The sequence below is a fragment of the Periophthalmus magnuspinnatus genome, chromosome 1 (genome assembly GCF_009829125.3).
Source record: "Periophthalmus magnuspinnatus isolate fPerMag1 chromosome 1, fPerMag1.2.pri, whole genome shotgun sequence".
NCBI classification, from domain to species: Eukaryota; Metazoa; Chordata; class Actinopteri; order Gobiiformes; family Gobiidae; genus Periophthalmus; species Periophthalmus magnuspinnatus.
In genome coordinates, this window is record NC_047126.1 from 23,846,357 (window position 1) to 23,968,252 (window position 121,896).

The 121,896-nt window shown below is 39.2% G+C and overlaps 4 protein-coding genes and 1 non-coding gene across 6 annotated transcripts; 4 read left to right on the forward strand and 1 right to left on the reverse strand.

The window, feature by feature from the left end:
- Positions 1-53,478: 53,478 nt before the first annotated feature.
- Positions 53,479-53,550, forward strand: trnaa-ugc (transfer RNA alanine (anticodon UGC)). The gene has a single exon. It is a non-coding gene; the product is annotated as a tRNA-Ala (tRNA).
- Positions 53,551-53,897: 347 nt separating this feature from the next.
- On the forward strand, positions 53,898-83,054 carry sycp2l (synaptonemal complex protein 2-like). The gene is made up of 20 exons (XM_055222153.1): positions 53,898-53,966; positions 57,915-58,034; positions 58,142-58,265; positions 68,246-68,385; positions 68,550-68,602; positions 68,679-68,724; positions 70,185-70,286; positions 70,781-70,841; positions 72,324-72,463; positions 72,539-72,605; positions 72,937-72,983; positions 73,041-73,110; positions 73,181-73,227; positions 73,300-73,342; positions 74,520-74,966; positions 75,853-76,004; positions 76,085-76,179; positions 79,841-79,925; positions 80,005-80,063; positions 82,977-83,054. The coding sequence occupies exons 1-20, from the start codon at positions 53,964-53,966 to the stop codon at positions 83,038-83,040; spliced, it is 1,965 nt and encodes a 654-aa protein (XP_055078128.1). The 5' UTR covers positions 53,898-53,963; the 3' UTR covers positions 83,041-83,054.
- Positions 83,055-87,342: 4,288 nt separating this feature from the next.
- On the forward strand, positions 87,343-97,594 carry LOC129456458 (zinc finger protein 850-like). Its single transcript, XM_055223738.1, has 3 exons — positions 87,343-87,463; positions 92,584-96,921; positions 96,997-97,594. Exon 2 carries the CDS (start codon positions 92,627-92,629, stop codon positions 96,890-96,892), a length of 4,266 nt encoding a protein of 1,421 aa, XP_055079713.1. The 5' UTR covers positions 87,343-87,463; positions 92,584-92,626; the 3' UTR covers positions 96,893-96,921; positions 96,997-97,594.
- A 368-nt stretch (positions 97,595-97,962) lies between these two features.
- gpank1 (G patch domain and ankyrin repeats 1) lies at positions 97,963-104,603 on the forward strand. Of its 2 annotated transcripts, none has more exons than XM_033975441.2 (5): positions 97,963-98,016; positions 98,307-98,877; positions 100,024-100,165; positions 100,316-100,391; positions 101,783-104,522. In XM_033975441.2, the coding sequence occupies exons 2-5, from the start codon at positions 98,443-98,445 to the stop codon at positions 102,234-102,236; spliced, it is 1,107 nt and encodes a 368-aa protein (XP_033831332.1). In that variant the 5' UTR covers positions 97,963-98,016; positions 98,307-98,442; the 3' UTR covers positions 102,237-104,522. The 2 variants fall into 2 exon arrangements, with proteins under 2 accessions (XP_033831332.1, XP_055077966.1); XM_055221991.1 differs by having other exon boundaries at positions 97,979-98,124; positions 101,783-104,603.
- Positions 104,604-106,815: 2,212 nt separating this feature from the next.
- Positions 106,816-120,812, reverse strand: LOC117369817 (cytochrome P450 3A56-like). The gene is made up of 14 exons (XM_033965166.2): positions 120,723-120,812; positions 120,557-120,653; positions 119,501-119,553; positions 118,686-118,785; positions 116,967-117,080; positions 116,430-116,518; positions 115,417-115,559; positions 114,534-114,661; positions 114,152-114,227; positions 112,212-112,372; positions 110,860-110,927; positions 109,869-110,027; positions 108,725-108,887; positions 106,816-107,016 (listed from the first exon to the last, which is right to left on the reverse strand). Exons 1-14 carry the CDS (start codon positions 120,788-120,790, stop codon positions 106,882-106,884), a joined length of 1,554 nt encoding a protein of 517 aa, XP_033821057.1. The 5' UTR covers positions 120,791-120,812; the 3' UTR covers positions 106,816-106,881.
- Between the last annotated feature and the right edge of the window lie 1,084 nt (positions 120,813-121,896).

Genomic DNA, 121,896 nt, shown 5'->3' on the forward strand with positions numbered 1-121,896 from the left:
GAGAGCTGCTACTCAAGCTTAAAGGTGCACTAAGCAACTTTCTATCTGCTTGTATCCATGGAGATGTCATTGCTTTGCCTAGAATCTCCCACAGTATGGCATTGAATATATCACATAGTTGCAGGTCAGATCTATGGAGAGGTGAAGGTGTACTTGAATTTGAACAATAAAAACTGTTTATTGCCGTACTGTGGAACATTCTAGGCAAAGCAATAACATCTCCATGCAGACAAGCAGAAAAGCTACATAGTGCAACTTTAATAACATGTAAGGCATAGAAGCATCACGTAATTGTCAGTCCTGTTTTGATTAGCTGGTACAGATTCTAGTATAGGATGAGACGCTGCATTTCATCAGTTGATAAAATACAGTGTCTTTCCTTCACACACTCAGCACATACGTGACAGTGGCAGGCTGCACACAGAGGGACTGTGAATGAAGTGTGTGGAGCTGTGACTGGTGACAGAAGGCACCTGCTCATAATGATAATGTCACTCAGGCTGCAGTCCTTATTCTCAACCTCCCACACTCCAAGTCTCTGCAGAGAAGACTGTACTTAAACTGTACTTAATCACCACATGGTTAATTATAATCATGTCCCTGCATCATGACAACAGCATGCTGCAATTAGGGTTGACGAAAGTATTGCAAATCACATACTAATCGATACAAAAACTAGCTACCGATACCAAAAAAGGCACATTCTCAGGACAGAAATGAACCTTTTCTGAATAGATTTAGAATTATCTTGAACTGTATCAGAACAAGTTGAGACACATAGTAGTACATGCCCATGGACCACTGTGGACCCTACCTGGACGACTGCGAGATTACACAGATGCAAGGTGATTTAATGTTGAAAATCACATTCTATTGTCTAAATAAAGTGTTTTTATTATCATCCTGGTTTCAGAATCATTACTGAGTATCGAGTCTATTCCTTAGTATTGAAATAGAAAATAAAAAAAAAAAAAATCTAAAATTTTTATATCATATTTGAAAATTTTATATCATGACAACTGACTATTTTTTTTTATCACACAGTTACCACAGTTATCCCCACAGTTACCAGCAGAGGGCATCAGACACCACTTCAATCTACTGTCTACTGAAGGTTCAATTCAATTCAATTCATTTTATTTTTGTAACGCCCAAAATCACAACAACAGTTGTCTCGAAGGGCGTTCATGTTTTGGTTGATGGGGGAAACCGGAGTACCTGGAGGAAACCCATCCAGACACGGGGAGAAACATGAAAAACTCCACATAGAAAGGCCTGGTGACCCGGAGATCAAACCAAACCTTCTTGCTGTGAGGCATGAGTGTTGCCACTCAGCCACCGTGCTGCCAACAAACAAGGTGAGGTCAAAACCATTGATCCCACAAATACAGCATATGTGATGATATAAGGAGTATGACAATAAAAACACTAAACTTGCTTCATTTGTTTTAAACGAAAGCTTGCCAGGAACCATTTTAATAAGGTGAAATCTTAATTATAGGTTGGCTTCTCATGACATTCAAGAAGCCACATAGTTTAAAATGAAAATTAAGCAGTAGGACAGCTCCGAATTCTATGGTAGAATTTGCTTTTAACTGTCAGATTAGAGATTTATTGACCTGGTTTATAGTTAATATCCATCCAAACACTGGCAAGTTCAACATCTTCTCTGTCAAAATAAATATACAAAAGTGAAATCATTATTTAGTTTTGTAAATGTATTTTTTCAGACTAGCCTTAGAAAGTGGTGCAATTTTTCAGCTCAAAAGGCGTGATTGTTGGCAGTTCAAAGGGCTTTAAATCAATTATTAAAGCAGGGGTATCATGCAGAATCTAATGTTTTAGCTTGTTACCATGTTATAATGTTGTTCCTTCATCAAAAACATGCCTGGAGATTTTGGATGTCATTCATGCTTGTTTCAGTAATTTTGCTCTCTCTCCCAGGCCCTGTTCGAACTCGTCATCCAGGCTGTCGCACAACAAATCTCCATAAATATACAAAAACAGGATACATAACTGTACGGTGCATAACAACTTAGTGGGATGCACACTGATTGTGTTATTATAATGCTCTGAATGGGGAGTGAATACATATTTAGATCATCTTTTTACCTTTTAATGTGTTAGCAGTTAATACCCCATAGAAGTAAAATACCCTAATATTGCAGGTTTGTGGACCTAACAAAATGATAAGCTTCCTCCATAGACTTACATAAGCTTTTATGCACCTTCTGAAATTACAGCACTATCAAACTCTAGAGCGTGAATGCAACATATACAAAAGGTTGTACATAAAAGTCCCAAAATGCATATTATTGTGAATGTTTGTCGTTACACTGATACTTTGGGGGCCTGTGGCAGAATGTTCAGCGGTTACCATGGTGACGCAATGCACACATTAGCAAACATAGGCAAAAAGTTTTAACTCAAGGAAAAAAAAAATACAAAATGAATTTAAACAACACATTTTCAGGAGCTTGTGATCAATATGAGCGTTGATGATGATCCTGTTTAGGTGTTGATTTTCTACAAAAAAGAGTGATGAGTATGTGTGATGAGTGATGAGAGTGACTAACTGAAAAAGTGCTTGCTAATGCGTGCTAGCTTGTGACTGTAACGTTATGGGAGAGGGACTTGTTTAACAGCACACATCAGCTCACCTGCTGTAGCTCCACATAAGTCAGTTCTTTATGGTCAGATTGTGTTAAAATAAAGCTTAAATTAAAGTCTAACTTGAGTAACAGAGCTCCGGACAGAGCAGTGGCTTAAATTAGTATCCCATCCACAGAGAATATTTATGACATAAGCTGCAAAGTATCAAATGGACAGTAGTCTTAAGAGATAGAGCGAGATCGATCAGTGCCTCATACATACTCTACATTCAGTAACATTACAGTTTGGGATATAAACAAATGCTCCAACAACAGACCACTTTATGTTCCATTAGTTCATTATGCTGTGTGTGGGAGGTCCTTTTGCTCTATAAAAATATTTGAAAATAAGCATTAATTGTACATTGTGTTACTGCTGTTATATTTTTAGTTGGTTGAGCTATCGTTTATGGCAATTAATGCATTAAAACTGTACACAGAAGAACTGGGCTGCTGAGCTTGGACATGAAAGACAAAACACAGATTTGACAGAAGTAAAATGAAATTGATTTGGCAAAAGTCCAAAATAAGTAGTTAATTAAATAAAATTAAGTAACAAAATAAAACCTTTTTAAACAACAAAAAGAATGGCAGTCCCTTGTCAAATATTTTGACTTTGTGTGAGAGAGTTCAGTTCATTCCTTTTTTAGGATTTAGTTCAGTTCAAAATAACGTGACTTCAGATTACAGTTTGTAATCCATAAATCCATAATCCACGGACCATAAGGCAGAAACAAAACTGGTTAGTCCTACCAGCTCGTTATTAGAAGAGGGATCACAGTTCAGTCCCATCAAAGAAAAGAAAAAAAACCCGACCATTGAGTTGTAAGTTAGCTAGAATGTGAAAATAAGACTGGAAGATGAGAAGGAGCTGACCCAGTCCAAACACCAGCTGCACAGACACAGTGAGAGTGGAGTGAGAGGGGCGGAGGAGCAGACAGGTACAGAGCTGCACCGGTTATTTATTATTCAACCAGTTGGGGCTGAGCAAATCAGGGAAGAGCTCTGATCAGGTAAGGGTAACGCTAGGTGGCAGGGCTTATAATTGCATTACACTTTTTGATTATGCCAAGAAGAAGCAGGGCATGCAGGCCAATGGACATTTTCTGGGCTGCATTTAGACTGAACTGACTTTTTTCACAACTCCATGGACACCTACTGTGAAGACTGAGATCCCCTAGTTTGGAAACCACAAGGACTGTAGTCAACGAAAGAAATTCTTCACTATAGACATGCCCCACAGGTTGATTAATGAACTAAAAAGGTGGTGTGGCAAAAGCTATCAAAACTATTTATCTCTATGTATCTGACCCAAACTATACCCACAAGACTACACCTGCACAGGAGTTCATGCAAAATCAACTATTTATGCAGGAAAAAAGTACTAGGAAACCATATATTTATATAAAGACAGATTAACTTGTAAATCATGAGTTTAATCTACCTTTTTACCTATAAATACCAAAAAAATACCAAATCTTCAGCTAACTCACTCACTAACTTCTCCTTTCTGCTGTTGACCCACGTGAATCTTTATATTATTTGCCATATTTTAAAACATTTTGATTATAAGTTTTGGTTGACTAGGTACCATCAAGCGATTAATCAACTAAACAACTAAAGGTCTGCAGCCCTAGAAATCACTGCTCTAGCCTTCGCTCCATACAGACAGATGAAGTGCATTACTAAAGCATTTAGTCTGAGGCCAGACAACAGCTGTGGCCAGTCCCACTGATCTATCTCTGTGCTAAAGAATCTGTTAGAGCCAGACCCAACCAATCAATCTGTGCACCACTTCATCTGTTCCATTATTAATGAGACAGAGCAGTGGGGTTAGTAGAGTGGATTTTTATTATTTCTTTTCTTTTTTTGTCTTTTTTTTGCTGCTTTTGGTAATCTTAAATTGTTGCTTGCTCATCAAAAACATGCACGTATGAAATAAAACACAATTCCAGGCATTTACAAGGAAACATTTGTGCTTGTGAGTTTTGCCAATATGACGTGAAGCAACACGTGAGCTGTGAAAGTCTGAAGAAAAAACAGGCCCATGAATCATTTTCTGCAAAAAGGCAAAGATTCACACAGTGACAAGGTAACGACAGCAGAAGTAACACCACACTGCAGCATTCGCACTCACTGAAGTGTAAAGTGAGAGATGAAACTGGCCCTCTATTGGACACCTGTCTCAACACTGCTTACTTTCAGTTTTGAGAGAACTTCTACAGGCAAATTCACAGCTGTGGCATGGGCTCTCCATTCTCACGTTGAATAGTTTGAGAAGAAAGCACTGACTTCATTCCCGGGCATTTCTCCTAGCCACTGGTTGCGATATGTTGATATGTTTTTGAAGATCAAAAAACAAGAACTATAGCTTCACCGAGCATATCAATGTGTGGACATCAAGTTTACACATTAGGATGCCAAGGAGAATTGCTTGACTGTGCTGCAATTATAGAAGAGGACAGAAAGAAGTCTACAGGAAACCACCCCTGTATCATAAACAGGGAGTCATTAGGACGCCGCAACACAGAGCAGAGATATACCTACAAGTGCAGAGGGAACAAAGGAGGAAGAGAAACATGTCCAGAATGCACTCTCAGCCTGTGGGTACCCAGCATGGACTGTACAGAGTGAAAAGAGCCAAAAGCAGGACAAAAGGGAAACAAAACACAGAAGGAATGTCTATCCCATATGTGTCGGTCTGTCTGGAAAAACTACAAAGGATCTTCAGACGACATTCCTCTGTATTTTAAACCAGTAAACACACTAAGACAGAAACCGATTCAACCCGAAGACAGAACACCAACACAAAAACAGAGTAATATAGTGCATTCAATTCACTGTAAATGAACACGGGGAAACTAAAAAAATACTACACAGTCTAAACACAGAAGACAATTTGGACAAACATTCTTCTGTCACCTTAAAACTATAAATCGCTAATTTGAAGTCAGTGAGGTGCAGAGTATAAGCAGAGAGAAAAATGGTATGCCAGAGGTGTGAAGGAAGCCACTTTTATGAAGAAAGAAAAAACATCTGAACAGAAATGATGGACTGAGGTTTAATCTACCAGCTGTTTACAGAAGCATTTTGAACCTGTGGATAAAGACAACAACAGGCCAATCTAATGCTAATCAGGTACTCGTCAATGCTGAAAGTGAGACAGCCAATACACAATAGGAGCATAACGACTATAATGTCAGCTAGAAAACCAGGGCACGGCGATGAATCACTCATGTTAATGTAATAAACACCTGGACAACATTGGTTTAGCTTTAGTTTGTGACTTTACTATTCTATAATCAACATTTGTAAGCAGTTTATTGTACAGATTAACAGCGTTTAGCAAAAAGTAATTTGGAATTGTTTCTCTTCAGAGTTTAGAGACAATAGTTAAATCATTCCCCCAAAATACTTATTGTAGATTTAATTAATAATGATTTAATGTACATCTTAAAATTTTGATGCAGAAATCCACTTCTGTCATTCTGGAGCTTTGTAAATCTGACTTCTGCAGGAGCTCCATAATCAATAATAATGAAATAACACTCTTAGTCTGTGCTGGTTGTTCCTGTTGTAATGGCTGGGAAACACAACTGTCTTCAAAACAAAACCCCAGCGCCAATCACAGGCAGCACAACATTTAATGCACAATTTTGGCACCAGTATTCCCTCCTGTGCTTAATGAAGCTTTGTAGCCTGGAGTTGTTGTTGTGATATTGTTATTCCACGAGCGGCTGTTATTCCGACTCTGTCACACTGAGCGTCTGATTCACTAAATGAGGAATCCAGTGGTGTTCGATTAAACTTCTCTCTGTAGAATCTTAACAGGGAGGCTTTTAACTCCACACTCTGTTATCTTTAGTGCAGTCAGACAAACATTAATTCCATGTTAAAGGCGCTGTACCTTACTCGCTTAAAAATGTGGATAAACAGAACTAGTTAATTTTAAACAGAGGTCCAATCTTATTTCTCGCTTTCCTAACACATTTCCTAGCTTTGATGAATTCATAAGCACATTTCCCAACTTTCAGAGGCTGGAGTTTTGCCTTCACATTAATGCTAACACCATGGGAACACCTTATCAGCACAATGACCTGGTTAAAAACACTTTATAATTAGATGCCGACAGCACACAGTGGTCTCATTTTGACCCCAAGAGCTGCTTTTACAATGTATATGTACAATAAATCCAATTCACCCACTCAAATGGGATTTTTGCCAGTTACATTACATAAAGGCACGTCTTAAAAACATTAAAAAGTGGTTCATTTTTAAAAGTTTATAGTGTACATTTCCTAAAACAACCTTGAGGGAAGCCAAATGGGACACATCCTTTTTCTTGCTGCTTTTTACCTCAGCCAGTCCAATGGGGGTGATCTGATCTGATGGCTCATCCGCCCCGCCGCCTGGACTCGCTGGATGTGGTGCATGAGGACAAATCCTACAGGGAGCACACTGACACGCATCAACTCAGCGTCGTCTGCCAGCAACTCTGACTCCATCTACATACCACGCTGACAGATAGTGAATAGTCCACTTTCTAACCTGTAGCAGTAGACTCTGGTTTTGCAATTTCCTTGGATGCATCAAGGAGCTAGCGTTCGGCCTTGGACAGTGAAGCTGTGACTATGCAGGAATCTTGCTCCCTGGTTCTCGTCTCAATTTCACATCTTTGGTGGCACATAAAAATCCTGTGGGTGCACCAATGTGAGCAGCTGAACCAATGTGAGCACAAAAGAAAAGAGAAAGAGCAGGAGCCATGTGGAGGAGGATGACGCCAGAGGACTTCTCAGGTGGAATATATAAGAGTTTTTGCACTAGACAAGCACTAATTGGAAGTAATCCAACTGGGTCGGTACTTCCGACCTTTGTGAAAAATGTCTATAATGAGTAAAGACAAGTCACAAACTGTGAAGCCTATTTAAAAGACATATTATGCTTAGCAACAATAATATATGTACTGTATTATTCATTAATAATAGTTCATTAAAGAAATGTGTCCATTGACATCCTGTTCAAAACTGCTCGTGTTTCAACTTGCTTGAATACTGCCACCTGCTGTACAGTAATGTGTATCAGAAAAACATATTTTTAAAATAATAACACAACAATAAATAATAGTAAATAAAAACAAAAATAATAAATTACTACAGAAATAAAGGAAAACCTGTCTCTTATAATACAGCACAATGTCCTTCAAATACCCCATCCATGTCGTCGCTGCTACCTTCTTCATCTCTAATTACCTAATATTACCTGCTGATTTCAGCCTTTAGAGTTTATACAATCCTTCTGTATATTCCTCTGTGTCCTGTTCTTCCTGCACTCCATCAGCACAGTCTGGACATAGTCAGTGACACCACACACTTCACAATGATCCGTTGCTGCTTTGCTTACTAAGATCAAAGCTAATCTTAAATATGTGTGCATCCCTTTAAATATGTGTGCGTCTCTTTAAATATGTGTGCGTCTCTTTAAATATGTGTGCGTCTCTTTCCTGTCACTATTTGCCACTCTGTGCTGCTGTTTTCAGGGATTTTGCTTCCCCTTGTGTCAATGATAAAGGCACTGTGCCTGATTTGTACTGTCTTAAAAAATGAAAATAGGTTCACTTTAAACAGTTTGCAGTGGTCTAAAGTGAGGATGGTCTGAATTCAAGATTAGTGAGCACAGATTATTCACCACAATGAGTTTTGTCATTGTGGTAATGCTAACAGTAACTTGCATTCTAATAGTGCTCTTCCTGATAATCAGACACAACAACACAAACCACCACAGATGTCCTTTGCACCCTGAGCAACAAAGGATGAACTTCCAACAACAAATCATCTCCAGAATCTCCTCTATCCACTGTAGAGCCAGAATGATCATGTGCACATTTTAAGGCACATGTAACGTCCCTGCTACTTTTTTTTTTTTTTTATTTGTCTTGGGCAAATGGACATCTTTTCTCTTGCATAGCCTAGGCAGCCACAATCGATATCAATCAACACATGATACAAGAGACAAGGAAAAATAAACAAAAACAGACAAGCAAAACACACACAAAAAAAGAGTACCTCCGATTGCCCAAAAAGGAGTGGGAAGAAGAAAATTTATTTAATCCCACCCCCTCAACCCCCTCGTTTTCAACGCCTTGTAAATATTGTCCTGCAGGGTCTCCCTAATTGCAATGCCTATTTGCATGACTTGATAGTATACTCTGTCTCGTGGAAAGACCATATCAATACACTCGGACAAGTGTTTGCGCGCCTAGCAGCTGCCTCCCTTACCCTTACCTTGGCCAAGTGTGAGTTTGGAAAAGCTAGTGTCACATACTTGAGGACGTGAGGTTGGTCAGGGCCAAGTTCGTCCCTTAGAGACTAAGGTCGTCGCCCTAAATCCCTACCCTCCTCCTGCCACCCGACGTGAGCTGCGCCGTTTCTTGGGCATGGCAAGCTTTTGCCGAAATTTCTCCAGTGTCGTTCTGGCTTTAACAAATCTGCTCAGTCCCAAAGTAGAGTTTAAGTGGACCTCAGAGTGTAAATCTGCCTTTGATAGTGTTAAGTCCCTTTTGTGTCATGCCCCGGTGCTCGCTACTCCGGACCCTTCTAAGCCGTATAAACTTGAGGTAGATGCCAGTGCAGTTGGAGCAGGTGCGGTCCTAATACAGGAGGATGCAGAAGGTGTGGACCACCCCGTGAGTTACTTGTCTCGCAAATTCAATAAACATCAGCTCTCAGCCTGTCACTGTACTTACTGATCATAACCCCCTAACGTTTTTGTTTCATGTACAATCACAACCAACGGTTGATGGGCGCTGGTGGTGCAAGATTTCCACTCGGAAATTCGCCATAAGAAGGGTTTGGAGAATGTGTTTGCTGATGCCCTGTCCAGAATGTAGGTAAGGTAGTTTGGCAAAAGATATTTGTAATGAAAAAAAAAAAGGTCTAATGCTCCAGGTTGTATCTTTATGGGGGGGAGTGTTACGGCACCCGGCCTCCAGCTCCTCCTGCCACGTGTCTCTCTCTTTCCCTCTCTCTCTTTCCCTCTCGGCCCCTCCTGGTGAGCCCCACAGGTGGCAGTTGATTGACAGCCCCGCTCTACGTGTGATCGGAAGGACAATCAAAGGCCCGGCCAATCGTCGCCCTCCACCTGTGGCCGCTTCAGTTTAAAAGGACTGTCACTCCTTGCTGCCTGATTTTGATCTCTGATCGGCGGTCCACCTTACTGACTTTGAACATTGAGTGGTGTTGTGAATTTTTGACTTAAAACCTGTAACAGAGAAAATTGATCTTTTGTGTTTAGCATAGCTTTTTGTTGACTTTTATTTTGTAGTGTAACTTTAAGTTTGTTTATACACCCAACATTAAAAGAAGGTACTTATTATATACTATCTTGCGGTACTTTCCTTTCTCCCCTGGAAACGGTTTGTAACAGGTGCCGTAACAGCACAGTATCCAGTTTTTTTCTTACGTGGCAAATCCAGAATGATAATTTTCTGTATTTTTATACAGATTGACTGGTCAGTCTGGTTTCCACGGCCTCTGTTGCGTCTCAAACCTGGCCAAATGTAATCGTGCAATCGAATTAGCTTTTTTTCTCTGACGCATATGAAACAAAGGAGCTCATTGGTCACCTATGATTTACAAATAAAATCAAATTGATCTAACTTCAGATTAACAAAGTTTAGTGCTTTACTCTTTGATTCTGATGTTTTCCAGCTGACTGTAATATTTTTTTCTTTATTTTTTTGCGATGCAGATGGATCATGAGTGTCCCTGATTGGCTAAACCACCTGTCAGTCACGCTTATTTGAAAATTTGGGAAATTCACCAGTGACCAGACTCACAACTTCATAAAGTATTGAAGAAGTGTGTGTTCTGGATGCCAGGAAAGATTTTCCCCATGGATTTGAGCAAAATGTGTCTTTCCCCAGTACAGATACATATTGCATAAGCAGTTTTTGAGGGCACAAAATAAGTGAGTTGTCTGCATGTTATTATAAAGCATTTTATTGTCTGATAATTTGGAAGGGTACATTAGCATGCTAGTTGTTGTTAGCTTTACTTTCACAGCAAAACTCACTTAGGATTCTCGGAATGCATACAGGAAGTGGGGAATAACTAGGAATTGTGCAAACTCTCAACTGGACAAAAAGTTGTAGGAGTGAAGACCTTCTCCTCCTCTTCCAAGCCGCTTCTTCAGTTCAATAATTAATTAACGAGTAAGCCCACCACACACAGTACGATTTTCTTCGCACTCAGAAATGATTTAAATGCAGGACAGTATAGTATTACTCAAACACGTAGGAATGAAAGTTTGCATTGGTCCAAAGTTATTCCTCATCTTATGCCTCCCAAACATCCTAATTATTTTCTGTGGTGAGTGCGTCAGAGCTGTACACAACTCTCAAAGACCAGAGCAGAGTTTTGCAATGACTGTAAGGCTAACTAGCATGCTAACAGAGACATCTTGATTAATGGACAATAAAATGCTTTCTAATTAGATTCAGCAGCAGACAGAAAAAAACTTACCTTGCTACTTTGAGATCACAAAAACTCTTTAGCATAAAACAGATTATATTTTAAATATTTCAATATAAGGACAGAGGAATAACCTAAGCCAGACTTTGATCTTGAAATGACAGATTCATTTGAAGGCACTTCGTCTGTAAGTGATCTTCAGACAGAGTGGAGGCGTCTGATTGAATATATCATGTGACCAGAAGTTTAATTATAGTTCTGACATAAGGAATAGAAAAGTCTTTTTAACCATTTGTGACCCAAAGAGATATGTGGGGTTTGAGGGCAGTGGCAAAGGGCAGCAGCATAAAATGGGACTATGAGGTCTCGCTCAACATTTTTTACTGTTACAAATGCTGTTTGGTCCCATATTACGTGAAATTGACTCTTGTGAGCTTTTAGTCATGTTAGAATGTTGTCACCTCATCAAAAACAGACCTTGAGTTGTGTTTTGTTTCATTCATTTGAGTAATCCTTTATTATTACTCTCCCTGTATGTCCAAAACTCAAAATGCTTTGTTCCACCTTGTGATGTCATGAAGTGGTAGTTTCCAAGTTAGCTAACTTTTACCTTTAGTTCAGTAAAGATTGGCAATTCCAGCGCTAAAAATATCCAAATGATTCTAGTGAAGATATATGGAGTGGAGCACTTCCTGTATTACCACATGACATCACAAGGTGGAACGGGGTGTTTTCTGTTTGAGAGAAGAACTCAGTCTAAATGTGCAGGGTTTGTGTGTTAAACATGTGTGAATGAAACAAAACACAACTCCTGGTATGTTTTTGGTGAAGAAACAGCATTATAGCATAGATCAGAAAATAGGGCAACATGAGCCCTTTAAAAACAAATTATTAGCCTAAAATAATGGATTAAAAAAACAAACAGACATTGTTTCACAGGTTCAGCGCTCCCCATACTCTACTCTGATCTGTTACAGCTCATCATCTACTGGCAGCAGAGGGAATTGCCGTTTAATAAATTAGAGTGGAACTAAACACAGCATTCACTTTTTTGCTATTGTGTGTTGACCTTTTTGATTTAAATGGAAAATGAGTCAAATTTTAAGTTTTGTCGCTAAAATATGATATAACATATTCTGATTTGTGTAAAATTGCCAACAAGTCAACGCTTTTTTGTAGTCCCTGTAGAACTTATTTGCTGTCAAGATCGGCAGCCCCATTATCTTACTGTTCCTAGTTATCGTTGACAACTTTTGCAGCTTTCTGGACAAAAACGGCTCCAGTGTACGTCCTCCAGTGGCCACTGTAATTTCCAGTAATTAGGGCATCATGTATGATTACAGCCAAGTGTTTCTGATTACAAACACCTGGCTGCAGGAGCGGAGTTTGACCAATCACACTGTTCCTTACACCCCCAGTTTGGCAGCTCTATTTGAAATGTGGTCATGGGTGGTATTTAGTTCCACTTTAACAAAAGAAAAATGGCATAAAATACTGAATTTGAAAAAAAAAAAAAAGAAAAGAATACAAAAGCGTAAACGATTGGAGGCATGTATAAACCAATATTATGCCACTGCTTGGGCACAGCTCCCTGCCCACCACTTTGCAGCATCACCTCACACTCAACATTCTCCACCATCATCTCCTTCCACAGTTTTTCTTTCCACTTGGTCAAAATCAGTGTCACACATGTCACCAGTCATTTGGGCTCTCAGGAACTAATGCATATTTGACACATTCCCAGGAGAGAATCTAAGCACTCCCAGGGCTATACAATTATGTACTGTTTTTTCTCACTCACCACTGAAACACACAGAGCTTTCTTTGTTTATTTATTTAATCATTTAGATTATTAGAAAAGGGACAATACATATTAATGAACTTTTAGACAAATATAAATATGACAGATTATCACCTTGGGTTAATTTCCATCTGCAGATCGCCTGGCAGGACATATACACACACTATTTACACAGACTATGTACAGCTGGACAAGAGGTGAACAAGGACAAGAACAGTGATCACAGTATCATGTTAGTACAGACATTTAACAGCAACACATTCATTAAGCTGCAGTGTAACAGACATTAATATACCTGTAATGCACATAACCTTACATTGTTTCATATTGCACTAAATTCTATTGCACGTGCCTTTATATTGCATTAAGTCCTATTGCACAGATTCTGACTGCATTTATTGAAAGGTGCCTAAGTCGATAAAAAGATTATAGATAAGGCACAATAAGCTTTAGCTTCTGCGTACACCTGGTCATTGACTTAGTTATAGTAGTATAGTATTATAGTTTGATTTGTAGAGTTTGACATACAGAATATGTTTTATTTTATTTTAAATTATTTTATTAATTTATTGTTTGGTTGATGTATTGCACATGTCCAGTTTTTAAACATTTTAGCTTAAACGTGTTTGCATATGTTTCAATTTCAAATGCTTCTTAAAAGCAGGGAAACTTGTTTGTGGCTCCTTCTCTGAAAGTGGAAACTGTTGCAGAAAGTTACATCCTGATATGACAGGACATTTAAGTTTGTGAAGTTTGTTTACTGAAGAGATGAGTTTTTCACACTGCGCATCATTAGAGAGTGTTTCAGTGTCCAATGACTGCTAGTCAGTGCAGTAAACAGCCATCCTCCACTATATTCAGCTAAATAGGCTATTTTCAAAATGTAAAATGTGATCGTGCTTAACTCCTAAATGAGAACAGGAGCCGCTATTTTTTATGATAATATTTATACATTTGAATTGTTGTATTGTATGTGTTTTCTGGGGAATTATTAAATTTGTATAAATTCATTGAAATGTAGAATATATGAAAAAAGTGTTTCATGGGGAATATATAAATACATATTTCACTGACAGAATATGTGATTGATTTTTAGGTAAATAGTTGATAATATTTCCCTTTTCACTACATGCACATACTTGCACATAAGAGACATAAGTCTCTTTGTAATAATGTATCATTCTAAATACTTTGTACAATATTTTCTGTGTGTGTGATCCATAGATTGGAGCTTAGGTTTCTGAATGTCCAGAGGGAGGTGGTAATCATTGCTCAAGTTCATGACCTCCACCTGGTCTGGAAAACCTACCACCTGAGCCCCAAATCCATGAAGGATCTGAGAGAGAAATGCAGTCATCCTATTGCACTATTAGATAGATATTACACTTGTGCAGTGTAAAATATCGGTTTTGGATTTGTGCATGAGATGAAATAGTTAAAGGTCCCATATTACACTCAGCTGACTCTTATCAGAGTTCTGTTTTGTTTCATTCACAAGTTTGAGTAATCCTTTATTATTAGTCCATCTCCAAAGCTGAAAATGATCTGTTCCCCCTTGTGATGTCATTTAATTGTAGTTTTCAAGTTAACAGCTCCGTTTTACCTTTTGTTCAGTGAAGACTGGCGGTTCCAGGGCTAAAATTATCCAAATGATTCTAGTGAAGTTCTCTGGGGTTTAAAAACACAATGGAGCCCTTCCTGTATTACCACATGACATCACAAGGTGGAACAGAGTGTTTTCTGTTTGAGAATATTCAGCCTTAATATTCAGGGTCTGTGTATTAAACGTGTGAATGAAACAAAACACAACTCAACATGAAAAAAAAGCCTTTTGTGTTACTTACACCGCTCCTTCAGATATGATTTAGTTTTTTTCTTATTTTTGTGTCAATTCCAGATGTGCATTATTCATGTTTTGCCAAGCCAATTATATTAACTTTAAATTACAAAGCAGATGGCACACACTGACAGTTACTCTTTAAGTTGCTCTTGAGTCATTTCTTGGACCACTACTTTGCATTTCTACTTGAGTAATATTATTTTGAAGTAACGTTACTCTTACTGGAGTAAAATTTTTGGATACTCTACCCCCCTCTGCCACACAGTACGAATAAAGCCTTGACATCTACTGGTATAACATATTTACTGTTTGCTCTCCACCTCTAATGAATACAACCTTTACTGAGGTGTATACAACCAATAATAAAACTGCACACCACCTTCACTTTACGGCACCCTTTATTTGTTTATGCACATAGCACTGGCTACAAATTTCACACTTACAACTGCAACGTTGGCCACAAATTCACTTTATTTCGCTCATATTTCTTGATCTTCAGGCTTCATATTTTAACACATTTCCTTTGAGCTCACAGCCCCTCTGGAGGAATGGGGGGTACAATATATGACTGTGGTGCCGCCCTGGCACAGGCCTGTGCTGTATTTTAACATGTCTCATCCCCGTGGCTTGTTTGACAAACCCTTAATTGAACAGATCTTAATTTTTACTCTGGAAAATTAAACACAGAATTGAGCTAGGTAAATTTCTGTTATTTCACATCGCATCAAGTTTGTGAAAAAAATATGTATGAAAAATGGCCATTTATAATGTGGTATGAAGCTTCAAAAAGTCAATTTTACCAATACTCCATACAACAGTACAACAACTCAACCCTGATATCAATGTGGTCGTACCAACAGAAACAGAAACTGAAAGCAAAGCAAGTAATGTATAATATAATAAGTAATATATGTAATATATTACCCACCCACCCCCTCAAATCTTACATATGGCTCCTTTAAATGCATTTGTAGTTGGAGGTTGTGACTTCTCTTTGGAATAAACTTCCACTGAGGTGCCACTGTTCAAAGGAACAGTCAAAAACATCAAATCTTCAACACATCATATTACAAAGAACACGGTCACACAGCAGACATTGACACAAAACAAAAAGTTCAGTCTAATAATTACCATTTCCACCTCAGATATTTGTAACTGCTTTATAAAGTCTAGAGGCTTTCATCCAGAGGGAATTACAGCCACAGATGAAGAAGCCCATGTAATGAGTCCTTTTAATATCCTTAGCAGCAGCAGGTAATTATGTCATTCAATGTCATTCAGCTCTTTTCTAAAACACAAGAGAACAAGCACAGTGGACTCACATACCCACATACTGTCATGTATATGCACATTTTTATTTTTTAATGACACAATTTTGCTAAAATAAAAAATAAAAAAATACAGAAATATGTTGAGTTTTTTTTTTTTTTTAATCTTGCCTAGAATCTGTGTTACTTTTTGGGTGGGGGGGTCTGTCATCTGCTCGTGTACACATTGTGTACATCTATCTTGCATTTATTCAATTATAGATGTTTTTATTGCTGAAGCAGGCTCACCTTGCCAACAGATCTAACCTATGACTTTTTTTTTCTCAATTTTTTCACTCATGTTTATTTATACAGGAAAAGCCAATGAGAATACTCAGACTCTTTTTCATGAGCGCCCTGTTAAAATACAGAACAATACAACCAAAAACAACCAAAACAAATAACTACAAAGGTCATTAAAAACGTTTAAAACAGGTCCAGGTGTGATTATACATGTTTATCACCAGATTATTAAAGTTGTGGCATCAATGTATCAGTATGTATATTATAGGCTCATAATCTAGTACAGAGATAATATATATACACATATGAACCTTCTCTAACACATACTCCTGTACAATTCATATTCATTGAACAATGCCTTATATCTATTTCCACCAGTGATCTGACCAGAACTGGCCAGAACTGAAGAATGGATGAGCAGCGAAACATCTTCACTTCCACAACTTTTTGTCGTTTTGACAAATTTGGATGACTGAGGGATTACACAGACACGATTACATACACATATCACCTGCCATGTGAGGGACTCCAACAGAACTGAATTCCAATACAGTCCCTTAGCAAAAAAAAAAAAGTTAAATCTAAGTTACAAAAGTTTCAGTTTTTGTAACTTAGAGGCGAGTAAAGTCTAAGTTAAATGAAAAGAAAACTGGGCATGTCTCCTACCCTCATATCTTTGAGAGTTTAAGACACTTCCTATTCAGGACACATTATCAGAACTTGAGAGAGCTCCCCAGCCCGGACAAATTCCGGTTAGATGATTCATTGCACTTTTAGGACATATGTAACACTATGTTATAATGTGAGTTTGCAGTTTGTGACTTTTGTTTGTGCAGAGCACAGTCGTGAAGCGTGAGCTCCTGTGCTGCTGATAAATAAATCAGTCCAGTGTATGTTCTAGCTGATTGACATGAGTATTTAAAGCCAAGGAACTGCAAGTTGATACCAAACTAACTTTTCCGTGATGGTATTTACTAGACCAGGTCAGGTCGGTCAGGTTCCTACTTGGAGCCAAGTTTTGGTGCTCAATCCTAACAAAGAATAGTGTCATCTGTCAGCTGTCTAAAGAATAGATTAAGATAACAATAGAAGAGAGGCTCTCCTCACTTGTTTTGACATGACCAGTTTATTAGATTGATAACATTAAGAGTAAAGTGATGCCACTGTGAACTGAGACATAGTGGATTCGATTATCATTCATTGTGAGTAGTTTGTGCTGGTCTTATCTCGCTCTGTCGGCAGGGCTCTGATCGTCCTCCTGGACCGTGAGAAATAGTCCCATTAGTGAGGGCACAAAAGGTAGAGGGAGGTTTAATTGGTCCCTAGTATAACCTTGTTGAATGATTGTGGTTGAATAGTAATGCAAGTTGTATTCTGTTCTTCATCGAGTTTAACTACTTCTTTGCACATAATTGTCACTCATTTTGTGACTTATTACAGTGGTCCCTCGTTTACATTCTAAAAATAACCTGCAATAGGCAAAATCTGCAAAGTAGTCAGTATTATTTTTTACAATTATAATATATGTTTTGCAGCTGTAAAACCCCTCACCACACACTTTATCTCTCTTGTTTAAACTCTCTCAAAGTTCAAACCTTCGTAGATTTTAAATGTGTTGTTCACGCGCCTCTGCTCCAGCGGTATCCGCAGAGGCGGCATGCAGAGAAACACTTTTAAGTCCAAAGCATATCTGAAATGTATTGGTGCAGAACATTGTGGGTTTTGGCGGGGAGAAAACACACAGCACTTCAGAGTCACACTGCGATCCAACATTTACAGTGTGACTCTGAAGTGCTGTATGTTTGCAAGTTATATATTGTTCTCACCAGTCTCTTAGGTGGTTTGGCGGGTTAGTTAGATTTAATATGATGTATTTTCTTGCTGTCTTCCTTACTTAAATAGACTAACACGGCAGGACAGTTACAGCTCGTCTTGATTCAACAACTTATCTTAGCTCATTAACTCTTGTTACATTTTTATCGGTGCGCTCCTCAAATGTGCTGTACCGCAACAAGAAGTAGGAGCCAATATTATTATGAAGAAAGTAAATAATGTATCCAACTATATATATTATATTATAATAAATAATATCCATTGTTAATAAAATGAGTACAAAGTAATAAACCAAAAAACCTTTTACATAAAATAATACATGTCAAATAAATCAAAGGTTACATAAATTTGGCTGAACACATTCTGTACTGTACAGGAGTCCCTTAGTCAATCAGGACACAGAACACAATGTTCGTTCATACGCTGTAAAAAAAAAAAAAAAAAAAAAAAAAACATGCAAAACTGCACACAAAAAAAATCTTCGAAACACACAGACCTCGATAGGTGAACTGCAATGTAGCGAGGGAGAACTGTATTGGCAATTTTTACGTGCTTTTTCTATCATCAACTCTGTATTTTGTGACCAGGATAATCCCATTGTGCTGCTTTGGTTAGTTTATAAAATTAGTTGCCAGTAGGTAAGCTACCATCAGAACCATTACTGGATCAAGCCCAAGCTTTGATTGACAGCTCAGGACTGTGACAGAGTGGAGCGGAGGAGATGTGGTGGCAGCAGTCAGCTGAGCTTTGGATTCATTCAGAAATAGGAAGAAGGCAATGGTGACTATCATATTATTCCTTTAGACTTGCAAGTATAATTGATTTCTAAAAATACAGAACAAAACACATTTTTAATCACACTCACAATACACACAATTACAGTGCACTTACGTAATTTGCAGAATGGTTGGCAAACCTCGGTGTGGCGTGGTACATGGGTGCCCATAAGCCTTAGCCATAAACCCCTCAGAGTGTAGCTGGCCTTTTCCTTTGAGGTTTATTAATTCCACTAATTTTGACGGACTGGGTCCCAAAAAAACTGTCATGAACTATTTTTAACCACCATTATATATTTCCAGCACATGTATGCAAAAAACTTATGGCACTATAAACTATGAACTAATATTATGAAGTTTCTTTATTACAGATGTAAAATGGGACATTATTTATGTTTCTTCCCTAAACTTAAAGGTAAAATAACAGTGTGCTAATACAAGAGAATATGGAGTAAGCATCTTGGTGTCTGCAGCATGACAGATTTACAGTGATTGCAAGTACAGTGTGGGACTGGCACACGTCCTGCAGAACATGGACAATATTTGAAACCCATGGGCCCTGTTACACTGACCTCTGTGGAGTCTGGATGTGACTCTGTGGAAAGAATCTGCACAAAGTCTATTTTTCCAGGACACCGCAAAGGAGCAGTTCTCAGGTAATATCCACCACTGTTGTAGTTTAACCTGGTTCTCTGAACTGAGATCTTCACATTTATCAATGTAGAATGACTCTCGTTGAAAGTGATCGGGAAAACCTCATGAAGAATATTTGAATATGATCGGTCAAAGTATCACAACAGTGGAACAAGCCTTAAAATCAAACTTTTGTTACATCCAGTTGAAAGAAAAGCACAGAAATATTGTCTGTCCACAAATGTAGAAATGTAGTCTGTCAGTGGCGCCACGTTTGTCTTTTTGCCCGTGTCATACTGGCCTGACCACAATTTATGTCAGCGCTGCAGTGTAACATTTGCGTAGGAATCACTTTTAATATTAACAATTCAGAAGTGTCTGTGGAACATAGAACCCCTTTTTCAAACTTTTCAACATAAAGCCCTAAATTTCCTCATAGAATCCGGCACTGCCAATGGCCGTCCTTTGTGTGTGCTGTGTGTCCAGAGAATGCTTTGTGGGATTAGCTGCAGACAATAACTTATTTTGTGTCTTTCCAGTTGACAAAAGCAGGATAACTTGCCCCAACCACCTGTGGTCCCTCTCTTAGCCTTCACAGGCAAATCATTGCATGTGGGAAAACCAATACACATTTGCCAGATGGTCCACAAGCTACTGTGTTGTAATGAGCCAAAGTTTGGAAAAGGACAGAGCTTGGTTAAGACTTTTGTGCTCACAGAGAACTGCAACAGCACTACACCAAAACTAAAGGACAAACCAGGCTCAGCCAGAACACTGTGACTAACCAAGGTTATTGTTTTAGTGAGGATGGGGGCTTTGTCCCTTTAACATTATATCCCCCAGGTGTATTTGCTGCAAGGGCAGTAACACATCAAACAGTGGCTAACCCCTGTATGTCTAAAGTAAGGTGTAAATATCAAAACATAGGACTGCATTCCATATACACAACCTTGTGTTGTGATAATCATATGTATATTGCAAAATTCTCCACCGTGAAGGTTAAAGTCAATTTGGCAAGCTTACAACTTATGCCAAATGGTGATTTTGTGTGTGTGTGTATTTTGTAACATCCGTCATAAAACATATATTCTTTGTGCTGAATTGTTTCAGAGGTTGCTGAATGTTTGCAGTGTTATATTGAGCAAATTTAAGAACTGTCTACGGAGATAAAGATTATCTAAAAGAGTACATTTTGGATAGATTAGGCATATGCACTCTCTAAAAACCCATGGGTCAAAAGATATATGCTTTCAGATGCACAATTTATACATGGATCTTAAAAATCTATCTTTTGCACTATAGAGCTCCTGCACCCACGTTACTAAATTTGAGTGGAAGGCAGTGATGAATTAGAGGTAATGAATGGCACCACATCTGCTTTTGGAGGGTTTGTTATTTTTTCATTTTTTGGCATTAAATAAGATTGTAGACAATGATTTATCTTAAAACTTCTAATAGTTTATGACATAAAAAAGGGTCCCTGGAATGTTTGAGAAAAATATACTTTATTATAAAGCCCTGTACCTAGAACATTTAGTGGTATTGACAGTTTAAACAATATGATCTGAAAAAAAAGCAAAAACACGATATGCTCTAAGTAATGTGCAGATGTTGTAGCCTACGCTGAATCACTCATGCCAATGTAATAAACAAAAAAAACATTGATTTAACTTAAATGTGTGATTTTATATTTCTACAATTGACATTTCTAAGCAGTCCATTAATGTTAAGCAAATTAACAGTGTTTAACAAAAAGCATTTGGGATCTGTTGTCTTCAAAGTACTCTCTCTCTCGCTGCCTAATTAATAGAATATAATTCAAATCAACAATACACAAACAATATGTATGTAAAAGTACATTCATAACTTAAGTCATATGCGGCTTCATTAGCTGCTAGAAATCCACTTCTACAATCTGGAGCTTTGTAAATCTGATACAAGCCTTATCCTTTCTTCTGCCCTTGATAATGTATACATCCTGGTGTGCAACAATAATCCACAGTCTCTGAAACTCTGATAAAGTAACTTCATCACAGTTGACGCCGTTACTTTCTATGGGAATTTTCTGCTACCACTGCAGGTATGAGGTCTGGAGGTGCATGATGGGATTGCATGACAACAACTGCAGGAGCATTGTCCTTGACAAGTCAAGTGTCTCTTCTGCCCATATCACGTCTCAAATCAAATGGATATGTGGTGGTCTCTTTGTAACAGAATCACTGGTAGTGCTCTCTGAATTGAGTTCTACACGTTTAAATAATCACAACTGTGGAACAAGCCGAGAAATCAAACTTATGTTAAATTCAGCTGAAAGAAAAGCCCAAATATCTTTGTAGTCCACAAATACACCAAGTGCTTCCTTCTGGATGTTATTTTCTTAAACATAACTGTCTATATTTCTGCAAAAAGTTTGTCTGTGTTTGGGTGCTTTGCCTTCGCCCAAGCCTCAATGCTGCCCTGTGATTGGTCCAGTCCCCAAACCACCGGTGGCCCAGGTTCAATCATAACAGTGGAAACTTACTTACTAACCAATGGATTTTTTAGAAGTGAACTCACACATATCACAAGAATTCATCTTTCTGGGTTATTGTTTTGCTTGAATGTAGAAAATCCAATCAATATTTTTTGATGTAGCAATATGGACTTGCGGATAGTAATATAAAATTCTCCTTGATGGCTTTTTTCCCTCTCTGCTGCACTTTTGACTTGGTCTAGGTATGCTCTGTCCATCTCATGGACACGTAAATATTCAATATCCAACTTCTCTTGTTTAGATGAGTTTGCGTTGCCTCTAATACAAGCCTGTTCACAGTCTGAGTGGCTCTGTAGTGCACCACTACTCATCACTTTATCTTTCTAGTTAACTCATCATTTTAATCTTAACATCATAGATCTTATAAGTGAGATGTGTTGACATGTTTCGGCTGCTGATATACGACACGTTACCACCAACACCAGTGAGAGTTCTGAGGATGACTCACAGTTAGCTGCCGAAACAACAGACCGAAGGAGGAGTGAGGCTCAGTGTGTCCAGATTTAACCTGGCTCTTCCTGGAGGTTGTTGGGATGCTGCAGGACACAGAGGAGGGACCCTTTTGTCCTGATTGAGGTTACTCTCCTCAAACTGCCCTAACCCAGGATCTCATTGTCCAACCTGTTCAGCAGCACTGAGACTTTTGTTTGATTATTACTGTATTTTACTGCTCAGTGTACTTTATTTGTCCCTGTTGGTCAATTTAAGTAGTTTTGATTGATTTATGTGGTTTGTGCCAAAGCTGCCAAAATGATTAGGAACAGTAGATAATGCTACAAAACAAATATATGAAATATTCTATTCAAAAACTTGATTCATGTGGTAAAACAATGTGTAAGAATGGCTTGAAGGATGATTAGTGGAGAAAATTGTTGCAAAACCTGCAAAATACCTGGGAGTAACAGTGAAGATTGAAGAGTGTAATTCTGAGGCTTTCCTTTCAACCAGTGGTAACTAATGAAAATGAATTTGAGCTCCGCATATTTCTCAGTGTTGAGTTTTATACTGTGAAAATAAAATAGCGTGCATTATATCGAGTGCTCATTTAATCCACACACACGACAGGACAAGGTGGTTTAATCGGAGGAGCAGGGTTATTGATTATGTCTCCAAATGAAGGCGTTATCGACCACTGCTGAAGTTTCATTAATAAGTCTGCTCTGTCATTCCATGGCTTTATAATGCCTTTCTCTGCCAACCTCTACACTGGTAAAAAACGTAAATTACTTTCAGAATTAAAGGTAAGTAAAATGTGATCTTTATTGTAAAAGTGCCTCTTGAAAAGGGGGAGTCAGTGTTTAAGTTTTATGCAGCTAAAACCTGGAACATTCTTTCTGAAGATGTGAGACAGACCTCTACTTTGACAATGTTCAAAACGGTTCTGTTTTTCTGTGCATACGACTGAAAGGTTTTTATTCTACACTCTTTTTTATGATGATTACTTATGTTTTGATTAGTTGTATTGAGATTTTAATGTCTTTCTTATTCTGTAAAGCACTTTGAATGACTTTGTGTATGAATTGTGCTGTACAAATAAACTTGCCTCGCCTCTTTGCAGTGACTATCAGGGAAATCTTGAGAAAACCTTTTTACTGACTTTCACAGATATATTAAAATATTCCTGTGTCAATCCTTTACCAGAAAAATATGTAGCCTACTGTAGCAATGAATGTTCCCGAGCAGCAGATTTTATTTTCAGAAAAATACCTGAAGAACAAGTACATAGTGGGGGTAGGTGAATGCAGAGAGCAATGTTGCCTTGAATGTAACAAAATAAAGATTACTCAAACATGTATGAAATAATAACTTTTAGTTGGTTAATGATGGTTAAAAGCTCTCAAAATTAAATTTAGCATAAGATGACTCCTTAAAATGAATGCATTTGTCATTTTGGTACAGAAACACCGAGGTTTATCCTGCTGTATATTAGGTCTCTAACAATTATTAAAGGATAATTATGACTAGTCAACTTTGATAATAATCGTAATTATATTATAATATAATTGTTATCTGGATTATACACAGACCCTAAAACACATGCCCAAAGAAGTTTTTTCACAAAGCGGCATTGTTTAAACAAAAGACAACATTTCAGTTTTTCAGTAATAACTTAATAACAAATAGAACATATTTACAAATAAAGTTTCTAGAAGCCTTCACAACTCATATCCGTCCAGACATCACCTTCTGCTTATCTGGAGCCAGGTCATAGGGGAAGTAGTCTAAGCAGGGACTCGCAGATTTCTGTCACTCCAGACACTTGAGCTCTTCCAAGGAGATCCCGAGGCTTTCCCAGGCCAGGTGAGACATAGCCCCTCCAGCATGTCCTGGAACACCTCTCCAGAAAGGCATCTGGAATAGATGTCCGAGCCTCCTCAACTGGCTCCTCTAGATGTGGAGCAGTTCCTCCCATATGACACCATTTTTGAACCTTTCTTTGGTTAACAATTTTTGTAAAAAAAAATCTCAATGAGCAATGGAAATAATTATTTGACTAGAAGACTTATCAAAAGAGTAATCGCTGACTAGTTAACTAATGATTGTCAGTTAAGTCGTATTATATATAAAAGTCGTCACTGGTTGTGGGAAAGAATAATGTGAAATGAATGTTCTGCAGAAAATTGGCATTCTGTATTCCTCAGACCAAGAGGGGAGAATATGTACAGCATGCATGTGTTTTACAATATGTATAGTCCACATAACAATTACAATGATCAAAATATGACTACAATTGTTTTGTTTTTTTCACAGTCAACGAGTCACAATTAGTCAATTAATTGTTGCAGCCCCATCAGTAAATATGCTTTATTTTATTTAGAGAACATGTTTTGCTGGTCCACCAAAATGGTTTCTAAGGGACTGGAATTTTGTGCTATTTCAGACAAAAAGTTGTATTCCTAATAGGTGTGTGAATGATGGAGCAAAAAACAGTGAAGAGATTGACAGCTTAAATTGGAACAGTGCAGGTTTGATAGGGTCAGTTCTAAATTTGAAACTTGCAAGCCAGCACCCAGACAAGAGGCAATTGTGTTTGAAAAAGTCATGTCCTTCACCTGAGCTGGGGAATGTGACAGCACATTTGGCAGTGATATTGAAGTTAGAAAATACAATACATTGTTGAAAGGAAAAGAAAGGTGACAGTAGTAAATCCAATTATTATATCTTCTTAATCTTAGATAAATAATATATTTCATTTAATTAATTGGGAGTTTTAGAGTCCTACTTCTGCAACATCTGTGCAGATTGATACTAAATGTTAATATATCAATATATCTGTCACAGTTCTGCCTGTTTTCTTCCTGTTTTGTTTATCCCCAGTCCAGCTTCATTTCCCAGCCTGTTCCAGTCCTTTGTTTTCTGCCTCCCTGTTTTCCCCACACCTGACGTTTGTAATCAGAGGTGTAGCCTATGGCCGTGTCCCAATTCGCCAAAATGGCTTTAGATTCACCATTGGCAGTTACGTAATTTCCGGCATGAAAAGGTCTGTCCCATTTCAATGCACCCGACGAATGTGCCGGCCAAAATGTGACCATGGAGGTCGGCCGTAACCGAAGCGTGCGTCCATGCAGACTTCACAAAACTGCTATATGGGAAAGTAATGGGAAAGTTCTTAAACTGAGCAAGACAGTGTTTAAAGAGTGCGAGAGAGAGTTTTTAAAGGGTGCAAACGAGTGAGTGAGAAAGAACATTACAAAACATTTGTAATGTAAAGGTTAATGATTTAACCTGGATTTCCCTATTTCATTCCCGTCTTATCCACAGCCTGTACTTCTGTGGTCACAAACTGATGGCCCTTAAGATGCTGATCTGAGATCACAATGGACTACTAGACGTACCTGTTTCTCATTAGACTGTTGCTCACAAAAACGTGGGAATTATTCATTTGATCATCATCAAAACTACCGTCTTTACCAAAGAAGATTAAAAAAAAATATTCAAAAAGACATAATGAACTACATAAATGGAATGATAGAATGTGCTGCATAGTAATTGAATAAATGTTTCCAATAACACTAGGAAATCTGTAACAGTGTTGTACAACAATCTGACGGTCAATGTATCATAAGCTGTTGTATTTATAATTGGGTAAATTATGAATGTTTTTCTGTACGACTCAGGACAATACTGCAGAAGTTGGGCCTGGAGGGGAAGGTCACACCCCTTCAGACCAAGTGCAAGTGGGAGAATTTACAAAAGAAATATAAAGTATGTACATGATCAGAATGTGTACTGTTTTCATTTGTACTTATAAACCATTGTGTTAATCATCATAATCATCAAATGTCTCGTATTAACATTTGTTCTGTCAAAGGACTGCAAGTATCCCAGGAGTGGAGAAGGTGTGGCGGGGAAGGCCACTGCTGAAACTTGGCCCTGGTTTGTCCCCATGAATGGGGTGTTGGGGCAGAGGCCCTCCATCAACCCCCCTGTCCTCATCGCCTCTATCCCCGAGGACACACCAGGGCCAAGTACTGGCTGGCAGGACTACCAGCAGGCACTGGAGGAGGAGGAGGTTAAGCAGCAGGAGCAGCAGCATCAGCAACAGCAGCAACAGCAGCACCAGCTGGAGCAGCAGCAGCAGCATCAGCAGCAGCCAAGGAGACGAGGGCAAAGAGGCAGAAAAAGAAAGCAAGAGAGTGACATCGTCAAGCTGTATAGGGAGGACTTAAGGATGCAGAGAGAACGAGATGAGAGGGATGCGGAGGAGAGGAAGGAACGTTTTGAAAGATTGTTTGGTTTATTGGAGAAATTAGTTGATAAAAATCAAACACTTTGATTTTGAAACATTTCTGAGGAGAATGTTCTGAGGAGAATCTCTTCAAAATTCAAACTGTCCATACAGCACACGGCAGTGACATTTCAACCCCAAGAGCTGATTATACAGTATATCAGTAGTGGGACAAGACAATGCTCAATTACATAGAAAAAGATGTGTATATATATATATATATATATATATATATGTGTATATAAACAACCCCTCCTTGAACAGCTACTTAACATAACATGGTGGAGGAACTCTATTGTCAGTGCGGTTGCTCATAGCTGTGGTCGTAAGGTCTGTGGTGCTTGTCACGACTGCAACCCCTGAACTCAGTGGTGGACACTGGGAGTAAGAGATGCCGTCAGCCTGAAGGAGTTCTTTCAAGCCTTGTTGGCTTGTGAGACTCTTGAGGCAGCTGTCGAGTACCATCGGGCCAAGCGTGCTGCGGGTCATGCTGTCGCAGAGGCAAAACTCGGGGTTGGGAGGAGTTCGGGGAGGCCATAGAGGAGGACTATCAAATGGCCTCAGAGAGATTCTGGCAAACCGTCCGACGCCTCAGGAGGGGGAGGCAGTGCTTCACCAACACTGTTTAAAGTGGGATGTTCAAGTATCTCGGGGTCTTGTTCGCGAGTGAGGGAATGATGGAGTGTGAGATTGACATGTGGATTGGTGCAGCATCCGCAGTGATGTGGTCTCTGTATCCGGCTATTGTGGTCAAGAGAGTGCTGAGCCGAAAGGAAAAGCTCTCGATTTACTGGTCAATTTAGGTTCCTACCCTCAGCTATGGTCATAAGCTTTGGGTAATAATCAAAAGGACAGGTTCGTGGATACAAGCGACTGAATGGGTTTTCTCTGCAGGGTGGGCACTCCCTTAGGGATAGGGTGAGGAGCTCAGTCGCACAGGAGGAGAGCGGAGTAGAGCCGCTGCTCCTCCACGTTGAGAGGAGCCAGCTGAGGTGGTTCGGGCATCTGTTCAGGATGCCTTCTGGACGCCTCCCTAGGGAACAGGCCTGTCTCTCGGCTAGCCTGGGAACACCTTGGGGTCCCACTGGAGAAGCTGGAGGACGTGGATGGGGTGAGGGAAGTCTTGGGATCACTGCTACCCCCTGCAACCCGGCCCTGGATAAGAAAATGGATGGATGGACTGTTTCCAAAGTGCTGCACATAGTGAAGTTAAAAATAATACAATAAAGACATAATGAAGACAACAAAGAGAGTAAAAAGCCAGGGAATAAGTTTGTCTTAAAATGAGACTTAGGTTTTGTCTTAGGCACTACGAGCTGGAGCTGGCCTGCGGTCCTCAGAGCTCATGGAGGGTAATAAATTTGAATGAGGGGCAAGACAACTAAACACGTAAACCCCTCGCACAACATTTCAAAAAGAGCTGCTAGCCTGGGCAGTACCTGAAAGACTAATGAAAAGAGTGAGGGGAGAGGAGGAGGAAGATCTCGACATATTGTATGAGTATGATCATTCTAACAGGTATCCACTTCAAACTCTGCCTTCCCAGCCAGATATTTGTGATCAGAAACACCTGGCTTTTATTAAGAAAGTCTTGTGTGATGTCACATAGTACTTGGAATTGCAGTGGCCACGGACGGCAGCACACACTTACACAAAACTGCAAATTTACCTAATTGGTACTAAAATTGACAAAAAATTACCAGGAACAGCGCACGATACAATTAAAACATCATATACAGAGTTTAGTAATAAAAAAGTTGATTTGTTGTTTAGTTTCACTTTAATAAGAAGGAAAGTTACTAAAAAATTAGTTATTAAGTTATTAAAAAAAAAAAGTATTTTGCTTTTGTTTTTTGCCATATCTCTTTCCCCCAGCAATCTGACCAGAACTGAAGAAGCAGCTTCGATGAGCAGCGAAAGATCTTTACTCCTACGACGTTTTGTCCAGTTGACAGATTTAACGTTGGCTTTTACTATCGATCTGAAAACAGGTAAAAATTGCCACAAAATTGGACCTTTGTGAAAGCTGTAGGTCCTCTGTCAGCTGAACACAAGCAGTTTGCGATTACATTATACATTACATTATATAATGTATACATTATACTGTATGAGGAAAATCCTTTCTGGGCACGAGGGATTTTTCATTGTAGGACCAATGAGTGGCCACTAGTCCAACTCCAAACAGCTCTGAAATAGCGAATACCCTATCCATTTATTTTAATAAATCAATGTGTGGAATCACCAAGGGTAATTTTGAGGGTTTAAGATGTAGGAGTCACGATCAAATGTACAAATTAAAGATACACAGGTAAGGTCCGTGGCTGAAATGAAATAAAGTTAGATAACTAAATTTAGAAAAGTATATTTACTATAACAAAATTAAAATCAAAAAGGTAGACAATTGGAATTTTATTACAAAAAAAAGCTAAAAATCAAATTACTATCTAAAATAGGCCTAAGAATTAAAAATAAGTACAGTTTAAAATTACCGAAGAAAAAAAAAGAAAGAAAGTAAGCTAGCTGGGGCCCCTGTGGTGAGCAGACTATCGAGGGTGTGCCCAGGGGTGCTACCACATACTCACCTCAGAGGATACAGCAGATGTCACAGCAAATGAAAAGTGCAATATCTAAACTTGTGATCCTCGTGCACTAAGTCACATGTGAAGGTGGGGGAACCTCACCAATGTGCCTAGTCCAACCACCAGCATACACCCAGCGTCAGTGAAAGACAGACAAAACGGTTAATTGTATGACCCAGTTTGGTTTAAGCCTGCTTGCAACTAAACAAAATAGCAAAACAAAAACAGAACAAAACAGGAAAACAAAACAGCCTTCTCCCACTCACCTAAGAAGAGGCCTTCTCTCACTTACCCAAAAGTTGGTGTTTAAACCTTTCTCCCTACATTGTGTATGAGTTATTGAGTCTTTGGGCAAGACATATTATAATGTGAGAACAAGAACCATGTCCAAATGTCATTGTATCAAATTAACAAGGTACCTAACCTCATCCTATGATGACACCCAGAATACACTGGAATTGTATTTTCAAATCAAATTGAAATCAAAGCAGCCTGCTTAGAATATTGGGGGAAATTTAGAAATGCATACCTGCATGTTCTGATAATGAATGATCATTACCACAGATAGATGATTATTTTAACATTTTTAAATGATAATAAATGCAGAACTGATCCTGCTGTTGCTGGTCCTGCTTCTTCAGACTGGCATTTAACCATAGCAAGCAGTGGCTTGAACTCAAAAAATGACTTGGTTTCAAGAATTGACTCTCCATATTGAGAAGTATGATAAATGATTGGGTAATAGAATTGCTGAAGCCAAAGCATGTTTTGTGATTTACTTTTATCAATACTTAATCGTCTAGTTTCATTCAAGCATCTTCTCTGCATGAATAGAACCTGACAGATTGTGAAATGAAAAGCTGGAGGTGCATTAAAGGTACAAAGAGAGTAATGGCTTTTATCTTAGGCAAAATGAGGTGAGCCTTGGGCACAGATGATGTGTGAATGATGAAAAATGCATCCACAAAGATGAAAAATATTATTTTGACACCCATCTGATGAATTCTTCAGATTTGTGCTTGAGAAAACTCCAGGGGCACAAACTCAACAATATAAGGATAATGTTATAGAGCTCAGGATAGAAAGTTACTATGGAAATTCATTATGTTTAAAACATCAATAAGATACAAAAACAACGTGAAATTTGATATATTATTAGACTTAAATTGAACACAATACAGTTCAAGTGTATTTCCTAATATTTTATTTATCTTGATCTTTGAATGCCTATTTCTGTTCTCTGAGTGCCTCCATCTAATTTCTTGTTGCTCTTGTGGCAACACTGCAATTTCCCCATTGGGGGGACAAATAAAAGTTCTGTTATCTGATCTTGTAAAAGTAAACATATCTTAAAATCTATTGGTTTAATAACATTTAGGAATCTGCATTGGTTTAACAACTAACTAGGGCTGTTGCAGTTAAAGAATTTCCCTTGCAGTAACATTACGTGCCTTAGCACCGCTGTGTGTGGTGTATGTAGTATAGCACATAAGCCTATAATAATACATAAAAATTGAGGTTGTACTTGAAAAAATAAGACATGAGTTATGTGTGCGCGAGTCAGAAAGAGCCATTTCTTTTCACTAAGTATAAAAGAGTTATAACTTTTACTTCCTGCTTCTGAAGAGTGCAGACATAAACCTTGCTCATGTCTGCAGCTTCATTCTTTGCTTTACTTTTTAATCATTAAATGTGTCTAGTTATTATTTTCTATTAAGTAAACCAAGACTTTTAAACAATTTGTAACGTTTTAACGAAATTTCTGGCTATCAACAACAAATAATGAGCTACGAGCACGAAAATTGGCTTTAGAATCTGAAAAAGGACTCCACCGTATGCTGTTCATGACTTTCAGTGATAAGCAGTCCATTTACTTTCAGAAAAGAAAGTGAAAAAAATGTTAATTTCAACTTATACCTGAGTGATACTGTGTCTTTTCAAAAACAAGAATGCCAAGCCATTAGTGATAAAAGATAATAAAAGATCCAATGCTAATATAGTTACATCCAAAATTCAGCTGACTGATGCTAACATACAAATAGAAAATTGATTTTTGTCACAAAAAAAGCAATGAAGTTGGCAAAAGAGCATAAGCAGACAGGCGATCTGTGCCAAACGTCAGGGTCAGAGATAAGACGCTGTTGGGTGGCGGTGCTATCAGAGATGTGAGCCACAGAGGAATCCAAACTTGCTCTTATCCCAGTTACACTGTTTCTGAGATTACAAAAGTCCTGCAAAAGGTTTTGTCAATGCACTGTGCACACAATCAGCAGTTTAACTCCACATCAGTAACAATTACAATAATTGTTTATGATAATACCATATATTATAATTATTATTGTTATATTATTACTATTGTTTGAATAAATGAATGCGCTGTTATTCCCAAAGTAACTTTTTTCCCCCCAAACCAGCCGAGAAGAATGTACTTCAAAATAAACCTGAGTATGTCAGTGCTGGATAGGTTTTTTGACCATCATGACACACGCCCTGACTTTCAGCTGGGCAGGGAATTCTTGGTAGTGCTAATGAATCTTCTCAACCAGGTCTGGTCGAGAAGATTCTCACTATGCCTGGGTCTGTCCATGACTCAAGAGTTCTGCGACACAGGCCTCTCTGGTAGAGAGGACTGTATCCATCTTCAGGGCACTTCATCCTCACACATGATGGGTACCCATGTCTCCATCGTCCACTATTCCTCATTACTCCCAGTGGCCAGTGCAGGGTGTGGGAGCTCAGCGCTTTAACTAGCACCACTCCAGAGCATGCTCAATTATTGAGATTGCTTTTGGCATAATGAAGACAACATTCAGGTCCATCTTTTTAAATTCATTATATCTTAATATATATATATATATATATATATATATATATATATATATATATATATATATATATATATATATATATATATATATATATATATATATATATATATATATATATATATATATATATTTTATCTCAATATATTTTGATTGCTCTTTGGTAAAGAAGGTAGTTATGATGGACAATAAACTCAATAAGTCCTGTTTATTTGGAACAACAGTTATTGAGAACTAGCTACGATTAGTACTCATTATGATTATAGTATACTTTTTCAGATCAGCATCTTATGGGCCGTCAGAAGTGTAGGCTGTGGATAAGACAGAAGAAATAAATACGGAAATCCAGATTAGCTTACCTCCAAACAGAGTTCGTGGAGAACTTGGCCCCAGTGAATAGGTGATTCTCCTTCTTCAGCTGTATAAAACAAGTGGTCTGCTCCTTACTCCCTAAAGACAAAAGAATATTCTTAAATAAGGCCGAATATTCAACAATACGACAGCTAAATTAGCCTTTGAATTTGGCTATGAAATCATCATCTGGGTTTTCCCAAACAGTTCAAAATCAAAAGTTTACATAAAGTAAGTTATTAAAAATTCTTAAAAAATCCTCTCCTCATTCTGGCATTTAGTACATAGAAATCATTTTGGTAATCTTATTGACTTAAAAAAGGGACAGTTTAGTTTAATTTCATGTCAGACATGGAGAAAAAAATTGCATGCATCTTTTTATAGTGTATGTAAAATTCTGGTTTCAACTGCATGTTTTTTCAAGTGGGTGCCCAGGACAAGCTTGCATGTATACACACACATACACATTTATTTCTGCGTGTTCTCGAGCACTCCCCTTCGGCAGACCCACACGGGGCTTTTACTTTCACTGGAGTCTATCACACCATGGTCTGTTCAGACTTCCTCACATCCTCATCTCACTTTCTCTGGTGTCCTCACGCTTATTGTCCAAAATAGTCTGGTTTGACCATTTTAGTGAATAGTGCTTGTTTACTGTGTTGCGTACGGTCGAGGATCTAACCATTATCACACGAGGGGGAACACAGTTACCCTAGTCCTCAGATCAGACCTGCAGAGACTGAATCCAGCTGGTCTGATGCAGCGACACATAAGTGAAAAGTGCTTTCTTGGGAAGCTTTCACCTGGAGATGTAGTGCTGGCAGACCAGGAATTTGACATTAACGGGAGAGCATTGCCCGAGTGCCACACTAGAAATCCTTGCATTCACTCGGGGCCACTGTCAAAGAGGGGCAAAAGATTTCGAGGAGACAAGAAAACTAGCTCTCATTAGTATCCATGTGGGGCATGTAATTGGGTGTATTTGGTCCAAGGAAACAATTTTAATGCCATCATGCGTTAGTGGAGCCATGTGAGGGTGAGAGCATGACTTTGCTGGATAAAATAGTGGCTGTAGTGTGTGCCCTTACTAACATGCTTGTTTTGAAACAGTGATTTTAAAAGGTTCAACCACTCTGTCCCAGTGTTGTTTTATTTGTTTTATTTACAAATATTTTATGTAATGTAAAGGTTTACTTCATTACCAAAGCAAGCACATTGCAGGCAACATTTTTAATGTACTGTAAGGTCTCAGTATGACTGCTTGTTTGTTTATATCATGAAAATGATGTTCACATTCAGTACAAAACAAAATAAAAATACAGAATGAATTGTATGGCTCTTTATTTGTAACATGTGCATTGCTTAGATGGAGAATAAATGACAATAATAAATAAATACTGTTAATTAAAATTGACAGAGAAAATGAACAACCAAAGCAAGTTAGATATGTGTAGCTCACTGTAGGATAAGCCTTCTCCAGACCCTGGTCAGGAGTACCTCACTCTAGGAAAAGCCTTCTGGAGACCCAGGTCTGGAGTACCTTGCTGTAGGATAGGCCTTCACACTCTATGGTACAATTTCAGGCAAGAGGGAAATAGCCAACTATCTAAGGTCGTTTTCACACCTAATAGTCCAGTAGACTCGGTTCGATTTGGGACCAAAATTGAAACATTGTTAACATTTTCAACTGGAGCGGTTTGCTTTCACACTGCTTTTTGTCAAACGAACCAAACCTTTTGAGAAGCTTGTCTAATCCTTCACATGTGGTGGCGCTGTACCAAAAACCATGGAAGGAAACGAGACAAAAAACCATGAAGAAGAAACGCCGCTCGTCTATTGCATGTCACGTATTTTTATGTATTGTTGACGAAGTTTTTTTACTTTTGTCCGACACTGCGCTACAGTGCGGGGGAATCCTACTGCTTTCATTTTTTCACTTATTAATTTATAAACCTCGTTTTTGTGCATGGTCACGAGTAACTGACATATATTTTCGTCAGACCATATTTCTATGAGGGCTTTTACCTCCTCTTCACTCCACGTCTGACCACGAGCCATTTCTCCGCTCCGCTAGCTTTGCACCCGTGTTTGTTTTGGTTTTATTTACCCAGAATGCTCTGCATGTAATCCACTTCCTGTCTTTGGAGCGGCCTGTGGTCCGCTTGGCGTTCACATATGCATTTGAACCGTACCAGAGTTCACTTCAACCGGACCGAGACCTAGGTTTTTTGGCGGACCAGAGTTCGCTTTTTTGGACCGTATGAGAGTTCGATTGCACATTCACACCTGACCAAACAAACCGGACTTTGTGGCCAAAAGAACTAGAGTTCGATTAAAGCGTACTAACCAGTGCTAGTGTGAATACGACCTAACTCTGTTCCTGAACTCAATCGAATGATTTCCTAATCTTCACCATAATCATAAAAGAGCTCATAAAAAGAGTGCCCGAGCGTGTAAACTTGATAAGTACGTCAACTTGACTGGACACTGGTCAGACTGTGCCGTAGAAGGAAATAGATGAACCCATAATCTTGCAGGAGTACAGTGAAGTTTTTAGCATAGCTTTTGATTAGTATTTATCATTTTAGTTTACTTCTCTATTTATTTAGTCTTATTTAGGCTGGCTAGTGTGTTTATGTTTTACTTATGTTTTATTTACTTGTTTAGTTTTGACTTATTTTATTATTTATTGATTATTTATTTTATTATTTATTGACTTATTTATTAGTTTTGACTTATTTTATTATTTTTAATCATTTTAGATTTGCCAGTGTTTCCTCTGAGGAGCCCTCTGCACCGGGAGCTGTGGTTGGCTGTGGCTGCTGGGCCCTGGCTCGTGGGCCCTGGAGGTTTGGTCTTGACCTCATCTCTTCTCTGGGCCCTGGGCTGGTGTCCTGTGGCTGTGGGTGACCCTGCTCCTGGTGCAGATGGTTCCTCTGGTGGCGCTCTCTCATCTGGTTCATCTTTATCCAGCCTGTTCCACTTAAACATATTTTAAATGAAACTGAGGTATTTTAACATGTGTTGAGGTGGGGGGTGGGAGTGTGTGTTGGGGTGGGGGGTTGTTTGGTTATGATTATTGATGTGTTGGGGTTGGGTTGTTGGGCTGTCGGGTGGTTGGGTGGGTTTGGTGGGTGGGACTGATTTTAATGCTTTGTAAAGCACTTTGTGTTACTTTTTTTTTGTATGAAAAGTGCTATATAAATAAAGTTTGATTTGATTTGATTTGATTTGAAGTGGCGGTACACTGGCACATTTCAAAATTTACTATTATTTATTTTTTGTAAAAAAAAAAAAAAAAAAAAACAAATCATTAGCATTTAGAGCTGATGTTACTTATTCAGTTAACATATGTTATGGTCTACTTCAGGGGTGTGAAACTCAATTTCACCAAGGGCCGCATCAGCAAAATGGTTTATGTCAAATTTGCAAAGATATAAAAAAAAAAAGTCTGTGTAACTGAGTAACTCCTAATAAACTCACATTTTAAGACAGTCATACATTTAAATTTACCTTTTCACAGGCCACATAAAATGACATGGCGGGCCGCATTTGGCACCCCCGGCTTTGAGTTTGACACATGTGGTCTACTTCATGTTAGCACCAGTCGCCTCCATTCCAGAATATTAACATAGCATTTTAATCCCAGGCTCAGACTGCACGTGGTGCAGCTTCGGTCCGGTGGCCACAAATATTCAATATAATTAAAAAGTAGGGAGAGGTGCTCAGGCCACACGGTGTGCAGTCCAGTGGTGGTTGTCCCGTATCACTCCAGATAAATTTCTTTGAGAGTCTGTTGCTGCCGTACACCAGAGCTGATCGCAGTCCTTTCCTTTAATAAATGTGTAGCTATCGTGCAAACACATGGTCTCGCAACAGCACAGTTGAGCATGGCTGTTCATGTGAGTGTCACACTGCAGACCACTCCGACACTGGAGTCACAGCTGGAACGGGTGCAGTCTAAGCGAGGCGTAAGGAGGTCTATACTTTCCCTAAAAAAAACACAAATATATACAAACGGTGAAGCTTTCATCAAAGTCTTAAGATACCAGTCCAAACTTCTGAGCTGTAGTCCAGACTTTTCTGGATATTTGGTGAAATCCCATTTCACTGAACGTGGCTCCTCAAAGTCACTGAGTGGTGGAGATTCACTGCTGAGGAATAAAGTAATGAAGGGAGGCAAGTCACTTAAAATGGGATTCACCCATGTGAGCTAAAAAAAGCACGGCAAGTTTATTTATATAGCACAATTTGTACATGAAATAATACAGTCATATGCACAGCTAAACAGAACCATTTTGATCTTAGATTTAAACATTGTCAAAGTAGAGTCTCACATCTTCAGGAAGACTATTCCAGGTTTTAGCGGCATAAAACTGAAATGCTGATTCCCCACGTTTAGTCCTGACTCTGGGCACCAGCAGGAGGCTAGTCCCTTTGGTGCTGGTCCATGGAGAGACTTGTTCACAAGCAGAGCTGCTTTAAAGTCTATTCTCTGAGCAACAGGAAGATAGTGCAGAGACCTAGGGCAGGGACTTATGGACTCATACTTCTTGTTTCTAGTCAGGAGCTGAGCAGCAGTGTTCTGGATGTACTGCAGCTGTCTTAATTCTCATTTGAGAGGCCAGTGAGCAGGCTGTTACAGTAGTCTAACCTACTGGAGACAAACATATGGATATGTCTCTCCATGTCTGGTTTTAACAGTATACCTTACCTGATTTTTGAAATGTTTTTTACATGATAAAAAGCTGCAGATGTTATTGATTTGATGTGGCTGTTAAAGTTCAAGTTTGAGTCCATTATTTCCCCTAGATTTCTAGCCTGAAGAGAATAGAGGTGACTGCTGACACTTTCTCTTTTTTCTGTGGGCCAAAGCTTATGACTTCAGTCTTGTCTGAGTTTAGCAGAAGAAAGTTGTTTTGCATCCTCATACTGAGCTGTTGGATGCAGTGGCAGAGTGAATCCACTGGTCCATATTCACCTGCTGCCAGTGAGACATAGATCTGAGTGTCATCTGCATAGTTGTGGTAAGACACATTATTGCTGCGTATTAACTGGCCCAAAGGCAGCATGTAGAGATTGAACAACAGGGGTCCCAGGATTGACCCCTGTGGCACCCCATCATTCAGGGGCATTTTATCTGAGACACATTTTCCAATTTCAACAAAGTACTCCCTGTTTTCTAAATAGGACTTTAACCAGTTTAGTGCCGTACCAGAGATGCCCACCCAGTCCTCTAGTCTCTGTAAGAGGATCCTGTGTTTGACAGTGTCAAAGGCAGCACTCACTCAGCACTCAGGATCAAGACTGAGACTTTCTCTTCTTTCTTCTCTTGCCATCCTACTTTAGAGTATGAAACACAGTGGTGGGTTAGGTTCTGTAACAATCTCTTGTAATGAACTGAAAAGCTGAAAAAGTAAAAAACTGACTCCAGACGTTTTAATACTGACACCGTAGAATGCACATTTACAATATCACCATAATCCAGCACTGGTTTTAAGATTTGTAAGATCTTGCACATGTTTGGAGAGTTCATCAAGATGCAGATGTAACTGTGCTCACAGATTGGTGGTCAAAGGGGCTGGCAAGCTAGGCTGTGGAGTTGAGCTAGTTATCTGTGGTATTAGCAGGTTTCTCAATGGAGTTGTCAGGGTCAGACAGCATCTTTGGGGGGCTTGACACTTCTTAGGCGGGCAACTGTGTTCGTGGGCTTGACAGTTCTTCAGTGGGTGGCTGCTTTTGGGGGCTTGACACATACTCTGCGTTCTGGGATGGTTCAGCAAAAGACATCATGGAGCTTTTCAAAAGGTCCAATGACTTCTTCATTTTCTTCCCCTGCACCTAATGAGAGAGCTTTTGATTTATACCACTACTTATTTAATGTAGTGATATAAATTAAACTAATGAAAGGAGTAATTACCACTTGCAAAAAGAAATTCCAACACTTGCAACAGTGCTTTTTAGCCGTTTCTGTCATTTGCACTTTATATGACAGATAATCCTGTCATATTTTTGCATACATTCTAAGATGCAATTATAAAATAGTTGGGACTACTCCATGCCTGTGAGCCCAGGATCATGCATTTGGTACTGCAAAACAGACAGGACATTACAAAAATATCTTGCTTTAGCCAATAAAACTTACATCCAGCTTTCTATGTGTGACAGTCCATTCCATGCAGCAGGTAATTTGGTGTCTGTGAAAGAGGCCATTGTAATTTTACAAAAGTAAACATAGTACATATTAGATTAGAATAGGATATTCATGTAAAAATTACATTTTAGCCATTAACAACAACATGCCTTATGGTTGACTTTAGCAACTGAGTAGTGTGGTTTCTTCTTCTACAAAGATGGCGCTCAAAAAACAAGAAATAATCAAAAGCCTTTATTACCACATGGCAGTTAAATAAAAAAAATAAATAAAAATCACTCGTTTTGGCCCTTCGGCCTTTATCAAGGCAAATTTGAGATGGCTGTGACAGATCAAATGTAAAGTCATAGGTGTAGATCACATGACCAAATTGGGCTGGCACACATCACCTAGTGCATGATGGAAATAGAACATGTAGGCCGAGCCAAGCTTACTTCTTAATATTGATATGAGATGTGATATTGGAGACAATACAAACAATAAAAGACATTAGACATTTTGACTTGAGGGGTTTGAAGGGGGTGACAAGACAATGAGAATGGCATCTGTTCTTCTTATCATCTTATATTGGTGTGTAAGTGTGTGTGGGTGTGTGTGTGTGTGTGTGCTGTGTAAAGTCAGCTCCTGACTTTACACAGCATTAGTTCAAAACTCCTCCAAAACTACTCAGATTCCTAAACAGATTTTTGAGTACTACAGGGAATATGATTGTTGCATTTGTTCATGCACATACACGTTGACTTAGTGCAAACTGTTAAATGGTCACATTTTTCTATAGCGCTTTTCTACCTTCAAGGCACTCAAAGTGCTCTGAGTGCATGTTAACCATGATCTGAAGTGTATCAAAGACGTGAACGCAAATTTCTCAGATATTTCTTTGCCATATCAATTTTAACTTTGTTGACAGTGTTGTGAGCGCATTTTTAGACTGGTTTTACGAATTTCATAGCAGTACATTTCATTAAAATTCATTTAGTTTACAATAATCTAGTGTTTACTGCAGAAAGTTGAGATCAAAATGTGAACTAAAGCTACAATTGTAGCCTCGTTGTAGCCTGGCTAACTTAACTTAAACTTGAATAACCTACTATTTCTTCTATTTTAGAACGATTTTTGTTATATTTAGAATTTGACAATTATGTAAATGCACAGTAACACATCTTGAAGTGTAGTTGATTGCAGGCCCTTTACTGTCTTATGTACAAGATACAGGTTAGATTCACTTTATAACTTTAATCATGAACAACATGTGCATACTACTACAAGTTTGACCTTAAAACAACACAAAACACATCAACATCTTCTTTACTTTAAACACGGTATTAAAATGCATTTGTTTCCATTGCAGGTTCACCTCTGTCTGTCGCTCAAAGAGCCCAACATGGCCTCCTTCAACCTGAGGTTAGAGATCATGTCTCTCCTGAGTGCCCCGCGAGAGTATGAACTCATCCCAGATATGGCCCACACTGAGTCCACCACAGAGCTGGACCACTGGTTGGACATCGAGGACTCCCTCAAAGCTGAGGTGGACCGTGATTTCCGGTCCCCATGTCCTCCAGAACCAAACCCTGTACCCGACTATGTTCAGGTACCACTGGCCGAACCCGAGGTGGTAGAAGACCGTCTGCTTGACGTCTTCCGCGCTACTAAATACACTCTATCTTATCCATGGGTAGACCTTAACGAGGATGAAGACGCCTGGTTGGAACGTATTATCACTACGCCTGACGATGAGGAGGAGGAACGATGTACGATAGAGGAAATGGTATGGGCCATACGTACAGAGGACAGTCCACCTACTGCTCCACCTACTGCTGTGTGCGTGAACCCCGCTCCTGTGTCCATGGACCTCACTCCTGTGTCCATGGACCTCACTCCTGTGTCCATGGACCTCACTCCTGTGTTAGACGTCCCTCCTCCCAAGTCTCCGCACTGTCGAGGGACGAGAAAACGTAAAATTTCTGATGATGAGGGTCCTGGGACCAAACGCCCTGCCCTCTCTTCTGTGTCCATGAGCCCCAACTCTGTGTTCATGGACCCCACTCCTGTGTCCATGAGCCCCAACCCTGTGTCCGTGGACCCCGCTCCTGTGTCCGTGGACCTCACACCTGTGCCCATGGACCCTACTCCTGTGTTTGATGTCCCTCCTCCCAAGTCTCCGCACTGTTGAGGGACAAGAAAACGCAAAATTTATGGTGGTGAGGGTCCTGGGTCCAAACGCCCGGCCCTCTCTTCTGTGTCCATGAGCCCCAACCCTGTGTCCATGGACCCCGCTCCTGTCTCTGTGGACCCTGGATTTGATGTCCTTGACTTTATGTTTAAGGCCCTCTCTTCTGTGTCCATGAGCCCCAATCCTGTCTCCGTGGACCCTCCTGTGTCCATCGACCCTCTTGCTGTGTCCGTGGACCCCACTCCTCTGTCCATCAACCCTACTCTTGTGTTTGAGACCCCTGGATTTGAGGTCCTGGACTTTATGTTTGAGGGGCCTGGCTCTTTGGTTGAGGCTCATGATACTGCGTTGGAGCCCACAGATTCCATACTTCGCACCCCTCCTCTCCACCGGCTGGACTTTGCATTTTCTAGACCCTTGACAGGCAAACTTGCTGAGTCAAAGTGTCCAGCCCCTGCTCCTGCATCCATGGGCCCTACACCTCTTGCTGAGGCCCCCACAGCCTTTTCTGTGTTCAAAAAGCATCAGTGGGAGAGGGTCAAGACTGAGCTCCGAACCAAAAACACGATGGTCCTGAACGCTGTGCTGCAAAAAAGAGTAAGTCTGAAACAAGTCTTTTCTATGTTCTTCCTATAAAATGCCTTTGCTAATGCTAACATGCTAATACAAAATAATTCAAAGTGCTGAAGAGCCTTATGTAAAACTTAATGTGATGAGTGAAAGATTATTACAATCAGGCTTAACCTAAAGACAAATGCTAAAGGTGCTGTACCTGATTTTCACTGTCCAAAACAAGAAAAACGGAACTAATTAATTTAAAACCGTTTGCAGCAATCCAAAGTTATTCCTCACTTACCTTATACTTTCTGAACATCCTAATTATTCACCACGATGAATTTATACCCGCTTTTCAGAGTTTCGCCATCACAGTTCCGGTAACAACAACTAGCATGTGTACTGTGTACTTCCTGATTAACAGACAATATAATGCTTTATAATTAGATGCAGATAGATAAGTAGACAGCAGACTTATTTTGACCTCAAGATCTGCTCAAACAATTTATCCGTATGAATTTTGCTCTAATACATGAAAATAATCAGGTACGGGGCCTTTAAAGTGGAACTAAACACTTATGCCAGGAGTGTGTGATCACAAACACCTCTCTGCAGGAGCGAGGTTTGAAGTGTGGACTCCTGTTTGACCAATCACACTGTTCCTTTTACCCTCAGCTTCTGTTTGTGGTTATGGGCGGAGTTTATGTGTTTAGTCCCACTTTCAAAGTTCATTGACTGCAAAACTTGGAGGGACCAGAAATGCATGAAATGATATTAACAAATGTATGTGCTTGTGTTCTCCACAGTGGGAGTGTCTATCTGAGGATGTAAAAGGCCGGTATGTCGCTCAGGCTGTAAAAATAGGAATGATCCTTCAGCAGAGGAGGTCTGCCTCTCACAGTTCTAACCGGCCTCAGACTTCCAACAACAAGAAGCAGAGGACGTAAACACACAGAGACCATCTTTACCTTTGATGAGCATTAAAAAAAATAAAAGTTTGTTTGAGTCTAATTTTGTATAATTATGACGTATTAGGGTTGTCAACACTGTTCCCTCTAAGCTGCGCACATGCGCAATTGCGCACTGCTGACACGGTCTCCACGCACAGAAAATCTGTGCTGCGCACACAAAAAAATCGAAAAGGAGTTGAAAATAAAATAAACACATGACAATTCATTCTGCGCTATTTTTCAATGTGAGTCAGTGAGTGTGACCGGGGACGAGCTGCTCCAGACAATTATGTGATTCACATACGTACCCCAGAGGGGGGTCTACATGACCCCCCTTCTATCGGAAGGAGACTAGTTGTGGAGTGGGGGGTGTAGGGGTGGGGGTGTAAGGTGTAGGGGGGTGGGGGAGGGGCGGTGACGGGGTGGGGGGAGGGGGAGGTGACGGGGACCCCAGCCTCTATCAGAATGAGATTGACACACATACACACAATGGGTGAGAGAGAAAGAGGTGGGGGGGGGATTGACACACACACATTTACACACATATACACACCCACATACTCACATACAGACACACACGCATACACAACACACCCACATGCACACACACACACATACAGACACACACCTATACACACACACACACATATATTCGACTCCCGACTCCCCACGGAACAGTGTTGTCCAACCATAAGGTTCTGCAGACCTTGGAGCTCGAAGACGCATGGGTTCATGAGTTCCTTTTCTGATCCGTAAACGTGCGTATGAACAATTTGCAAAAAAAATAAATAAATAAATAATATAAAAAACTGTACATACAAAAAGAGAGTTTATGCAACTTTAAAATGTACAAAATTAAATAATGTGTAGGATTGTAAATCCTAAAAAACCTACAGTCTTACTATGTTTATATTTTATCTTACTTCAGTTTGGTGATACAATTGTAAATGATTAGAATAATCTTTATCCACTCCAGGGAGTCCGTGCTGTCCGGTGACAAGTTACCGGTTATAGTGGTAGCTGGAGAGAGGAGATCTGAGGGGAAAAAAAAACAAAAAAACAAAAAAAACTCGTTATCCAAAGTGCCGGAGGTAACTGTGTTTGGTGAAAGATTACACTGGGTTACAAAAAAACAGTTTTGAAAGTTGTCTGTGTTTTTTCAACTGAATTAGGACCATTTAGCACCGCTGAATCCAAAAATGATATCAATTTTTCTCAGTCAGGTCAGGTTTTTATCCTAATTTGATTTTGAAAAATCCGATTTTCTGACTAAATTGATTACAATTTTGTGACATTATCAGTTGATTTTCTTTAATATTTCTCATCCAAAAAATGTTTTAGGAGATAAAAAATAGTTTTCTAACAGAATGTGTTAATTAAATGTTACATTATGTTGTAAGACATGTTGATGTAAATTGGAACGTTACGTTATCATTGTGCAAAATTCAGGACATGAACTTCTGTTTTTATGAACCCCTTGAATGCTCAGCAGCAGGGATGTCTCTCTTCAGATTCCAACAGTAATCAGCCATCATGACTGCATCCCAGCGTCCCTGATACCTGGTCTCCATCTCTTTTATGTCCTGATGGAATCTCTCCACCTGCTCATCACTCAGTGATCCCAGATTCTCAGGAAACCTGAACATGTAGCTCCTTTAGGGAAAAAGGATGTGGAGCATCATCATTAAAACCACACTGGAGGAATCTTTGTCACTGATGTCAGGAACTTCTACAAAGACAGGTACTTCAGTTTCATCACAGTGAGCTACAGGACGACGTGCTGATTCACGCTCAGGATACTTGAGGCTGCTTCAGTTCTTTCTGTTGATCCCAGTCACATCAATAGCCCAGAAGTAACTATTGATGTCGGTTCCCTTCCAAACTTCAGACAACTCTTCTTGCCTTTAGTCCACTGACGTAGATACTCGGTGCATGACTTACATACCACGTGTGGCGCCCAAGCTTCATCTTGGTCACCAAGTTTAATACCAAAATAAGCATGGTAAGCACGCTTTATGAAACTTGTGACTTGATTCCTGTTAGGAACATTGGTGTATTCACCGCAGATGTAGCAGCATATGTCAGGCTTATTTTTGCAAGATCTTCTAGTCGAAGTCATTTCATTCACTTGTAATATAAAAAAAAACAATTAGTCATAAGTTGGCACATGCAAAATCTTCAGAATTTGTTTATAGCGAGAAATATAACAGAATTTTGCATCATATGACGTGAAAATACTCATACATGTAAACAAAATCGTCCAAAAACAAATATGTAGCTTAGTTCAGAAAATTGACCTGATTGAGCAAAACCAATGTGATTTTTGGATTCAGCACATTTTTGGATTCAGCACATCAAAATCAGCTAAAAAATCTTAGACAATAAATTCAGTGTTGACCAGTGTTTGACCAGTGAGTGCTATCTGGTTTGAAGCCGTCACCTACTGATTTCATTCAATTTTGCTAGTTTTTTCTTCTTTGCTTTTAGTTTAGTTTTTTTGTTTTTTTTTAAGAGTTTGCACACACACACACACACACACACACACACAAACAAACAAACAAAAAACAGAATGTCTCACTACTAAGCATCCCGTGCGGCGGTGGCAGCAGCAGCAGCTGCTGGTGCTGCTGCTAGGTTGACGATGAAATAAGAAAAAAACAAAACAAAACATCAAGAACAAATAAAAAGAACTACATAAAATTAAGAAATCCCTCCAACTCGAGCAGTCATGTCCTGCACGAGAGAATTTACACCTCGGTACGCGACAGGCTCCTCGCCCGGGCTTCCGGGACACGCCAGCAAGACACGGGTCTGGGCCTCGGGTCCCGCGAATCTCCTCCTCCTCCTCCTCCTCGTCGTCTTCGTCCTCATTCTCCTGAAGATGACCACAATTATCACAAGCACCCGCGTGATGAAGATGACGGTGATGATGATGATGGCGGTGGTGGTGATGACGGTGGTGGTGGTGATGATGATGATGAAGGAGACTAAGATGATGAAGGAGACGAAGATGATGAAGACGAAGAAGAAGAGGAAGAAGAAGAAGCAGAAGAAGAAGAAGAAGTACAAATGTTTTCAAAACACGGGGGCATCGCGTGGAGCTCGAAGCCGCCTCCACGGACGTCGCTCAAGGGCCCTCAGTCGATCGCGGCCTCGGAACGAGTCCCACGAGGCGGACCAACCGCCACGGCCGAGGCCTCCAGGGCCTCCAGGGACGTGTTACTTTCCCCTGAGCTAGAGGACATAGTGATCGAGATGACCAACCTGGAAGGGGTCAGTAGGACGACGTGGAGGCGTCGGGGGCGAGAGGGAGAGGGTGAAGAAGGCGGCGGAGGAGGAGGAAAGGGCAGAGCAGAGCCGGCTAGAAGCCAGTGGAAGCCTGTGGATGGCACCGAGTTACGCGCCTACATGGGGCTGCTGATCCTGGCCGGAGTCTACAGGTCGAGAGGCGAGGCCTGCGAGAGCCTCTGGGACCCGGAGAGCGGGAGCGGCGTATTCCACGCCACCATGACTCTGAAGATCTTCCGATACTACTCCAGCGTCTTGCGATTCGACGATCGCGAGTGGACAACCTGGATAAGGTCACAGGCACGTACAGCTGCAGGAGGAAAACCTGCCTCTGTCCCATGGTCCTGTTTCACAACATGATTAACGTGTCCGCGTACAACGCGTTCGTTCTCTGGAGAGAGCTGCACCCGACGTGGGTGCCCGGCAAATGCAACGTTAATTCCTTACTCCATTCAATCTAAAGAAAAATAAACGGCTGCAACGGCTACACCTTGATTTTCCCTCCTATCACATTCTACATAATTAAAAATAACTTACGTAATTTACGTAACTTATATAACTTACGTAACTTACCTAACGTACATAACTTACTTAGAAATGTATGTGAATGGCAGCGAATTGGGACAAGACCTAAGGCTCTCCCCACCCACCCCCTCCGACAGGACGTTTTTTCCATAAACGGACTTGAGGGGTCTCCCGGACCCCCGGCGCTCCACCGTAGTTTCATAGTATGCTGCGACTCGGGGTCCTGGTGACCCCCTTGGGGAGCAAAAGGGTTAAACTGTTTTCTCCAAAATGTCCAATAAAATGTGTAATATAAGACTTGGTGTCATAACGTCATATAGACCGTGGCCTGTCCACATGAGAACAGTCGAGCTGATGTCACAGCCAGCTGCTGCTTGAAGCTTTATTCTTACTGTATTTGACCGTGTATTTGACCGTGTATTTGACCGTGTATTTGACCGTGTATTTGACCCGGTTACGACAGCATGCAGCTATAAATTATATATATATATATATATATATATATATATATATATATATATATACACACACACATACACATATATATATATAATTTCCGACAAGATATAGATGTAACTTACTCGGTTTACATCTATATCTTAGCAAGAAATCTAATATAATAGATTTTTGGTCTTAAAAAAACTTACTAGTTCATATGGGTTAAGAAAAGTTGGAGAAAACAATATTTACTCAGGAATTGGAAATAAATTGTGAAAGTGTTTGAATGTAGAGTAATTTAGCTTTTTACTAATTTATTTATGTGTTTTTGGTTTGTCAGTTGCCCCAACAGCATCATTAACAAACCAAAGACAATTGAAAGAATTGAAAATGTTGGAAATGAAAGTAGATTTTCAAAATGAGAAACAATGACTTCTTAAAAGAACAACTGGCAACAGGTCCTTTCATTTTTAAAAATGTTCATAATCATTCCAGAATATTTACTTGTATTGTCTTGTGAAATATTAAAATTGGTTTGACAATCTGAGAGTCATCTGAAAATGGTGGTAAATGTGTGTGTGTGGGGGGGGGGGGGGGGGGGGGGAGTTAAGTAATAAAACAAAAAGAAAAAACTCAAGAAATAAGAGGGAAACATTTAAAAAGAAAAAAAAATTCAATGAGGTCCCATTTTTTGTGTTTTTTTATTTTATTTTTCAGGTCCGTATTGAGTCTCTCTGTCTCTCTCTGTCTTTCTCTGGCCTACAGGAAAGGTGGAGAGTTTTGAAGAAAAAATTATAAATATACATACATAAATGAAAAAAAAAATTAAGGAGTTAATGGTGGTGAGGGTAGCATGGGAGTAGTGAAGAGTGACTTAATGACTTTGTTAGCCTAAGATCAAGCTCAACCCGCATCACTAGAGGAGCCTCAAGAGGAGACTGTCTGATCCCATTCAGAAAGACAGCATTTGGTCAATCAGCCTATTCTGTTAGAGCTTCTAAAGGGTGGAACAGCATCCCTACAACTATCAGGGACAGCTCCACATACAACTCTTTTAAGTCCCAATTTAAACATTGACTTTTAACAAATCAGACCTGTCAACACCAAAACTCCTGCTGCTGCCATCTAGTGTTTGTCCCTTTGCATGTGCGCCTCTGTAATTCTGCTTCAACAAATCTTTTTATTGGCCCGTTGTTTATTTTCTTGTGCTTTTTTAACATAATCTTTTACTGTTATTAATTGCATGCTGTTTTTAATAACCTGTCTGTTTTAATTATTTTGTTTGTCTTCGCTATGATTCACTTCTTAAGACTTAATGCTTTTCTACCTTTTTACCACACCTGTAAATGCACATTTATTTTTATTTTATTCTATGTGTCCTCTGTAAATTATTTAAATTTGCAAGGAGCCATCTGTACATCATGGCAACGGACAACAGATGAAAACTAGCCTCTTGGCTAATTCTGGCATGTTAAACAGTTACTGTTGGTCAACATGCACTGTCCGCTATAAATAAATAAATAAATTAATAAATAAATAAATAAAGTGCAGGACACCAACACACATTCTGTGTGGTGACGAAAATTGAATTGAAATTAAACAGAATAAATAAATACAAATGAATCAGCAAATAAAAAGTAATAAATGCTAAGAAAGTAGAAAAAGCAAAAAAAAACTGACTAAAAGAGAAAAGTAATGGTGAAAAAAATATAAACAAAAAAAAAGTGTGGGCAGGTGGGTAAGATCCTGGGGAAGGGCTAACTTGTTTGTGAGGAATGCTGTAAGTGGGGAGCTGATGGAAAGGGGTCTAAATTGGTATGGTTGGATGAGGAGGATGTATTTTCAAGAGTGATATAGTCCAGAAGAATGTTTTTCCATTGAGAAATGCTTATGAGGATTGTTTTCTTGGCGCCAGTCAGGATGAGTGTTTGTTTGTCAAGTTTCGTCAGTTTGATTGTAGAAGTGTCGCCAAGTATGCAGAGGACAGGGGATGGAAGGATGTGGCAGGCAAAGACCCGTGTTAGTAGCTTTGAGTTGCTTTCCCAGAAATGGTAGACCGGTGTGCAGTGCCAAAATGCATGGATGTCGGGGTCTGGGGGTGTTTTGGTTGGAGTTGATGCAGTTAACCGAGGTGAAACACATTTTTGATAATCTTTGTCCTGTGTTCTATGGATCATTTTGTATTGAATCAGTTGTAAATTGTCTAGATGACAGATCTGAGACCAAGAGATGGCATCAGGAGCGTCAGGTCCTGTTCCCATTTGGGCATGGGGATATGAAGAGATGTGTCTGATTTTGCCATTACCGTATTTGGTACATTTCTGAGAGTTGTTTTTTGTCTTTAGGTTGATGATTTAAGTTGTGAGAATTATAAAAATTGGTTGCTCTTGATTCAAGGATAACATATTTGAAGGGGGCTATTGTGTTGTGAAAAATGTATTCTAAATGTGTTATACCTTTTTCTGGCCATGTATGGAAGTTAAGCGGTTTGTAGGTGTGAAGGTAGATGAGGTGTGAAGAGCATATGGGAATTGGAGGTAAGGGATTGTCTGTCACATCCTATTTAGTGTTTATTTGAAGAATGGAATATGTTTGCCAATTTATTGAGTAGTCTAGTAGTTCTAGAGATTTCTGAGAATGTTTTCATAAGACTGATGGTTTCATCCAGGGATGCAGAGGATTTTGTAAAAAAAATAGAAGTATATCATCTGCATAGAGGTTTATTTTGTGATGGGTGATGCTGACCCCTTTTTTGCTTTAACCACAGGGGAATGTGTGTCTAAAATGGGGGGGGGGGGGGGAGTTAGTTTGATGAGGCTAAATGACTTTGTTGTATTAAACAGATGTCTGCTGTTTTTGAATTATGATAAAAATAAAAATATCCCAAAAACCCATGTACAGATTTCCATAATTGCGTGCAAAGCATGCTCCCATTGCTGTGCCTTTTTGTTGTTACTGAAACAGAAATATCTTGTTTTTCAATGTGCATTCTGTCAATTTTAAAATGACAGTCCATCTTTATGATCAATGTTAAAGTATATTGATTCTACATTCATAGTAACAAGATTGCCTTCTCCAATGTTCTTCATCAGCTTCAGTTTATTTAACACTTGAGTGCTGTCTTGGATAAAGGAATAGTTTAATATGAAAATGTCGTAACGTCTGAGTTTATTACAATCAAGAGAATGTGAATGCGGGTTGGAGGAGTTGGTAGTAGGAAGCTGGGTTGGAGGCTGTGGTGCTCGAACTAGAGATGGCGTAAAGCGAGGCCTCACTTCCCACCGGTCACGTGACTGGTTTAGGCTACGTGTCACTTTTCTAAATAAAAGCACGCAGCACCTCGCGGCGTGTTGTGGGTGTCGTAGGTTGGTTGTAGTTTGAGCAAGTCAGTGACAGATAGTAGTAAAGTGTTAGGAATAAAGCGTTACTTCACTCATAATTTGTTAATTCAGTATGCTTAGAGAGTCGTGTTGGGAATGGCAATGAAACATAAAGTACAATTTAACAAGTGAAGACGTTCAGCAATTGATAAAATGTTACAAATCTATCACAAAATTGCCATGAAATAGGTGGCACGATGTTGATAATGATGTGTCTAACCTGGCAAACACGGAGCGTGTAGGTCTGGAAAGCAAAAGATTGGGGGATCAAGATTCGCTGCTCTATTACTGAAAAATTGTATCATCAATGTCAATACAGAATTGTCTTACAGACAGACAAAATAACTTTTTCTTTAATAAAATATGTTTTTATTTAGTGTAAGACACTACCACTTTACCTGCTTCACTTGTTTATGATCATAACATGTTGCACACTTGCATATGATTCAGATTCCCAAAACGCACGTGATCTGGGAATGCGAGGCTTCGCTTTTGTGAATATGATGTCATTGCTTCATTTACGGTGTTGCTTTACCTACGCGCTCCCATATAAACCACTTTCTTTCACTTTTCATTCACATTCACTTTATTAAAACTTCACTTTTGAAGCTTATATTTTTAGGACTGGTAGAAATTCAAATGAGCCAAGTTTAGTTTACCGTTCGAGGTTTGTAAAAACTGCTAAAGTAGTTTAGTTTAGTCATTTTATAAAGTGGTTCAGTTCTGATGAGTTGTACAAAAGCAACACAGGCACAGACAGTCTTTAGAAATGTGTTGGATTGGGTTTGCGCTTGTTTTACATTGAAAACCTCGCAATGAAAATTACAAATTAACTTTAAAACCGTTTCATCGCTCTCACTAAACACAAGTATTCAAAAGATGAGCTACTCGTTCTTGAGCATGTGTTCAGTGTGGCGAATGCGATGAGTGTTTGCCTGCCACATGGAAGGTTGAGAGATTGAGACTTCGGTTACTCAAATCATACTTTCAAATATAAATTATACTGTAATAGAATGATTGCACACAAAGAAATATATATTTTATTTAATTATTGCACTATTTGTGTGATTTTCTCAATAAAAAGGTCTTTATTTGCTTTATGACAGTGCATCACTTGACATGCGTACACTTTTTATGGCCACAAGATGGCAGAGTCGAGCAATTACACTCTGGGCGAGGCATCGACTCTTGTACCGGTGCAATTGGCTGAAAGTCTCAGGTGGTTCATGAGGCTTCAGTTGGCCATCACTAGCTCGAACTGGTCGTAGGAACCTGGGTCCAAGAAATGGGATCTGGTGAAAAACAAGAAAAACATCTAAGAACTTTGAACATAACCAAAAAACAGACAGAGCCAAGCAGAACTGTATCACGAAAGATACACTGACAGTCTGGCACTGTGTGCAAATATCCTCAGTCCCTTTGTACTCCAGAGGTGAAGGCTTGATTGTTGATCAGCTGCAGGTGTGTAGTGGGTGGAGCCAAAATCTCTGCCCAGCTCCAGGAACAGACACAGGAGGGGAGGGAGGAAGACAGCACAGAAACTACAGAAACAGACAGGGATCCTGACAAAAAATCTATGTATTTGGGCAATGCTTCGGTGAGTGATTTATTCCCATTAATTATGGGCCTCCCTGGTGGGTTTTATATACTTTTATGTACCTTTGGAAGCATATAAAATGATGGAATATGTGGGTTCTTACAAAGTAGAAAGTCATGGTCATTTTGTGTAATCCAGTTTTCCTCTTCAGCATGTGCAAGTAAGGTTCAGATGAGTTCAGATGTGTGTTGGTCTAGTGGGTTTAACTGTATAGCAATATAGTACTCACTGTTAGTTAGCTGTCTTTTGGCTTCTGTGATGTACTGTTTTCTCTCCACACCACCACAGCTCAGCCTTTGTCAGCTAGTTTAATGACTATTTTTTCATTTGTAGACAACCAGTCCAGTGCCTGTTTCTCCTCATATGACAGATTATAGGAGGGCCTCTTCTTGAAGTGAAGAGGGTATTTACATCAAAAGTAATGTTTTTAATATACAGAATGTGTTTAATGTTTGGTGTGACAGTAGATTTTGTTTTGAATATATTTGTTTTATTCTGGTATTCTCCACACTGAATGGCAGCTTGGCTGGGGTTACAGTTGTACCATATGGAGATGGCAATAAAATTTGAACAAGTCTACTTTTGTCTGGAATGTGTTTGTTTTTATTAGTAGGTGCTGAGGTTAACCCTTTAGACAGCACAGACATTTGGGTAGGTGTAAGTCAGATGCCAAATACATTTATCATTTGTGTTCTGCTCCTGCGTTCTTCTTATTCTTGGGTCTCCTGTTTTGTTTTTGTTTTTTGTTGTTTTTTTATTTAATGCCTTGGTGAAATAATGAAACACTCCACCGCTTGTAAGACCAACAGAAGAGACCACACCTCTTTACTGTTTAGTGAAATGGGATTTGACCAGAGGCTCTTTGGCTCTGTTTTGGGGGAAAGGATAGACCCCTTAAAATGTTATTCAAGCTCTACAGATCACAATGCACCAAACAAGGAATATTCATCAGAATAGTTATAATGCGTGATTTTCATGTGAAGATTTTCCATGAGCAGTTTGGGGCCACCTTGGCAGGGGTCAGTTTGGTGGGGCCCACCTACAGTGGAGCTGTGTTTTTGTACTACAGGATCTGGGACCAGGAGCAGGGCTCTGCTTCAAGAGCAACTGACATCACCCAATCATAATACATGTTTTCTTAAAAATAAAATCTAAATCGTAAATAATACTTTTTTTATTATGTTTAAAATTCAAAATTTGTGGCACTGTGAGACATGGTTAAAGCTACAGTAAAGGGGTCAGCTCTAAAGGCCTCATTCTTGATGTATCCTTACATATGAACATTTTTGGCATTCATAGGGAGTTTTCTTAAATGAAAATGTAAGATGTAAGTCTGCTGTTTTAGAATATTATTACTCTAATAATGAAACGCACAATTCTAATTCCTTCATGGTTGTAAATTGTATATATATATATTTTTTTTATTATTTACATTATTTCTTCTCATAAATGTTATTGGTTCACATTGTAATATGTTTAGGAGTCTTATAGAGCATGTGTTCTACTTGGTCTAACAGACTTTACAAGCCACAGTGACAGCCTCAGCCTGTCCCAGCCCCAGTGCTCTTAATATGGCCCACTGTTAAAGCCCTGTGCCTTGTCACCGTACTGGATGCAACATCCCACTCCCACTGGGGATTATGGATTTACTTTCAAATATCTTAACTGTGAGAAAACAGCACAGTGGGAACATAGGTGCGCTCCTAGTGTAAAGGTGCACGAGTCACTTTACTAGTGTAAATTTCCTGTTCACTTCTCTGTGCCTCTGCTGCTGCATTTAGCATCTCGTTATGTAATACAGAAATCAGATATTTATTTCAAAAGTAATGAATGGGATATGCTGTTTTATCCTGTGGTGGTGGTGTAATGGTAGGCATAGCTGCTTTGCAAGCAGTTGACCTGGGTTTGAATCCCAGCCATCACATAATAATGGTACAGTCCCTAGTTTGTGGTTGAACTATGCAACTGGTAAGTTGTACATTACTTGTTTTCTTCAATAGCAACTGCAAACACGTAACTGATATTATTCTATTAGAGAGAGATGGCCAACCAAGAAACATTAACTTTTTATTACTTGTTTTTCTTTTTTCTCAAGATTTCAAAAAATGTCCAATATAATGTAAACTATAAATTTTACATCTTTGAGCACATCCAGTTTCTGTTCACGTGCCTTCTCAAAGCATCACTTCATCAGCCTATTTAGGAGAGACAGCCAAGTCCAAACTAAAATGGGACACACCCCAAGTTTGGACAGGAAGTTGGGCCCAGGTAAACAGCAAGTAGCTTTGATGAGGTGATTGAGCACAGCTGGTGATTGAAAGAAGTCTATGCTACATCATGGTAAGTATGGGCTAACTTCTACTGTGGTCTCTGTTGTCTGATCCTAATGAGTGATAAACATAGCTGTTTTGCTGGAATTACTCCGTCCATTTTGGCTTTGTTAGAATCATTAAGATAATGGGGCTCACGTGTTGTTGTTTAAAACATCTAATGCAATAAGCGTGGGTAAATTCACTTCAAAAATCTGTACATAGTATGATTTCTGGAATTCTCTAGATGGAAACTGGAGTGACCATGAAAGTGGAATATGTTGATGTACTTTTTTGATAACTGCAGTGATCTTATGAAAAATCATGACACGCCTTGAGTTTTCCACAGTATTGATTTTTTTTTTTTTTGTTTCCCCTCACCATTTACTCACCTGAAGTTGCATATGGAGTGATTTGTGCATGTTTGAGCAATCTTTAATCACTTACTTTATATTAGAGGATTTTGCCAGAACTGAAAAGAGTGCATGTGCCAGACCATCCCTCCAGCTTTCTGCTTCACTCCCTGCTCCACTCTTGCACGTGCTCGTTAATTTGCGTGGGTTCTGTTCACATTCCAATCACCACTGGTAAGATCATTTGCTACTACTAAATACATATATATACATATTTGCATAGTGAAAATAGCTTAGCCAAAAGCTAAAGGGACATATTGGAGCATGCTACGAGCTTGTGAATGTAGCACGTAGCTTCTATTCTGCTATTCTATTTTCTGATCCTTATTATTTTCTGCATACATTAGTGATTTGAAGAGGAGCCTTATGGACACTAAATATTGTTTATGTGTCATTGTTAGAAAGTTCACATGTAGGGATATTGTTTTTGTTACATTTCCAGGTGTTAACTTTATAATACTCCAGAATGAAGGGCACTGCCTGTATTTACTTTTAGCACAGTACTATAATTATATTTACACATTATGCAAATCACTGTATTGATTACTGAATCAGATATTTTTGATGAACATTGTATTAGTCAAAGGTAACTATGATTTTGATTGTACAGGCAACAACCTTCGACTTGGAGCCCATTCCTGGTTCCCCTAAAGCAGAGCACTCTCATCCATAGGCAGTCAACTGGGCATTGTGGGAAAACTTCTTTCAACCTGTCAAATCAAACTTAAATAATGTCTGTGTCTGACAATGCATTTGTATAATAATAATGATAATATCCTGTTCTTACACATGAGGTTTTTTATTGGCATACTATTTAGAGCAGTTGCCATTAAATTTATGTTTTACCTTAATGTCATCCTTGTAAAACACTTATATCATATAAAACAATACAAGCTTTCACACAAATGTATATGTTCATTAGCATTTGGACATTACAGCACATCATGGTCCTCTACATAATTGAAACTATAGAAGGTACATTTGGATGGACTAAAGTATCATTGTTTGAACAGTGTACTGTATGTTATTCAACTAAACAAGCATTGTAGGTATTACATGAAAATGTTCACCCTCCAATGGATTTTAGCTGCTGCAGTTACTGTTGTACTGGGGCTGACGAGCTCAAACCTGTATGCCATCTCTGTCGGTGTCATCATAGCAGTGGACAAGACTGGTCCAAACGGGAAGCTCTCTCAACAGCACACATGTATGAAGCTCTTGAACAGCTACATGGTCAGCCTATGGTAAAATATACATGCATGTGTGAAGTAAGGACAATATTAAAGAGCACTTTGGGCATACCTTTAGTGAAGGAAGAGTCACTCACAAATCTGCAGCACACAGAGCAGGAATATTTGGAAACAATTTCAGATTTAGAAGAAAGCACAAAGCAAGACAAGGCTAATTTTGAGACTCAGATGCAGGACAAGACCCGCTTGGAGAATCCAAATTCAAGAGCTGAAAGATTTACTTGGAAATCTACAGTTTAGACAGGAGGAACATTTAAGAACAATTTCAGATTCAGAAGAAAGCCTAAAGCAAAACAAGACTTGCTTTATGGCTCAAAGTTGAAATAGTTATAAGGCAGTTTCCACCAGTGATCTGACCAGAACTGAAGAAGCGGCTTGAATGAGCAGCGAACCTTCTTCACTCCAACATTTTGTCCAGTTGACAAATTTTACATTTCACTTTTCTATGTATGTAATCTTGCAAATGCGTCCCCTGATGCCCCAAGAGGTTTGAATGTCTGTTGTACCTACAAAGATTTATTTATGGTTTCTTGACTTGACCAGAGATCTGCAAACTGATTTGCCCTTTGGGATCAATAAAGTTTTTGTACTTAAAAAAGAAAAAAAGTATTGTCCCATAGTTTTGTTTGTCAATGTCATTCAATGAAAGTGAATTGTACAGTAGTATGTGTTACCATTAGAGAGGGTGCATATGTGAAGGAGAGAATGTGTCAGTCAAGGTTACTGCACTTTGGGACTAAGTGTAAATAAAATCAGGAAACTCATTAGGAGAACACTGCTATCAAACCAAAAGGTTTCAGCTAACAGGTGGAGAGGTACCTGATTTGCCCTGCAGGCTTCATAAACCTTTGAAATACCAACTGCGGTGGCAACACTTGGGACTAAAACAAGCCAAGTTGTCTCCAAACTGGGGAGGTTACTATTAAGTTGTAGTGGTGGACTTCATTGCAAATTAAGTGCAAACTAGGTCAATTTGAAGCTTTCTGGTCCATAATGGCTATATCAAAGTTGTGCTGCCTTCAATGGCCACTGCAATTTCTAGTAGTTGGTAACATCACAAAAGACTGCCCTAATTAAAGCCAAGTGTTTCTGATTACAAACGCATGGCTGCAGGGGCCAAGGTTGAAGTGTGGATACCTGTTAGAGCAATGACACTGTTCCTTACACCTCTAGACCCTGCCTCTCCTCCCTTTTTCTTAGCTTAGCTTCTTTTTATTTGGCCCCTTGATATAAAACACAATAATGAGTGCAGTAGCTGTGACCTGTAATAAACCTTAGAGCACTGTGTTAAAGGGAAATTTGATTGTGTTTGTAAATAATGGGTAAGCCAATGAGTTATTTTTTATTTAGACAATTAAAATTAAATATCAGATGATTTTGCTGTTTACTTCTTTCTGGTCATGGTCCCTCTGATTCTTTACATCAAATTGTGTCATTTGCATTTTCTTTAAGCTGAAAAAAAACTGAAAAAAAATATCTTGCACGACTATATTTGGTTATTTGGCTTGAGGGCGTGGTGACCAGACTCTCATCCCTCTGTATAGAGAGATATCAGTCTAGATTTGGCAGATGAGTATCTTTAATGCTTGATTAACAATTGTAAAAATATGTTATAGTTATGTTGTATTCTGTTAATGTTTTAGATTTAGGCATGTTATGTATTGAAAACGTATTATTGTATAGTTGCATTAAGGCTCAATTATCCTCTATGTTCCCGATATGCATGGCTTCTGACCTCTGCATTGACCTGTCCATATTTTGGTTTCTTAAACAGAATCTTAGCTGGAAACGGTAGTGAAAGTGTGTACCTCCATATTTAATGTCAATGCTGAGAATTGACCGAAACATACATGTTTCTATTTGTTGCTCTATATTGTCTAAGTATAAATGCAATGACGGTACCTACTACACCCGGAATGCATGTATCTGACACCCCTGGTCTAAAGGCTCATTTATACACCACATCCCTACGTAAACAAACTCATTTTCACCGAGGGCCACATCAACAAAATGGTTGCTCTCAAAGGGCCAGATGTAACTGTCAGATAAATGTCACTACATTTTAATCTTGTTAATTAACAGTTTCTATATGTATTACTTATTCAAGTTACAAATATTGCATATGGATTTGCATTGATATGAAAAAATGCTTGTTTAACTGTGTATCTAATGATAAACTGACATTTTAAAACAGTCATACTTTGCTGCGGGCCACATAAAATGACGTGGCGGGCCGCATTTTGCCCACAGGCCTTGAGTTTGACACGTGTGCTTTAGACTATTGCAGACCTATCTAATAATATTTCTTGTTTATAGCTCAAAGTGAAGATATTGAAATACCTGGAGAAGGGCGATAGCTTGGGGCTGCTCTCTATGCTCCAGAAGGAAGGCCTGGGACACAGGACCATGACCGAACTGCACCAGTTGGTCACCATGGTAACACATGTCACTCACTGAATAAAGCACACAGACCATGTTTGCAGTACACAAGGGGCACTGATGGGGCTGTCGCGTTGTACTTTTTGACATTTGATCTGTTGCAGGAACTGTCTTCAGAGCGCTTCTCCCGTGTCCAGTTGGTGGTCCAGGCCTTGGACAAACTGTGTCAGAATAGTAAAGATCTGCAGACTCTGCTCACAACGGGACTCATTTCCAAAGTAAATATATGTGTGCCCCTCTTAGGTTCTGTTTAAACACAAAAGGGTTTTTATTTCTTTTAAAGTTCAAGCCCCTCAATGGGGAAAACAGTTCCTATTGAATATCAATGTATCATAGTAAAAGAAAAATATTAATCTATTAATAAAAAAATATCAATTGTCCACTGGACAAAAAGTTGTAGGAGTGAAGATGTTTTGCTGCTCAGCCAAGCCGCTTATTCAATTGTGGTCAGATTACTGGTGGACACTGTCTTATATCTATCTGAAGCAGGAGCTAACTACACTGAAACATTGTTTACAATTTCTGTAGGCTAGGTCTATTGAGCTACACTGCGTGCACTGTGCCTGAGTCATACTTTCTAATCATTCAGCCCCTAATTGCTGTTTTCACAACTATTAGTATCCAGGCTACCGAAATTCTCTGAAGCTTTTCAGACATACTAGCTGTGAGCTGTGTAAGGAATGGTTACACCTTTCAGTTTCCCTGTTGTCCTGTTTTTTTAGCTCTTAGATCTATTGAAGGTCCATTTAGGATATCTACAAGCAGAGAGGGCTTGCTCCATGTATTGTTCCTCTTTCACTTTTCCCTCTGTGTTTGTGGGAACCACTTGAGCTCTGTGTTTTAGTGTACAGATAATTCGAGTTTGTGCTGCAGTGGATGATGTGAATCAAACAACAGATATAATCTAATTTTTCCATATTTAAGTTGGCAAATAGGAGAGATCGGGAGCCCATGGACTATCACAGCAACCAATCGAATCTGTTGAAAGTAATGCCCCTTTCCGCCCACACCGCTGATTTGGCAGGGGGCAGGTGCTTAGCAATGTTGTCAGTCAAAGCTGTGGCTAACACTAGTAGGAGCAACCTCGTGGAAAGAAGCCAGCTGATTTGTCTCTATTTAATGTTCATGTCTTGAGTTACGAACACAAAGGAAGGCAAGTTTATTTGTATAGCACAATTTGTACACAAAGTAATTCAAAGTGCTTTACATAATAAGAAATACATTAAAATCACAATACAACTAAATCAAAACAAATAATCATCAATCATACAATTAAGAGAGCAGAGTGCAGAATGAAAACCTTTCAGTCATATGCACAGCTAAATAGAGCCATTTTGAGTCTGGATTGTCAAAGTAGAGGCCTGTCTCACATCCTCAGGAAGACTGTTCCAGGTTGAGAGAGAGCTTTTTTAAAGTCTATTCTCTGATCCACAGGAAGCCAGTGCAGAGACCTGAGGACAGGACTTATGTACTCGTACTTCCTGGTTCTAGTCAGGACCCGAGCAGCAGCGTTCCAGATGTACTGCAGCTGTCTTAACGCTTGTTTGGCATTTTATCTGAGACACATTTTCTAAGACACATTATCTGAGACACATTTTCTAATTTCAACAGTACTCCCTGTCTTCTAGAAAGAACTTGAACCAGTTTAGTGCAGTACCAGAGATGCCCACCCAGTCCTCTAGTCACTGTAAGAGGATCCCATGATCCACAGTGTCAAAGGCAGCACTCAGGTCTAACAGGATCAAGACTGAGACTTTGCCTGCATCAGGATGTCATTACCTTGATAAGAGCGGTCTCAGTGCTGTGGTGGGGTCTAAAACCTGGCTGAAAAACATCAAAGGAGTTGTTAATTTGGAGAAAGTTAATAAGCTGTTGGTAAACAACTTTTCAAGAACTTTGCCTAAAAGCAGTAGATTTGAGATGGGTCCTTATTTGTTCAGTATTGTGGCATCAAGTGTTATTATTATGTTATCTTATTTAGGAGAAGCTTGATAACCATATTTCTCAATGCTCTTGGGAATGTTCCAGATTGAAGTGACATGTTAACTATGCAAGTGAGTGGTGATAAACTGCTGAGCACAGACTTTAGAAATCTAGCAGGTAACCCATCGATGCAGCATGTAGATTAATTCAGACTGGTGACAATCTCTTGGACAGTTTTGTCAGTTACAGGTGCAAAGTGAGACAGCTCTAAGTGTCTAGGTGGGTACTGGGTTAATTGCGTTGTGGAATTGATGGCATTGTAATGCCCTGAATCTTGTCATTAAAGAATACTGCAAATTCATTGCACTTAGATGTGGAAAGTAGTTCCAGCGGAGTTGGAGGGTGTGTTAATCTGCTAACTGCTGCAAATAGGACATGAGAGTTGTTACTGCAACTTCCAATAATGTCCGGAAAATACCTCTTCCTTGTTCTACATAAACTGTGTTTGTACATGTACATTTTTTCTCTGTAAATCTCATAATCAACCTGGAGCTATGACTAGTTCCATTCTGGTGTCAACTGCACCCTCGTGCACAATCAGCTGTTTAACTCCTCGGTGTATTGACAAAACTTTTGGCAGGACTTTGTAATCTCAGGAACAGTGAAACTGGGATCGAATATCCCAGTTACAGATAGCAAATATCTCAGTTACAATAGATGGCAAATTTGGATTCATCTGTGGCTCACATCTGATAGTAGCGTCTCCTAACAGCAGCACATCTCTGACCTTGACGTTTGGCATCTCTGAAAGTAACTGTGGGCTGCTTATCACTGGAAGTCACAGGTAGCACCCAGTGCAGTCCTTTTTTGATTTCAAATATCCATGCTTGTAGCTCATCAATTTGTTGTTGATATATATTTGGAATGTGGTGGTCCGGAGGAAACCCACCCAGACACAGGGAGAAACATGCAAAGTCCGCACAGAAAGGCCCAGGTGATCCGATGATCGACCTTCTTTCTGTGAGGCATGAATGCTAGCCACTCAGCCATTGTGAACCATGCAAACAGTATACTTGCTGCTTTTCGGAAAATAAAACCTTTGCAATTATGCTACTGTTCACTGCATGTTGCGCCGTCCGCACAGTAGTGTGAGCTGGCCAGGCTAGAAAGCAGAGGATTCCCTAAAGGACAGGTTATTCAGTGTCAGTTTTGTGAATTTGAAAGTGTGTGTTTTCATAGTGTGACCTTCAGTCTTGTGTCCCACAGCTCCTCTGGTGGTATGAGTGTGTGTTTGACAAGCTGACCTGTGACCTCTCCCACAGCACAGACCTTAAGAACCTAACCTGGGCCTTCTTTGACTACTTCCTGGTGAGGAGCACTGATTTTTACAGTCTTAAAAACATGGATAATAGTATTTGTTTGTTTTTAATTGGTTTACAGTGGTCCAAAGTTATGCCCCACTTACTATTTGCATCCGGAGCATCGTAATCATTGCTAAAAAGTTAACAACTAGCATGCTTACAGTGCACTTATTATTTGACCAAGAGACACCAGTACATATCTGTACTTGGTCAAGACACAATTTGCTCAACTAAATGGAAAATAAAATTTGTGCTCTACTTTTAACATAACCTTGTGTTTCACATTTGAAAACTTCAAAATCAAGTGCAGACATGCCTAAAAACATTTTGATATTGTCACATCATAGAAAATACAAAACATTCCAGATATTCCTATTGCTAAGGCCCACTCGGCTTGATCTCTATAACGTCACTGTCATTGCAGGAGCTGGCCAAGCCCTTTGTCCCAGGTGAGAACTTAAGAATTGAAATATACATATGTTGCAGTGAGATGTTAAATAGCAACTAATGTGGAGTTTTTTTTGTTGTTTTGTTTTTTTACAGTGAACGAGTTGCGTGTCATCCTCACGTATCTGTGCCGCACTGCTTTGGACCCCAGCATCGCATTTAGACTCCGGTTAGAGGTAAGTGCATCACATGACTCAGTATCTCTAGAGCAGTTCGGCGTGTAAGCCCCATGTCCTACCAGCCACACCATTAGAGCTAGGAGAAGACTTGTCAGGGACATGAAAATAACAATCAATTAGTGACTGGCTCAGTTTGGCAACACTTAGTAGTTTATTTGAATACATCTGTTCACACAGTGAGTTTTAAAAGGTGCTGTACCTGATTTTTACGTCCTTTAAAACTTCGAAAATAGATACTAGTTCAGAACTAGTTCATTTTAAACAGTTTGCAGTGGTCCAACATTATTCCTCACTTACCTTACACATTCTGAGCATTGTAATTATTCACCATGCTGAATTTACAAGCAAAGTTTTGCCGTGACTGTAAAGCTAACAACTAGCATGCTAACACATACAGAAGAATAAATAGAAGTTAAAGGAACCATCTGGATTTCTATAGCAAACGACGAAGTTCAAATCTGTCGAATGCTGACTGGGCCACCAGCAATCTGACCAGAACTGAAGAAGTGGCTTGGATGAGCAGCGAAACATCTTCACTCCTACAATGATTTGTCCAGTTGACAGATTTGAACTTCGTCGTTTGCTATGGATCAGACCTGGACGACTGAGGGTCTACACAGACATCTGGATTTCTTTTCAATGAACATGACTTAACTGTGTCCCAAGATACAAGGTAAATGTTAAATGTTTAAATACAACATGTTTACAGTTCTTACTGGTAAGAGTTGTAACACTGATTTCTTGTTAATTACAAAATCAGAAAGCAGAATGATCCTCACACTAGTCTTTCATCTGGGCTGCTATTTTCTGTGCTCAAATCCAGTTGGTTTAAACGTAAAAAGACTCTGAATTGTCACTACAGCCAATCATTAGTCAGTGCTAGCGCAGCCTCTGCAGCTCAGTGAGGGAAATCTGCAACTTCTAATCTTTCATATGAGGCATGGCCTGTCCATATGCTGAGAATGAGAAAAACCTGTATGTGTTGTATAGAACGTATCCAGTTGTTGTCACACCATCGTTGCACCTCCAAACCCCAGGCAGCGATAGTGGTGGTTTTTCCATAGAAACGGCCCGCTGTAATGGACAAACTTTATCAAAGTTTCAGAGATTATGATTGTACACATTCAAGGACAGAAGAAAGCATCAACTTCAATCTAAAGGGCCACCACCCATTTTTAATGCAGATGTATTATTGAAAGCAAATATTTCTTTGTTTCTGCATCGCACATCCTGCCACCTCCTTTTTATTTCATTTGGAGTACGATTTAATGTCTCACTGTATTGACTAAATTGGTTATTATCTGCCAAATATCTCCAGGCCTCCAGCTTCTCTAGGTCAAACTTTGGCTTGCGTTTCCATGTTTCTTTCCTTCTGCACTATCCATAACTCAACCAGGTGTGCAAAACGTGTATTTAAATATCTCCACTTTCACCTGTTTGCCCATCTCTTTAAATGTACAATTTCTGTTAGTAGATAAGGTGCAACAATTTGGTGAAAAATGCCTAGTTGAGATTTTTTTTGTCATTAGATTTGCAATCTGTTGGCATTTTAACTTTATATCTGAAATCAAATATAAACTACAGCTTTTTTAATGCAGAATAAGGCAATATTTTGCTGTTTGGGAAGAAAATTATGGCACGTCATAAATCGCAGCCTTTGTGATTTGCTAATTGTGTCTATTCAAATTTCGATTAAGATTGTAATTAAGCTTGTAGCCCTTCCTAACTCCTTTCAATTCTGGCCTTTTGTCTTTGGTCTTAGGCCATCCGGACATTTAACAGCTGTATGGAAACCAGCAGTCCAGACCAGAGAAGAGTGCTGCAGGCTCATCATGACATCAAGTGCATTCTGTAAAACAAGTCGCACACATGCAACTGCTCTCTCAAACACAAACATATCAGGTCTTTGTTCATTCTAAACCCTTTAAATTTGACTTGTTTTTAACAGCTCCGATATGGCAGCAGCCCTATTCACAGCTGGAGGCAAGTTTGGTTCGCACATTTCCTGTACTTGATATAGTTAAAAATTCACAGAAGGGAAGATTGGTTTAGATTTGGGAAAAAGTCTAAGGTTTGCAGTTCACTTGCAAACCCTCACATTTTAATGTTAAAGTGGAGGATATATATTATGCATTATTGTGGCTTTAGCCATCTTTTAAACATTTAGTATTTTACTGTTGAAAAACACACATTAAAAAGTACACCTTTGTTTTCAGTGTGGTCTTTAGGCATTATGTGAGCCCTTTCCTTCCTTACATTCCTTGCATCCTGTTATTCGCCACAATGAGTTCATAAGCACTTTAATAAGTTTCTGATTGAGCAGAGTGTTGCCTTCACTGTAATGCTAACAGAGCATTACTGATTATCAGAGGATAAAACCATTTGGAAATCAGTTTCAGTCAGCACGCAGCTGTCTCATTTGTACCCTAAGAGCTGCTTATAAAATATATTTGTACTGGGGTAAACCAAGTTCATGGTAAAAAAAAAAAAAAAAAATGGGTACGGCCATATTTTTTATGAAACAGGATAAATGAAAGAAGAATGAATACAACACCAGCATTTGGTGAAGGAAAAATGTTATAACAAGCTTAAGAAAGCAATATTGTGCGGGGTGACTTGTATGGGTAGGCAAACTGACTTGGGGTGGGCATCAAAATACTATAGATTTATAGGTTTAATAATGCCACTTTTATACAAACTAATAGCAAATTAGTATATTTATTTCTACTAGTATATTACATGCATAATGAGCCATTTTGAGTCAAATTTAAAAAGCCTACACCTGCGTAGGTTATTAATATTTCTATATCTTAGATTGTAAGTGACAGCCTGCTTGTACAAACAGGGCCGTTTGTTTCTTCATGGATTGTTCTACTCCTACACACATCATATATGCAGCTGAGCCTTCAGTACTATTATTATCTATGGAATTATCATTGAGCATCTAGAAACCATATGAGTGACATATGACAGCTCTAGATATTTAGATGGGATGTCAGAGGCCCCTTTGTTGTGTTGCAGAGCTAAACACACACAGATGCAAAAGTCAAGCATCTACAGTCCTAGTTTATGTAATTAACAGGGCTCCAAATCTCTAGGTTTGCTTATTGTGCTGATTTGCCACATTAAAGTGGAGGAGAGTTTGCAACCCATTCAGCTGCTGCTGGTTACTGGTTGGTTAAGTATCTGTAGCTTTATGTGTCACAAATGTCCCTTTAAACACAGCCCTGCGTTAGAAGAGCCCGCTCACCTCACAGATACAAATCAAAACCACGTCTTTCCTGAAGAAATGTCCTGTATTTTCCTAATGCGGAGCAGGTCCATAACAGCCACATGTTCCTCTGCACATGTGTTGCATTCACATTATTCCTTTAACACTATTGCTCTATAATGTCTCCTAGCTGCCTCAGCCGCTGTCACTTCACTCGTCCATTCATATCCTCCATTTCACACGATCTAATCCTGAAACTAGCTCACTGTTTGATTAGATGACTGTCTGTATTTCTAACAAACATTTAATCATTACAAACACGAAGCTACAAACAATGACTTGATGTTACAAGCAAGTTATTTTGATCACTTGAGGTGAGAGTTGGTACTGCTGTTGTCATCTCTTGCTGCACATGCGCACCCACTAGAAATCTCCTTAGGTATCCGATTCCCTTAGACCTATAATATGTGTTGCTGCAGCGCTGTTTGAGCTGGCTGTGGTTTTCCACATTTGCAAGCCTCTAATACAACTGCTCTCCAGTTGTAAAAGCGCAGGACCTGTAGCACAGGACAACAACACAAGGCCATGGACATTGCTGCTGTGTGTTCAGTGACCATAAGGACACACTGACTTCAATCATGCTTAAAACAGGCAGAAGTGAAGGGAAAACGGGATTATTCATCCATCATTTTTCTTTTGCTTATCTAGGGCTGGGTCACGGGGGCAGCAGTTTAAGCAGAGACTCACAGACACTTCCTCCAGCTCCGCCAGTGGGACCCCAAGGCGTTCCCAGGCCAGCTAAGAGACATAGTCCCTCCAGCATGTCCTGGGTCTTCCTAGACGCCTCCTCCCGGTGGGACATGCCTGGAACACCTCCCTAGGGAGGCGTCCAGAGGGCATCCTGAACAGATGCCCGAGCCACCTCAGCTGACTCATCTCGACGTGGAGGAGCAGCAGCTCTACTCCGAGCTCCTCCCGTGTGACCGAGCTCCTCACCCTATCTCTAAGGGAGCACCCAACCACCCTACAGAGGAAACCCATTTCGACGGCTTGTATTTGTAATCTTGTCCTTTTGGTCATTACCCAGAGTTCATGACCATAGGTGAGGGTAGGAACATAAATTGACCAGTAAATTGAGAGCTTTGCTTTTTGGCTCAGCTCCTTCTTTATTACGACGGTTCGCATCACTGCAGACACTGCACCGATCCGACTGTCAATCTCACGCTCCATCCTTCCCTCACTCGTGAACAAGACCCAGAGATGCTTAAATTTTTCCACTTGAGGCAAGGACTCACCACCCACCCAAAGAGGGCAACCCATCTTTTTCCAGAGTCCAACATGCACTGGAAACAGGTCTGACTTATTGCCGGCAATGTGAACACAGCTCCTGCTCCAGTCATATAGGGACTGGACAGCCCTCAGCAAAGAGCCTTAGACCCCATACTCCCAGACCACCCCCCAAAGGGTATCACAAGGGACACGGTCGAATGCCTTCTCCAGATCCACAAAACATATGTGGACTGGTTGGGCAAAGTTCCATGAACCCTCGAGCACCCAATGGAGAGTATAGAGCTGGTCCAGTGTTCCACGCCCAGGACGAAAACCACACTGCTCCTCCTGAATCCGAGGTTCGATTATCGGTTGGATAGGAATGCTGAGTGTGATTCCCCTGTGATTGGAACTCACCCTCCAGCCCCCATTCTTATACAGAGGCACTGCATCCCCCTCCTGAGGTGTCAGACGGTTTGCCAGAATGTCTTTGAGGCCATCTGATAGTCCTCCATGGCATCCCCGAGTTTTTGCCTCGATGATCGCGTGAACTGCGCACGTTTAGTCCGCCAGTACTCATCAGCTGCCACAAGCCAACAAGGCTCGACAGGACTCCTTCTCTCACAGTATGCTATGCTTGGGCCTGCCAGGTCTGTCCAGCTTCCTCCTCTGCCAGCGGATCCAACTCACCACCAGGTGATCGGTTGATCACTCTGCCCCTCTCTTCACCTGAGTGTCCCACGGCACATGGTGTTCATTATGGACAAGCTGTGACTAGCACAGGAGTCCAATAACACCACTCGGGTTCAGATCAGCAAGGCCGTTTTCCCGATCACACCCTTCCAGGTGTGTCGTTGCCTATGTGGGCGTTGAAGTCCCCCAGTTGAACAATGGAGTCCCCAGTCGGTGCACTGTCTAGTACCCCTCCCAGGGACTCCAAGAAGGCAGGGTACTCTGCATTGCTGCTTGGCCCGTAAGCCGCCACAACAGTGAGAGACCTGTCCCTAACCCGAAAGGCTCAGGGAAACAACCCTCTCGTTCACCGTCGTGAACTCCAGCACAGGTGGCTCAGCTGTGGGGCAATAAGCAAGCCCACACCAGCTCGCTGCTTCTCCCCATGGGCAACACCAGAGAAGTGGAGAGTCCAGCCCCTCTCAAGGAGTTGGGTTCCAGAGACCACACTATGCATGGAGGTGAGGCCGACTATATCGAGTCAGTAACACTCAACCACCTGCACAAGCTCAGGCTCCCCAGCCCCCCCACCCCAGGAAGGTGACATTCCATGTCCCCAGAACCAGTCTCCATGTCCGGAGATCCGTGCTAGATGGACATAACTTGATGTTGAACTCATCATGAGGGGCTTCTGAACCTCTCTTATTCTGATCCGTCCCCCAGGATCCATTTGTCATGGGTGACCCTACCAGGGGCATGAAGCCCCTGCCAACAGAGCTCCCAGGATCATTCAGGTTCTCAAACTCCTCCACCCTGTTAAAGTGGCGGTTTGAGAAGGGGGAAAACAGGATTATTTGGAAATAATTTATCGATTTACATTATTTCTATTTAATTGTACATGTAAAAAGTACATTTAAATAGATGAATTATACGTATTTAATTGTACTTTTGACATGCAATGATTTTAGATTTTCTTGGACAAGCACTGCTTGCCTTGATTGCACTGACAGCACACCACTGAAAGTCAGTTTTCATGATACATCTTTTCACATAACAGTTCAGACTGAGAAGAGACATTTTGACATATTAGATCATTATAGCACTGTTTAGGCTGCTGTTTCCTTGTAACAATAAAACTGTGTTCAGATTATGAGCTGCAGGCTTCCATCACAGAAACCCTGTGCCGACTCACACTCAAAGTTGACCGTCCAATCAGAGCCAAGGAGTGGTTCATCCCAGAGCTCAGCTCCGCCTTCATAGCCATCCGCAACCCCTACTTTGAGACAGTGAGTGTGGCTGATTAATACCATTTTAAGTAGCAGTACCCTTTTTAGCTACTGTACCCAGTTATCTTTTACATCATGTCTACCTCGCTTGGGTAGAGACTTGGGCGAACTCCACTGATCCACATTTTAGCCTGTCTTGCTCTGAACAGTGTTTTCCTCCACAGGACTGCAGGCACTTCCTGAATTTCCTGAACAGTAACCAGGGTGACCAGCGGAGGTCAGCAGAGAGCCATTATGAGTGCACTGTCAATCCTTGATCCTCCTTCGATCTGTAATCATATTCTCTTTGACAGGGTTTTCACATTTCCCTGCCTGCAGGCCTTCCTCGACTCCACACAGGTATCTAGGCCTAGATTTTAAATGGGAGTAAATACCTAAACTCCCCCCACAACATTTCAAATAGATCTGCTAAACTGGGCAGTACGTGGAGGACTAAAGGGAAGAGTGAGTGGGTGGAGGGGCTGGGGTTATAAGGAAGAATGTGATTGGTCTTTACATGCATCCATGCTTCAAACTCCGCCCTTGCAGCCAGATGTTTAACAGAAACACCTGGCTGTAATCAGGGCCATCACCAACTACTGGTAATCGCAGAGGCCACTGGAGGCAGCATGCACTAAGATGTAGGCATTTTTGACCATATAGCCTCAAAACCTGGTTTGCATTAAAGTTGACAAAAAATTACTAGGAATTGTAGATAATGCTTTTAAAACACCATATACATTAGTGACGAGCTGGTCTTCTTTTTTTCTGACTCACTCCATCGACCAGAGTTAGAATCCAACCCGACCTGCCAGGCTCAAAACGCATTGTTTCAACTCTCAGCCCATCTCTTGTCACTCCAACCAGCCAATCATAACCCTCTAAATCAAATATGTTCTTTTTTTATTACAATACAGTAAGTCTAAAGAAGTTGAAAATGTTATAATACATACATAAAGCTCAGATTATGTTTCAAAGTTTGTTAAAGACACACTATGTAACTTTTCTGGGTGAAATGGTATTGGTTTGACTGGAGGTGCCAACAGTGTGTACTTAACAATATCCGTGAAGTCAAGCAGATGAGACAACTCGGTTACAAGTCAGTTCTGTGGAGTGGTGACTGTGGGTGGTGTGTATTTTTTTTTAGCAATAAAAACTTATTAAAAACTGAAACATACGTTTAATGCCATACTGTGGAGAATTCTGACCACCCTCCGCCAAGCCAAGCAGACCATCAACCAGAGTGCACCTACAAAATGATAGAAAAAAGCACGAAAAAATTAGGACATAACACGTATGCCTTGTTCACACATTTGCTCTGTGGAGCGATCCCAGTGCACATGAGATTTTTTATTTTTTTATTTTTTTTGAGGTTTTGTTCACATACACTGTGCATCATTCACCCCAAACACGCACCGTGAGCCACGTGAGAGTCCATCAGCTGATTGCCGAACATATTTCTATGACACTTGCTTAAAGCAGACAGAATATGAGCGCACTCTTCCCCTAAACAAAGTGGATTTTTCTTTCACCTGTGGCTAAATACACCGTGAGGAGAAAAAGCTTTTTGAACAATACACGGACAGATTAAGGCTCACCTGCACAGACAGAGGCAGGAGGAGATATTAAATTGATCCAAATGGTTGCTTCAGACAAACATGTCAAACAGCTGCTCCAGCGACCATTTATACAAATATATGTGATCTGAGTGGATTCACACCGGCCCACGTGCACCACTCTCAGCAAATGCTCTTTTACATCAGCCTAACTAGTGCCAGTGTGAAAACAACCTAAGACAACTGTTTGTTTTGTTTTTTTAGTTGAGTCAGCCTGAAGACGAGGATGTGGGCGAGTTTTGGATCGACTTCAACTTGGGTTCAGAATGTGTCAGCTTCTCTCTGGACAATCCCAACAAAGAAATGGTTTGATTGGTCTCAGTTGTTCTCATAAATAACATGCTTACATGTATTTGGCGTGCACATTGAAATTGTAGCACTGTAACATCACTAGTCAAACTCAATTTCGATACTAAGGAATTGACTCGACATTCAATAATGATTCTGATATCACAATGATGATTAAAAAAAAGACTTATTTAGACAATAGAATGTCATTTTCAACATTAAATCATAGTACTTTCTTTTATATTATCATGTGGCCTTAAATCTGTGTACTGCCTCTCTCATCCAGGTAGGTTCCATAGTGATCATTCTTAAGCTTTTCAGGAAAGGTTCATTTCTATCCTCTGAATGTAATTCTTATTTTTATTTATTTTATTTTTTTAAGCATTGATGCTTGTTCAAATGAGTATCTAGTTTTGATGCTAGTTTTAGTTTCCATTAGTATCTGATTTTGTATGCTTTTGACAGCCTAAACATTGACAGTCTTACACATTTGTACCTGTGTTCTTTGACAGTGTTCTCTTTGGCAATCCATCCAAGTGCTGAGAAATCAAGTCAACCGCTACAGCCTTACAGGTCACAATTCTCAAAACACTTTTGGACTGATACTGCTCAGTTTAGTTCTGGTTTAGTCCCAGCATGTCTCCATTTTCTTATCTTTACAAAGTGTATTTTTTAGTTATTTCTTTGTTTCATAGAAAAAATCTTGTACAGCACCTTTAACTAATGTAAAAATGAGAACCTGATCATTTTAAACAGTTTGAAGTGGTCCAAAGTTATTTCAAACATCCTACATCATACATTTACAATACATTTATACTGGGGCAAGACATATATATCTTAAATATATGGGGTAAATCGGGTACAGGGCCTTTAAGCTGCTATTTGTGGAAAAAAGTAAAAAATAAGAATTACAGGAATTAGCACTGACTTCTAAAAATGAATCCTTGTCATCAATACAGAAAATTCCATCCAAAATGCAGGGACAATATATGCACAAAGGGGATTTTGTGTATTTTAAGCACAATTAATTCAAGTCGAGTCAAAATGTCTTAACGGACATTGTTGACATAGTATTTGCCCAGAAAAGTAAACTTTTTATTCTGTTGATGTTAAAATCCAGCAGGCAGTGTGGTAGCATGTAGTATTCAGCTACTGTTAGCATTGTTGAACCACTTTATTCACGTCCGTGCTTTGCATCTGTATGTGGTGCATTATATATAGCGTACTGTCTACATTTGTTATTGTTGTTGTTGAACAGTGGGTGATGGAGTGCTCCTCTCCATTAAAATGAATACTTTCTGAGCTTCAGTGTAGAGAGGTTTTCAGCAGTGGCCATCCAGGTATTGTTTTTGCAATCAAGATGTTTCGGCTTCCATCCAGAAGCCATTTTCAATTTCTTGAACTAGGATTTATCCTACACTAAATTTATTAAGTCAAACCCAAAAGGGAGGAAGTTTAGAGTGAAACTGCCCTGCCCTTATTTACTCGCAAACATTATGGCTCGTTATGTCCTCTACTGCATATTGTCTTTCCTACCATCAGTGTGTGATTAGCATTTGATATAGCAAATATGACAGCAGTTTTTGAGCAGTTTTATATTTTGATCTTGGTGAAATGACTAGTCTAACCCATCTTGTGCACTTCAGCTTTTTACATCAAGATCAAATCAAGAGCTGGTTCTTCTTGTGTCTGAGTGGGTTTCTTCCAGGTTCTTGCATCAAGCCAAAACATGCAGAGCAGGATAATACTTGACAGTACACTGCAGCCCGGTGGTGCTACAGTGGGGACGGCTCCTGACAGGTTGTCCACAGGCATAGGTTGATGGATGGGACAAAATTAGAGGACATTTCTCCTCTAAAGTGACCATGCAACATAGGCTTAGTATCTCCCAAAATCAAGTAAACCTAATTTATAATTTGACTCTCCAGAACAAAATTGTTGTCCAAGTGGACATTGTTAGTCCTGGTTTATGCTCAGAATGAGAAGAAAGAGAACACCAAAATATACAATGCTGTACAAAAGGGGTATCTGGAGTTGAATCTGTTTTTGTTGTAGAGGTGAGTGGAGTGTCAGTGCTGGACATAGACCTCATAAAGCCCATACTGCTGGAGAACTTGAGAGGCCAGAGATTGGAGATCAGGTTTAAAGCGGACCTCCACGGGGAACTTAGTCGCGTTATTTGTCGAGTCTTCAAGGTGAGCAAGTGCCCCAATACTGTTAATCACACGCAGCTAATTTTGAATTTCACCATACAACTTCCTGTCCCGCAGAGGCCTTCGGTGCCAGTGCCCTTTATGCGTACATACCGCAAAAAAACTCCAAAAAAGAAACTCAGAGGTTTGTCTGCCATATAATTTCATTTGCACTCAAGAAATATTAAAGGCCCATTATGTGAGATTTTTATTATAAATTTGATGAACTTGACATATTGCCAAGTTGTTGTAATTTAGCTGTTTTGGTTCTCAAAATGATTTATACGGTCAGAAAGCAGAATGAGCCTCATATGAGTTTGTCATTTGGGTTGATAATTCTGCAATCTAATTCTAAAGGATTCTGTCTGATCTGAATCATCACTACCTAAGGCCCAGCACCTAGAGCCAATCATTAATCAGTGCTAGTGCAGCCTCTACATGTGTGTATATGTTTGAATAACTATTTTTCTTTGCAGTCTTACCGCTGTCCTCTCCCAGCAGTGAGGAAGACTCTGTGGTCAAGGTACGTCCTTTATGTCTTTGAGCGAAAAACACACTGATGTTTTTTTGTTTTGTGTAGTCCCCAGAAAGAAGTCGAGCAAAAATCTTGTTTGATCAGATCCAGCATTCCACTCCAATCTACAAGTGTGGTGAGGCCAAATACTCCATCGCATTGAAAAGAACACACCTCGAGCCTGTTTTAAACTGTGTATCGTTTAGGTGTGCGCTGGGAGGAGCAGACACATGGCTGCAGCTCCACAATAGTGGTAAATGCTTCTTTATAGATAATGGTTTGGTGTTGGTGTTTTTAGTTTTCACATGTTTACGCTTGAAAACAGGTACTGGGTGGCAGCGTCCGAAAAAGGCCTTTCCCAGACTCTGGTAGGTTATGTTGCCATTTTAAATGTGCTGTACTTTTTTACACTCTTAAAAAACAGAACTATTTTAAACTGTTAGCAGCAGTCACTAATGCATCCTTAGCATCATAATTATTCACTGGAATTCATTTATTAGCACTTTCACAACTTTCAGAGTCCAGACTGGGCCATTACGGCAACGCTAAAACCAACTAGCATGCTAACAGCGCTGCTTCCTGTTTGGAGGAGAAAAACACTTTATAATTAGATTAATACAGCCACAATGGTCTCATTTTGATCCTAAGAGCTGTTTTTACAATATATCTGTACTTGGGTAACTTTATTACTTACGGAGCCCCGCATAGGACATTTGCGAAATACAATATTAACTCGTGGCCACGAGATAATATCATGTTCCCACACGATATTATCTTGAGGGAACGAGTTAAGTATCACAAGGGAACGAGTTAATTATCACGAGGGAACGAGATATTTTCTTGAGGGAATGAGATAATTATCATGAGGGAACGACTTAATTAAGACATGCACAGATATCCTCATCAAATGTCTTTTGCTTAAAATATAACCGTCCAAAGCAAGCTAATATGTCATTGTAGCTCATCCCCAGCATTTTTATTTTTTAAGTTAAATATCTCGTGTGCTAGTGAAAATATATGTATAGAAATTATAATTACATATTTTTGACAAACAGGTACAGCAGGCGACCTCTTGGTGTTGCACATGTGGTAGAAGTACAGGTAGAAAAGGAAGCGTGGTAAAAAGAAGGGAAGAGAGGCTTGTATGCAATTGGGACAAGACTTCAAAATCAAGCATTATTTTATGCTGGGGATGAGCTACAATGACATATTAGCAACGCTTGCTTTGGACAGTTAGATTTTAAGCAAAAGACATTTGATCAGGATATCTGCGCATGTCTTAATTAAGTCGTTCCCTCAAGAAAATACCTCGTTCCCTCACGATAATTATCTCGTTCCCTCGTGATAATTAACTCATTCCCTTGTGATGCTTAACTCGTTCCCTCAAAATAATATCATGTGGGAACGTGATATTATCTCGTGGCCACACATTAATATTATATTTCGCAAATGTCCTATGCGGGGCTCTGTAATTACTTGTTTATCACACAAGAAACCTTTTTCTGCTGCTTTCACCACTCTAGTTTTTTTTTTTTTTTCTCAAAGGTTACTTATCAGACCACACAAGGACCAGTCCCAAGAGAGTGTCCCCTACTGAGACTGTGAGGTCTCCTAAGCCAAGAGATGCTAAAGAGAAGCGTGTGGATGTGAGGGTGGGGCTTGGAGAAGTGTCAGAACCTTCGGCAGAGGAGGATGGGCCAGAGTTGGAGAAAGCACAGTCTAGGGCAAAGGGGACAGAAGCTCTGTCAGAAAAGGTGGGGTCTGTGAGTGAAGGTGCAGGGACTGTAGCCGAAGAGGAGCGGTCTGTAGTGGATGTGACCCAGTCTTTGGCAGAAGAAGCCAGGCCTGTTAGAGAAGAGGTGGAGTTTCTAGCGGATGGGGCGAGAGCTACAACAGAGTCTCATGACGATGATAAGGAGTCTGTTACAGAGGAGGAGCCTGTAGAAGGTGTGGAGTCTGTGATAGAGCTGGAACCTGCCAAATTTAAATTGGGTAAAAATATTTTGTTATTGGATTTAAACCAACCATTGTTTCCCATGTAAAAGAAATAACACTTATTAAGATCCCCAAAACTAGTGGAAGCAGACAGAGCTATTGCTGTTTTTAAGTGTGTTTAAAAAGGGGGTGTTTTACTACTATGGGTATAAACTACTAACATTTAGATCACCATATTACCTTTTATTGCTTTAAAAGTGCTATATTTGCTGTTCTATGCGCTAAGTAACTCCCCCTTCAGAGCGCTATCACAGAATTTGCGTGTATCCCACTAATTAAATTACTCCACAATGTATCAGGTTTGTGAAGTTGTTGTGTACAGTTTTGTAACATGCTTTTTATGGAGAATTGTTGTGCGAAACCATGGATGACGTAGGTATGTGGATTGAGCTTTGGTCAGATTCTTTCAGCTAACTTTAAGGAGGGTTCAAATAGGGCCCGAGAGAGATCGTGAAATTATTGAAACATGCATTGATGACATCTAAAACCTCTTAAATTTTTCTTAGCTTTTTATTATATTATAAGGTTGTTCCCTCATCAAAATGCCTGATGTTTAAAATCAAATAATTTGAAAGTATTTGCACCAAATATTATGTTTACTTCACATATCTTATTTTATTTTTCTTGGTTTCATCTTTGAGAACTTCTTTTTGTTGCAATTTACATGAACACATAAGTCTATTCTAATGAGCTGTGCAGCAAGAAAAAAGGTCCCCACTGCTATATTACAGTTATGTTTACACTTGGTGTAGGCAATAATAAAAATCTTGGGAGCTAACATTGCTGTGCAGACCTTTTTTCTTGCTGTATATTCCTGCACACTACTAAGACCTTGGGATGTGGCATCTTTTCTTTAAACTAATCTAAGCTGTCCACGTTTCAGAGTTGTCTGCTGAAGGGGCGTCGCACTTTCCAGACCCGGTGGATCTACAGGTGACTAACAGCGCGGAGTCTTTAGTCTCTGAGCAATCAGAGGAGCTGAGAGCAAACACTGACATAGCCAGCCTTAAAAGTCTATTTGAGCAGCAGCTAACTGTTAGTAAGCACATCTAAGCTCACGTTCCCACCTTTGTTCTGTATTTCTGCACCAAAAACCTCACTTTTGATTGTTGCAGAGCCAGTGGCAGCAGGTTGAAAAGCAACTGGTTCAATTTCAGAGTGAAACCTGCACACACATGTCGGGGCTACTGTCAGCTTTTCAGCAGCACAGGTATGAACTAAGGTTAAAACAGTCCTATTATGCAAAATCAATGTTTTAGAGCTTTTAACCAGGTTATAGTTGTTTACCTTCTCTTTTACCCCTTCAAAGTTGTATTAGTGTGATTGTTGTATTAGCATGATTATTATAGTAGCGTGATTCATGTCTGAGTAATCTTTACACTCCTGAAGATGTCATTTCTCTGATCAACATCCATTTTCACTGCCACCAATACATGCCCACTGCTCTATACTTTTGTTTTCCATTTCATTTGCTTAAGTGATACATGTAGGATTAGCCAGTGACAAATTGTGGTACAGATGAAAAAAACAAAACTGCTACTCTTCTATTCTGCTTATTTTTACTTTTAATATGCCAAGCCACAAATGAAGTTCCTTCATCTTCATACAGTCCATACATAAAACAAGGGTCATACCATCGGTTAAAGGAGACAAAATAAATATATAGATAAAAAACAGAAGGTTAGTAATTGAAAGAGGTCCACAGACTGGCCTACTTGGTTCTCAGAGAGAAGAGTATATGCCACTTACAGACAGAAAGTCCGAGTATTCTCTGAACCAATGTGAGAAGGATCCCGCGCAAAGGAATTCACCTGTATTTATAATCTACAGAACGCCCCCCTTTACATAACTTGTTTTTCAGTCCTAAGTCTGAGGACTTGCAATACCACATTCCACATCCAACATCTCCATATTTGGAATGTGAGCCTGTGACCTCCGTCACCTCTGTGCATTGAGAACTTATAGGGGCTGTTAGGCGCATATGGATCTGATCATGCAGACCAGATACCACATGCTCTTTCAGGAAGGAGAGCACCCACAGAATCAAAGGAGGGTTAACATTCAGTATTTGTAACTTCTCCAATGTAGCCACACCTTATGGGCCAGATGTCAACAAAGACCACCCTAGCTGTACTTTCTGGTCTGTCCAAGCACATTAATTCACTGCATCTGAATCAAATCAGGTGAGTTAGACTGCTGACTGTCTTCAAGAGTCTAATGAGATCAAGCCTCTCAAAGCTTTTCATCACCACTGATGTTAAAGCAACAGAACAATAGCTGTTTTTACATGATGGAGTTGTGTCTTTAGAAACAGATGATGCTTCATTTCCAAAACCCAGGAATGCTGTGCTGTTTTAGAGACTGAACAAAGTTAATTCTCTAAAGCAGGCCTTTTCTAGACAACCTGAGATTTAGTCAGGGCCTGATGCTTTATTGGGGTTTATGCCCTTAAAACCCTTCTCCACATTGTGTTTGCTACAGAGGCTGACCTAGTGTAAGTGTTCTCTGTTGAGAGTCCCTAAAATCAACAATAAAAATTGGGCAAACTGTGGCTGGTAGGGTAATGGTTCATGGGTCAGGCCCACCAGTGATTTAACACTTTTCCATGCCTCTTTAGCACTACCATTCTGGAGCAGTCTCTACCTTTTCTTTATACACTTTTCTGGCTGTATTCCCATTCATCCATTTTTATTCTGCTTTATCTGGAGCCAGGTAGCGGAGGCAGCAGCCTGAGCAGGAAGGCCCAGACTTCCCTCTTCACACACACTTCTTGCTCTTCGGGGCGAGGCGTTCCCAGGCAGCCCGAGAGATGTAGTCCCTCCAGGGTGTCCTGGGTCTCCTCCCGGTGGGACGTGCCCAGAACACCTTGTCCAGGAGGCATTCAAAAACAGCAGAACAGATGTCCAAGCCACCTCAGCTGCCTCCCCTGGACGTGGAGGAGCAGCGGCTTTACTCCGAGCTCCTCCCATGTGATGAGGAGCTCAGAGCCGCTGGCTGGATGTTCTGATATCTATATCTTATACCTTCTAGTCATTTGCTATTTTTATTCATCCTGGATTGCATTCTGTTGTATCTTATTTCTGCTTTCAGCTCTTTTTGATCCAGGGCTTGGTATTTGAAAACATTTGAACTGTCTTTGTTGGGACAATCAGTTTGTCACAAAATGTATATTCTGTCACTACATCTGTGGCTTCCTCCAAACTATGCTGAGTAAAAAGCTACCAGTCAGTGTATTCAAAATGAGCTTGCAAGGTTTCAATACTTGAGCTGTCCCATTGCTCTACTGTGTACTTTATTACACCCTCCCGCTGAAACTGAGTTATATAAGCTGGAATCAGATGGACTACATTGTGATCAGCAGTACTTAATGGTGTTTTTTAATGGCCTTATATGCATTTTGCACACTTCCATAACAGAGGTCAAGAGTGTTACTGCCCCTTGTTGCATATTTCACATATTGCTAAAACAAGGGTAGTGATTTAGACAGCGAGAAAGCCCATTATGAATAGTGTTGAATCTGAACTGGCAGCTTGGATCTGCTGGGCATAGCTCATGATTGCGGAACATAAAGAACTTTCAGAGTGTCATGGCCAAACTCTTGTGGCAGATATTTAGGTCTGAAAGATATACACTTCAGCTCCGCATCAGGTGAGAAGTGTATTTCTCTGATGTATGCAGTCCTGCTCCACAATGAGTTGACATAAATGCACAACCTCCGATATTTTACCTCTTTTGGGAGTATCTGTCTGCACAAAGTGGCACTCCAAATCCATCCAAGGATAAGTCCACGTCCGTATTGGATCAATCAAGCCATGTCCCTGTGATGCATACCAAGTTAGCCTCTTTATATGCCCTCTGTAAGCTGCAGTTTATTTCAGAAAGAGCAGAAATTGGCCAACATTACTGACGAGAGTGGAGGACACAACCCGGCAACACAATCACTTTTCCACGAGTCAGGCTGGTGGTAGTCTGAAAACTGGTGGTAGCCTGAAGGCCGGTGGTAGGCTGAATGGCAATGATTTATAGATTTAAAAACTGTGCAGGGCTTCTTTGACAGGCTTACTTTAAACATTTCTGCCCTCAAATTGAATTCATTACTGCTGCATAGTTACATTAACATGACAGGACATGTGCCTCAATTTCTCAATTTATTGTTTTCACTGTGTAATTCCCTCTGCTGCCAGTAGACATCAAGCTGCACCAGATCAGAGTATGGGGAGCACTGAGGCTGTGAAATGTCTGTTTTTTTTAAATTAGGCAATATTTAAAGTTCTAAAGCAAAAGTACTGAAAGCCATGCTTAAAAGGCCTATATCAAACCATTTTTGATTTATATTATAATGTTGTTTCTTCGTCACAAACATACCTGGAGTTGTTTTGTGTTTTACATACGTTTAAGACACAAATCCTGCATATTTATCCTGTGCTCTTTTTCTCAAACTGAAAACGCTCCTCCTTGTGAGTGTCAGTAATACAGAAAATTCTCCACTGTGTTTTTAAACTCCGTACACCATAACTAGAATCATTTGGATAATTTCAGCCCTAGGTTTGCCTTTCTTTGAAGTTACAGCTATTGTTTTAGCCTCATTGAAACTGCTTCACTCCTTGGTGGACCAGCAGGTATTAGAGGCTATTGACAATCTCAATTGTACAAAAAGATAAAACAAAAAACATTTGTGCTTTGGAGATGTAAATGTCCTAATAATCAAGAAATACATAAACATGAATGAAACAAAACACAACTCCAAGTATGTTTTTGAGGTTAAACTATTATAGCATGGCTAAAAGCTCACAGGAGTCAGTTTTCTGTAATATGGGACATTTTAAAGGCCAATAACAATACATAATAATGCATAATATTTGTTCTTAAAGGGTTGTACATTCGCAAATGCTTCAGGACACGGTTTGGAACTGGAAAGCACTGGAGGACTTTCACACTATCAGCTCTGGCATCATGGTACTAAAGCGGCACTTATGACAAGGCCCAGAGTCATATGACTGACCCCCCGTGTTCTGCTCCTCTTGTCTGATTGCAGAGTTTCATGAAGGCTGAAAATCAAAGAGTGATGTCCTTTTGTCAACAGCAAATCCTCAGGTTAGTGCTTCAAATCCTAGGTTAGTGCTTCACCCTTTCATCTCCTCATAATAATGCTACTATAAAGAGCATGCTTGTTATCATAGTGTTCACTCATCATTGGCTTACTCAAAGTTGTATTTTGATTGAGTCATTCATGTGTGAGCAGTCTTGTATGATCCCACATTTGAAAATGCATGTTTTCACCTACCACCTATCTCCACCCACATCCCTATACTTAATTGCAGTAGTTTTGAAAAACATTGAGACTGATACATGTATGGTACTAAAATATCACATAGCCACTTAAAAACAGCACATGACAATCCACTGCTTGCTATAGCAAAATGTCACTATGAGGAGGCGAGGTCAATCAGCTCTGCAGTTTTGAACAGGTGGTCAGTATTCCCAATTGTATCAAATTGTTTTGGATCAATATTGCAAATTAAAATTAACAAAATGTTAAATCATGACTTAAACATGTTATAGTTCAACACCAAGTACCTAAAACTGCATAATATGTCTCTAAAGAGATGTTATGACACAGTTGCTTTCTACCATCAAAAACATGCCTGACATGCCAGTAACTTAGAGATTTCTCTTGGCCCCTATTCGAATTCTCCTTATAGTTAGCTATAAGATTCTGTCCAATGATCAACCCAAAACCCTTCATCATCCATGCTCCCACATGACAATTTTCAGTAAATATACAAAAGCAAAATACAAAACACAACAACTTGACAAACCTGATGTGATGTGCAGCGAGTAAAAGGAGAGAAGACTCAGAGATGCAAAACAAAAGTAAAACTTATGAAACATGTACCTTTACATTGTTTTTGCTGAATATAGTATTTTCAAAACAATAAAAAGTAGCCAGGAGAAACACCTGGCTGTAATCAGGACAATCCAGTGTGATGTCACACAGTGCTTGAAATTGCAGAGGCCACTGGAGGCAGCATTCCCTCAGCTTTCGACACTCTTTGACCAGAAAGCTACAAATTGACCCAGTTTGCATTAACATTGTCAAGAAGAACTAGGAAGAATGCTATTAAAACATCATATGCACAGTTTAGTAGCAAAACAAATACAGTCCCTGACAAAAGTCTTGTCGCTTATCCATTTTGTAGAAACAAAAGCTTATAACCTGACTTTAAATTAATCGATTGGTTTTAGAAATGTCTCATATAAAAGCTAAAACCCTCCCAAATTATGCTCAATATACTAAAATAAATTTGCTTCACTGAAGAAAGATTGATCATTTAATGAACATAGAAAGGTCAGATTTTGGCAAGACAAAAGTCTTGTCGCCTTGTCATATGATGCACCCAATCCTAGATTACAGCCTCACCTGTGATCAGTTACTGATCAATCAATTAGTGTGTGTATAAATAGAACCCCAGCACACCAGACCGTCACATCAACTGCAACTTGACCTCTGACAACATGCCTAAGATCCATGTGCGAGACATTTGCAGGGTGGAAGGCAATATCAATAGCCTAAAATATCAATAAGTATTAGCTACCTCTTACATTCCCAACCATTAAAGGGGTCAAATTTTGCAGCAGGATGGTGCTCCATCTCATACTTCTATCTCTACATCAAAGTTCCTCAAGGCGAAGAAGATCAAGGTGCTCCAGGACTGGCCAGCCCAGTCACCAGACATGAACATCATTGAGCATGTCTGGGGTAGAATGAAAGGCAAGGCAAAGGAATGGAAGGCAAAACCAAAGAATCTTGATGACTCTGGGAGGCAGACTGCTTTCTTTGCTATTCCTGATGACTTCATCAACAAATTGTATGAATCATTGTCGAACCGCATGGATGCAGTCCTTCAAGCTCATGGAAGTCATACAAGATATTAAATATGGATCTCACAGCACCACTACTTTATTCACTGATGTTATGCAACATATTTTTGTATTTGAAGTAAATTATTTGTTCAATTTTCTGTAGGCGACAAGACTTTTGCCTTGCCAAAATCTGACCTTTCTGTGTTCATTAAATGATCAATCTTTCCTCAGTGAAGCAAATTTATTTTAGTATATTGAACATAATTTGGGAAGGTTTTAGCTTTCATATGAGACAAACCAATCGATTAATTTAAAGTCAGGTTATAAGCTTTTGTTTCTACAAAATGGATAAGCAACAAGACTTTTGTCAGGGACTGTATATGTAGAGTTTAGTTTGACTACGAATCCTTAAATACTTGGTCCGCATCCTTCTTGCTACCCTTGGGCTCCCAAGTAAAAAAAAGCCAGGACATGCTCATGAGTAGCCCATAATCAAATATTATATCCCGCCATTTGAAAAACACCTATGCTAAATTGACTTTGAGCTTTAAACAAAATATTGTCCCTTATCAAAAACAGACATGAAGTTATTTTTTTGCATCTTCACAAGTTTCATTAGTCCAAATTAGTTTTCTCTGAGCAGTAAAAAATGCTCTGTTAACATTTGGACAGTTTTGTTGTGTCATAAGTAAACTCAAGACTTCTCCTTTTTAAGCCTATTAACCATCATCTGACTTTTTCTGCTTTAAAATAGTATATAACATGGTTAAAAGCTTTAAAAAAGCCTTAAGTTAGATAATGTGGAATTCTTATCCTAAAGACATGTTTAAAGGGGAATTAAAGCATCAAGATTACATTATGTTTTCTTTAAAACCAAACCAACCACAAAAGCATAACTTGTCCCTTCTCTTGTGTGATCAAAGTTATGTACTAATTGTTAATAATGTGAGAAAATGGCCTGGATGAATATATGTATCCATCAAAACTCAATCCCCACAGCGTAGCACAGGTGTATGTGGGGAGTACACATAGATTTATAAGAGGCAGTTAAGTGACACGTGAATGAACCAATCACATCGTGCTCACTGCTAATGTTGCACCTGTCTTAATAAGTTCACCGCTAATTCTATTTGTAACCTCCAGGTTGAAGTCCTCAGAGATGGAGGGAGCGAGTGAGAAGAGGGGGAGCAGTCCTGTTCAAAAATAAACATGGTCACAGTCAGTGTTTGTGTTATTTTGTAGTAACTAATATTACTTCCAACACTGCATTTTTCACTATTTCAAAGCTCAACTTAAAGGTACAGTAGGTAACTTTTGGACAGGACGGGTCACCTACGTGATTTCATAGAAATAGAAAGTTAAAATCATACTTTGGAACATTCTACATGGAGAGTTTACATTTTATGCCATGCTGTGGAGGACTTTGGTGAAATGTTTGTGGAGGTGTAAGCTAACATATGTCCTAAGAGTAAGGACATGTTTTTCAAAGTTTTTGGTGCAAAAATGAAAGATGATTTTATTTTAGTCTATTTCTAGCTAAAAATTGCTAAAAATGTATTCTGTGGCTTTAAGATATGCTTAACTTTGTGGAAAGGTATACTTGGGAAACAATACAATGATATTTGACCCTGATCCAAGTTATTGTAAAAGCTGCACTTAGGGTCAAAATATGTCTGCATATATAAAGTGTTTTTATTGTCCCCGAATGCCATTGGCGTGCTAGTAGTAAGCATTACTGTGACTGCAAACCTGCTTTGGTCTCTGAAAGTTGTGAAAAGTGCTTAGAAACTCATTGTGGTGAGGAACGTGAGTGAGGAATTACTATGGTCCACTGCAAACCAGTTATAATGAACTAATTCAGTTTTTCACATTTTTAAGATTGTAAGAATGCTTTCACACTTGCAAACTTTGGACCAAACAGGAAAGTCTGAAAGTCTTGACCAAAGTCCAGATGTAAATGTACCTGCAGACTGTGGTCCAGACCAAACAGCAGGTCTTTTGGTCTGGAAAAAAGTCCTTTGTAGTGTGAACATTCGATCATGCACAGACGAAGACGATTCCAATTTTTTTCCAATGACTAAGGCTGTAATCACACTTCTGTCTAAGTTTGGGCCCAGTTTATTCTTGATGTAGTCCTGGTTTAATACTGTTCTAGCTCTAGTTTAGTCCAGGTTTAGTCCCAACATTGATGGGATGGGACAGGTGAATGCATCCTTTGTTTCAAGACTTGGATGCATCACGACTAAAACATTTAAAAGGATAAAGGATATTCAACTTAAAGAGGGTGTAATGCAAAATCGACTTTTTGGAGCTTTCTAACTTGTTATAACATTGTTACCTCATCTAAAACATGCCTGAAGAGGTTTTATATGTCATCCATACATGGATTCAAACCCTCCTTATGGTTAGCAGTACAATCTTAACCAAAGGATCATTCACTCTACATTTCAAGAAACATACTGTGGACATTCTTCTGTTAGTTGTTGTTAAAATTTACTCCTAGGCTACACTCCTCCAGATTAGCAGGTACACGCTAATCCTTCTAACAATGAATCCTGGCTTGAGGAGTGATGAGGAGTGATGAAGTACCCTCCTCGGTGTGCACACGTGTCTGGAGTCACTTTGGGTGAGTGACATTCTCATTAGCTTCGTGTCAATGGGGCTAACGGGCCGCTAAAGGCTAACAGATGCTGGAGGCTAAACACACATACTAATTACCTTCAGGTTATCAGGTGGTCCCACGAGGCTTATCTGTAGTATGCACAGGAAGGTAAGACGGAGAGATTGCACTAAATATTTTCATAATTAATACTATCATCTTTGAAACAAGACTGGCCCAAAAGTAAAGCAAACAGAACAAAATCTATGGGGAACTAAATCACTCCACAGAGCGCACCAACGTGTGAAAACAACCCAAGACAGGAGATTGTGTTTATGTAAGAAATGATGGTACTTTTGCAGCCTTAATGTTTGGTAATTGCATTCAAATTGTGATTTTGATTTCATTGCAGTTAAACATGATAAAGTTGCATTAAAATAGTATAAAGTAGTGATATCGATAAAGGAGTACTATAGTGACTGAGGTATCGAAAAGTATCGGTTTTCATGCAAAATGGTCAATACATGAAATAAACTTTTTTCTTTTTTCCCTTTATATGGACATATATTTAATTTTCAAACAAGCTGAGACGGAGCAAATCACGGCAAAGTAAAATGCTCTACACTAAAGGAGTTTAAGTTAATTTAACACAAAGCAATGAGTTTTATGTTAAATTTGTGTATGTATATCAAATCAATATCATAATACTTATCAAAGTTTTACCTGGTATCAAACCGAAGAAAAATCACAAACTGGTTGCTAATGCTATTGCTGTGTCAGGTATCGCTCATAAACTAATAGTAATGTTTGAAATTGGACCTGGTGTCATTTATGGTTAAAAAGGGGGCATTGTGTTAAAAAAAAATGCCTTTTACCATGTTACGATGTTGTTCCTCATGAAAAACATGCCTGAAAAGGTTCTAGATGTCATCCATGCATGTTTGAAGGTTATTCAAAGTTTATTCAAGGTTAGATGTAAGATTCTGTGCAATGCTCCGCCCATAAGCCTAGTCACCCATGCTCCTTCACGACAATTCTCCATAAAAGAAGCTAACAAAAAATAGCAAAAGCATGATACAAAACTGTACACAGCAACTTGATAAACCTGAGGCGATGTGCACTAGTTTCATTAGTAGTTTCATTTTGTTGTGAGAGCACTTTGAAATGGTTATGTGGTCCACTTCACACTGTTCCTCCAGCATCCTCGTTCTATGTGCCAGTGTCTCCATCTAGTGGTGTTTACTGGCAAAAACAGGGCACGCACAAAGGGGCATCTATAGCAGGAGTTTCGTGGGGTTATAGGCAGAGGTGGGTAGAGTAGCCAAGCAATTGTACATAGGTAACACTGACGTTACTTCAAAATAATATTATTCAAGTAGAAGTACAAATGAGTGGTTCAAGAAAAAGAAAACTACTGCTAAAGTAAGAGTAATTTAGAAAGTAATTGGAAGGACAAAGCATTAAATGAAGTACAACATCTGGTATTTTCAAAGAATAGACACAAACATGAGAAAAACTAAATATCTGAAGGAGCAGTGCAAGAAACACAAATGTTCCAATCATGTCATATTGTCAACATAAAGCTTTTGTCAATTGTAGACTTACTTAAGTAAAGGTTGAGATTACTCTTCCCACTGAATAAGAGTACTTCAATTTAAAAAAGAAATACATAAAAAATACTTAAATAGCAGTAAAAGTATGCTGCTGGAAAAGCTGGAAAAGTACAATTTCTTTAAGTACTTATTCAAGTAAATGTAACTGAGTACTACCCACCTCTGATGGGTGGGTAGGTGTACTAATGCTTTAACTGAACAATGGTCTAGAGGTCTGTCAAACAGTACATATTTAGGATCACATGTGTTGTTTGCCTAGAGAAAAATATTAGCTTCAGTGATGATGATGAAAATCAAAGACAGTATTGCAAAATCTACGAAGTCGCTAAGTACATGCTGGTTGAAAGTTTCATACTTGTACAAGCCATTTTAGAATAACTTTGTTTAAAGAGGGGCAAAATGTATCGATTTTCTGCCATGTTCTAACGTTGTTCCCTCATGGGGTCTCGTCTCTGTCTGCCCAGGAGAGCCTGGGTCTGTCTGTGTGCTGGTCCAGAAGCTTTTCCCCTCCACCATCTCCAGGCCTCCCCCGCGCACAGTCACGGTGTATTTAGCCACAGGTGAAAGAAAAGAGCTCCGCGTGTTCAAGGGGGTCTGTCCGGTTTGAGGCGAACTGTCATAGAAATAAAATCGACGATCAGCTGATGGACTCTGACGTGTTTGGGGTGAATTATGCGCGGTGTATGTGAATAAGGCTGGCCCAAAAGTAAAGTAAAGAAAACTCAATTTAGTGCGCCCTGGGGTTGCTCCACAGAGCGGACATGTGTGAAAACGACATTAGTTCTCATTACTGTACTTTTGGGTCGGTCTTATTTATTTATTTATTTATTTATTTATTTATTTATTTATTTATTTATAAAAAAAAAAAGGGACAATGCACATTAATCAACATTACAAAAAAAAAATGTAAATGTGCCCGAGTTAGCTGACTAGAGCTAATTTTCATCGGTTGTCCCCAGGCCAGATGTAACAAGGCAACCTACAATTAAGAGAACATTTCATATCAAAAACATTCAATATACATACATACACCGCGCATCATTCATCCCAAACGCGCACCATGAGTCACGTGGGAGTCCATCATCTGATCCCTGAACTTATTTCTGTGACAACACGGTTCAAGGATGTCTCTGTTGTTTTGGTGTTCTAAACATGTGAATAGGTATAATCGGAGCTTTTTGGGGCATCGCGGTTTTATGTGCATAGATTTACAGTGCTCAGGCTCAATGTGCCCCCGGACAATTGCCTTTGAAACGATGGCGCTTTTATGTTTTGTGGCACTGCCCCTCCTGTCCTTGTGGCGGCGCTGCAGTGCTCAGAGCAGGCGGCACGGACACGGAGCGGAAGAGGCGTTTGTGCATGGCGCTGATGTGATGCTTGCAGAGTTTGCCTGGATCCTTAACATTTTCACATTTACGGTAAGAAGAAATACGATCACCCTCTGAATGCAGACTTTAAACACACGCTGTACGCCCCTGTTTGACCGCGTGCGTGCCGTTTATGTCCCGTTTATGTGCCGTTGTTGCTATGCTTTCCGCAGGCTCGTCTCCACCTCCATACTCGAAACCAGTGTGGAAACTAGCCTCGTTAGCCTAATGTTATCCAAATGATTGGGAACTTTACGTGCGTGTTATTGCTGCATTAACAGTATGAAAGAGGCCCAGTTATGATTAAAGATTAGCAGTTACACAGTTTCGCGTTTTGGGGTACATTTTCAAACCTGGCATAAGCTGGATCCTGTATTTAAAACAATGAGAACAATAAACAGTTGTAAGTTGAGCCAGTCCCTTTAAAAACTATGCTATATTATTGAGAGTGATCTGGCTGCAGACCTCCACCCAGAGGACCCTCACGTGACTTACCTCCAACCACAAGTCCCTAAAAGTAAACAAACAGCAGCTATGCCAAAAGGCTGCCAAAGTCCACTGTTGTTTTCAATGTAACACAACAAAAATTGACATTGATGAGCGCAAACCTTTTCCCTTACCTTAATAATATTTTTTTTAATCTGTGGCATGTTTTAAACTGTTAATTAACCTACACAGGCAAAGTAGGGCAGAGACAATTCAAAGCTAGTTTATTTCAAACTAGAAATGTAATCTGTTAGCGGTTAATTACTTTTTAATAGACTGAATAGAATAGAATAGACTTTAATGAACTGAGGCAACAACTGATGCAAAGTGTCATTAAGTCATTTATAAAGTAAACTAATGAAAAATGGTGAGGGACAGCTAGTATAAAATGCCATGGAGAAGAGATGGGTTTTTGGTCTAGCCTTAAATTGAGTTATTGTGGAGTATCGCAGTAGCAAAGCAATAACATTTCCATGAATACAAGCAGGTTGCAGACACAGGTCTAGAAAAGTTACATAATTCACCTTTAACATGAGTATTGTCATTTGAGGAAAGACTTAAATATACGAGTTAATTATAAGACTCACACGTAGCCCATTTCTCATTCTCAATTATGTGTGACCATATTTCAACCTTATTTGCTTGATAATGTATTTTTTTAAGTCATTGGACCGTAGAAATAATCTTTTGAATATTCCTATTAATCATATTGTACACCACAGACCTCTGGAAGCATTACAAAAAAGCCAGTCTACAAAGGATGCAAGTGGCTTATAATGGCGCCTTGTGAGTGCTCTTGAGGAGGCCTGGATGGAGTAAGACGACCGAGATGTTTGTTATTGCTCGAGTGAACACTTTGCAAGCTGTACTAAGAACTTAAATGTACAGTTTTATTTGCAGGCTGAATAAGTCAGAAAATGAATGAAAATGTTACTCACAAACATAAGATTCAGTGCTATCAGTCCAAGATGTGGAGACACTGGTATGGTTGTCTTTTAAAAACATAAATGTTTGTTGTTTGTATTGTCACTGTTCCTGTCGGTTTTAAAAAGGTACCATGAGTCCGGAATAAAGATTCATTGAATTGACTTAATCCGCTCATCCAAACAAATGTTTAACACACAAGTCCTGCATATTTATTTTTCTCAAACTGAAAAGAAACTTTTAAACTCCATACACCTTCAACAGAAACATTTTGACCATTTCAACCCTGGATTTGCTTAAGTTTGAAATAGAGATCAATCAATGTCGTTTTTAATGGACAGTGCTGGTACCGATTGTCTAAAACTCAGAGCAACCAATGGCCAATCAGATCTGGAGATATTTTTTCGGCAATATGTTGAACCAGTTTTTTTATTTATTTATTTTTTTACCACAAACCTAAGAATTGTGAAGTCACATTTTGTGCACTTTTCTATTCATATTAAATTGTTGAAATAACACTTTGTGTGCATTTTTTAAGCAGCAGATCAACGAAAACAAAATAGCGGCCTGTGCTAGACATTTAGGGCCGATGCTAAAAACTCTACTTTGATGTTACAGCTATTGTTTAAGCCTCATTAAAACTGCTTCACTCCTTGGTGCACCAGCAGATATTTTGAGACTTTCTTTAATCTCAACTGTACAAAAGGTAAAACAAAAACATAAAAGCAACAATTTAAGATTGTTCTTTAGTATTGAAGAGTAAAGCTGTTCTGTTGAGACTAAAAAGTGCTTTTAACCTTAACTACCTCTAAAAGACATTACAAGGTGGCTTTGGAGAGAGCGCAATAATGCAGGATCACTCAAATATGTGTGAATGAAACAAAACACAACTCGAGGTATGTTTTCAGGAGTTGACAGTATTGGCAAAAAGCACACGAGTCAATTTTGCGTAATATAGGACCTGTAATAGAGGTCTAAACTTTGCAGTGGCCACAGCAGTATGGCCTACATTTTTATCACAGTATAACAGAGAACATTTGGAATCACAATATATCTGCGGGTGCTTAAAGATGTTTATTGGTACTTTTTTCAGGCTATATAAGATGTACTTAGGAGTGGAAGCAGAACTAAAATACATCTTCTTTCATATTTTCTAGCCTCTACAGAGCTTCCACAATCAGTATTTACGTTGTTTTAGTCTTTCGCCATAGCAATAAGCCACGATCTCTGTCAGAGGTCATGGCTTATTGCTGTGACCCTCACATTTGAGAGGAAAAGCTGCAGTGAATCCTCAATTTGATCACTATAGTCCTAATGTCATATTATTCTCCATTTATCAATATGATAGACGCTCTAGTTGGTGAGTTATGCACAAGAAATGTTATTACTTTATGGCAATCTTTGAGTTAGTAATTTACTAATTTGGCCATTCAGATTGCAAGTTTGGTTTAATTGATTCAACTCAAATGTTGGGTATAAATAATTTTACTATTCAAGAAACAGTTGTTTTATTGCATACGTCTGTTTCAGTAGTGTTTAGTTTTCTGCTTGGTTTAATTTGCAATCAAAACATCTGTAGAGGAAGGACAAGGGGCCCAGAATTACCATGTGGGGCCCCTAACCATTCTTATATCCCTGTGGCGCTGTGTGTATTCTTGAGAACTCTGTGCGTGTGTGTGAGTTGGGAATGTGGAATTTCAAGCCCACACATTAACCTGTCATTACACCCTGCATGTCAATGGGGAAATTACTTGATTTAATTATGTTTGTCAGAAGAAGTACTCATTTCTATTACGTAAGTAAGTATAGTACAGATACTTAAAATTTGTACTTAAGTACAGTACTTTACCACTTTTACTTTATGTTCCACCACTGGTGTTTTTAACCTGCTGGTTTTCTTAAAAAAAATAAAATAAATAAAATAAATAAATTAGCATAAAATAGAGCCAGTTTGGCATTAAAAAGCATTTAATGCCATATATTTTATATGTGACTCAAAAAACACACAAACCGCATGGATCAATGGAAAGGTTCATGCGGCTCTATACCTGATTTTGTCTTAAACACATGCAAAACAAAACTAGTTCTAGTTTAACTGTAACAATTATCCTATTTTCTGGACTGTAAGTAGCTTCGGAGTATAAGTCACACCAGCGAAAAAATGCATAATAATGAAGAAAAAGAAAAAAAAAAAGTGTATATATATATATATATATATATATATATATATATAATCTCATTTTAAGTCGCACTGGACTATAAGTTGCATTTTTGGGGGAAATTTATTTTACAAAATCTGAGACCAAGAAGAGACATTTTATCTTTAAAGGCAAGTTATTATAATAAGAATAAAAATAGAGAACAGGCTGCATAGCAATACAGCACGCTAATGTAACATTCATATGTATTCATCTATATGAAGCATATACAGCAACCTGAATATGTGTCTGGTATGTTAACATAAGATATTAACCGTTAATCAAATAACTACATTAACGTAACGTATGCCGGCTTGTCCAGAGACACGCAAGTTCTTTTCACTGATGTGGTCTTACTTCTTCATCATAGTTCACACCATAGAACTAGCAAACACATAAAATATAACATAAGCTCTGGCTCATATTACACACAAAACTCCATATGATATGAATGCATGCAAAATATACATACCACTTTGGCCTGCTAGGAAAACAAACCGGTGAACCAAAAACTTTATATTTTACTTTCCAATTGTTTCTTAAATAGTACTGTCAGGTAAGACTTTACATTAGCGTAAAAAAAAAGGGGTGAACCGGAAGACAGGAAATACTTTTTGCAATTTTTAAACTAGACTTGACTAGTCTAGACTTGATAAGCTAAACTTTACAATATTGCAAAGAAAAATGATCGCATTTATGGTCTTATAGATGAGGGGGAAAAAAATAAGGAGAAATTAATTGTGAAATGTATAAAGAAACCAAGTCAAAACAAAGCTTACATTTTCTTATAGGTATTACAAACACTGATTGGTCAAACAAGTCAACTGCAACTGGTATAATCAACTGTTACAGTTAATCAAATAACTATGCTAATGTAATATACTTATGCAGCTACATAAAGCATAGACAATTAACTGAATGTGTTTTTATGTTAACTTAAAATATTTACAGTCAATCAGATAACTAAAGTATAAAAAACAAGGTAAGAAGTTTACTCTCGATGTCACTCCAGATGACTAAACCATTGAATTCTTCATCCTTGGTGTAACTTCTGAACTCCATAAACTCTGGAAGTTGAAGCGTCGCTTCCACATGGTTGTCATACTGGTACACAAGCCTAGATGCCCTGGCGCGATTGTGAGTGTCACAGTAACGAAGATGAGAAATTATATATTTTAATGATTTCACATATAAGTCACATCTGAGTATACGTCCCACCCCAGCCAGACTATGAAAAAAAGTGCGACTTATAGTCCAGAAACTTCAATTCACTGAGTCAATAAGAACTTTTCTCAACTTTCAGAGGGCAGAGCGAAGTTTTGCCTTGACGTAATCCTAACAACAATTAACATGTTAACATTGTAGCAATATTACTTCCTGGTTCACGGCCAATGTATAAAAGTTTTATAATAATAGCATTGGAGCACACTGCGGTCTCATTTTGACCCGATGGGCTACTTATACAACTTCTCTACACTGGGCAAGATACATTTTGTGTAATGTCTGTTTGTGGTAACTAGAATTTTAAAACTTACTGCATAAACACTTTCTTTTTTTTTTTAGGCGCATTCTGCTGTTGAAGTCAGAAGCCCATAGCTTCGTCACAATGGCTGATACAGGCCAGGCCCAAGATGAACTGATTTCAATGCACCATGCATCAGAGGTGATTACAATGGGAGAGGCATGGGATGTTCAGGCGGCGCTGTGTCCAATACAAGAGTCGCAGTATACCCAGGAGGAGCTTTGTCCAATACAAAAGGAAGAGGATGCCAAAGAGGAGGAGGGTCCAATACATGAGATAGAAGAAGAGCAGGGCAATATGTCTGGAGCACAGGCTGAGCAGGAGATGATTACAACGGAAGAGGTAGAAGAAGCTCAAGAGCTAATTCAACAGACAAAGACAACTGAACCTTGTGTGAAAGAAATCAAAACAGAGGAGATGTTTAAACCAGATACATCTGTTGAGCCGATCCTTATTATCCGGTCCTCTCCTCCAAACTTCCTGCCTGCCCCAGGACAGCCATGTATGCCCTGGGAGAGGTGGCTCAGGTCTTTCGAAAGCTACATTGAACAGTTGGGAGAGACCAAGCTGACAGACTCCACAAAATTAGTCCTCCTTCAGAACTGTCTGGGGCAAGAGGGTCGGCGCATCCTCAAAACCTTACTGCCAGGCAAAACGACGTACCCAGATGTCATTTTAGCCCTCAGTGTTTACTTTTCTCCCAACCAAGCATCACAGATGCACATGCTCGACTTTAATCAGAGGGCTCAGATGTCCGGGGAGACTGCCGGACAGTTCATCTGCGCTCTAGATCAGCTCCTAAAGCCGTCCAATTACCAAGAACTTTATGAACAACTTCTAATTAAACAGCTGGTAGAGAAGACCAACAATCCCCGGCTCAGGCAGAGACTACTTTCCGAACCAGCTCCGTTCACTTTAGCCAGGGCTTTGCAGATTAGCGCTGAGGTAGAGTCGACATCCGTATCTGAAGTGAACGTTTACATAGACGAAGCAGAACCCCCTGTTAAAAGAAAGCGAGGGCGACCTAGAAAGGGCGAGGTTAGACATAAACTGCCAGTGAAAGAGAAGGCACCAGCTAAAGCTAAATCAGCCACTAAAATATGTCCACCTGCTAAAAGAAAATGCAAACGAAGTACTGTCTCGAGAAGCGCTGATGATTTTTATTACGACGGCGATGAGCAATATTATAGTGAGAACGATGATGATGATGATGTTTCAGAGAATAGTTGCAACACAAGTCTACCGTCCTCTGTGGCTCAATTCAAAGAAATCAAAACTGAAGCTAGCGACGAGGAGGAAGAACTTATAGACTCAAGCAAAAGTCAAGCAAAAGGTCCCTCCTGCCCAATCTGTGTCGACAGGCATTTCCGCGGCATCAACAAACTTGTGCGGCACATGCGCAGCCACACCCAGCAGAAGCCCTATTGCTGCCCCGTGTGCTCAGTCACCTTTAGCCAAACCTACCACCTTCTCCGGCACATGAGGAAGCAGCACGACGCGGGAGAACACGTGTGTTCACTCTGCGGCATCACCCTCGGCAGTGCCACGGAGTTACAGGAGCACAAAAAACGTCACCCAGCTGAACCTGTACCATGCCCACTCTGCCAGGAGGTCTGCCCAAGCCCAAATGCATTCGCTACCCACGTCAAGGCCCACTGCAAAACACCGCCAAGCCAGGAAGAGTTGGAGCAGTTGCCTACAGCGAAAAGGCGGTATAGAAAGAAGCTAGATGCAAAACAACCCAAATCTAAGGGCGCTACAAATTTGATCGTCGGAGACATTGATGTGAATGCTATTGTAAGTCAGGGTAATGGCATTTCACAAGAAGGTGCTCCAGACCTTTTAGATTATTTTAACCATGAGGCTAAGGAGCCTGGTCATGATAAATTGACAGAAAAACTCTTATCAGAGCTTAGGACTGAAGACAGTGATGATGACAATGAGGAACTTATTCAAACTGATCTAAAAAATCCTCATTGTCCCCTATGCCTCCATTCTTTCCCTAGTTTAAACAAGCTCCTCCGGCACATGCAGACACACACTAAGGAGAAGCCCTTCACGTGCTCCTTGTGTACCATGACCTTTAGCCAAGGCTACCATATGACCAGACACATGAAGGTACAGCATGGTGCCGGCATGTTTGTCTGCCCTAGATGTGGTGAGGATCTGGCCAGTGCAGCTGAGTTACAAAACCACAAACGTATGCACCCTCCCGATCCTGTAGTGTGTCCTTACTGTAACAAAATAAGTCCAAATTATCACAAGTTTTTAGGACATTTTAGACGTCATTGCCTGTGGAGCGAGACTGAGGAACAGGCAGGCAAACCGCTGAGTGACGACAGTGGTGGTGACAGCGATGATGACAGTGAGGAGAACCCCATGGGTAAATGGGAGTTGGTAGGTCAGAATGTTGCCATGGACAGTGGAGCTAACCTGGGACCCAGGTTACTTCCACTGTCTCAGAAGATTGTTGCACCTACAGTCTTGAAAAGAAACCAAGAAAAATGTGTGACTAGCGGCACAGCACAGACGGTTGCTTCTCAAAGTGGCTCAAACTGTAACGCCAAAGGGCCAGTGTTTTCAAACACAGATTTAGATGAGACCAATGAGGGAATGAGCCAGACAAAGGGACACAGTAATGTAGAGATGCAGGAGGAGGGTGCATCAGGCAGCGAATATTGTCCTGGGAGTGACGAAGAGCATGATGGTGATCTCTCAGATAGCAAGAAATCCAAATCAAATACTAAGAAATCAAATCCAAATGAAGGTAACAATAAAAAGGAGAAAGCGCCCAAACCCATTCCAAAAAGACATCGCTGTCCTCATTGTAAGGACAGGTGGTTCAGGGGGCCAAACAAACTGGCCCGACACATGAGAGTGCACACCAAAGAGAAGCCTTTCAAGTGCCCCATCTGTGACAAGGCTTTCAGCCAGTCTTACCACATGAAGCGCCACCATCGTGTCCAGCACAGCCAGGGCAGGTACACCTGCACTGTTTGTGGACAGAACCTCTCCAACTGGATAGAGTTTAAAAATCATAAAAGCCTGCACGAACCAGGGGTTGTGTGTTGTCCTTTTTGTGACAAACAGTTTAAGCACAAATCCTTATATTTGAGTCACATTAAAGTCCATAAGAATGATGCAAAAAGAATCCCTGGTGTTCAAAAGAGCTTTGCCTGCTCTGACTGTGGCAGTGTCTTCAAGCGAAAGAATCACTTGAAGAGACATATTTTACGTCATCGCAAAGAAACAAATGGAGAGTTTTACACATGCAGCACATGTGAGCAGACCTTTGCCTTCCCAGAAGATCTGACAAGGCACATGAAGAAACATGAGAAGGAAAGAAATGGCATTTGTCCCATGTGCTCAGAAAACTTTAGCAGTCCTGAAGAACTTCAGGCACATAAGGAAGAGGTGCATAATAGGACATATCCATGTTCGGTATGTGGCAAGAAGTTCAAGCTTGAGCACGCTCTTAAGAAACATGAGGAAGGTCATATAAGCGGAAAGTACTATTGCGTCCGATGCTCCAAGTTTTTTCAAAAACAGTCTCACTACAAGAGGCATATGCAGGTGCACAGGAAAAGAGAGCGCATGTGTCCACATTGTCACACTGTCTTCATAAAACTGAATGCTTTTAAGGTCCACCTACGCACTCACATACTGGAAAGGCCCTATCAGTGTGTCTGCTGCCCAGAGAGCTTTGAGCTTAAGGAAGAATTTGACTACCACTGTCTTAGACACAAGAAACTGAGGAAGGAGCGGCCTTACTCGTGCACTCGCTGTGACTGGGCTTTTGCTACACTGGCAGAGCTGGCAGAACACATGAACGCTCACGAAGGGGAACAGCCGACCAACTGCCCTGTCTGTGGAAGGAGCTTCCTGAACAAGAACAAACTGGAGAAGCACATGAGTCTACACACTGGAGTAAGGCCTCACCTGTGCTCTATCTGTGGGAATGGCTTTGCTAACGCTGCCAGCCTCAAGCTCCACGTCAACATCCACACTGGCTTCAAACCCTTCCAGTGCGACCAGTGCCCAAAGAGCTTCAGCACGAGCAGCAGCCTTAAGCTGCACAGCCGCCAGCACATGGCCGTGCGGCCCAAATTTGAGTGTCCCGATTGTGGGCGCACTTACGGCCGCAAGACAGAACTGAAGATGCACCAGCGATACCACACGGGGGATAAGCCTCATGTTTGTACCTGCTGCAACAAGCGCTTCATCAGCAGAGACAAACTCAATGTGCACATGCGCATCCACACCGGAGAGCGGCCATACTCCTGCCCACATTGTGGACAGACCTTCTCTCAGACTGGGGACAGGAACAGACACATGAAGAAATTTCACTAGCACTACAAGAACTGCTCACATATTTCACAGTGAGTTTGTGGTGTTTTGTTGTAATCGCATGTAATGGCTCGTGATTCTTATCTTATCTCTCTGCTCTATTTTAGGACATTTCAGCGATGGGGAGACAATCATCAGGAACCCTGAAGGGAGCTGTACCAGAGCCACCTGTGCTACTAGCTGAACTGAACCATGGCAATGTATTTTTGTGTCTTTACTGTAAGAGTGTATGGTACATTATCACTGAGAAGATGTTTCTTGTAATTCATAAACAGTTACTTTAGTCTGATTGGCATCTGATGAAATTTGATCACAATTATTTTAACAGTTCATCTTTACTAAAGTAATTATTGAATTTATCATCAAGTTGATGTTTGTTTTTGTACACTTTTACAAATACTGGCAATTTAAATAGATTTTTACCATTTTGTCAGTATCAGCATCATGCAGTGAGTTGATTTTTATAAACTGTCAGCTAATCACATTTCAATATGCTCATTCATACAAGATTGTACATAATTTAGTTCACATATTACAAACATGTCAGCAGATTAGGCATGTATTTTAGTAAGTTAGTTTGCATGTTTACTAACCATGTAGACATTCTCCTTTTAAAATATATATGTGCACATTTATAATGATTTGTTAGGCTTCCACATTTGTCTAAAACGAGCCATAACAATAAATCTTTGTTTAAAAAATGTTAATATGTTAATAGTATTTGTGTCCTCACATATGGTCAGTGTTTGTACAGGCACTCCAAAAGTTACTCTTACAAGTTAGGCAAGTCTACTTGACAATGTGTAAATGTGGATGTATAGGTCTAATTAGAGCCATGATTTTAAATTTTGCATGAATTACCCTTTTACCCTATCAATAACTAGGCCTTTACAAAAGCAAGTTTTTGTTGTGTTTGTTTGTTTTGTCTTTTTATTTATTATATTTTGTGTGGATAATTTTAGTTTATCTCGATATTTTTATTAGTTAATTAACAGGTACAATTTTTTGCACAATTTCCTGCACAGAGCATTCTTCCAGACCACTAGGAGGCAGTGCTTTCTCAAATGTGTCAAATCCTGTTCCGTTTTGAGCGCTGCTAAGCTGTGCTAACAACAAACCACTCCGGGGTCTTTTTCGTAATTTGAGGAAATGCCTAATACGTATATTACCGATATATCTAAATTATATTGAGTCTTGGATGTGACAATACTGACACTGTGCTGATGCAATGTTTTGTAAGTTTATTTTAGTGTATGCACTTATAGCTGTATGCTAAAGGAGATGCTAGCCTCTTTTGTCACCTAGCTTGCTAATAACTTCTAGTTTTTAGAGCTTTTTAAAATTTTATCACGTTTTTATTGACTTAGTTTGTGTTAAACATGTGTATCTCTTATCTTTTTTTTTATTATTTTTACAGATTGGAATATAAAGAGGAAGTCTTTAACTCTCCCATTCAATGATTTAATACTAATACTGAGGTAGCATTTGGAGCAATGTTTACAATTTAGTTTATCGGAACAAATAGTAAGATTGCGTAAGTTTTGGCCTATCTGATGGCCGCCTTAGATGGTTTCACCCGTGCCAGTGACCAGGACTTTTTTAGGATAGAAGCGCACCGTCTCGTCACAGCCCCTTCTATTGCAATAACAGGACAAGATGCGAGACAGTTTTATGAACATTTGGTGGAAGATGAGAAAGGGGATGCAGCAAAGATGGAAAAGCGCAGCCGAAGGAAAGGACAGCTCAGACGCGAATCAAGACACGGAAGAGGGAGCAGGGGACAAGAGAGGACAGCAAATGGTCAGCTGAATCCTGAAGGAGGGGGGGCTGTGGTGCCTAGTGTGAATGGAGAGAGGGGAGAAGGAGAAAGAGGGGACGAAGAGAGGAGAGGAGAACTGCAAGGGCTGAGGCTACTGCGCTTTGCCCACGAAGGAGACACCTGTGCTCTCAAAGATCTGCTGACCAAGGGAGCTGACATAAACTTCCAGGTAAAAGCAGGTGTTAAGCTGTAGCACATGTGATTGACCACACAATATATGTGCAACGCAGATTAAACTCATCATGCACTCCCAGATTCCCAGTAAAAGTGCATTTGAGGTTTTCATGTTCTTCTAATTATGACTTGGTTTAGCTGGATAGTACCAATGGTAAATCGTCAATCAATGCATCATAGTTTTACATCAAGTGGAGGTTTGTGGGGAAAAAGTTGAAAATAAAAGTGCAAAATACGAGACGTAGCACTGAATCTCTTTACCTATGTTATCAATTCCGGAAATTTTGTCCAAAATTCAGAGGCAATTTGCATGAAAGTGCTTACCTCTCTGACATTTTAACCTTTGTTTAGCTAAATGTGTATTAGTCCAATCAAATAAGTACTGTACTCATCACAATTTCCCTTGGTTGCTAAGTAACATGTACCAAAAAAAAAAAAAAAGATTTTTTTTTGTCAAATCCTAAATTTAATGGTTAACTATATTTTCATGAAATGTATACTGTCAGATGCATTTTAAGTCACTGCGGTAGAACTCTATCCTTTTGTTTCAATAAAATAATAAACAATTAAAGGTGCATTATGAAACTTTTCTACTGGTGACATTAAACTTGGCATTGAGACAGCCATCATTTAATGAGGCAAGTACTCAAAGATGAGGGGAAAAAGACCAAAATAAAGATTAAAACGGGTCTCACATCTACACAAACATGAATTAAAAATAGTCCTGGTGGATTATTGGGTGGAGTATTACACATTGAAACCGTGATTATATAGTAGGGAGCCACAATATATTGCAAATACATCAATATCACAATATTGGGTGACACAATAATTGATTGATTGTCAGAAAATTAATACATTGGAACAAAACAAGGTTCCCCATTTTACAGAAATGCACTGTTTTTTTTTAAAGGAAATTTAACAAAAAGTCAGATTGTATTCATATTTTCTATATTAGGGCCTACATTAGGCTTGGGTTAGTCTTGGTTTAGTTTTTACTTTTACACACTAGTAAATGAAGGCATATACATCTTATTGTGTCAAAATGTATATTAAAATATCACAAAACATAGTTAATGAATATTGCATGTTATTCTCGTATTGGGCAGCCCTATAATGAAATATGTTTCTCTTTGTGCAGGACTCATACCTGTGGACGAGCCTGATGTGTGCGAGCTATGCTGGACACAGGGAGGCGGTCAGACTCCTCCTGCAGAGAGGAGCGGCCTGGGTGGGGGTTGTGGACCTGCAGGGCCGCGATGCCAGGGACCTCGCTATGAAGGGTAATGCTCCTTCAGTACAGTCAGGCTCATTGTAATTCTGTAACTGTTGGATCAACTGTTAAGTATCTTTTCTTAAAAATAAGTACAATAATAAACAATGTTATATATAGTGTAAATTTGAACCCCAATTTTATTTCTGTTTGTCCTCAGAGGGCCATAAAGAAGTGGTAGAAGAACTGGACAGCTTTGGCAAAAGACCAGCAAAAGCCTCCAAGCCTGTAAAAAGGTTAGTTCTATAACACATGACAAACTTGACCTGGACTGGCGCATGTCCCTGTTAGAAAACTCACCATGTAAATAGTGGCTCAATCAGTGGGGACGCACTGAAACATGCTGCTCTGGCCACATTACTACTATACCAGGGGTGCAAATCATTTGCAGCATGTAATGTTCAGCACTGGATAACCAAAAAGGCAGGACAGGAGGTCGGTGCTCAAAAGTGAATTTATTTACAAATAAAGGTAGAAAATTAAACATGGAACAAAAATGCCCTGGTCTTACCTAAACTAACTGAAAAATAACTGGTGCAGCCATACTTCGAGCCGACCTCTCTCATTTCTCCTAAGCAGGAGTTTGAATTTGGAGCCACACGCTCTTGGGAGGCGCCAACAGCCACCAGAGAAAGGAGGAAATCAGTGGGTGTTCAATACCCAAAAATCTAAACAACTAATTAACATTAATTAAATAAATCAGAAGCATAATCAAACTATATTTAAAGGACAAGAACATAAAGACAAATCAATTCCAAAATCCCCCTCTAACACAATCCTATAAAGCTAAATAATTACTAGTAAACAGTAATAAAGATAATCACAATTAAAAAAACACAATTAACAGACAGACCAAAAATAATAAAGCTTATGAGAGGAATTTCGCTTCTCTTTAACAGCTTTTAAAAGAGCTAACTAGTAATAAGAGTTAGCTCTTAGTTGTTGTAAGCTTTCTAAAAAGCTATGTTATTGTTTTGGAAAATTTCCAAAAAATGTTTTTAATCTTTTTTTTGCACAAATCTTTTGCTCTTAGGATATTGATAATTGACAGTAGTCAAAGAGCTCAAAAGTTTAAGATAAAATGAAAAATGAGCTGATATTGTCACATCAGTTACCAGGGACCACATGAACGCAGCAGTAAAGGGCCTGTACCCTGTTAACGTTGCTTATTAAGAAAAAAAATGAGACTGAACAATATGATTTATTCAGTTTTTACATGGCATTCTCAGCTAATAACTAACACAGACGTTACTGACAGGGTCACCCTTTTTCATCTAATCATGCGCATTGTTACTAAGTATCATGGGAAAACCAACTGCGTCACGCTATCACTCACACATGATTCTCTTTCATGGTGCAATTTTATGTGACATAAAGCAGAGATTAAAGCATTATAAGGAAATAACTTTGTGATACTATCCCAGACAGTTGTTTCTGTTTCTTGCTGCAATATCACAGTGGCAGAATGGACTAAGTGGGCAGGGCTGAAAGTTCAAACTAAAAAATATTCCTGACTCATGATTTCAAATCGGGTACAGGCCCTTTAAATCCTTACTTTTCTTGTTTTGCCTATAATTACCCTCCTGTACCACCTGCGCTTAATCTAATCAGTTTTGTCTCTTTGCAGCGCCCCCTGTCCACGGTGGTGCGAATCGTGCAGAACATCCTACACAGGTCCCACCTCCTCCCACCTCTCCTCCACCCTCCACCTGTTCAACCTGCACCGTCCCCCCCCTACCCCATCCTACTGTCTGCCCGCCTCCAGCACCAGCTATCAGATGATGCTGCGCTGCGGATGGGCCCCTGGGAGCGGCCTGGGACCAGAAGGGAGCGGGGCCCATCAGCCGGTGCCCACGGTGCTTAAGAGAGACACGGAGGGGCTGGGCTATGGGCACGGCAAGAAGGCCAGGGTGACGCACTTTAAGGCCATGGACGTTCAGGCTGTGCTTGGGGAGAAGGGGAGGAGGAGGAAGGAGGAGGAGAGGAGGGTAGGGAGAGGGGTGAGAAGAGAGGAGGAGAGGAAGAGGGAGCAGAGGGACAAGAACTGGGAGAGAGACTTCCGGAGTTCTTTCTACCTCTAGGACGTTACAAGACACTATAAGAGCGAGTCACTGCCTATGTTTAGGTGCATATTAAAATCTGATTATTATCTGATTTCTGGACCTATAAGATGATTCAACTGACAGACAACTCACAAAATCTGAAGTGGTTAGGCAGTAATGTTGTCACAATACTAAAATTTAAAACACAAGTACACTGCCTAGCCAAAAAAAAAAGTTGCTACCAGAAAAAAAGGTCACATATTTCTTTGGACTGCTTTTAGCTCTGATTACTGCACACCTTCACTGTAGCATTGTTTCGATAAGCTTCTGCAATGTCACAAGATTTATTTCCATCCAGTGTTGCATTATTTTTTCACCAAGATCTTGCACTGATGATGGTAGAGTCTGACACAAAGCCTTCTCCAGCACATCCCAAAGATTCTCAATGGGGTTAAGGTCTGGACTCTGTGGTGGACAATCCATGTGTGAAAATGATGTCTCATGCTCCTGATCCACTCTGTCACAATTTGAGCCCAATTAATTCTGGCGTTATCTTCTTGGAATATGCCCCTGCCACCAGGGAAGAAAAAATCCATTGATGGAATAACCTGGTCATTCAGTATATTCAGGTGTCAGCTGACCTCATTCTTTGAGCACAGACTGTTGCTAAACCTAGAGCTGACTCGTAATTATAGGCTCGTGCCTATTTGCTTAGTTAAACCCAGGTGCCGACTTTTTTTGGCCAAGCAGTGTAAAATAAAATGGTCTCAAAATGATGAGACAAAGGGTTGTAGTGTTTACCCCCAAATGAAGCATACAATAATTCTCTTTTAGGCCTAATTGACAGTTTGAACTTTAAAAGGCCAATATTAGACGATTTTCTGATCTGCTATAATGTTTTCTCATCGAAAACATACTTGGAATTATATTTCATTTCATTCACATGTTCTACACACAAACGCTGCATATTTAGGCTGAGATCATCTCACAAGCAGAAAACACTCCAACACTGTTCCACCTTCTGATGTCATGTGGTAGTGCAGCTCTCCACTGTGTTTTTAAACTCCATACACATTCACGAGAATCTCTTGGATAATTACAGTCCTGGAACTGCCAATCAAATGTAGCTGTTAACTTGAAAGCTATCATTACATGACATCACAAGGTGGAACAGAGCATTTTGAACTTTAGAGATGTAGACAGAATAATAATAAAGGATTACTTAAACATGTGTGAATAAAATAAAACTTAACCCCGGGTTTGTTTTTGAGGAGGTAGCAACATTCAAACATGACGAAAAGCTCAGGGGAGTCAGTTTTGCATTAAATAGGACTTTTAACTCAGGGTTAGGATTAAACCACAGTGCACTTTTTAAATGACAGTTTCGAGGGATGATATATCGGTTATCAGCGATATCTGTGATACTGGATCACGGTACTGGTCCAACATTGAAAATTGAGCAATTTTTGGAACCAATATTCTGTTCTGCGCTGCTCTCGTCTCTGTCTACCCATGTACCATTCCCAGCTTTTCTTCAGTGCATCAGTATTGTCTTTTTGACCAGACTATTTGAGTGAAAATATGAATTTGTATCCCAGATAAATACATTTGTAATTATTTTATAATTTATATTTTTACAAGAGCAATTATTAGTTTGTAAACTTCACTATAACTTAACGTAAATTTGGTCTGTACTATATATTTTGAAAGAGTAATATGGGTATCGGCCACAACAGCACCACAAATATTGGACATATTGACTCAAAAAATGCATATTGTTGGATTCACATATTTATTCCAGTAATCCTGCATATATAGCTGGCTCGCTTTCTAGAGCTAAAAAAGCTTGGTTGCACCTGGTGATGTCACGAGGTGGTGTTCCAGGAAGTTCTCTGTGTTTTTGAAGTCCATTCATCTATAACAGCCTCTTTCTGATAATTTAAGTGCTAATTTTAAAGTGCAACTAAAAACTTCCCTTCTCAGTACAGACAATTTCTTGCTCCCTCAGATGTGCCAACTGTCAATAAATGGCTGTGTTTGTATTTTATCTGCTCTCCGATTACCGTTTCTGACTAATGGCTGCAGTCGACTAAATAAACTCTTGGTCTAAAAAGGGAGTGGAGGAAAAGGGCTCAAAACTATTACGTATCTCTCTGTATCTGACCCAAACTACACTCACAAGACTAAACCTGTTCGGGAGTTTATGCAAAAACAACTATTTCTACAGAATAAACTGCTAGGAAACAATGTATTTATATAAAGACCGATAAAACTTGTGAATCATGAGTTTAATCTGCTTTTTTACATATAAATATCAATATCAAATCTTCCCCTAACATTGTAACTTCTCCTTTCTACTGTTGTCTCATATAAATCCTTAAATTCTAAATAAAACTTATATTTGTCAGTCATATTTTTGGATATTTGGAAATACATTACAATTATTGATTTGAATGAACACAGATTTGGTCAACTAAGACTTCTTTGAATAAAAGACTAAAAGGATACAGCCCTTCCCTGGTCTTGTAACTGTAGAGTTTTATGGTCTAGTTAATCAGTGCTCCTCGTAAGTACCTGAGTCCATGTATGGAGTGACCTTAATAAATCCCATATTTGGAGTTAACTTTTCCCATATGAGAGTAAACAGACTTATCTGTGGTATATTTGTATCTATATCTCCTATTCCTGACCACGGAGCTTAACAACAGACAAGCACTTCTGATTTCAGAAGTACAGTTTCTCAAGTAAGAGTAACATTATTTTAGAATAATAATAATAAAGAAACTCAAGTAGATATACAATGTAGTGGTCCAAGAAATTACTCAATTAAGAGTGACAAAGAATATGGGAAAACTACCACTCAAGTAAAGGAACTTAAACAGTAGTAGAAGTGGAGTAAAAGTATGCTGCTAGAAATGCACTCTGAAAAGTACAATTTCTTTGAAAAGTTACTTGTAAATGTTAGTAAATGTAACTGAATACTATCATCTCTGGATATAAGTTGGGGACTAAAGTACAGAGTTAGCAGGTTTTACACATATAATGCAATGGAGGTATTTTGGTCAGACCATTTAAATAGCTTTACCATAATCGACGCACAATGGGCTATAAAAGTACAATGGGTATTATAAAAAAATAAGAGACAAAATAAGAAAAAAAGTACAAAAACTTATATTCTATCTGAGATAGTAAAAATACATTTGACTAGTTTTATATAATAATGTGAACTTATAATAAATGTACTTCTATTTGTGGACCTAGATTTTGAGGTATTGATATCAGCAAATAATGGTCATCGTGTTGGACAAAATCCTTACCAGACCATCTCTAATAAAATAAACGCTCTTCATTTGGGTACAGTTTCCTTCAGAAAGGTAATTTATGTAAAATCTCGGTCAGTCAGGATCATTTCCATTTTAACTGTTCCGTCTTCAGTGACTTAACTTTAGCTCCACTTACGTCACAAACTGTGTCAGCAGTCATGTGCTAACCTATTCACCTGCCCAATCTATTGTGTACATAGTGCCAAGGGACAACAAGGGCTACAGAAGCCTTGAAGCCAAAAGTGGAACACTTTTTTTTTTTACTATTAAACCCAGTACAAGGTGTTTTCATAGCATTGTCTACAGTTGCTAGTATTTAGGTAAATCTGCAGCTTTTTGATCAAAAACACCTAAATGTGTGTGTGCTGCTGTCAGTGGCATCTGCAATTTTCAGGACTGCCCTGCCCCGTGTCTCTGATTACAAACACCTGGCCGTTTTGAAGTGTGGAAACCTGTTAGACCAATCACATTGTTCCTATTGTTACTTATACCCTCAGACCCCGCCCGTCCTCTCCTCTTACTCTTTTCTTTAATCCTTCAGGTACTGCCCAGTTTAGCAGCTTTATGTGAAATGTGGCTGTGAGAGTTTAAGTGTTTAGACAGACTTTAACCCGACCTCAAGTATGAGTTCCAAGTCTATGTGATTTTGTCTGAGTCAGTCCTGGGTCCTGAGTACACAGCTCTGATTCACAGTACTGTTTACCTTTGAGCCGATATAAACTGAGATAAGTAATCACATTCACTTATGACTTTATTGTGACCTTTATTGTGATCAATATAATTTGATAATTAAAAAAAATTCTAAAAATAGTTAATGTGAAACAATTATATAATATGTGGTATTAAAAATGTATATTATCACTTATCACTTACAGTATGTAACTTTTTAGACAAAAAATAGGCAAAAATAAAAGCATATATTTCCATTTTGATTGTGCTTATTGTATTGACAAACACACACAAAAAAACTGTCTTTACTGTGCTCAGGCTTGCATCTCCACAAACCTGACTTTTTAAGGCCTCCTCCTTTTTGTTTTCATGGAAATGTTCCTGTGGCTATCATCTTCTACAGTATTGCATAAAACGTATCTCCATGAAAAATGTTCTGAAGTATTGTTTTAACTTTCTATTTCCATAGACTTTCATTTCACACAATTTTTAAAAACTCCCTACTTTCCAAACCATTGGCTGTTTTAAATCCTTTAATGAGACAATCACGACCTCACTTTACATTAATACTTAAATATTTGATTAAAAAAATAAATATTAGTAGTTAAGTTAAAAAGAACCAAACTTCAATAATTAGCCCATGATGCTTTAAAACAACCTTTTTGAAAATGTGCAGGTTTAAACGATGAGCATCACAAATTTGAGAAATTTGAGGTAGAAGTGCATTTGGAGTAAGTGGTCATTTCCTTGTCCGACCGCAGCTGGATCCTTAATCTGATTGGTCGCACAGGTCCCATTAGGCCTGTAGGGCTCATCTCCAGGGGGATCTGAGGGTCAAACAAACAGGAATGAAAGAATGCTCCGTAGACATATAATTAGTAGGAGCGGCGTTTGATGCTAATGCTATCGTCCACTTAGCAGCTCACCTTGTCCGGGAAGAACAGCTAACCCACGTTCAATTGAGATTTCTGAACTTGTGTGGTCCTGGTAAACTAAATCACTAAGCCTCTTTACACGTTACTGGAGAGGAGACCACATAAATGACATAAACATCATGAAATAAACATTTTATTTAATTTATCATAGGGACTGGCTTCACCATTAATTTGTATGTGAAAGAGGGTTCGAGTTGATGTAACTTGGGGTAGTAGTGGCTAGCTCAGAGGTGGGCAAATGTTTTGACACACGGGCCACAATGGGTTCTAAAATTTGACGGAGGGGCAAAGCCAGGAAATATATATTTATATATTACATTAAAGATTTGGCCTGTAACATGTAGCAGAGCATGAATATGCAACGCTCATTGTACAAACTGTTTTCCAAATGCATTAATTACATTCATAATTTATTACATTTCAGTCAAATAAAGACAGCAGAAAAACTTTGAAAACGTTTGACCTTACCTATTTTAATATAATTTGGTCAGGTTCGGTGGGCCGGATTAATAAACCCAAAGGGCCGTGTGCGGCCCCCGGGCCGTAGTTTGCCCATGTCCGGGCTGGCTACTATGAGCAGAATGTTCAAAATTTAAAACTGGATGCAACTGGAGGCAAAAGTAAAGAGCACCATAATGATGTATGAAGTATGTTCCTGTGTTTTAGTCCCAGTAAAATCCTTTAAGTGTGTATTAGGTAGTGTTGTCATGATATAAAAATTTCAAACTCGATATTAATACTAAGAAATAGACTTGATTTTCAATACCGGTTCCGATACCACACTGAAAATAAAAAAAAATAAAACATTTCTTTAGAATGTAATTTTCAACATTAAATCATAGAATTTTATTCCCATGTGTCTTATATCTGTGTAATCGCTCAGTCGTCAGGTAGTTTCATAGTGGTCCATGGGTGTGTACTCGTCTATGTGTCTTATACTTGTTCTGATACGGCTCAACATCATTCTAATGTTATTCAGGAAAAGTCCTGTGAATGTAACTTTTTCAGTATCAATTAAGGATGCACCGATACAATACTGGTATCCTGTTTGCTGGATCGCATATCGATTCAGCCAATATCCCCTTCTGGTCTAAACATTGGTGGTATAAGACAACTTAGTGATCAGTGTTGCCCAGAACAACTCATATTGATTCAACTTATTTTTACAGAACTGTTTTGTGGTTATTTTAAATGATTTAATAACATTAATAACATTACAAAACACATTTATATCAGTTTTGCCATAAGTTGTTTGAAAATATAATTTCTTTTAAACACAGTTTCTGACTTTAAATCTCTGTTGATATGAGGGCAAAGTATCGACATCAGTATCAGACCTGAAAAAGCTGGATCGGTGCATCCTTTGTATTAATATTTGCTCAAATGAGTATTTGTTTTCGATAATAGTTTTAATATCGATTAGTATCTGATTTTTTATATTCCTGACAATACTATCTTTAATAAAGTTTAATAGACATTGAACTAAGGCAGCATCTGATAAAAAGTGTAATTAAGCGTGAGGCCATGTCGTTGGATGTTCTCCACTTTGAGTCCCAGTTGTCAGAATGTGAAACAGCAGTGTGAGAAGAGAGTCCCTCACCTCTGTCTCCTCACAGACGCAAAAACTGTAGTGGCGCAGGACGTCCACCAGGGCCAGTTTGACCGCGGCCTGGGCGAAGCGCATGCCCACACAGTTCCGGGGCCCCACTCCGAACGGCATGTACGAGTACGGATGAATCTTCTCCTTGTTTTCTTTACTAAATCTGAAATCAATTATAGTTGCAGCACATTCAAAATCATGTCTTTTTCAAATAATTTTAAAGAAGGGGTATTTTACTTCTAGGTGGTATTAAGCGCTAACATATAAGATATTTACATCAACATGTCTCCTTTTACTTTTTAAAAAATGCTATATTTGCTGAAAACAACATATTAACATGTTTTTTTAAGTTTACTTTAGTTTTTGAATCAAAAACTAAAAAAACTCCCTTTGCTCCTCATGCAAAGTCACTCCTGCTTCAGATCCGTGTGCATCCCGCTAATGTTGTGTACACTTTTATATTGTGCTTTTGTATATTAATGAAGAATTTTCATGTGGGAGCATGGATGACATTGGCTTGTGGGCTGAGCATTGCACAGAATCTTACAACTAACCATAAGGAGGGTTTAAATAGTGGATGGGAGAAATTGCAAATTACTCAAATGTGTATGGATGACAGCTAAAACCTCTTCAGGCATGTTTTTGATGAGGGAACAATGTTATAACATGGTACAAATCTACTTGAGTTCAGCTTAGGGCCACTCTTTGGACACAGAGAATGGCCCCAAGCTGAACTTAGTGATACTGCATAGGGGCACATTTGAAACTAACTAATAACTCAAGCTTAAAGTAGACAAGCTTTGGCCTTTGTTTACAGTATGCTTGCTAGGTAAGAGTTAAGGAATTACCTCCATGTCCAACCAGGAAGTAAAAAAAAAATCAAACTATTGGAGCTTTTTGTCAAATCTTCAGTATAATGATGTTAGCTATATATTAGTGAATTGAATGGTCCAACTGGTCATATGCACCTTAAACATCTACTCCAGGTATGTTTTCAGGTGTAAACTATCGGTGGCATCAGTGTTGGATCCATGTCAGTGCCATAGTATTACTCAAAACCAAATCACTGGTATTTCCCTATCATTAATGTAGACAACACAACAAAAAGTTGAAAGGCTAGCCCATGGATTCTGGCTAAAGTTACCTCTCTGGTTTAAACTCCTCCGGCTCAGGCCACAGCTCTGGGTCACGGTGCAGGGCATAGAAGGGCACCATCACCACCATGTTTTTGGGGATGGTGATTCCTTTAATGGTCACCGTTTCCTTAGCAACGCGGTCTGTGCGAGCGATGGAGGGATAAAGCCTAAGAACAAAGCACAGAAGGTTATGGAAGTGTAGCTTATTATTTAGGGAGAGAGAAAGCAAGAGAGAGCAAGACAGAGTAAATAATATATTTACAAGCTACTATTGAATACTGTGATATTGTAACTAGAGGTGACCAATATATATGATCATCATTAATATTGTGAATGCTGCTTTGAAGATATCCAAAATGTGAATACTGGGTATATCAGGTAATATTTCAATGTAATTTTTTCAAGTTACAAATACAAATTACAAATCACATACCTTCTGTTTTGCATGTTTTGCAACAAGAGACAAAAAGCAAAAACAAAAAGCATCCAACATATTTACATATAAAATATATATTAAGCAGAATAAAAAGAAAGTAATAGTTCTGCATGTTTTTCGGTCCTTTTGTCGTGGAAAGTGGAACTGAACACTAAATACACTTTTTTCACTACTAAACTGTGTATATGGTGTTTTAATTGTGTTATTTGCTGTCATTTTTGGCAAATTTTGTGCAAACTAGGTACATTTGCAGTTTTCTGGTCAAAAATGCCTAAATGTAACTGAGTGCTGCCTTCAGTGGCCTATGCAATTTGCAGTAGTTGGTGACATCACAAAAGACTGCCCTGATTACTGCCAGGTGTTTCTGATTACAAATTACAATTGTGGCTGCAGAGGCAGAGCCAAAAAAAAAAAAAAAAAAAAAAAGACAAATTACAAATTAATTTTTGTCAATATTACCTAGCCTTATTGGGAACAACTTAAATAATACATACATGCATGCAAAGAAATTGCATTGCAGAGAAGAGCCTACATGTTGAACCGCAGATCCTACCTACACCTACCTCAAATTTTCATTGAACACACAGTCTAAGTACTCCATCTGCATCAGGGCCTCATACTCCACTGGAGCCTGCACAGAAACACTATGTTACCTCCAGTCATCACTGCTGCACCCAGAGGTGTGTGGAGTCGTAGAGTAGAGTAAAAGAGAATAGGGGAAAAGTAACACAAATGTTCAAATCATTTCATATTATTATTCATATTTTTACATTCCATAACATAAAGCTTTTATCATTTGTAGAATCACAGTAGGAAGAGTAACCAAAACTTGTACTCAAGTAAGAGTAGTTTTACTTCAATAAAAATATTACTCAAGTAAAACTATACTGTTAGAAAAGTACAATTTCTTTAAAAAGTTACTCAAGTAAATGTAACTGAGTACTACCCACCTCAAAGACAAGACTAGTCTTGGTGTAATACTAGTGTTTCAGACGGTCTTAGGCGTAGTACAGTCCTAGAGAGCAGTTCTTGTGAAGACTTAACTTAATCAAAATGGAGATTCATGTCTAATTTGTCAGGGATCAGCTGAAGTCTGTTTTAACGTGCAAATGTAACTTTTCTTTTTAGAGATGTCAGTGCTTTACAAAAATATTTCACAGTGCAGTATTAAACTTAGTTATCTTCATGGCAACAAGTAAGTAACTCTGACCTGGTCGAGTTACCTGCTTGTTGCCATGAATATAGGCAGTTACAAATCAGAGGAGACAGGCAGGTGGCAGCCCACCTGAAAATACATAGTGCAGCTTTAAATTATGCACATTTCAGTTTGTTGGGATGTTTATGGGTCTTAGATAAACATATTAATTATTATTTTTAACAGAGAAGTCTACAGTCAGTCAGTAAAAGCATGTGGTTTCTAGCAGAAGTCACTCAGCTTAAATCACAATTATTAAAAGTTTGTCTTTTCTGTTCAGGAAATTATTATGTCATTTCTAAATTATATATTTTTTTACATTTATTTGTTTGTTTATAAAAAGACAAATTAAAATTGAAACAAAAAATTTGAGATAGATAAGTTGCTATGCTAATGTGAAGCATCCCTGGCAAAGCAATAACAACTCCATGGAGACAAGCAAGTCCACTCAGTGTTTCAATGATTTATTATACTTATAATTGAATATATGCAAGAGAGATAAGTTTAAAGGCCTTGGAACATTTTAGAGGGTGCACCTTTAAAGACCTAGTTAAGTCCTGTTTTAGCTGTAGTCCATATTTAACCTTCTGATTTGTACTCATGGTTTAGGCCCGTTTGTCTCTTATTGTAGCCCTAGTTGTTGTTTTTTTTTACTCCTCACATTTGCATTAAAAACACTACAATCTTTTGGTCAAACTTTACTGTACTGTATTTATTTACGTTGTTTGGGAATGTGGCGTCTATCTCCTCCTGCAGGCGGCTCATGATGTGCGGGTTTTGGGCCAGGTTGTAGGCCAGAAAGGTGAGGGCGGAGGCACTGGTGTCGTAGCCCCCCACCACAAACATGACCAGCTGACACAGGAGTTCATGGTCACTCAGCACTGCCCAACACACAACATCCAATCAGGCAAAACTCATCAGACAGAATACGCTTTATATTTTATGGAGACATGCAGGTGGCAGACCCCCCACTTGAAAAGTCAGACAGTACACCTTTAAATTATGCAACTTTCCATCTGTTGAGAAGGTTAAAGGTCTTTGAAACATATTTATTAGCAAAATACACTTGTTTTGACTAATTTGACTGATTATTTGTCTGTTGTGTTGATCATAGACCAGTGGCTAACAAAGTGGATGTCGGGACCCGAGATGACTTGGTAGATACTGTATTTCATGTAGTTTTTATGTATTTATTTTTGCAGCATATTGTAGTTATATTAGATCATATAACACAATAAACTACTCAATTAAATCTGATTTTAAATGTTTTGCAAAGTTTGGGATAGCCATAGACTGTATGTCTGTAGTGATGACAGGGCACCATTGGAAAAGAGAGCAGGACTCTCAACTGGTTGTTCCTGTATGAATAGTTTTATAATATCCATGCATGGTCTCAGAGGACACAGAAAAGACTATATTAAAATGAGTTATAAAGCAGCTGAATTCAAAGCTTTTGATTTGAGTAGTTTAGTTTTATTTGGCTAATGGGTGGGTGACTGCTGTATTAGAGGAGTGTGACTGGCGTCTCCAACCACCAACAATCAGTCACTAGGTTTACATGCACAAATATTCCAATTACATTTGTTGTCCAATTATAGTCTGATTTCCTCAGAAAACCTGTCAGATCACTCTTGTCCAAGTCTACATGCAGGTCAACTCTGAACAGGGGGCTAAGAAGGGGCATCATCAAGTAAACCGGTGTTGTCCAAACTATGGCTCTGGGGCTAAATGCGGTCCCCTGACCTATTTTATTACATCACATTACATTGTCATACAGACCTAAAATGAAGGTTCATATCTTTATTAAAGACTGGCTCAGTAAAAACTATGTGAAATACACCCATCCGAATGGTCCATCGTATTGACGAACACTCTTTGGCCCTCCACTTCCAACATGTTTCAAGATGTGGGAAAAAGTTTGGACACCACTAAACTGTGTATATGGTGTTTTAATAGCATTACCTACTGTTCCTACCTACTGTTCAGCGTTTAAGTTTTATGCAGCTAAAACCTGGAACAGTCTTCCTGAAGATGTGAGACAGACCTCTACTTTGACAATGTTTAAATCCAGGCACAAAACAGTTCAGTTTAGCTGTGCATACGACTGAAAGGTTTTTATTCTGTACTCTTCTCTTTTAATGTTAATTTTATGATGATTATTTGTAATTATTTATGTTTTGATTTGTGTGATTTTAATGACTTTCTTATTCTGTAAAGCACTTTGAATTACCTTGTGTACGAATTGTGCTATACAAATAAACTTGCCTTGCCTTGCCTTCCTAGTCAAATGACAATTTTAGTGCAAACTAGGGAAATTTGCAGCTTTGTGGTCAAAAATTTATAAAAAAAAAAAAAAAAAGGGCTGGTCCTGGCTCCAGTGCCCACTGCCAATTTTAGGTAGTTGGTGACATCACGAAAGACTGCCCTGATTACAGTCAGGTGACAAACACGTGACCCCGCCCCTCCACTCCCCTCACTCTCTCTTAAGACTTCTAGGTAATGCACAGTTTAGCAGCTCTGTTTGAAATGTGGTTTTGGGCAGAGTTGAGGTGTTTAGTTTTAAACTTTGCAGTTGTAATTCATAATAAACCAGCATCACAATTTGGCACTTTTATATACGCAAAAACTAAATGGCTGAAAGTGACTACATTTGGATGTACCTTGTTCATAGGTCTCTCCCTTGAGCTTGTTGGAGGACTGAATGCAGGTGAGGTACTGCAACAAGTCTGCATGGTTCTGAAAATATGTAGACACAAAAATAATTACTCTTTTTTTGTATTTTTGATCACCAGCTGTTTAAAGGAACTGTGTGTAAGATTTCGACTGCTACTGATTCCAGAAAAATTACCTTTCTATGTCCCCAGATACAATGTAAACATTTCCATATCAAGTATAGCTTTTACTAATAACAACTGTAATGCTGATTTATTCTTAGTCACAAACACATTGAGCAGGGTGGCCAAGAGGGCTATGTTGTAATTTGGTGTTATTATCCAATCAGAAAGCAGAATGGGCTAATTTCCAATACTTTTGACTTCAGACCTTTCTTGAATTGTTATTTCGATCCTGTCTGATCTTCTCCACAATGTTTTTAAAGAAAGCAAAGGAACTCCTGGAGAAAAATGCGACACCCAACCAGTCCAGAACCGGGATGATGAAAGGGAAGAAACCTGGAGACAAACGAACACAGAATTACAGACTGACCCCATACCTGAGCAGATTTTTACTGACTTAAAAACATGAAAAACTAGTTCATTAAAAACAGTTTGCAATGGTCCAAAGTTATCCCTCACTATCCCTATGCATTCTGAGCATCTTAATTATTCACTGCAATGAGTTTAGCTGTCATGGTAAAGTTAATAACAACTGGCATGCTAACTGAGCACTTCCTGATTATCAGACAATAAAATGCTTTATAATTAGATATAGACATCAAGAGCTACTTAAACAACATATCTGTAAAAAGGGCAAAAACATTTTTTACTTGAGTACAGGGGGGAAAATGGGTACAGGGCCTTTAAAAATTGCAACACTGCATTTACACTTAATAAAAGAAACATGTCCGCTGGCTTCCATGTTAGAAAACTAGAAAACTGTGGTGCCTGTGCTCGTGAAAATGGGAGTAGATTGGAGCAATGACATCTTGAATGAAGGAGAATAAAGTTTACTCAAACAGGCACGAATCACTCTAAATACAACTTTGAGAAGGTAAATGAGAAGAGGAAACAACTAACATGGTTAAAAACTCTAAAAAGTCAACTTTGCATAATAGATAAATAATATTTCTACTGAAGTGACAACAAAATAAGCCAGACTCAGCTTTAAAGTGAAAACCAAATATGGACATAAAGGGCAGGTCAGAGGATTCAAAAGAAGTTGATGGACCATATGCAGACCAGGACTGAGCATAGTGAAGTGGAGTCACCTATTAACATAAAGAGAGGGATGGGGATGTTGAATAAGTTGGAAGCGTGGCGCATGAGCTCCTCTGGGGGGTTGTTGGTCACGTCCATGTCCACACTGAGGATGCAGCTGCCCATCACGTCTATACTGTACGAGCCAAACACGCTGCGACACACAGGGTAGGGAGGAGTTTAGCTCAGGTTCAAATATAGACTGTCAAAGATTTAGGGCTGTCATTGACTAAAGAAACGATTGGATTGCTGATCAATTAGTCATCTCTTAAAACTATCATGTGACTCTATGTGCCTGACCCAAACTGCACTAACAAGACTACACCTGCACGTCAGTTTATGCAAAAACATAGATGACTAAAACATAAGTTTGCTAATATTAATTCAGAAAAATGCCTCAGGAGTAAATCATCAGTGGAGCATATAGTGACAAAATCAGGTGCTCATCAAGGATCCATTGAAAACATGGACAGTAAAACAGAAAGAATCAATCAGAGAGACTCATCTTGCCCTGATGAAGTCCACATAAAGGTTGAAATGTGTTGGTTTGTCCTTCATCTGTGTTATTATGTTCTCAATGGCATGATATTTATTCTGCTAGTACCTTTTAACAAATACTTTATATATGTAGCTTGCTTCTATGAGTAACTGTGCATATGTTTAATTAAGTATTTGTAATTGAGTACAACTATAGTCATGTAATTGTATTAGCTACATTTAAAACAGTTACTGAGTACTGTACAAGTCCAAATTGTCCCAATCCTCCATTCTGTACCTACAAACACAGCCTTCAGAGCAGCAGATCATCTAACATGTTACTAAAACTGTATAAAAAAAAGATTATTAGTACTTTTTTTTAGCTATGTAACTGTACTTTTACTTGAGTAGAAAATATACAGTAGTCTTTACACGACTGCTCATCTCTGCTATTATATGTCCACACGAGATGCTTGAGGATATAAGAATATTATCGATGTTATTGGCCACCACATTTGTACATTCCTACACCTGGTTTGATACTTACTCTTTGACAGTGATGACTTCACTTCTCTGGGCCCTCTCCTTCAGACTCTTCACCATTTTGGATGAGTGGTATTTCATCAGTTTGAACATCTGCAAGAAAATAAAAATAGTACATGAACCCAAAAATTATTAAAAGCCCAGCACTATTGCAACTGTGTATATATTGTTCCATCAGTTATTTACTTAAGTCAATAAGACATGTTCTAACTGGTATGTACTGTGCTGCTCCATACAGGCAAAGATTTTAGCACTGACCCAAATGAGAGACTCATGAGCCTTATTCTGCTTTCTGATTGAATAATTGTCTTGAGAACCAAAACTCCAAACTATAACATAAACAACCTGACCATCATGTCCAATCCTTTTATAATTAAGAATAAATCACCAATACAGAGAGCTATATTTCATATTACATTTTCATATGTTTTCCTCATGTCTGGGGACACAGGTTATGCTTATGGAATTCAAAATAAAAATACAGTTCCTTTAGTATTTTAGTATATTAAAGTTCAGTGTTAAACCCCCATGCTAGCCTGACCTCTTTGACTTGACCAGAGGTGTAGGCTGGAGTGATGATGTTCCTCAAGCGTCTCCACTTGTCATCTTCAGACAGACTCATGGCATTTCGGAGATCTCCAAGGAGGCCCAGGTTCTGCAACATGATTGTCAAAAATGACTTAATAATAGGAACAAGTTTGCTCACTAAAGCTGAAACTAAACCTGGACTAGATCAGAACTAGAGCAAGACCAAACCAAAGTCAAGACAAAGACAAAAGACAGAATTTGACTATCTTTTAAATCTATCTTTATGAACTGATTGGGATGTCAAGAGTATCAATTACCACAAATATTTATGGCCATGGTGTGTGTGTGTGTGTGTGTGTGTGTGTGTGTCTATGCGTGTGTGGGGGTGTGTGTGCGTGTGTGTGCGGAGCCCAGTGTGTCACTCACCGCTACAATCAAAGGTAAAGTCCAGGAGTTGCATCCACTCAGTAACAAATCCAGTGTATAAATCCTGTTGTTGTAAAGTTTCATCCAAAGTTTCTGTGTTCCAACTATATCTTAGATCAGGGGTGTCAAACTCATTTTTCACGGAGGGCCACATCAGCAAAATGCCATCAAGGGCCAGATGTAACTAATAAATGTCACTAAATGTAAACAAATGTCATGTAAAATAAATGTAACTACTTTTTAATTTGTTAAATAACTGTTTCTGTATTTATTACTTATTCAAGTTGCAAATATTACGTGTCTGTAACTCTGTGTAACTGTGTATTTCCTGATAAACTGACATTTAAAAGTGTGTATCTGGTCAGCGCACACCTTCAGCACTGCTTCAAAAACAGCCTTTTAATTATTGGACAATTTGTTGTTTTTTTCTTGAAGGCTAACTTTTGCATACTTAGCTCTGTGTTTGGTGTTAAAATGTTGACGTAGATTGTACTGACCCCGCCTCATAACACAAAAGACATACAGATTTTCTCTCTAAAGCACAAACTTGTATTCACCTTTAACACCTTTCTTGAAACTGCCTTCCACACCGACAATTTTCCTCTTCCTGAACAATTTGGGATGATTATTTGCAAATATTTTTCAGGGTTACTTGTTGGGAAAATCTCATTAGTTTATTGTCGATGGGCCACATGAAATGACGTGGTGGGCCGCATTTGGCCCTCGGGCCTTGAGTTTGACACATGTGTCTTAGATAATTGTGCATCACTGTTTGTGAAGGGAAAAAAGTGTCCAATCCTCAGAATAAACTGGTCCTAAAGTGTCATGAGGCTCACGACACAAAACCACAGCGCTTTAAGAGTGTACATTTAATGTAACCTGCAATCTGAAAGTGAAAGTATTTAGAAGCACATGGATGTGTGCGTGAAGATCAGCTGCAAAATCAGTGCGTATCCTTAGTGCACATATATGACATGCACACAGGATAAATAATAATATTAATTATTATCACTGAATTATAATAGACTAAAGGCTATTCATTTACTCATGAGATCAAAAACATATGTTTTATTATGAAATATGAATAAAAAATACAATATCAATGTTTGATTATCTTTTTTTTGTCAATAATAATGAGTAATTGCAAAATAATAATAGAATAATTAAAAAAAGGTTTTCCTCACAACTCACAAAAAATGTGATATCATGACAAAAAAAATGATATGGTGTTATGTTAAATACGATAAACAATTCCTCCTGACTTGGCCGGTCACTGTAGCTGACTGGTGGTTTTGTAAGTACTCACCCTGTGGTTGGTGAAGTTGGTGAAGCAGTCCTTCACCAGAATAGTCCTTAGCATGTCCGGGTCCATAACAGCCAGCATAGGCTGCCGCATCTCATAGATACTGCACCAAGGACACAAAAACATGTATTCATAAATAAATACAGTACATTGTTGTAGTGCTGTCACAAAACTAAAATTTCAAACTCAGTTTCAATATATATTACCGTCTGGTCATTCAGGTAGGTTCCATAGTGGTCCATGGTCATATACTAGTCTATGTGGTTCTATACTTGTTCTATTCATGAAAGGTTCATTTCTGTCCTTTTGATTATCGATGAGTATCTGATTTTCAATATTTTTGACAACCCTAATTTATACTGAAAAAAACTGTATAACTAGGACAACCTTGCCTTAGTCTTAGAATGGATTTGATCTAGTCTTTACCAGTATAGCAAAAAAAAAACGCATATTAATATTTACAAAATTACCATTATTAAAATTACACTCTCTTGCTATAGTAATAAACTCTACAATGGCATCATCATCACCATCGAGTGTGGAAGAAATTAATACAACTCTGAGTGTCTGGAAAGCCTAATGCTTTATTAAAATTGGTATTACCCCATGACAGCACTAATGCTATGTGAGTCTTGAAACTGGTGAGAAAATGAAGTAACAAGAGGTTTTTTGAATACAGAACATTCTTTGTCCGTTTCCAAAAAAGAAAAAAAGAAGAAAGAAAATAGGGGAAGGACAACATTTTTGGTGGATGAGAAATGTATTGGCCATGTTAGTTTCTTTGCAGTGGTCTCGATGTGGTTGTGGTGTGAGCTCACCCCCAAACTCTGCCGTACTGCAATGCACACTCCTGATCAGCAAGGAAGTACACCTGCAGACACAACGTACTCCTCTGGTTAGGATGTCCTCACAATGTACAACAATTTGTCAGTGATACACACAGAGGAAGAATGTGTTAATACATAAATACACAGCAGCAACCAGAGTGGGGTCTCTTTGTAAATGCTGTTAATAACAATGAACATAAATGTCAATGTTCAATGTAAATGTTTTGTGCATGCATGGTTGTTGAGGAAAACTACCTTGCTGGTTTAGTAACTATCTGTGTTAAAATAATTTCAGGAAAAGGGGGCATGTTGTTACCTCAAAAAAACATTCCTGGAGTTGTGTTTTGTTTCATTCGCACATGAGTAACACTTTTATTATTAGTCTGTCTACATCTCCAAAGCTCAAAATTCTCTTTTCCACCCTATGACGGCATTTTTCAAGTTAACAGATACCTTTGACCTTTTGTTGCGTAAAGACAACTCCAGGGCTGACACTATCTAAATGATTCTAGTGAAGGTGTATGGAGTTTAAAAACACAGTGCAGCACTTCCTGTATTACCACATGACATCACAAGGTGGAGAGAAGAACTCCCAAAATATGCAATGTTTGTGTGTTAAAAGTGTGAATGAAACAAACACACCAACAAACACAACTCCAGGTACGTTTTTGATGAAAAAAACAACATTATAACATAATAGCATAATATGGCCCCTTTAATATGCATTGTCCTAATTCAAATAAATGAATGACCCTGCCCTTTTTCTGCTCCTTTTTATTTACCAAACTAAAAAAAATATAAAAAAAATAAATAAATACTAGAGCAATTTTTGGATGTAGAAAACTATATTACTTATTTAGTTGTGCATATGACAGAAAAGATTTTTATTCTGCACTTTTCTCCTTTTCTGTTAATTTTATGATGATTATTTGTGATTATTTATGGTTTGATGTGTTGCATTGTGATTTTAATGTCTTTCTTATTATGTAAAGAACTTTGAATTACCTTGTGTGCGGATTGTGCTATACAAATAAACTTGCCTATTACCTTGCTGGTGGTTTTCGTGAGGGTCCCCATGTATAAAACTGGCCTCGGCCCCGGGATCCCCATCTTCTCGAACACTCCGTGCGTCCAGGAGCCATACCTGCACAACAATTACCATTACGCACGAGCTCAAACTCCACAGAATTACACCGGGACGTTTTTTACGCACAGGACAAAGAGGCAGAAGAATGTAACCAGCAGGATCCACGTCTCTACGGTAAATATAAGGTAAGTCATGGCTGTTCTGAGCTCTGCTTCGGCAGTGCGCTCGCTGGAAGTAACGCACTGCTTTTCCAGCTTTTGACGTTTTGCTTCTGTGTGTTGCATAATTTCCGGTGGGAACAGAGAGAGGTCTCGTGTGCGCGCTTGGCCTTTGAATTTGGATGTACTGAAGACCCTGTAGTGTAGCAATAAGTGGCATGAAGTGCAGTTTGAAATGTCCTCAGCAACAAATAAATGCGCGTAAAAGACAATAAGGCAATGGACAATGGGGAAAAAAAGCTACAACCCTGTTCTAAACATACATCTTATAGTCTTTCCTTACATCCTGTTGTAAGTAACAGTTGACACATGAAGTTAGTATCTATTTATATTCATTTAGACCAAGATTAGACCTGGTTTAGTTCTTACCTAGTCCTGGTTTAGAGCTGGTTTGAGTCCTGCTTCAGCCTGGTATGATCTTTATAAGAAACATTAATTATAGGTCTGTATCATAATGCAATGTGTTATTTTTGGTGTTATAGTAGTAGAATTCATTACATTTGCCATAAAAAGTACAGCCATTGATCATTTGGGCCAATTCAGTAAGAACCCGAGGACCAACAAAAGTCGTTCTGAGGGCTACATTTGGCCCCTGAGCCATGGTTTGGACACCCTCAGACTAAAAGTGAGCAAGGGATGGGCGATTCCATGTACTTACTTTTGGGGATGTTTTTTCCCTACTGATACTTGATACTAGTCTAATCTTAATGGTGAAGGGATTTAAATAATTATTAAATCTATACAAGTACAACTAATTAATTGCAATGAGTTTATACATGGATTTTATTAATTGTAATTCTAGCAACAGCAACAACAACATTTTTTCTTTATTATCAGACAACATAATGGTTTATTATTAGATATAGACAGCACACAGTGGACTTATTTTGACCTCAAGAGCTACTTATACAATAAATCTGTACTGGGGCAAGGCCAATGTTGCGCAAATACATGAAAAAAATAAATAAATCTGGTACATTCCCTTTAAAAAGTTCTGTTGAGGTCCTGTTAACTTCAACAGCAACTAACTTTGCCTTTGCTCCAGTCTTGCATAATTTCCTGCGATAACAAAAGCAGAAACA

Bases quoted from the DNA above. Each gene is read 5' to 3' on its own strand.
- LOC129456458 (XM_055223738.1), top strand. From the start codon at position 92,627: ATGGCTGATACAGGCCAGGCCCAAGATGAACTGATTTCAATGCACCAT.
- sycp2l (XM_055222153.1), top strand. The intron at 70,287-70,780 runs GTTTGATTGGTC...GTTCTTTGACAG, and splicing joins ACAATCCCAACAAAGAAATG to TGTTCTCTTTGGCAATCCAT. The intron at 73,343-74,519 runs GTAGGTTATGTT...TTTTTCTCAAAG, and splicing joins AAGGCCTTTCCCAGACTCTG to GTTACTTATCAGACCACACA.
- LOC117369817 (XM_033965166.2), bottom strand. From the start codon at position 120,790: ATGACTTACCTTATATTTACCGTAGAGACGTGGATCCTGCTGGTTACA. The intron at 118,786-119,500 runs GTGAGCTCACAC...TCCTTGGTGCAG, and splicing joins CAGTACGGCAGAGTTTGGGG to TATCTATGAGATGCGGCAGC. The intron at 116,519-116,966 runs GTCAGGCTAGCA...ATTTTCTTGCAG, and splicing joins CCTCTGGTCAAGTCAAAGAG to ATGTTCAAACTGATGAAATA.
- gpank1 (XM_033975441.2), top strand. From the start codon at position 98,443: ATGGCCGCCTTAGATGGTTTCACCCGTGCCAGTGACCAGGACTTTTTT. The intron at 98,878-100,023 runs GTAAAAGCAGGT...CTCTTTGTGCAG, and splicing joins GAGCTGACATAAACTTCCAG to GACTCATACCTGTGGACGAG. The intron at 100,166-100,315 runs GTAATGCTCCTT...GTTTGTCCTCAG, and splicing joins CAGGGACCTCGCTATGAAGG to AGGGCCATAAAGAAGTGGTA.